Below are 144,179 nucleotides of genomic sequence, written 5' to 3'. Positions count from 1 at the left end.
ATACTGATAACATACGGATCACATAGGATCCATAGTGGCGAGAGGATGTCTGTTCTCACATATGTCAAAGGTTGGGTCCTCATTGGACCATCAGACCTTAAATTTAACCCCTTAATCCCTTTCCTATCTACTTCAATACAAAGTGCAGCTACAGTGCAGGTCTATCAGCCCCAGCCGGCACTATGATCCATACACCCATCAGTGGCTTCTGACAGCGTTTGATGTCCTTTTCTCCATGTCAGTTTAGGAAAAGATCGCCGAGACGTAAATTGTGACAGGAGAGGACTACACCAATTATGGATGAAGGGATAACATCGCCTCCCACTGCCTGATGTGATTCCATCGACGTGAATTTATAAGACAGCGCCCGGCTGCGGATTATGAAGTGACAAATACTCCTCCGTGACACCGGCTGACTTATCTGATCAATTTCACTTGTCTGAAACGTGGTTATGAATGGCTTCTCGGAGGTTGACAGATGGAATAAAAGATTTATACGTCCTCTCGTCCACAATGACTCATCTGTGAAGACATAGGATGGCCTCACCACGAGATCGCACCATTGACGTTTTCATAAACTAAAGAACTGGAAACAAGTCAATCTCCAGAAACTAGTTTCGGGCACATTAGCTGAAATCAAAAGGCTGATTCGATTTGGTCAAAATAAAATCTTGTCTGACTTCAAAGTGCCATTAGAGTACGTCTATTATTCCCTGAGGTCTCCCCAGACCCCAAAAACTAATAAACTGAGTGGCGGGAAGGAGTTAAAAGCCATAGTATCCTCACAAAGCCTAAGCCCTTAACTGTTTTATGTCGGCTCCTCAGCCGGTCTTGGTTCCTCCTCTCTCGACAATGAAGCCAGTGAGCGACCAAATGTGGTCACTGGAATTGGTTGACTCACGTCATGATATATTACCCCCATTATGACCAAATGAGGCCAATCACAATCACAGGATTCAACGCCGGAAGAACATCTTGGAGCTGTGGCCACACAAGGGAGGCGCGAAAGACAGGTTAGGACCTGGGACAGGTGAGCATATTCTATTTATTTTATTTTATTATTTTAACCCTTTACTTTGCTATCAATAAAATCCAGAAAAATGTTGGGTGGCAGACGGACATTTTACTAGATTTGTGCAAATAGAAAATTACAATTTTTGTGAAATTCCTAACAAATTTAATTTGTTACAGATCGATTTGCTTATTTCTTAGAACGACTCAACCACTGTACAGAATCAAGCATCAGCAGATTGACATGTAACATCTGTTTGATCAAAGAATGAATTTGGGGCTTGATCTCCTACCATGGTTTTCACTGCAGCTCATCTTTTTCTGAATGGATGCTGTCTGCTGACACAACCCCACCACAAATAGACCAGGAAGTCAATGTATGGACCACTGAAAATGGCAGAGTAATTGTAAACTATCAGTGGAAACAGAAAATTATCAGTAAACTTTATGTAGAAACAAGTAACCCTCAGTGGGGAAAAGAGAAGTGTAACACCACTGCCTGTGTCTCTGCATGGCTTCCCTTTCCCCACCATACAGGGACTCACCACCCCAGGCCATGCAGTGAGTTCTTTGTCCTCTGCTTGGTGCGTGCTGCAAGCTCTGTGTCCTCTACTTACTATGCATGTTTCCTGGCTTCATGCTTTTCTTAAAGAAACAGTGTGCGCATTCCTAATATGTCCCTAGCCTATTGCTGAGAGGCATTGGGCACTTAAAGTACCTCTACCTGTTGGGAGGTGCCTGAGCAACATTCTCTTTCAGTACGTGTGTGCAACTGCTGAATTTCCAGGGTCTTTCCTGTTCCTGTCACCCTAGGGGCTGAATACCCAGGCTTGAACCCTGAATCTGTACCTGTATCTGATCTTTCCTGCTTCCACCATCCTGGGCCTGAATACCCAGTCCTGAACTCTGAATCTGTTCCTGTGCCTGTCCTTGTCTGAATTAGGACCAGTCTCTGAACCTGTTTGTTTCTAAGTCTGGATCTCTCCCTAAAATCTGTACCTATCTCTAAAACCTGCAATATCTGAACCTGTTCCTATCTATGAAACCTGAAAAAGGAAAAAAGCAGAGTAACCATAAACCACAACAACCAATGTGAAAGTAATAAAATCAATTCTTTATTGACTGAACATTAAAAATATCAGACATTTATCAATACATATGAGGTGCAATAGGGAAAAATTAATTCCAGATAAAAGAGCAGGTAACCACCCCTACATATAAAGGGAGTGATAATGAACCAAAGGACCACAAATAAATATAACTGCTGTGCTCAAAATGCCATCAATAACATCTCATAATCTCATAAAAGGCCCAAAAGTGCTGCATGCAAAAATAACGCCACAGATAATGGCGAGATGTGCTTCCAAAGAAGTCCCACTTAATCAGACCAGGATAATACCTGGCATCTAGTCGCTAATATCACTCACCCATAATTAAGATGTAGAGTAGGGTAGATGTCCTGCTCCACCCCGACGCGTGTTTCGCCACGGCTTTCTCAAGGGGAAGTGTCTGTCTGGCATAATCCACCCATATATGTATACTGCATCCCCAGTGTGGATAATCAGAGCGGCGCATGCCCAGTGGGACCGGGCGGTATCAGCGCGATGACTCACCGCCGTCTCTGAGTCGCACACAACGATGGTAAATTTACCACTCAGACGTCATCAATATGCGCGCGACTCATTTAATGACGGCCAGGCCATCGCACACCAAAACGGTCACACGGCGCATGCGCACAAGATCAGCGCCATCTTTCTGTAGACTAAAAAGCGAGCAACCATGCTAGAGAACTCCAACAATGTAATGCCAACATTCCAAAGATGTAAGTGAGGGAATGAAGACGGAGCATAAATTTATATATATATAACCTCCACCATATCTGTATATCACGTAATATAGTATACATAGAGAAGAAGGGGGGGTTTTCCTATATCTATATGTAGTGCAATAGCACACACATTCAGCGCCATCTTTCTAGGGATTATTCTATAAGATCCACCTCAATAACGAAATTTAATAGGCTCATGATGTAACCCTCTCCACAAAATTAATAACAAATCATCAAGTCATACAAAAGGTTAAAAAATAACCTAGATCACACTATGAGTATATAATCATAAAAATAGGTGACACTTACATTAAGACATATCAATATAAGACTCATATCGAAATTTATAAATAACAAACATCAATATGCAGACATTAAACATCACAAGCTGTACAGTATTATTCAGACCTGTATTGAAGAGCTGATAATTAATCACTGATGTTTAAACCCCAAAAATATAAGATCACCCCCAAACCCCTCAAAGTACATCCAGTCTGTAGATACAGGATGGCTGCGAGGAAATCCTAATCCTGGAGTAGTAACAATCAGGACATTCTGAGGATCCGGAGGACGGCCTTTTGGAGGATTAGGATTTCCTCCCAGCCATCCTGTATCTACGGACTGGATGTACTTTGAGGGGTTTGGGGGTGTTCTTATATTTTTGGGGTTTAACCCCTTACCTACAATTGACGTAATATTCCGTCCATGTGACCATGGACCTAATTACCATGGACGGAATATTACGTCACCATGATCAGCGGCGCCCACGTGGTGAGCGCCGCTGATCGCGGCCGGGTGTCAGCTAATTATCATAGCTGACACCCGGCACAATGTGTCAGGGGCGGTCACGGACCGTCCCCGACACGTTAACCCCCTTGCACACCGCGATCAAACGCGATCGCGGTGTACCGGGGGTTAAAGGGAAGCATCGGCAGGGAGGGGGCTCCCTCCGTGCTTCCCTGAGCCCCCCACAGCAGCGCAATGTGCAGCGCTGCTGCGGGGGGCTCCTTTCCTCCAGGCCCCCGAATCCAAGATGGCGACGGGGGCCTTCGGGGGCCTGAGGAAGCTGGCTTCCTCAGTGCCTGCAAAGCGCAGGCATGAGGAAGTCTGCAGCAGTGCCAGTGACAGATCGCTGATCTGTCACAGTGATCTGTGATGTGACAGATCAGCGATCTGTCACAGGACAGTGATGTCCCACCTGGGACAAGGTAATAAAGTAAAAAAAAAAAAAAAAAAAAAAAAAAGTGTTAAAAATAATTAAAAAAAAATCGCTAAATAAATTAGTAAAAAAAAAAAAAAAAATATTCCCCAATAAATCCATTTTTTCAAAATAAAAAAAAACAAAAACAATAAAAGTACACATATTTGGTATCGCCGCGTCCGTAATGACCTGCCCTATAAAACTGTCCCATTAGTTAACCCCTTTAGTGAACTCCTTAAAAAATAAAAATAAAAAACGAAGCAAAAAATAATGATTTATTATCATACCACCGAACAAAAAGTGCATTAACGCGCGATCAAAAAGACACATATAAATATCCATGGTACCGCTGAAAATGTAATCTTGTCCCGCAAAAAACGAGCCACCACACAGCATCATCAGCGAAAAAATAAAAAAGTTATAGCTCGCAGAATAAAGCGATGCAAAAATAATTATTTTTTATATAAAATAGTTTTCATTGCATAAAACCGACAAAACATAAAAAAAGACCTAAATGAGGTATCGCTGTAACCGTACTGACCTGAAGAATAAAACCGCTTTATCAATTTTACCGCACGCGGAACGGTGTAAACGCACCCCCCCAAAAGAAATTCATGAAACGCTGGTTTTTGTTCATTCTGCGTCCCAAAAATCGGAATAAAAAGCGATCAAAAAATGTCACGTGCCCGAAAATGGTACCAATAAAAATGTCAACTCGTCCCGCAAAAAATAAGACCTCACATGACTCGGTGGGTCAAAATACGGAAAAATTATAGCTCTCAATATGTGGTGATGCAAAAACTACTTTTACAATAAAAAGCGTCTTTTAGCGTGCGACAGCCGCCAAACATAAAAACCGCCATAAATCGTAAATAAAACCCCCCATTATCACCCCCTTAGTTAGGGAAAAATAAAACTAAAAGAAAATGTATTTATTTCCATTTTCCCGCTAGGGTTAGGGTTAGGGTAGGGTTAGGGTTAGGGTTAGGGTTAGGGCTAGGGTTAGGGCTAGGGCTAGGGTTAGGGCTAGGGCTCAGATTAGGGTTAGGGGTGTGTTGAGTTTAGGGTTGGAGTTATAATTGGGGGGTTTCCACTGTTTGGGCACATCAGGTGCTCTCCAAAGGCAACATGGCGTCTGATCTCAATTCCAGCCAATTCTGCGTTGAAAAAGTCAAATGGTGCTCCTTCCCTTCCAAGCTCTGCCATGCGCCCAAACAGTGTTTTACCCCAACATGTAGGGTATCAGCCTACTCAGGACAAATTACAAAACAACTTTTGTGGTCCAATTTCTCCTGTTACCCTTAGGAAAATAAAAAATTGGGGGCAAAAATATAATTTTGCGGAAAAAAATGTTTTTTTTATTTTCACGCCCAGGCGTTATAAACTTCTGTGAAGCACTAGGGGGTTCAAAGTGCTCACCACACATCTAGATAAGCTCCGTGGGGGGTCTAGTTTCCAAAATGGGGTCACTTGTGGGGAGTTTCAATAGTTTAGGTACATCAGGGGCTCTCCAAACGCACATGACACCCGCAGACCAATCCATCAAAGTCTGCATTCCAAAACGTCACTACTTCCCTTCCGAGCCCCGACGTGTGCCCATACAGTAGTTTTCTCCCACATATGAGGTATCAGCGTACTCAGGACAAATTGGACAACAACTTTTGGGGTCCAATTTCTCCTGTTACCCTTGGGGAAAATAAAAAAATTTGGGACTAAAAGATGATGTTTGTTGAAAAAATACGATATTTTTATTTTCACGCCCGGTCGTTATAAACTTCTGTGAAGCACTGGGGGGTTCAAAGTGCTCACCACACATCTAGATAAGTTCATTAGGGGGTCTAGTTTCCAAAATGGGGTCACTTGTGGGGAGTTTCCACTGTTTAGGTACATCAGGGGCTCTCCAAAAGCAACATGACACCCGCAGACCATGCCATCAAAGTCTGCATTCCAAAACGTCACTACTTCCCTTCCGAGCCCTGATGTGTGCCCATACAGTAGTTTTCTCCCACATATGAGGTATCAGCGTACTCAGGACAAATTGGACAACAACTTTTGGGGTCCAATTTCTCCTGTTACCCTTGGGAAAATAAAAAAATTGGGGACTAATTGATCATGTTTGTGGAAAAAATACGATTTTTTTATTTTCATGTCTGGGCATTATAAACTTCTGTGAAGCCCTTGGGGGTTCAAAGTGCTCACCACTAGGGATGGGCGAATCTACTCGTTAGGACTCGTTACTCTGCGAGTAGTAGGGGACTCGCAGGAGTCGGTACTCTGCGAATTTCCAAGCGATTACTCGCACAGTAACGAGTCCAATGCAAATGAATGGCAATCCTAGTTTTTGCAGAGTTTCTTAGCGATTTTGTGTCAGCAGCTGGACACAAAATCGCTACGAAACTAGGATTGCTTGTATTAAACTGTGAAAAAACTAGCTAGGAGTTCTCTCTCTCTGTTTTGCAGCGATTCCTGTGCTGGGGGATTCCTGTGCTGGGGAGGAGGAGAATGGGGATGCGAGTTTTGCAGCGATTCCTGTGCTGGAGGGGAGAGAGAGAGAGAACTCCTAGCTAGTTTTGTGTGTCCTAGCTGGACACAAAATCGCTAAGAAACTAGGATTGCTTGTATTAAACTGTGAAAAAACTAGCTAGGAGTTCGTTCTCTCTCTCTCTCTCTCTCTCTCTCTCTCTCTCTCTCTCTCTCCTTGCATCCCCATTCTCCTCCTCCCCAGCACAGGAATCGCTGCAAAACAGAGAGAGAGAACTCCTAGCTAGTTTTTTAACAGTTTAATACAAGCAATCCTAGTTTCTTAGCGATTTTGTGTCCAGCTGCTGACACAAAATCGCTAAGAAACTCTGCAAAAAAAAAAAATCTGCATCCCCATTCTCCTCCTCCCAAGCACAGGAATCGCTGCAAAACTCGCATCCCCATTCATTAACATTGGACTCGCTAGACTTGCAACGAATAGCGAGTTTCCAAGTCGGACTCGTTACAGCCTAGCGATTCCGAATATTTCAGGATTCGCCCATCCCTACTCACCACACATCTAGATAAATTCCTCAGGCGGTCTAGTTTCCAAAATGGTGTCATTTGTGGGGGGTTTTCACTGTTTAGGTACATTAGGGGCTCTCCAAAGGCAACATGACACCCACAGACCATTCCATCAAAGTCTGCATTCCAAAACGTCACTACTTCCCTTCCGAGCCCTGACATGTGTCCATACAGTAGTTTTCTCCCACATATGGGGTGTCAGCGTACTCAGGACAAATTGGACAACAACTTTTGGGGTCCAATTTCTCCTGTTACCCTTGGGAAAATAAAAAAATGGGGACTAAAAGATGATGTTTGTGGAAAAAATACGATTTTTTTATTTTCACGCCCGGACGTTATAAACTTCAGTGAAGCACTGGGGGGTTCAAAGTGCTCACCACACATCTAGATAAGTTCCTTGGGGGGTCTAGTTTCCAAAATGGTGTCATTTGTGGGGGGTTTCTACTGTTTTGGTACATCAGGGGCTTTCCTAACGCGACATGGTGTCCGATCTCAATTCCAGCCAAAAACGTCAAATGGCGCTGCTTCCCTTCCGAGCTCTGCCATGCGCCCAAATAGTGGTTTACACCCACATGTGGGGTATCAGCGTACTCAGGATAAATTGCACAATATCTTTTAGGGTCCTGTTACTTTTGGAAAAATAAGAATTGAGGGTGAAAAGATCATTTTTGTGCAAAAAATATGATTTTTTAATTGTACTGCTGTACGTTATAAACTTCAGTGAAGCACTGGGGGGTTCAAAGTGCTCACCACACATCTAGATAAGTTCCTTGGGGGGTCTAGTTTCCAAAATGGTGTCATTTGTGGGGGGTTTCTAGTGTTTTGGTACATCAGGGGTTTTCCAATCGCGACATGGTGTCCGATCTCAATTCTAGCCAAAAACGTCAAATGGCGCTGCTTCCCTTCCGAGCTCTGCTATGCGCCCAAATAGTCATTTACACCCACATATGGGGTATCAGCGTACTCAGGACAAATTGCACAATAACTTTTAGGGTCCTGTTACCCTTGGAAAAATAAAAATTGGGGGTGAAAAGATCATTTTTGTGGAAAAAATATGATTTTTTAATTGTACCGCTGTACGTTATAAACTTCTGTGAAGCCCTTGTGGGTTCAAAGTTCTCACCACATATGTAGATAAGTTCCTTGGGGGGTCTAGTTTCCAAAATGGGGTCACTTGGGGGGTTTCCACTGTTTAGGTACATCAGGGGCTCTCCAAACGCAGCATGGCGTCCGATCTGAATCCCAGCCAATTTTGCATTGAAAAAGTCAAACGGCGCTCCTTCCCTACTGAGGTCTGCCATGCGCCGAAACAGTGGTTCCCCCCCACATATCAGGTATCAGCGTACTCAGGACAAATTGCACAATAACTTTTGCAGTCCAATTTCTCCTGTTACCCTTGGTAAAATAAAGAAAATTGAACCTGAAGTATTTTTTTTGTGAAAAAAAGTTAAATGTTTATTTTTTTTTTTAATATTCAAAAAATTCCTGTGACGCACCTAAAGGGTTAATAAACTTCTTGAATGTGGTTTTAAGCACCTTAAGGGGTGCATTTTTTAGAATGGTGTCACTTTTGGGTATTTTCTATCATATAGACCCCTCAAAGTGGCTTCAAATGTGAAGTGGTCCCTAAAAATAAAATGGTGTTGTAAAAATGAGAAATCGCTGGTCAATTTTTAACCCTTATAACTTCCTAACAAAAAAAAATTTTGGTTCCAAAATTGTGCTCATGTAAAGTAAACATGTGGGAAATGATATGTATTAAGTTTTTTGTGTGCCGTATCGCTGTGATTTAAGGGCATAAAAATTCAAAGTTGGAAAATTGCGAAATTTTCAAAATTTTCGCCAAATTTCCGTTTTTTTCACAAATAAACGCAAGTTATTTAAATGCAATTTTACCACTAACATGAAGTACAATATGTCACGAGAAAACAATGTCAGAATCACCGGGATCTATGGAAGCGTTCCAGAGTTATGACCTCATAAAGGGACAGTGGTCAGAATTGTAAAAATTGGCCCGGTAGTTAACGTGCAAACCACCCTTGGTAGTGAAGGGGTTAAACATCAGTGATTAATTATCAGCTATTCAATACAGGTCTGAATAATACTGTACAGCTTGTGATGTTTAATGTCTGCATATTGATGTTTGTTATTTATAAATTTCGATATGAGTCTTATATTGATATGTCTTAATGTAAGTGTCACCTATTTTTATGATTATATACTCATAGTGTGATCTAGGTTATTTTTTAACCTTTTGTATGACTTGATGATTTGTTATTAATTTTGTGGAGAGGGTTACATCATGAGCCTATTAAATTTCGTTATTGAGGTGGATCTTATAGAATAATCCCTAGAAAGATGGCGCTGAATGTGTGTGCTATTGCACTACATATAGATATAGGAAAACCCCCCCTTCTTCTCTATGTATACTATATTACGTGATATACAGATATGGTGGAGGTTATATATATATAAATTTATGCTCCGTCTTCATTCCCTCACTTACATCTTTGGTATGTTGGCATTACATTGCTGGACTTCTCTAGCATGGCTGCTCGCTTTTTAGTCTACAGAAAGATGGCGCTGATCTTGTGCGCATGCGCCGTGTGACCGTTTTGGTGCACGATGGCCTGGCCGTCATTAAATGAGTCGCGCGCATATTGATGACGTCTGAGTGGTAAATTTACCACCGTTGTGTGCGACTCAGAGACGGCGGTGAGTCATCGCGCTGATACCGCTCGGTCCCACTGGGCATGCGCCGCTCTGATTATCCACACCGGGGATGCGGTATACATATATGGGTGGATTATGCCAGACAGACACTTCCCCTTGAGAAAGCCATGGCGAAACGCGCATCGGGGTGGAGCAGGACATCTCCCCTACTCTACATCTTCATTATGGGTGAGTGATATTAGCGGCTAGATGCCAGGTATTATCCTGGTCTGATTAAGTGGGACTTCTTTGGAAGCACAGCTCGCCGTTATCTGTGGCGTTATTTTTGCATGCAGCACTTTTGGGCCTTTTATGAGATTATGAGATGTTATTGATGGCATTTTGAGCACAGCAGTTATATTTATTTGTGGTCCTTTGGTTCATTATCACTCCCTTTATATGTAGGGGTGGTTACCTGCTCTTTTATCTGGAATTAATTTTTTCCTATTGCACCTCATATGTATTGATAAATGTCTGATATTTTTAATGTTCAGTCAATAAAGAATTGATTTTATTTCTTTCACATTGGTTGTTGTGGTTTATGGTTACTCTGCTTTTTTCCTTTTTCATACATTCTTGTGAGTACTCCACTTTTATTACTAGTCCGAGTTATTGGTGGGGGAACTATTACTATGTTCCTGGCTGTTTATATTAATAATGATTGTTTTGAATTTTGTTCTACTATCTATGAAACCTGCAGTGTCTGAACGAAAGCCTATCTCTAATATGTTGTTGCTGTGCAAGATTAGTGTTTAATGATTTCACTTGCTACTTCATTGTAAGTACCCTGTGTGAACTTGTTCCAGCCTGTCTTGCCCATACCTATCCTTGTATGTGTCCTGTGTGAACTTGACCTTGTCTTCTCCTTGTGAACAGAGTCCTGTGTTGCCTGTTCGCATCTGCGGTTCCCTGTCTGTTCGCACTTGTAGTCCAGTACCCCCTTGCCAGAGAAGCAGTTCTTCCTGAAGCCGTTCCTGTCTGTCCTGTCTGAACTTGGTCCTATCCTTTCCGGTATTCCAGTCATACCTGCCCTTGACTCAGTTCTTCCTGAAGCCGATCCTGTCTGTCCTGTCTGAACTGGGCCCTACACCTCCCTGTCTGTATAGCAGTTGTGTCCGCCAGTACTTTCATAGCTCATTGAGGGCTCAGTTGCCGTGTGACCGAGGTCAGTTCTGGTGTAGCACCTGGTCACGCCTCAGCGAGCTCTCCTTGGATTGCGGCACCATCAGTTGCCTTGAGGCACCATCAGTTGCCATGCATCCGGGGTCAGTATTGGGGAGGCACTTAGTTACAAACCTCTGGGCTCTCCTTGGTCCACAGCACATTGGGATCACGATGCACGCTCCAGCCACACAGCCCGGGCACAAACGTAACAAGCAGGTTTAATGAAAGGTTCAAGTTGAGGCATGATCTCCCATACTTTACACTACAGCTCTGCTTGTTCATAGCAGACACTGTCTGTCCATCATAGTTGTAGAAATAAGTGTATGAAGAGCTAAAATTGCAGAATAATGTGGAACTATAAGCAAGAAAATCAGAATATTGTCAGTATACTTTATTTCACTAACACACAGGGAGGTCTGACACTTAAAGAGCACCTACCACTTACTACAAATGATATTTTTTTACTTGCTATACTGTATGTGATGGTCAACGTGTGACTGGACAGACCGCCTCCAGCAGGGCGAATTTCTATCACACACGTGACCCTGGATACACCGCCTCCAGTAGGGCGAATTTAAATAATATAACATGCAGCCGGATACACCGCCTCCAGCAGGCGAATTTCAGAATTACACGTGAAACTGGATACACCGCCTCCGCAGGGCGAATTTAAATAATAAGGGGAAACACCAGGGAAACTGATACAATGGAGGGCCCTGCGATAGGGAACGGGGACATGGAGACCTCCTGCACTCCCCTGAGCCAGTCTCTACACTCCTAACAGTCCCTATACAGGCTCCGCACCAGTCGCCGAGCTGGAACCTAAGAACCCTAGCTCGCCCTGCACCTAGCCCTTTCTAATGAAATGGAGGTGCAGAAACTAATCCCACCACTGCACTAAAACACACATTAAGGAAAGTGACAAACAGGGAAACACCACTTCGCTTTACTCTGTTGCTCTTGCTCCCAGCAACAGAGTCCACCACCAGAATGCAGCTTTCCTCCTGAATAGCTGCCACCAAGCTCTGTCAGAGCTGCAAGGAAATCCCCTCTGTGACTCCTTCCACACCAGGGCTAAGACAGTGCTGCAAGGAACTCTCTCTAGCTCCTTCCTCCACCAAGGATGGTTGGAAATGACCACTATCACCAAACAGTGATTGCAACACCTGACACTCTTTTATAGCAGAGCCAGAGCAATCACACCTGCTATATAATCACGTGCACTAAACTAAAGTAACCAGTGTGCAACACCGGGGGCAAAACTAGAACTGAAACCACCACAGTGCAATGACCCTAATGGCCATGGGGGGCAAAACTATCTTTAAGCACACAGCTTAAGGAAAAAAAAACGTTACTAGTGCATTTATCTGTCATAATCCAACCTGGATCATGACACTATGAATACCGCTGTTCTCCTGAATCTGGAGTTGTTATTTTTCTGTGCCTCTCCATTCCGGAGATATGACCCTCTTTTCCCTGGACAATAATCTAGCCTTTTTTATCCAAAATGCTGTGGTCCTCTAATAGACACCTACAGAGAACAATTGAGGACCACACCCACTTGACTAATAAGTCAATATTTATATACAGGGAAAAGAGGGCCCCAAAGATAAAAGTCTAAGTTGGATCCAAAAGGGCCGACTTCAAAATGGCCGCCATGGTCACCACCCATCTTGAAAAGTTTTCCCCCTCCCATATACTAATGTGCCACAAACAGGAAGTTGACATCACCAACCATTCCCATTTTATTTAGGTGTATCCATAAAAATGGCCCACCCTGTACATTAAGCTAGAATAATCAAAATGATCTTAAGTTGGAAATTGTAGATTTTTAGGGTAGTTTTGGCCGGTCAGCCATGATTGTCCCCAGAAGGCATTGAAGCAACGCTTCCTATAGACTTATTATAGGATGGGAAGATACAGGATTAAGGTTGTGGGAAAGTATGGTGACATGGTCAGACATAAGGGATTGGTGCTTATCATTAAAGGATTTCCTGACTGCAGGACAGGATTCATAGTTAGGAACCACGGGCAATTTCTAAAATGCTAGCGCTCATCTTTAAAAACATACATGGTCACCTGCTACCCTCCAAAAATCTCCTTTACTGCCGCAGTGTTTTTCTTAAGGAGCAGAAGGATAATAGTTAAACACCTGTAAAAAAAAGACAAGTTACCACCCAAAAGTTAAAACCTACATATATGAAGTGGGGGGGGACTCTTGAGTTTTTAGGGTATTACACAACCAACCTCCGCCTACTGAACTGGGGATGATCTGATCAATCGTGTCAAGGGGCTTATATCTCTAAAACCTTTTAGGCAACACTGTCGCTCTGGCCATCTGAGTGGCCAAACAGTAAAGATCAGCATTGTCTCTGATCCCGGCCATATCTGCTGGGAGACAGCTGTGCACTACAGCTATCACATACTGTGAATGTCATGGGCACGACTTGTTGCCCTGTGCTATAATAGTACAACATGATCATGCATTGTGCATGAACGGATTAACAAAAAAAAGATCAGACATGATAGCTTTATTCAAACTTTTTTTTTTTTGGGGGGGGTAAAATAAATCCTCTGTTACTCCTCCTGGAAGTGAAATATAAAGATGACATCTGGTGGTGTGATTAGTGTTGCCATCAAACACAGTGTCCCTGTACAATGTCAGTTCCGAAAATGATAATGCCCCATTGTCATTAGACTGATAAATTTCCAGGAGGAGTAACAGAGGGCCAGCAGTATGTAAGGTTCTAAGAAAAAAAGCTTCAGCGTTGCTTTTTTTATTTAAAATGTAAGAATTTACTAAAGCAGACAGATCTGGAGGGCGGAGCGGTCTTTTTTTAAAATTAATTTGTTTAACCTGAAGCTCAAAGGTGAAAAAAAATGAAACAATAAACATTAATTCAATTTAATGTTTAATTAGTTCTGACTCCATTACAGTATACAAGGCTGCGTGCAGCGTGCTGTTATAACTTTAGAAAACCTTTGGGAAATTGATATTGTCCAGAATTGCAAACACTTAAAGGTAAAGTGTTAAAATAAATAAATAGTGCGACACATAATAATGGAGCGAGCACAAATAAACTCCGCACCGAGCTGTGACTGAATGTGGTGATTTCCTGAGCACCGTTCTCTGATCTCCAGGGTTCACCTCTAGACACCTTGGCTTGATTTCACCCCTCAGGCTAACATGTTGGTGGTCTTCACACAAACTCCCCTCATATGCCAATTCTCAGAACAATGTGAGTACAAGGACAGAGAAATGCCAAGGCCTGGTGGGCCAGAGAAAGTGATCTCACTCCATGGGAGGAAAGAGTATAGAAAATGTAAAACAGTGGATAGATAGATAGATAGATAGATAGATAGATAGATAGATAGATAGATAGATAGATAGAGAGATAGATACAGTTGTGGCCAAAAGTATTGACACCCCTGCAATTCTGTCAGATAATACTCAGTTTCTTCCTGAAAATGATTATCATCTTCATTTAATTTGTCTTAAATGAAAAAACACAAAAGAGAATGAAGCAAAAAGCAAAACATTGATCATTTCACACAAAACTCCAAAAATGGGCCAGACAAAAGTATTGGCACCCTCAGCCTAATACTTGGTTGCACAACCTTTAGCAAAAATAACTGCGACCAACCGCTTCCGGTAACCATCAATGAGTTTCTTACAATGCTCTGCTGGAATTTTAGACCATTCTTCTTTGGCAAACTGCTCCAGGTCCCTGATATTTGAAGGGTGCCTTCTCCAAACTGCCATTTTTAGATCTCTCCACAGGTGTTCTATGGGATTCAGGTCTGGACTCATTGCTGGCCACCTTAGAAGTCTCCAGTGCTTTCTCTCAAAACATTTTCTAGTTCTTTTTGAAGTGTGTTTTGGGTCATTGTCTTTCTCACACTGGGCCCTACATTATGCTGCAAAATTTGTTGGTAGTCTTCAGACTTCATAATGCCATGCACACGGTCAAGCAGTCCAGTGCCAGAGGCAGCAAAGCAACCCCAAAACATCAGGGAACCTCCGCCATGTTTGACTGTAGGAACCGTGTTCTTTTCTTTGAAGGCCTCTTTTTTTCTCCTGTAAACTCTATGTTGATGCCTTTGCCCAAAAAGCTCTACTTTTGTCTCATCTGACCTGAGAACATTCTTCCAAAACGTTTTAGGCTTTTTCAGGTAAGTTTTGGCAAACTCCAGCCTGGCTTTTTTATGTCTCGGGGTAAGAAGTGGGGTCTTCCTGGGTCTCCTACCATACAGTCCTTTTTCATTCAGACGCCGACGGATAGTACGGGTTGACACTGTTGTACCCTCGGACTGCAGGGCAGCTTGAACTTGTTTGGATGTTAGTCGAGGTTCTTTATCCAACATCCGCACAATCTTGCGTTGAAATCTCTTGTCAATTTTTCTTTTCCGTCCACATCTAGGGAGGTTACCCACAGTGCCATGGGCTTTAAACTTCTTGATGACACTGTGCACGGTAGACACAGGAACATTCAGGTCTTTGGAGATGGACTTGTAGCCTTGAGATTGCTCATGCTTCCTCACAATTTGGTTTCTCAAGTCCTCAGACAGTTCTTTGGTCTTCTTTCTTTTCTCCATGCTCAATGTGGTACACACAAGGACACAGGACAGAGGTTGAGTCAACTTTAATCCATGTCAACTGGCTGCAAGTGTGATTTAGTTATTGCCAACACCTGTTAGGTGCCACAGGTAAGTTACAGGTGCTGTTAATTACACAAATTAGAGAAGCATCAAATGATTTTTCGAACAGTGCCAATACTTTTGTCCACCCTCTTTTTTATGTTTGGTGTGGAATTATATCCAATTTGGCTTTAGGACAATTCTTTTTGTGTTTTTTCATTTAAGACAAATTAAATGAAGATAATAATACCAAAGAATTTGTGTTTGCAATCATTTTCATGAAGAAACTGAGTATTATCTGACAGAATTGCAGGGGTGTCAATACTTTTGGCCACAACTGTAGATGGATAGATAAAATAGATAGATAATAGATAGATGATAGATAATAGATAGATAAATAATACATAAGTAGATAGATAGACAAACAGATAGAAAGATAGATATTAGATAGATAGATAGATAGATAAAATAGATAGATAATAGATAGATGATAGATAGATAGATAGATAGATAGATAGATAAATAGTTCTACTAGCTCATTCAAATTGTAGGCTTGCAAGAGACATGTTTGTCTAATATAGTAGGTTTTTTAACCAGTAATTGGCATATACAGTAGGATATGGAAGGGTTAAGACAGGACCTGTCAGAGAAGTGTCACCTTGCCGCGGTTGAGGGGCACACATGAATTGGCCAAATCATACGCTAAGAAAATTTGCTTTTGTAAGTACATCTTGCTGAGGGACAGAGCGTTTGGAAGTTGTTATTGACATCATATGTCTTGGCATTCACAGGGTGCTGCTGTGCCTTTTTCCAAATTATAGATAGATAGATAGATAGATAGATAGATAGATAGATAGATAGATAGATAGATAGATAAATAGATAGATAGATAATAGATAGATAGATAATGATAAATAGATAATAGTTGGATAATAGATAGATAACTGAACCACCGCACGACCTGCTCTACCCTCTCCTACTGTATCCTCACCCATCCCTGTAGACTGTGAGCCCTTGCGGGCAGGGTCCTCTCTCCTTCTGTACTTGTGTCCCTTGTCTTACACATGTTTACTATACTTGTCTATATTTCCCCTTTTCACATGTAAAGCGCCATGGAATAAATGGCGCTATATAAATGCATAATAATAATAATAGTAGATAGATAGATAGATAGATAGATACTGTAGATAGATAGATAGATAGATAGATAGATGATAGATAGATAGATAGATAGATAGATAGATAGATAGATAGATAGATACTGTAGATAGATAGATAGATAGATAGAAGATAGATAGATAGATAGATAGATAGATAGATAGATAGATAGTCGCTCCTTCCTACACTTGTGCGCCATGTGCTCTGCATTTACCTGGCTCGCTGACTTCTGAATAGGTCAGTTCAGGGGTTTGGTGGCCAACGAGGAAACATTAATGACATTCATTTTGACAAATCCTACTTTTTTTCCATAAGCAAAAGAACAATAAACTCGACTTCAGGGTGGCTTATATTATCATGACAGAAAAGCGATCCTGACATGAGAAGGAAACATTTAACCCTTTGCTGCTATTCCATAAGCTGTATGTAATTGCACAACCCTGGAAGCTAATGTAAGTGACCACCAAACACAGCGCGGGAAATGGTGTTGGTCCTTTATTGAAATGGATCAAATAGGTGTAAAGGTAAAAAGTTAGAGAGATATAGAGAGATATAGTAGAGATAGAGTTTTGGAGGAAAAGAAATGATAGAGACACAGGATGGGCACAAAAAATAAACTGAAGGTGTCACTCTCCATATGAAGAAACCTTACCCCTTAGACCTCTGTCCAGAGCCTCTCACCTAGCCAAATCAGATTTCATACTTTGCACTGATGAGGGGCAATACCCTGAAACATTGTATCCGCAAATTAAGATTCTGATTTGACTTTTATCCTAAGTCCCATTTTATGGCTCGTTACATGGTCGACAGTGACTTGTAGGATCGCTGCTTCCAACAGGGGGCGCTATAGAGTTCAGGGACTCTTCCTCTCTGAAGAGGCAATTTGCATAGTATCTATGTATCTCTCTATGTGTGGCAGACACTTGATGGAGCCTCTGCCAGGAGCCATTTCCTCATACCTGACTTATTCTGAAGTATGAAGCCATAATTCCCATTTGTTTGACACCATGTCAGGCTCGTAGCTCCTACAAAAAGGCTGAAGCTCTGGAACTATTATGTTTTCTTGGACTTTAATCATTTTGGCAAGGCTCCATTTCCTGTCAGAAAGTGAAACAGCTTAGGAATGTCATTTTCACGAAAGAAAACAGAGAGAATCCGAGAGGAAGTTCTCCTCTTCTCCAGAACCCCTCAGATACTCAAACATACTCACAGGAGGGCTGGAATACATCAAACATGAGCTGAAGGAAAGGACACACTTTTCCCACATTAAAATACATGGATAAAGTTGAACTTTGGCTAAAAATAGTTCCCACGGTTAATTCTATTAAGTATGGCGGGGCTGTCTTTTTCCTTTGCTTAAAAAGGCGGAGGAGGGGGGGTAAAAACTGTAAATTTCCAGGAAGATTCACAAGGTGATGACTTAAGTGACTTTCAAAAAATGTTTACATAGATGATTATGTTCTCTGAAGAACAGATACTGAGAAAAAGTCGTAGACACAAGCAAGGAGGCCGCTCCCGTAATTCATTCTAGCTGTGTTGTCTTGCTCGTAAATGGCTAAAAATGGTGTCGTTAAAGTTGGGAAACAATTGGGAGCCACGAAGGGTAAATTTGCTTGGAAGAATGTCTCTAGTTTTATTCATCTACAACTTTTATCACACATTGACACATCGATGGAGATTTATCCATAGTGTCCTAGGGTAGACGTATTCAGGAGTCAACAAAAAGGGTGCAAATTTTGCCAAAATTTTGAAACAATTAAATTTTCCTTACCGTAATTTAGATTTGCAACTGACCTTTAAATGCACAATAGGATTGGTGCCATGAGCACCAAAAACCTTTCTATATCAAGGTTCTGAAAAGTGTATAGCGTTACCTCTTAGTATTGTCTAACCTAACTCTTTACGGACACCTTATATATAGCCTTGGGTCTAAACCTTATAATAACAGCCCTTTAAAGAGTTTGCTCCACAATGGCCAATTATCACATTTCTTACAGGATAGATGAAAAATTTCCGATGATTGGGGGCTTCACCACCATGAGTCCCACTGATCACAAGAATTCTTCAATCTAACCATTACGTCCTTTAAAAAAAAACACTGTAAGACGACACATAAAATACACATGCGACCAGAACTCCGTGTCACTCTTCCTTAATGAATTTCACCGTCTCTTTGTTCTGGGATGAAACATTCACCTACGGAGCACGGGGGACAAATTGAATTACATCTCAGGTGAAATGGCTTAAAGGTTTCACCAGATCCCAAGTGAATAGATACTTATGAAGTGAATTCATGGCAGAGCCGAACATTCTGTAAAATTCCCCCTCCGGAGAGAGAGACTTGGTATGAATTAGTGGAGGTAGAGCCAGGATAGAGCAGAGATTCCGCAGAAGGGACGGTCAGAAGACTTTCTTCATGAAATAAATGAATATACAATACTTTTTTATTGCCGTAGGGAACATTTTTTTTTCTGTCCTATGATGGTGCAAAATTACCTGATTTCCTGTATGATAGTGTCCGCAGCCCATCATTACCCCATAGCAGGTAATTATCCCGGCTTTGTCTTTCATATCAAGGTACAACTCTTTATTTGCTGTACTTCAATTTTTTTTTGTAATTTAAGAAAACAAAATAAAATCATGAACATGATAGATGGTCTACTGCGCAGGCGCCTCCACCATTTTGCTGGAGTTAATTTTTTTTTTTTTAAAGACCACAATATTAACTGTGATAGTGCAGTATTTAAAATAAGAACATTCAGTGACCTGTCATTTAAGCCACACAAAGGATGATGATGAGACCAGAGTGAGGCCAGAGCGCCAAAAATGCCCCTCCCACAGCCCACGCCCACAACCCTGCCCACAGCCCCACCTACACCCCTGCCAAAAGGCCAAACTGGAAGCACGAGAATCTCATTAACTGAGATCTTATCTCCCGAAATCTTGGTGCCAAGATGTCCATCTGCGCATACGCCGCCCCCGTCAGCCATTTCCCAGGAGTCCACCGCATAGGAAACCATGGAACTGCGGGGGGCTCTGGCCTTTCACAAAATGTTGGCAGAGCCCCCCCCCGCAGCAGCACCAGACACCTGCAGCAGATCCGGACACATGCAGCAGCACCGGACACCCGCAGCGGCGCGCCACACATTCAAACACCCTCTCATCCTAGCCTGTGGACTGCAGCAATGCTCCACTCTTTCCTCCTCCAGCTACAACCCTGGGACCCTGCTCCACCGCGGCCGATAAGGTATATCTGTAAATTTGGGGGAAAAATAGTGCGTCTTATAATTCAAAAAATAGGGTATATCAAGAATTTAATTAAAAACATAAATAAAAAATAAATGAAAGTGACTCAAATAGTTAATACATAATGAATAAAGCAATAAATAGATTAAGAAAATATTAATGGGGTCTCCCTCGATTTCCGGCAAATCGATAACACCATCAGAACCATCTGCACCAGAATTCCAGCTGTGCATCAACCCTACAGTTCAGCCCTGATGACCTCGAAATATGGATGCTAGTATGTTTTCAGAATATGGACGCGGGAGATTGTTGGGAAAAGCTAAACTCAAACTTACTAATTTTTCAGCATTTCAAACGCTTGTAAAAAAAATTTTTAAAAAAATCAATACACCAAAAAGTTTTTTTGAGACTGTTTTTTCTTTTTCACTTTTTTGACATTTTATTTTGTGATTTTTCAAATCTTGCGAAGATGTCTATGGCAAAACACCCCAAAAAAATAAGGGCAAAGAAGACACCACAACGTTTTTTTGAGACTGTTTTTTCATTATTTTAAACATTTTATTTTGTGATTTTTGAAATCTATGGTCTATGGGAAAACCAAACCAAAAAACATGAATGCCATATTCAGAGCTGGCTGAATTTTGAAATGAAAAAAAAAACATTGGCACAAATTCCAAAAATGCAAAAATGTTAAAAAAAATGTTAAAAACAAGCAAAAAAAAAAAGAGAGAAGTGTGCGTGATGTGAATCAAGGAAGATTTTGTTTCCTCGTTTTTGAAATTTAAAAAAAAAGAATCATTTGTAGAAATCTTAAAATTTTGATTGTATGCAAAATTGCTCAGAAAGTTGGGTGGGGGGGAACAACTACAAAGAAACAGCCCACCAGTGTTCACGGGCTTCAGATCCACCCACCGGCCGCAGCTTCGCTTGGAGTCTGAGACGCTGAGCGTGAGCCATTACCGGCAATACGTCTTGTGTCTCTGTAGTTATTAAATATGTTCTGTGGGTTCTGTTCAGCCAGGGAGGTAACAGCAGCAGTTTATAACTAGTCAGCCTTTAATTGCATCTCATACCTTTAAATATCATCAAACCGCCCTGATTAATATAAAACAGTGAGCGCATCTGACATGTGGGATTACGAGTCCAACAAACTTGTTTATACTATGAATGAAAAAAGCCGTTTCATTCCAAACTAACGTCTAATAATCCAGCCCGGGTGTCTTCGCGGAGCGGCCTGGCTGTCACATTCACGATGAGAGACGCGGCTCTAAATATATCTGGGAAAACCTTACACAAATAGCCCGGCCATCTAGAAAAAAAAATATATATTACAGGGCAACGCCATTGTTGTGTACGCAACAGCATAAATAAACTTGTATGTATGAAGCCCACGGCTTATTTTTAGTTTTTATCAATGTAGAACTATTTTAGGCAGTAAATTAAAGGGATTGTCCAGGCTTGTAATATGGATGATCTACCCTAGTACAGGTCATTAATATCAGATCGGTGGAGGTCCAACACCCGGCAACCCTATTGAACAGGTATTTTCAGCTCCAGTGGCAGCAGCGCTCCATTCAACTACACCTCAGCTCCCGTTCATTTAGATAGGAGCTGAGTTGCAGTACCCAGAAACAGCCACTACACAGTGACTGGCCGACTTTGAAAAGAGATGATCAGTGGGGGGGGACGTCGGTTTAGGACCCCCCAGATATTGATGATCTGTCCCTAAGATACAGTTGTGGCCAAAAGTATTGACACCCCTGCAATTTTGTCAGATAATACTCAGTTTCTTCCTGAAAATGATTGCAATCACAAACTCTTTGGTATTATTATCTTCATTTAATTTGTCTTAAATGAAAAAACACAAAAGAGAATGAAGCAAAAAAGCAAAACATTGATCATTTCGCACAAAATTCCAAAAATGGGCCAAACAAAAGTATTGGCACCCTCAGGCTAATACTTGGTTGCACAACCTTTAGCCAAAATAACTGCGACCAACCGCTTCCAGTAACCATCAATGAGTTTCTTACAATGCTCTACTGGAATTTTAGACCATTCTTCTTTGGCAAACTGCTCCAGGTCCCTGATATTTGAAGGGTGCCTTCTCCAAACTGCCATTTTTAGATCTCTCCACAGGTGTTCTATGGGATTCAGGTCTGGACTCATTGCTGGCCACCTTAGAAGTCTCCAGTGCTTTCTCTCAAACCATTTTCTAGTGCTTTTTGAAGTGTGTTTTGGGTCATTGTCCTGCTGGAAGACCCATGACCTCTGAGGGAGACCCAGCTTTCTCACACTGGGTCCTACATTATGCTGCAAAATTTGTTGTTAGTCTTCAGACTTCATAATGCCATGCACACGGTCAAGCAGTCCAGTGCCAGAGGCAGCAAAGCAACCCCAAAACATCAGGGAACCTCTGCCATGTTTGACTGTAGGGACCGTGTTTTTTTCTTTGAATGCCTCTTTTTTTCTCCTGTAAACTCTATGTTGATGCCTTTGCCCAAAAAGCTCTACTTTTGTCTCATCTGACCAGAGAACATTCTTCCAAAACGTTTTAGGCTTTTTCAGGTAAGTTTTGGCAAACTCCAGCCTGGCTTTTTTATGTCTCGGGGTAAGAAATGGGGTCTTCCTGGGTCTCCTACCATACAGTTCCTTTTAATTCAGATGCCGACGGATAGTGCAGGTTGACACTGTTGTACCCTCGGACTGCAGGACAGCTTGAACTTGTTTGGATGTTAGTCGAGGTTCTTTATCCAACATCCGCACAATCTTACGTTGAAATCTCTTGTCAATTTTTCTTTTCCGTCCACATATAGGGAGGTCAGCCACAGTGCCATGGGCTTTAAACTTCTTGATGACACTGCGCACGGTAGACACAGGAACATTCAGGTCTCTGGAGATGGACTTGTAGCCTTGAGATTGCTCATGCTTCCTCACAATTTGGTTTCTCAAGTCCTCAGACAGTTCTTTGGTCTTCTTTCTTTTCTCCATGCTCAATGTGGTACACACAAGGACAGAGGTTGAGTCAACTTTAATCCATGTCAACTGGCTGCAAGTGTGATTTAGTTATTGCCAACACCTGTTAGGTGCCACAGGTAAGTTACAGGTCCTGTTAATTACACAAATTAGAGAAGCATCACATGATTTTTCGAACAGTGCCAATACTTTTGTCCACCCTCTTTTTTATGTTTGGTGTGGAATTATATCCAATTTGGCTTTAGGACAATTCTTTTTGTGTTTTTTCATTTAAGACAAATTAAATGAAGATAATAATACCAAAGAATTTGTGTTTGCAATAATTTTCAGGAAGGAACTGAGTATTATCTGACAAAATTGCAGGGGTGTCAATACTTTTGGCCACAACTGTAAGTGACCAATATTATAAGTCTAAAAACCTCTTTAAACCAACCATATTGTACCTTATACATGGATTTAAAGGGATTTCAACTTTTAATTTTATATTGAAGGTGTTTTCTCATCTAATAAAGTTATGGCATATTCCATCATTTTATGGTCATGGGGAACCTCTGGAACCCCAGTGTTGGGTTCTTTTTTGACAGCACCCCGCCATCCACATGTTCCCACCATTCACTTAAACTGGGTCCCACTTCATTTTCTTACTGGCGCACCATGGATCAGCATTTCTTATGTAAGCACACGACTAATTGCTCATTTGAAAAGCTAAGACAGACCCCTTTCCTGTCCATTTATTTTGGAAAATGTAGAAAATGTAGCAAGGTTAGGTATTGAAATAAGCACCCATCATTCATTAGTATGGTATCGGTAGGATTGGCTGACCATCCATTGAGTATAGGGGTCTTGTATGGGACCCTACCCAAACGGGTGATGCCGGAGGGGGGTGGGGATCTGAATCAAATAATCCAATCCTTTGGATCAGCCCATAAGTGAGCAGAGCGTTTATACGTATCGTCAAAAGAGACACAGTAGCTGCGGGCCAAACAAGTATTCGGCTGACCTTAGCCTAAAGAGTATGTGCACCTTAAAAGACAAGGGCTCCTTTTGGGGAGTTTTTTATTAAATGCATGAATTTGGAACTAAATATAAATTTGGTTCCATTATAAATTTTGCAGAATTTAGCTTCCAAGGGTCTGTGCACACAAAGTCTTTTTCAGGCAAATCTGCTCAGTAACCCACCTGAAAAAGCGGTAGAGAAACGCTAAAAAGAGTGAACATCTGCATTGCAATGGAGAAACGACTTTATACTTTTAGTATTTTGAGATTCTTTTAAGCGCTTCGAGTCAGGTCAATATCGGCAATGGAAGTGTAAGTGTCAATGAAAAAATTGGACATCTGAGTGGGTTAGAATTTTCATAGACTGTCTTATAGAAGATGGAGAAACTCACGCGAGTCTCTCGCATAAATACCGGGCACTCAGGAACGGAGCGCTCAGCTGCATAGAGATACATGCAGCCGCTCACTCCTGTCCCGAGTGCCGGCGGCAGTGCCGGGAGACTCGCGAGAGTTTCTCGCATTGCACTCGCAAGTGTGGCCCCGGCCTTATCGTGAAATACATGCATTTAAGTAAAAATCCATTACTATTTTCAAAAGATTTTTTCTGTATTTTTTTTGCAGCTGGAAGATCCCTTCAATCCTATACTTAAAAAAATAAAAGATGAAGACAATCGTGAAGTCCTTTTATGATTCCATCTCCTTTCTCTCCCCCCATTTGTTTCTCGTACTGAATATTTGTTGACACTTTCGGAAGAAAATGTAACAATCTAGAGGAGATTTCGATCTGCGCGAGACTGATACCATATGTTTTTCAATGTATTCAAATGATTATGAAGTGGCCCTACAGGGAGATATCTAGAGAAGATCAAACCAAAACCGTTCTTTCTAAATCTAACTAAATAGTTTTTCAATAACTTAATTTATTTTACATGTAAATACGCCTGCGAACCATTAGGGAGCCCCGCGCCGTACAGCCGGCTAAGCAAAATAAAATTAACAGTAGACTCTGTTTCTGTTATTTGTGCAGTAAGATCTCTATTGCCTCGGTGGTAAAATTAATGTTTTTCATGAAGAACAGCGCAAAGTTAATGAAGAAAAATGACCTTAATAAATGAATAGTCTCCGCAATTATGCAAAATAAACAAATATGTAACGTAATCATTAACTTTACCCAGAATATATTAGATCTTTAGATACACGCAATGAGATTTTACAATAGTACTTTACTATGGAGGTAAAGTGATGAGACAGATATCCTTGTTAAGTGCCTCCTTTTGCTAAACCGAACAATATATTTAATTTATAAAATATTTAGAGATCCGCGGGTTGCTTACTCATTCCTTTCGACTGAAATTGGAAAGTTAAAGAAAAACTCACAAATGTCTATATACATCATTCAGGAGATGCTGAGGCTGGAGCAAATGCATCACACAGGTGACGCTGATGTATACGCATCACACAGGTGACACTGATGTATACGCATCACACAGGTGACACTGGAGCATATGTATCACAGAGGTGGCACTGGAGCTTATGCATCACCCAGATGATGCTGGAGCATATGCATCACAGAGGTGACATTGATGTATATGCATCACACGTGATGCTGGAGCATATGCATCACCCAGATGACGCTGGAGCATATGCATCACACAGGTGATGCTGGAGCATATGCATCACCCAGATGTCACTGGAGCATATGCATCACCCAGATGATGCTGGAACATATGAATCACACAGGTTATGCTGGAGCATATGCATCACACAGATGACGCTAAAACGAAAAAAGTTGTTTGGTGTTACGGGCTGGCGGAACGCACCAAATAAATAAAGATGAAACAATATATGAGATGTGTTCACAGCCCGGGCCCACCGTGCAGAGGTGACTAACTGCAGCTAAACAATGAGGGAATGGCTTGTAGGAGAAAGCCGGACACCGGTGGATAACCACTGACCCGGTGTTAGCAGGCATGTACCAGCTGGCGAACAACTGCGACCTGTTAACGTCACAGGTCACGGTAGTGTGTACCACCGCTTAGTATGGGTGCAATGCCTGCCCTGACGGACGTCACTAACCAGCCTATCAACTGAGCTGGAAAGTGCACCTAAGGTGCACGGCGTTACTTAGGCAGATGCTGTGGTAGCAGTGGTCCAGGAGGCCTGTACTGGCCGACGCCCAAGGTGCTAGAAGAAGACGACGAGGAACACTGCGGCGCTATGCAGTGTCAGAGCTACTGTGCTGACTCTGATTCCTAACCCAGCTCATGTGTAATATCCAAGGAGGGGGAATTATAATGCGTCAGTCACCAGGCTCATTCATCCATCATCACACATACACTAAGTACTATAGCCTCAGAGTCTATCATAGTGCATGGCGGGGCGGCCATGCGAACCTTTTATAGCCGTGTCCTTCCGGAACCTTCCTGATCCTCCTGATGGTCCAATCAGAACTGGAGAAGGACCTGAGCATGTGACTCCCGATCCCCAATGGGAGATCGTCCCATGAGCATGCTCAGTGGAGCGACGGAAGGACTTAGACTCTGGAGTCTTTTGCTGCTGGCCAGGCTGCATTGTCATAACTGAACCAGAGTGGCAGCAGCAACCGAGCCCACACTGCTGGTGTGAGCAGAACACCGGGATTGAGGAGTCTGCTGAGTCGGCTCCAGTGTGGCCGAAGAAGAATGGGAGACCGTCGACGGCAAGGCTCGGGATTCCCGCTGTGCAGCACCCGGAACCCGACGCCTAACATTTGATACCGTGTTAGCCAGTAGAAAAAAATTTATAAAGTGCTGTCAGTGAGAGAAACAAAATAGGAATCTTGTGGGTGTGATACCTTTTAATGGCTAACAAATTATAGTGAATGATGTTACAAAGCAAGCTTTCGGGACTGCTCACGTCCCTTCATCAGGCTGATATAACAAAATATTTGAAGAAACCTTATTTATATACAGATGACGCTGGAGCATACACATCACACAGGTTATGCTGGAGCATATGCATCACCCAGATGACGCTGGAGCATATACATCACACAGGTGATGCTGAATCATATGCATCACACAGGTGACACAGGAGCACATGCATCACCTAGATGATGCTGGAGCATATGCATCACACAGATGACGCTGGGGCATATGCATCGCATAGATGACGCTAGAGCATATGCATCACAGAGGTGGAACTGGAGCTTATGCATCAAATAGATAACGCTGGAGCATATACAGCATATACATCACAGAGGTGGCACTGGAGCTTATGCATCACACAGATAATGCTGGAGCATATGCATTGCAAAGTGACATTGCAGCCTATGAATCATACAGGTGAAGCTGGAGCATATGCATCAAACAGGTGAAGCTGGAGCATATGCATCAAATTGAGATTCTGATTTGGCTTTTATCCTAGACATATTGAAAGACTCGTTAAAGGGTCGATTGTGAATTGTAGGATTGCTATTAACAACAGGTGGGGCTATAGAGTTCAAGTCCTCTTTCTCTCTGAAGAGGAAATTTGCATATGCACACATAAGGTGTTTTTGTTGCCTTATTTCTGCACAGATTTGTCACATAACCTGAAGGACTTTCTAGTCCCTGCAAAGTGAATAAGATTACTGAAGACTCATGTGCATGTTGCATATTTTTTGCTTGCCAATTTGCTGCCGATTTCACCCATACTAATCACTGGAGAAAATGCATCAAAACTGTATGCAAAAAAGGGTAAAAAACACATGAAAACACATAAAAAAGCATTCATTTTGTGCTGCATTTTTACTGCCAATATATCAGTATTTGCAGCAGTGTTGCATCAGATCTTTCTGCTACAAATACTGAATGTGTGCACACAACTTTAGGACAATGGGTCAATCATTACTCTGTCCTACGAGGAATGGGGAGGTAGTCTGTAATAACTGTCCCTTCCGCTTATGGGATGAAGCGCTATAGTAATCCTCTTTGCAAATCCTTCAGTTTTTACCTATATATGTAAGCACTCCTCCTCCCATCAATATTATTGTCCTCTTAATATATTGCAGTCATCATATCATATAGCATTGTGTACTTACAATTGCTCATTTGCCTTTCTACCCAGCTAATTCTTCTCTTTTCCATTAGGTCTATGACATCATGTGATTAAAAACTGAATAGCTGAATCCTTCTAAGCTCTATGTAGAAACAGGAGGTCAGTTTTCTCTGTATGACTCATGAGTCACTGCAAACGTCACAGGCATGTGAGGAGGGAGAAGCTGGGTCAGAAGCTGAAGAGGAGGAATGATTTCTGCAGGGAAAAAAAAAGTTTTCCTATTGCCACATAGAGCAGAGAAAAGAGAAAAATTAACTGAGAAAGGGAAAATGAGCAATTGTAAGTATACAGGGCTGTATAATATGATGACTGCAATATATTAAAAGGATAAAAACTTTGATGGGAGGAGTGCTTCTTTAAGGGAAGGAGAATTAGGTCCAGGAGTAAGTCATGCCCCTGTCCTACAATGCATTGGTTAAAAGGCAACAAAACAGCTGAATCTTCTCTTTTGGGAAATAAACAGTAGTTCAGTCTATGCACATATAGCATTTTATATCACAATTAGTAACACAAGGGAGAGAGAAATAAGCCTATGGACAAAGAAAAACACAAGGGAGGAAGAAATAAGCCTATGGACAAAGAAAAACACAAGGGAGGAAGAAATAAGCCTATGGACAAAGAAAAACACAAGGGAGGAAGAAATAAGCCTATGGACAAAGAAAAACACAAGGGAGGAAGAAATAAGCCTATGGACCAATAAGAACACAAGGGAGGAAGAAATAAGCCTATGGACCAATAAAGGGACACAAGGGAGGGAGAATTAATCCTATGGACAAAAAACAACACAAGGGAGGAAGAAATAAGCCTATGGACCAATAGGAATGCACGGGAGGAAGAAATAAACCTATGGACCAATAAGAACACAAGGGAGGAAGAAATAAGCCTATGGACCACTAAGAACACAAGAGAGGGAGAATTAAGCCTATGGCCAAAAAAGAACACAAGGGAGGAAGAAATAAGCCTATGGACCAATAAGAACACAAGGGAGGAAGAAATAAGCCTATGGACCAAAAAGAACACAAGGGAGGGAGAATTAATCTTATAGACCAATAAGAACACAAGGGAGGGAGAACTATGCCTATGGACCAATAAGAACACAAGGGAGGGAGGACTAAGCCTACAGACCAATAAGAAAACAAGGGAGGGAGAATTAATCCTACAGACCAATAAGAAAACAAGGGAGGGAGAATTAACCCTATGGACCAATCACCCCACTGTCCTACCAGGAATGGTAAAAGTCACTGGGTCTTGGGGTTTTTGGGATGAAATGCTGTGGCAGTCAAACTGCCTAGGCACATGGTTCATTTCATAGTTTTATTGGAAAGAACAGACAGAAGAGAGAATTAGGATCACGTTTCATAACAGTAACACCACTACCTAAAAGGTATGAGAAGAAGAGATCATTGCTTTAGTGACGATTTATGCCAGCCATAACCAGAACCATAAAGCTATATTCACACATGACCGATATGGTCCAAATCTTTGATCCAGTTTTACCCACAAGAAATCCAGAGTATTACAGTGGCCAATAAATGGAAGAGATTTTACAAAATTTGTGTTTTTCCCCTGTATATGACTATTTTATGACACAATCCGAATGTAAAAAATGTGCAGATTTACTACAGATTTGTTGCAAAACGTATCCTCTGTGTTCATAACCTACGACTCTAGGGATAGGGGCATTACTATAGAGGGTGCGGAGGCTGCATTTGCAACCATGAAACCTAAGGGTAAGAAGAGGAATTCTCTGGTAGATATTTTGCATTGGGGCCCATGAGTTTCAAGTTACACCACTCACTGGTGTAAGTGTTTCAATAGTCAACCACTTCTCCAGTAATGGGGACAACTTCTTCCTCTTGTCCAGTGATCTGGGGATTCTTGACCCTAAACCATTAAAGTAAGGGACCTCTTTCTCCTTCACATTTTCCCTCCACGTTCAATATTTTAGATCGTCTTCCAGTGATAATCACATTTTACGACCAATTAGTAAATCTGAAAACTCGTTACAGATGCTGCCCTGGTTCAGTGTTCCTTACCATGCAGCTAATAGTCCACTTCCGCACTTCCTTTCCTTTTTCTTCCAGTGTGTATATTTTACGTAGGAGAGAAAGAAAAAAAAAAATCCTGGTGAGGTTGAACGTTACGCGAAGCCAGAATTGTTTCTTTCACATGAGAAATTTGTTAGGAGCACCGAAGGCCAACTGACTATGTTACATTCCATTGTTCGGAGCGCGTTTCGGGAACACATCCCTTTCTCATTATATTTCCATAAAATATATTTGATCTGTTCTATTCTTAGAATACCTCTGATGTGGTCTGTGAATGGGACACAGTATAAAAATATTTCTTCTTTATACGAGACAAAATGTTTCCATTTCTAAGAAGCATTAGAAAAACTATATAATACTTTGGCAACGAGTTACATTTAGCAACAAGGATTTATGGCTATTTACTACGATCCGGGCCCAGCAGTAGCGAATGAAATAAAATCGGAAGACGCTGTTAATGGGAAAGGGTAACAAGCACCTTATTTGCTAATAGTCTGCAAAACGGTAATCTTATGCTTTTCTATTAAGGGGGTTGTTAATCCTCGAGTTCTAGATGTTTTACACGTAATTGTAAAAAGCTTCTTGAGATGTTCACAATTACATTTACAAAGAGAAAAAAAAAGAAAAGGTCATAAAAATGTTTCCAGGTAATTAAATCTATAAACACGTAAAAGAGATCTGAAAAGAGTTCATTAGTTTTTAATAAAACTATTATGGGTTGCAGCGTTCGTCAGAGAGGCCGAAGCTGGACATCATGGTGCTATGGAAAAATCTGCAAAAAGCCTTTAGGCTCTGTGTATTCTGAGTTAATTTCGACCCAGAAAACAGGTAATAATATGGGTCATGATGATATATTGTCTTAATCACCTTCAGGGCAGGATTATAAGAAAGCGGAGACTTGGGCAAGTGCTTTGGAGTCTCCACCACTTTGGGTACTTATGAGATCTCCACCACCCAACCTCCATCCCACGCTGGTTCATCTTCTCACGTAAGGTTACATCCACAGCTGGGAATCATTATAGACATTTTTATGCATTTTGGCTTTTGGATGCATGCCCGCAGTAAACGTTGAGTGTCCTTAGAAGACATCCTATACCTGCCTTTGAAATACAATGTGAATACAGAAAAAGATGTAATCAAGGCGTAAGGTGAAAGTCAATGCAAAAAAATGGAGTCACCTATCACCAATCATGTGCAATTTATAATAATGCATCTCAATGTGATATCCCAACGTCTTAACTGTGGGTTTATATGAAGATAAAAGTAAATCTACTGGATCATCTTACCTTAGGAACAAACTGTAATAATATGGAATCAAGGCTTTGACAAGTTAAGCTCTTCTACATTGCCACTAGTTCGAAAAATACAGTGGAAAATGTACATTTTATGATGAGGGGCAAGGATCCTGATTGAGCTATCTCCTGTTATATCTCATTTTTGGAGGTGTATTCTTGATGAGTGGTAGAAGTGCAGATGACGCTGGGGCAGCAGGGTCGCCCGGTTAGAAAAACTGAGGATGTAAAGACTGAAGAGCAATTGTTGTTCACTAGAAACCTGGAAAATCAAAGAAAATGGCACAGTAGGATAAGCTTAGCTGTGAGGAAGAGAAGAGTATGTCACTGAGCCATAAGTGGAACTGTGGTATAGCAGAGAAAAATGATGCAGCAGAGCAGAATCCCTCAGGGGGTACAAAGTTGAGCTGAACAGTAGGGATGAGCAATGCAACAGAGTACAGCAAAGTAGTTGAGCTGAGTATGTCAGAAGGCACAGTGCGGAGCCAAGCAATAGAGTTGAGACAAGTTGCAGAACCCAGCATTGTAGCAGAGCCTAGCATTGTAGCAGAACCTAGCATTGTAGCAGAGCCTAGCATTGTAGCAGAGTGCAGCATTGTAGCAGAGCCTAGTATTGTAGCAGAGTGCAGCATTGTAGCAGAGCCTAGCATTGTAGCAGAGCCTAGCATTGTAGCAGAATGCAGCATTGTAGCAGAGCCTAGTATTGTAGCAGAGCTTGATATTTCAGGTGGCTCAATGTATAACTATACAGCGGTCTAAAATCTTTAGTAGTGATAAGAACGCCAACAACCTAAATACAGTAATCAGGCATTGTGCCCCAGCCTAAGCAGGTCTAGCAGGTCTTAAAATGTGACCTCAGAGCCCCATGCCAGGTTAATATGAAACACCTACGTAAAGTGGGACAGAAGGAGCAGAAGAGGAATGCAAGACCCGTCGATGGATCATGGTCAAGTGAGTACGATTTTCAGATTGAGGCCTTCCTCTGGAGAAGGTTCTGCTTTGTCTGTTTTAGTCATGTGGGAATGCTCATGGTAGGATCAATGTTGACTTTCTTCCTTCTGTACAGAGCTTATTTGCATATTTTTCTCTCAAGAGCACTGCCTGACCTTTAAGTCGTCCTTCAACCCCTTGGTGCTCTCCATAAGGAGAATCTTAACCCAATGAGATGTCTGTAAAATAGGTTTTTCACCCAACCTATGAATGCCCTAATCTGCACTGATGAGGGGGCAAGAGCTGTTAAACAGTTGATTACAGATAAATAGCTTTTACTTTTGAAGAAGACTCTGGTTTGACTAAATATCATAATTAATACCTGTGGCAAAGCTCTTTAAAGGGTTAGATATCGACTTAAAAGTTTATTGCCTTCAATATGTGGCACTAGAGTTAGAGGGGTAACTTGTATCTTATTGTTGGCTACAAAATAGTTTCATCCATTATGTTATGGTTCCACCTTTCATTTCTCTGCAAGGCTTTGAATGACATTTTTAAGTTTATATACCCAGATACAAGTCCCTACATTTAATTTGAGTCACTTTGTAAACACTTTACATTACTTTTCATGTACTGCGTCTCAACCTATGAAAAGGGCAGCACGGTGGCTCAGTCGTTAGTTCGAATCCCACCAAGGACACCATCTGCAAGGAGTTTGTATGTTCTCCCCGTGTTTGCGTGGGTTTCCTCCGGGTACTCCGGTTTCCTCCCACATTCCAAAGACATACTAATAGGGAATATAGATTGTGAGCCCCATCGGGGACAGTGATGATAATGTGTGCAAGCTGTAAAGCGCTGCGGAATATGTTAGTGCTAAATAAAAATAAAGATTATTATTATTAATGTCACCAATTTCCGAAGAAGAAAAGAAAACATTGGGATCAATTAATCACAGAAAAAAACAGCCTTACCAACAGCAGGTCAGATCACCAATGCACAAGCAGGATGCAGCAGATCCCCATGGTAAAGGCAGGGGGCGCACATGTGCAAAATATTGATGGAGCAACCAGTCAGAGACTTACCAACTCATGGATGGGGTGTATGCCTAGTATTAAAAATGCACCCAGGTGAGGCTTGTATAGTACACCAGTCACACAGGTACATGTGATGCACAGTTTCTGGCTTACAGCCTATTTATGACGCCCATACTATTAGATCAGGCGGGCTGCCCAGCACTATATAAGTGCACCCCATGAGAACAGAAGCCCAAATTCACACAACCAACACCAAAGTGTCCGGCTGCATCCTGCATAAAAATTGAAAAATGTGCAATAAAAAGATGAAAAATGATGTATAAAATAAATGAGGTATTGGTCGATATTTTTGCCAAAATAGGCAAGCTCGCAAAAAACGTCACGGGTCCTCATACTTGTGAGTCCCTACACTAAATTAAAAAATGGCTCACATAGGACATACTTTAAATTCATGATGAATCACAGAAAAAAAAGCAGCCTGACTAACTCCAGATGACCAATGTTCTAGCAGGAAGCCGGAGACCGCCATGATGAGGGACATGACAGCTTCCTTTTAATGAGTAAGTCTCATCCGAAAAAATAGATAAAACTAGTCAACATCGGACACAGAATGAAGAGCGACCTTGGAAAGTCAAAGAGCTCATCATACTGCACTATTCCACCTACTTTGGAAATCGTAGTGGCCCCCTGAACTCTTTGGTAGAGTTGAGCAAATTTTTCAAAATTCGGTTCCGATTATGATCGGTGGCGATAGCGAATATTGTTTTTGCAATGTTTGCCGAATGTCATTGGAGTCAATGGGAGTGGAAATTACCGAATATGTTCAGAATTGATCGTCAAACATTAATTCGGCATGAATAGGTTACCAGTATGGCGAGAATATGGCAAATTCAGATTCGGCGACCGATTCCCAACATATTCACTCAACTCTACTCTTGGGCCTCTGTGTGGCTGCAAAAGTTTCACCAATAGTATGTCCGCCCCTGAGACTTGTGCATGCTGCAATATTTTAAATGCCGACCATCAGACCAAACGTTAAAAACATTCATGTGAACTTCACCATTGACTTGCTTTGTTCCTTGTGCATTTTGCAGTCAGACATATTCTAGGCTCATCTGAACAAGCCCTTATGTTTTGCGTCATTATCCGTCATCACGTCTGGTCCGTAGAGCAGCCGTTGCTTCTCATACCGTCATTACGCTGTAGACCAAGTAGCACAGAGGCGTCTTGGATATCAGGGGTTGTCATCCTAAATGGGGAATGTCATATTGAATCAAGTGACTCGGTGGCTCGATATGCTCCCAGTACAGAGTCATAAGTGTTAACATAGCTTCTGTCTGAGTAATTAATCAAAGGCCCTTACTGTCATCCTTAGAGGCATAAACAGGCTTTCTACGATCGTCTGCCTCGGGCATTTGCCCTATTCAAATGAGTGCAAGCTATATTTAAGAAAAGCCTTGCACGAGCACAATCATTTGAAGTCCCGGACAGAACACACACATAACAGTCATTGTGGATTAACACAAGTCCCATTGTTCCCAAAATATGTAGATTATGTCAGTGGTACCTCAGTTAACCTCGCCCGCTTCTAATTGACAAAGGGAGATGAGGTCAAAGCGTTTAAAAAGGCTAATCGTCAAATCTCTGCGTTTCTGAGGCCGCCAACTCAAATTCATGACGCTTTTCTTTCTGACCTCAATAGTTTTCATGGTCGACGTGTAAAGTTTTATTTCATCTTTTTATTATATGCGAAAAGAAAAAAAAGAAAAATAAATGAAATTATATTTTATAGTGAAGTGAAGGCCCAGAAATAAAAGACTGTAAACATAGGAAATTGGATGACTGCATATTACAATACAGCACATGTTATAATGATGTCAGGGGCGTACGTGCCCCTCGCTCTGGGTGGCGAATGGAGTTTCAGCCTTGCCAACCTGGCAATACAATGATTTGTTATTTATAAGTCCTGCCACATGTACCAGGGCCAATGTACAGTCATTTGTAGTAATCCTGATTAGTAAATCAACAAATGTGGTCACATTCAGTGTCACAACAAGGCACACATGTCCACATAATACTACCATACACAGCTAGCATAACTATAACTATATAATACTATAATGGGTCGCCCCTCACACCCAGGGCAGCGGGGTACTCAGTACCGGGCCGGTGTCAGGGGGATGTGTCACAGCAGCGGTGACCCGGTCCGTGGCCCTGGGCGCCCAATATCAATGGTGGTGATGTCAATAGTGTTATAGCTTAGTTGAATAGTTCGTGATGCCACCCGTGGTGTTTGAAAAGTTAGATGTTGAGCTAACGCTGCATACAGATCCACTGGGACTGATGGTGTGGTGCAGCAAAGATGGTGTAGCTCCCCACAGGTGGAGCTGTAGTCCCAGGGCAGTGTGGGTGCAATGGATGAGGAGAGGCGCAGAATGGTATAGATGCTAGTACCCAGATGTAGCGGTGCTGAAGGTGTTAGCGACGAATGAATGGAGGACACCAGGGCTTGTAGTTTCAAAGCTTTACTCACAGTTCCCACTGGTGCCCGCCTCCGTACCGTGTCCTCCGGGGTAGAGACTCAATCAACCTCCCGGGCAAGTCAGGGTTCTCCTCTCCAACACTCCGCCAACATGTGCCTTTCCTGAACGACTCCTCTATTGCACCTTTTAATGTGAAGAGCTCCAGTACCGTAGTTCTCTGGAATTCCTCCTGTCAGATGTTCCTAGAACCTTACTTGTATGACAGACAGCTGTAGCCTCTATCGGGGACTCCTCTCAGAGTCCTGGCTCGCAAATCGGTTGCTGTTGTTTCCCAAGTCTTGGATGGGAGTAGTGCATTTACAGCCAACTACTCCACCGGTGTCTGCTGCAGAACCATAAGTGTCCATACAACCTCGGGGACCGGGCCCCGGCCTTGCGCTGAGAACCTATAGGCAGGGTTCCTCTTCCAACCCACAACTCCTCTCTGTTCTCCTACTCCTTCGTTCCGCGCTGTTCCTTCTCTCTCTTATGGAAGCTTAGGTTGCAGGTCTACGTCTTTCTCCTTCTGTTCTCTTTCCCGTGTCAGCTGGCTCAGATCACTGAGGCAGCTGCAGCACTCCTTCTGCTATTCCTCTCCACGGGAGATCTTTCCACTAAGACCAGTCCTCCGCCTCTCCTGACTGACTGTCTTCCACCGCCTGACCTCCCGTCAGGCTGACCTTCTGTCAGCCTGCTCTCCTTCTCTGGGACTCACCCCAGACTGACCTGTAATTCTAAACCTTCCCACTCTTTTATATCTAACTCCACCCACCTCCCAGCACATCTCGTGTTATGAAGCAGGGTTCCACGAAGGGTGCTCTGCTACCCCCAGCCTGAAGCTGCTAGGTGGACCCACTGAACTATCCTGTGTGTGGGATGCAGGTGTTGAAGTGTGGAAAGGAGTTCCCAACCTACCTAGTTGGTGGGGCACTACACCTTAGGAGAAGGTGCAGTACCTCTGTGGCGACTGAGCCTCAGGGGCGCCACAATAATATTGCCATATACAGCCAGCACCACTGCCATATACTGCCAAGCACTAACCCCATCCACAGCCCATATAATATTACTCATCACACATAATACTACTCCATATAATACTGCTATACACAGAAAGCATGACATTGCTATATACTGCCAAGTACTACACCCATCCACAGCCCACATAAATTAATATTACTCATCACACATAATAGTACTCCACATAATACTGCCATACACAGCCAGTGTCACTCTGTTATATACTGCCAAGTACTACTCCCATCCACAGCACACATATTACTCATCACACATAATAGTAATCCATATAATACTGCCACACACAACCACGATCACACTGCTATATACTGCCAAGTACTACTTCCATCCACAGCCCACATAATATTACTCATCAGACATAATAGTACTCCACATAATACTGACATACACAGCCCATAAAATATTACTTTACTCAGCTCAAAAACTACTGTAGTCATAATCAGGTCTCATATCATTGTATGCTGTTAGCATAATACTGCTGTACACTGCTCATATAATACCACCCATTACATGCCACATAATATTACTGGAATAAACACACAAAATATTACTACTGTGCACAGTCTACATAGTACAGCAATACACAGCCAACATACAATTAACTAAACACACATTCATAGTACATATGATATTACTGTACAAAGTCCACATAATATTACTGGACTGAACATACTAAATATTACTGTACACAGTCCACATTATAACGCTTTACACAGACTGCATAATATTACTGTACATAGCCAACATAACATTATTGGACTCAATAATAATTACTGTATACAATTCACATTACATCACTATACACAACCCACACAATATTTCTGGACTGAACAAAAAATATTACTATACACAGTCTATATAATACCGCAATACACAGCCAACATAAGACTATTTAAATACACATAATATTACATACAGTGTTCTGCCCACATAATACTGCTGTATACAGTCCACAAGATATTACTGGTCTGGTCACACATATTACTGTACACAGTCAACATAATACTTCTATACACAGCCCACATCATACCACTGTACAGTCCACATAATACCGCTATACACAGCCTACATAATATTTCTGAACTGAACGCACAAAATATTACTGTACACAGGCTACATAATATCCATATACACAGCCAACAGAGGTGTTATGATTGTGTAACAACTCACTTGGGAAAATAGGTAACAAACTAATAACTGCAACTGACTCGTCCAATTCCTGTACAGACTAGAGATCCTGACCCGTAGTCCCTACTGGTTCATGCGTGAGCAGAGATAGCCTTAACCAAAGAGTAGACGATTGCAGCTTGGACCTAAAACTGCCTAAAAGGCCGTCGAGTGTTTCACATCGCTCCTAAAGAACCGAAGGGCAGAGCAGAGTGTGAATTACCTGCAAAAGTGAAAGTGTGCCGAACAAAGGAAAGATTCCAGAGTGAGTAAAACAAACCACAAAATAGAAAATAAAGAATTAATTATGTATTGTTAGAATATATGCTGCCTACTTCCTAAAATTTGTAAAAAAGAAAGAAAAGCTAGGTGAAAAGTAAAGAACAGAAACAGCAAGGAGATAAACCCAATCTGGACTTTCACTGACTGGCTTTAAGCTATAGCAAAATGGATGAACATCTGCAATAAACTATCACCAATAGGAAATGCCAGCAGGGGGACAAAATATAAAGCCGCACCCAAAAGGTGATAGGGCAGACAAATTAAAACACCCTTGTTATGCTAAAACAGACTGCAGCCAGAATAGCAGAACCTAAACACCTGGAGAAAAGGTGTGTCTGTTGTGGCTCAGCGGACAGAGACCACAAAACACAGGCTCATAGGTTCAAACCCAGAAGCATGACATAATGCCGCTATACTCAGCCCACAAAATATTACTGTGCTGAACACACATAATATTTCTGTACACAGTCCAAGTAATACGGCTACATACAGACCACGTAACATTACTGGCCTGAACACACGAAATATTACTGCACACCATCCCACATAATACTGCAATACACAGTCCACATTATATTACTGGACTGAACACACATAATATTACTGTCATATTTAAAAAAAAAAAATTACTCCTTTTGTAACTTTTAAAAAGGAATGAGAAGAGTGTGCAGATTGGGGGCAGCACATTTTTTATTTATTACAGCAGAAATTGGTGCAAATAGTAGTGCAAATCTACGTCTGTTAACAGAAGGTATTATTTATACATGGTACTCGCTTATATAGCGCCATTAATTCCGCAGCTCTTTGCACACATCAGGTATGGCGCTTATACTAAATTTGTAGCATTTTTGGCGCAATCAGAATCCCTATAAATCCTATAATCCGGCATTTGTTTCATGGCAACTGTCACTGTATATACCGGACCAAATCTTCCAAACCTGCAGTGAACAGAGGACGTTTGACTATTTTAGTAGCCGGACCCTTCACCCTGTAAATGTCTTTATTGCTACAGATTTGCCAGAGGACACAGACCAGACATAGACCTTGTCTTGGATCCATTCTTCAAAGCACAAAGGACAATGACATTCCTTTCCCATCATGCAAATCCCAGAGCTATCCAAGAAGAATAAATGGCAAACTTGTCACTTTATTAAGTTGCTCCGAGGAACTGAAATGGACACTTTACTCTTTTGTTTGCGGCACGGAGTAAAAATTGAGAATAGGTTATTGGTGATTCCTCACTTAAGACCTTAATGGCGTCCCCTGTTCCCGGGGGGTTCGGTTGATGTGAACATTGCCAATTTTATGAACTTAGTGGCAGCAACTCTAGAAAATGCAACATAGAACAACGCAGACACAGACTGCAGATGGTGCCAGGGCAAGAAGAGGGTGAATGCCCCCTTGGTGCACCACTCACATGGTGGTTATATGCTGCACACAGTGTCGGACTGGAGCACCTTGGGCTCACCAGAGAAAATCATTCTTGGGGCCCACTATGTAGCTACACAGAAATAAATACAAGACCACCAATTGTGTGGTAAAACACGCTAATATCAGGGTATAATATAAGGTAGTACACGTCTTAATTATGTAGCAGGGGTTGGGGTAGCCCCCTCATAGAATATAATGCAGCCCCCTCATAAGGTATAATGCAGCCCCCCATAAAAAAAAATGTAGCACCCTCATATGGCATAATGCAGCCCCCCTCATATAGTATTATGCAGTCCCTCCACAGAATATAATGTAACCACCTCAGAGTATAATGCAACCCCCTTATAATGCAGACCCCCATAGAATATACTGTAGCCCCCTCATATGGCATAATGCAGCTCCCCTCATATAGTATGCTGTAGCCCCTTGAGAGAATAATGCAGCCCCCACACATAATATAATGCAGCCCCCTCATATAGTATATTGCAGCCCCTCCACAGAATATAATGTAGCCCACTCGGAGTATAATAGAACCCCCTCATAAGATAGCCCCCCCATAGAATATACTGTAGCCCCCTCATAGGGCATAATGCAGCTCCCCTCAAATAGTATGATGTAGGCTCCTGAGAGAATAATGCAGCCCCCACACAGAATATAATGTGGTCCCCCACAGAATATAATTTAGCCCCTCATAGGGTATAATGCAGCCCCCCTCAAAGGGTATAAATTAAGCCCCCCTCACCCCATCATAGTCCTCACCACCACCTCCATCATTGCCTTCTCACCCATCACCTCCATCATTGCCTCCTCCCCCACCATTGTTGTCCTTTACACCACAACCATCATTGCTTTCTCCCCACCATCTCCATCATTGCCCATTCCAACACCTCCATTCTTGCCTCCCCGACCACCGTCATTTTCTTTTCCACCACAACCATGATTGCCTTCTCCCCATCACCCCATTATTGCCCATTCCAACACCTCCACCACTGCCTTCCCCACCACCATCACTTTCCTTTCCACCACCACCAACATTGCCTTCTCCCCCACCAGCCCATCACTGCTCTCCATCACCCACATCACTGCCAATCTCCAATACTCACACACAGCACCACTATCGCACACACAGCACCACACACAGACAGCACCGCACCACTCTCTCACACACACAAAGCATCGTACCGCACCACATACACACGCACGCACGCAGGCAGACACACACACACAGCACCCACTCACCTCTCTGCATGTTCCCCGCAGCCGCAGCACATCCCGGCAGCTTCCTCTCTGAAACAGCCGCGCTGAATGATGATGTCATCCAGCCGCGCTGTGCCAGACAGGATGTGCTGGGCAGGCGGGCAGGAAGCAGGTCGGCATCGGATCCCTGCAGCTCCGCTCAGGTCCCAAGCTGCAGGGATCACAATCAGGGTTCGCCACCCTTTAGGGGCCCACCTCCGGGGCCCTGATTCAGCAGCACCGGCTTTACATGCGGGCAGTGTTAGCCTCAGCTTGCGCAGTTTTGCAGTATGTGGATAATATACAAGGTGTTGCCTCAGTAAAGAAATGACTCAGGGATATTACAGCACATCTACAGAGAGCCCATTTAATTGTTGGGCCACATAGCAGCAGTTATGCCGGAGACCCTGGTAGTTATGTCCATGGGCCACAGATTCACTGGACACAAGCTGTACGGGTTCCACTCCTGTATAGGACACAGATATGAGATGCACATTGTGAGACGGATGATGTGTCCATTATGTGGCATCTTCCCACGTGGGGTGAGGCTCCATCGGGCTCCTGGCTTTGACTTCTCCGCTTCGATTTCTGTGCCCCTGTAGGGAGCTCAGTATGATTTTCCCTGCTGCTATTTCACCTTCCCGTCTGTCCTTCTACCTTTCAGCTTTTCCAGTTAAATCTAATATAAAATAAATATACGGATAGCTTTATAGGAGCTCCGCTATATTGTACGCGCTGCGGGGCTCCGTCATTTAACATCGGCAATAAATCTGTAATTTGCTCTAATACCGAGAACAGATTTTATTTAATGGGAGATCATATAATGCAATGTAAGTCAAGTTTGAGGAATAACGCTTACTAATTTAGAGAATAAAACACCCTGCAGCTGATGGGAATTCTCACATTACGACATGTTTAGAAGAGGCTGCTCAGTTTGTGGTTTGTTGTCTGTGAGAAATATTTATCCCTTAAATACGAGAATACGTTCCCATGTGAATCCATTGCGAAAATGGAACATATTAACCAAAAGCACCACCAGTCCATCATACAGAGCCGAGTGTGTCCTTTACCTATATCCTACATGTACGGATGAAATTACTTTGGTCAACGGAGGCCCATGAGCAAGAAGTGTTGAGATCATACTAAAACCAAAGAATAGCACCGTACAAACTCGATACATTGCATCAAGTCAACTACACCACTATGCAGCGCTCAAATAACACCAACCCACTTTTCTTTCTAGTAGAGAGGAGCTTATCAGACCCCCACCACGTCACAGCGTTGCTCAATAAAGCCCATCATGACCCTGGCAAGACTTAGAAAGTGACAGAAGTGCCCAGGGTACTGGGTAAAGAATTGTCAACACAAAAGAAAACATTGCTCTAGTTCAGCTGCAGCTGCAACCCCAGTGTTTCCTATGTGATGTATTTGCTGCAACCCCAGTGTTTCCTATGTGATGTATTTGCTGCAACCCCAGTGTTTCCTATGTGATGTATTTGCTGCAGCCCCAGTGACTTCTATGTGATAAATGTACTGCAGTCCTAGTGTCTCCTATGTGATGCATATGCTGCAGCCTCAGTGACTTCTACTGTATGTGATAAATATACTGCAGTTCCAGTGTCTCCTATGTGATGTATATGCTGCCGCCCCAGTGTCTCCTATGTGATGTATATGCTGAAGCCCCAGTGTCTTCTATGTGTTGTATATGCTGCAGTCCCAGTGTATCCTATGTGATGTATATGCAGAAGCCCCAGTGTCTTCTATGCTTTGTATATGCTGCAGTCCCAGTATCTCCTATGTGTTGTATATGCTGCAGCCCAGTGTCTGCTTTGTGATGTATATGCTGCCGCCCCAGTGTCTCCTATGTGATGTACAGTATATGCTGCCGCCTCAGTGTCTTCTATGTGTTGTATATGCTGCAGTCCCAGTGTCTCCTTTGTGATGTATATGTGGAACCCCCAGTATCTTCTATGTTTTGTATATGCTGCAGTCCCAGTGTCTCCTATGTGTTGTATATGCTGCAGTAACAGTGTCTGCTTTGTGATGTATTTACAGCAGCCTCAGTGACTCCTATGTGATGTAAAGTATATACTGCAGCCGCAGTTTCTTTTATGTGATAAATATACTGCAGTCTGAGTGTCTTCTATGTGATGTATATGCTGCAGCCCCAGTGTCTTCTATGTGATGTATATGCTGCAGCCCTAGTGTCTCCTATGTGTTGTATATGCTGCAGTTACAGTGTCTCCTATGTGATGTATATGCGGAAGCCCCAGTATCTTCTATATTTTGTATATGCTGCAGTCCCAGTGTCTCCTATGTGATGTATATGCTGCAGCCCCAGTATGTTCTATGTGTTGTATATGCTGCAGTCTCAGTGTTTGCTTTGTGATGTATATGCTGCAGTCTCAGTGACTCCTATGTGATGTATATACTGCAGCTGCAGTTTCTTCTATGTAATGTATATGCTGCAGTCTCAGTGTCTATTCTGCTATGTACATGCTGCAGTCCCAGTGCCTCCTATGCGATTTACGTGCTGCAGCCCCAATGACTCTCATGTGGTGTAAATGCTGAAGTCCCAGTGACTTTTATGTGATGTATATGCCTCGTTCCTAGTGTCTCCTAAGTGATGTATATGCCTCAGTCCGAGTGTTTCCTATGTGATGTTTATGCTGCAGCCCTAGTGACTCCTGCATGGTCCTTTCTTTATTGCTATTAAATAAGTTTTCTGACACCTTAATATTGATGATGACCTATCCTTAAAAGGTTTGTTCACCTTTGGGAACCATTTTTTTTATTAAATGCATGCATTTTTCCAAAAATTACATTTATCTTTGGGTTCGATTACAAAAAAATTACACCATTTGCCTTTTACAGGCTCTTTTTTTTCTTCTGCCAATTCAACATGACACCTTATACTTTATGTTACTTTTAACTATAATTAAAATATCAGACATTTGACAAAAATGTCCGAAGATTATCATTTTTTTTAAACTTTAAATGTTGATACTTTTATTCCAGTTATACCACACAAAATATATATATATATATATATATATATATATATTTGCCTTAAATTGTCTGTCATCCACTTCCGTCTGGATGTCCCCGAAACACACAATCCACTGCGCCGCACTGGAAGTACGCCGACCGCCATTTTGGTTCACCCAAGTGATACCGCTCGGATCCAGGACAAAACCAAAGGAAAAATCAATGTGTGTATATACCCTAATGAAAATAAAGAAGTAAAAAAGCAAGTGCATTAAATAACATAGGGTACTTAGTAAACATTATTTTGATCAAAAAAGTATAAAGCTGTCCCACCACGGCAAGGTGTACCCATTTGAGACAGTAACTACACTAACGGTTAAAACCTACCTAGTGTGAATAGTGGCAGAGTCTTTGGGTCCCAAACTATTCACACTAGGTAGGTTTTAATCATTAGTGTAGTTACTGTCTCAAATGGGTACACCTTGCCGTGGTGGGACAGCTTTATACTTTTTTGATCAAAATAGTGTTTACCAAGTACCCTATGTTATTTAATGCACTTGCTTTTTTACTTATTTATTTTCATTAGGGTATATACACACATTGTTTTTTCCTTTGGTTTTGCTTGCTTTTATGGCCAGTGTGAACATGCTTTTACATCATGCATGTCATTCAAGTCTACTCCAGTTCTTTTTTTGTTTTTTTCTTGGACCCAGGACGCAGCTGCGATCCCGAACACCGCTGCAATCCCCAACGCTGCTCAGATCCAGGTAGCTGCTGCAATCCCCGAACGCCGCTGCGATCCTGACTGCCACTGGGATCCCAGCTGCCGCTGGGATCCAGGCCACCGCTGCGATCCCAACTGCCGCTGGGATCCAGGCCACCGCTGCGATCCCAACCGCCGCTGGGATCCCAGCTACCGCTGGGATCCAGGCTGCCGCTGCGATCCCGAACGTCGCTGCGATCCCGACCGCCGCTGGGATCCCGGTCGCTGCTTCGATCCCAGCCATCGCTCGGATCCCAGCTGCCGCTTGGATCCAGGCCGCCACTGCGATCACAAGGCTGTGAAAGGGGTGTAACGAGGGGGTATAACGAGAGGGGTGTAATAAAGGGGGTATAATGAGAGGGTGTAATGCGGGGGGAGTAATGAGAGAGATGCCACTGCCGGACCCCCACCAGGACCCACCGCCTGACAACACGCGCCGGAAAGACCGCGGCTTGTGGCCTGTGGTGGAGATTGGGTGCGGCCACCCTCTGGTGGCGCCGCACACCACCTCCAGCAGGGGCCGCAAAACACCGTCTTTCCAGCCGATTGTGACTGCACGGAGGTGGGTGGGCCGCCAACTCCAGTGCCACAAAGCTGTCCCCATCGTGATGTTACTGCCCTCCCGATGCGATAGTATCGGGCACACATCTAGTAGTTAATAAAAAGATTGAGGTAGTTTATTAACCCTTCAGTGGATTTTCAGGAATTTATGCAAAGTGGAATGACAGAAATGAAAAATTTAATTTTACCACCAAAATGTTGTTGCCATCTGGCAGACTCTAAGGCCATTACGTGGTCTTGGAGCGGCACGGCAAGCATCAGGACCACACAATGACAATCTTAGGATGCCAATGGAGTTAAAGAGGGCGCGGCCATGCTCTTTTAACCATCTAGATGCTGTTGTCGCTATTGACTGCAATATCTAAGTGGTTAAATGGCCATGGTCAGTATGAACGCTGATTGTGGCTGATGTAGCAGCGTGTCCGCCATAGTGGACATCTGACCGCTGTGGCATTTTCACCCACTGGGGAATATTAGTCTCTTATGGCTCAGGTCAGTGAAAAAGACAGAAACGGTTAAAGCCACCTGCAATTTAGCCTTGAAGTGCTTTGTGGGCGTCTCTGTTTACTCTGCAGTGACACGCCCCCAAATGTGTTTCCAAGCTAATTTGCATGTGACTTCAAAGCTTGATTTCTCAGGCCTGGCACAACGGATTTTAACAAGACAGGTATCATTTTTCTTGTTGTACTAGGATCTATACAGCCGTACCGCTAGTTTCAGTAGCAAAATCGTCCTGACAGGTTCCCTGTAATTTAAGTAGTTGTAAAAGCCATCTTACATGAAGCTCCAATATCGGCAGCCGTCTATTATCTCCCAGCTCTGCATCCTGAGACATTCACAAGACCAGACACCTGTCTAAAACAGGGTATTTATCACTGACTGCAAACACAGCCGTTACTTGCAGCTGCAGTCAAAATGAAAACTGTAAATTGTAACACACGGGTTTGGATTTCACAGGTTTTATTTGCATGTTCCCCGTGTCTGCCACCTAGGAGACTGTGACAATGACTCAATATTCTCCGTACAACAATAACGGGGCGACCGCTTCTCCAATTCTACAGAAACCGAATGTGATATTTACACATCGATCCGTAAACAATGAAACAATGTATCGAAATGATGCAAACAAACTGGATACAAAAGTTGTGCGGATAGTAGCGTGAGAGCGACAGCTCTTGAGTCCAGCCGTCCGTAGGCTTCAGAGTGAGACCTCCTAGGGTCAGGATCCCCTCTGCTTTTTGTCTCATTTTTCCATCATGAATGCTTATTGCTGATTGATGCTTTAATTATATGTTAAAGTGGTTTTCCAAAATTTTATGTCTTTCCTGAAACCGTCAGTATTTGATACATTCTCTAGAATCCCCACGATCAGCAGAATGGAGGAGTATCGCACTTCTTTACTTCTCCACCTGGCAAAGCCCTGACCGTACTCTTGTGGCTATACCTGGTACTGGAGTGAGAGAGAGTGAGAGTGAGAATGAGAGTGAGAGTGAGAGAGAGAGTGAGAGAGAGTGAGAGAGAGAGTGAGAATGAGAATGAGCGTGAGAGAGAGTGAATGAGAATGAGAGTGAGAATGAGAATGAGAGTGAGAGAGAGTGAGAGAGAGTGAGAATGAGAATGAGAGAGAGTGAGTGAGAGAGAGTGAGTGAGGGAGAGTGAGAATGAGAGTGAGAGAGAGTGAGTGAGAGAGAGAAATTTTTTATGTGCCAGAACGGATTTTTGGGTTAAATTAAATGATTGGAAATTCTTCCGGGCATGCTCAGTTTAAAAAACGGATTCCGTCACTGGATTGTGACGGACGGCGACGGATCCGCCGCCCATAGACGTCCATTCTAGCAGATGACGGTCGGTGACAGATCCGTCAACGCCCGTCTTTTCGACGCAGACAAAAAATGTTACTATGTCTGTTGTATCCAGACGATGGACGCTGAAATTCCGACGGATCCGTCAAATGGCGGATGAAACGGATGGCCATCCATCACAATTCCTAAACATTTTGTGCCAAAAAAACACCGCCATATTGTGCTCATAATAGATAATACATACATGTTGTTTCCCCCTGATAACTAGGACATACTGGACTTCACAACACCCCTAAACTAATGCATGCATTAGTGATCAAACGATACTTAGATGAATAATGTCCTACGGCACCGATATTTATAATGCCTCACATGCCTGTAATAGTGCACAGGCTGCCCAAGTACATAGTTCACAGTAATTAATTGGTGATTGGTTGAGTTGTTGTGCTCATACTGTGCCAATATAAATAATACCATACGATTCCTGTTTGTTGGGTTCTCCACGCATGTGCTGTGACTGTGACACAGCAGCGACACATGTAGCTGTGGCACCGACCAGCTGTTCAGCCGACGCGATCCAGGAAGCTGGGTTCCCTCTGCAGCTTAGGGCAGTTTCACACATCCAGTTAATTCCAGTACCGGAGCTATCCATGTCCGTGTGTCTGTGTGCATACGTATGCCATCCGTGTGCTATCCATATGTCCATGTGCACCATCCAGGTGCTGTCCGTGTGCTGTCCGTATGCTGTCCGTGTGTCCGTGTCCTTGTTTTTGAAAAATTATTTTAAATGTTAACCCTTTGACTTTTAAAAACGCACACAGATCGCATACGGACAGCATCTGTGTGCGGTACGTGTGTACACGGACCCATTGACTTGTATGGGTCCGTGTGATCCGTGCTGTTGCACAAAAACGGACATGTCAGCGTGTTTTGCACACGAACACACGGTCCGTGAAAACACGCTGATATCTACATAGACACATTCATTCGAATGTGTCTACGTGTGTCAGTGTCTCCGGTACGTGAGAAAACTGTCACTACACATACCGGAGCCACTGACGTGTGAAACTGCCCTTATTCGGCAAGCTATAGCGCTTACTGAATAAGAGGGAACCCGAACAAATTCACTTATCTCTAATAGTGACCAGATACTGTCATGTAGGCCCCACTGAAATACTGCTATACAATGCCCAGATACCGTCATATGGTGTCCAGATACATTGAGATAAGCAGTGCACAGATACTGCCATATGGTATGCAGAAATATAGTTTCATAGAATGCCCACATACTACCGTTTGGTGCTCCAATAAATCTGGATATACAATACCACAGATTCGACCATATCGTTCCCAGATAAATATAGCCATACAGTTCTCAGATACTGCCATATGGTGCCCATAAAATTAGTGACACGCAGTGCCCAGATACTGTTACATGGTGCCCAGATAAATAATGCCATGCAATGCCTAGATACTGCCATATGTTACACAGATAAATATTCAAAAAAAGGTATCCAGATACTGCCATATGATACCTAGATAAATAGTGCTATATAGTGCACTAGATACTGCCATATGGTACCCAGATAAATAATATAATATTGTCTCTAGATACTGCCATATGATGCCCATATAAATAGCACCATGCAGTGCTCAGACACTGTCATAGGGTGCCCAGATAAATAGTACAGTAACATAGCAAAGATACTGTCATATGGTGCCCAGATAAATAGTGCTATACAGTGCACCAGATACTGCCATATGGTTTGCAAATAATGTCACATTGTGCCCAGATGCTGCCATATGATGCCCAGATAAATAGTACCATGCAGCGCTCAGAAACTGTCATAGGGTGCCCAAGTAAAAAATACTGTAAGATGACAACTACAGCTCTATATGGTGCCCAGATAAATAGTGCTATACAGTGCCCCAGATACTGCCTATGGTGTCCAGAAAGGTAGTACTTTTGCCCAAGATATTGCCAGCTGCTATGTTGTGCACAAATAAATAATACTATGCTGTGCCCCAGAAACTGCTACTGTATATGGTGCCCAGATAAATAATGCTATATAGTGCTCATAAACTGCCATATGGTGCACAGTTAAATAATGCTATATAGTGCCATACACTGCCATATGTTGCCCAGATAAATAATGCTATATAGTGCCATACACTGCCATATGTTGCCCAGATAAATAATGCTATATAGTGCCATACACTGCCATATGTTGCCCAGATAAATAATGCTATATAGTGCAAATACACTGCCATATGGTGCCCAGATAAATACTGCTATATAGTGCTCATAAGCTGCCATATGGTGCCCAGATAAATACTGCTGCCTGATGTCCTCATTGCACTATAGCAGACATAACATCTATACTTTATGTGAGCTTACTCTTTAAATCTGTGTTTTCATATAATAATCTGATTTTCCCACTTAATCTTCTTATTTCATCCTGATTGATGTCTTAACTAAGAGACAATTTAATATTTTGTCAGACACTTTATAAGAGACATTAGTGCCTAATAATTCTGCCTGTAAAGGACGCACACACCTTTCATTTCCTATAAAGTGAATTTTTATATATTCAGAATAATTCATTGGGGTGGTCATACGATATATCCAGCTTTATTCTTTTATCTGCCTTATCAGTATTAACTTCCTCATTGGAGACTGAGTAATAACTCAGGGAGGAGTGTGCTGTCTGATCGCATTGCCAGTGTTCAGATAAGGGCTGTATTAATGTTCCTCTGCTCTTAGGAAGCCAAAACGTCAGTAGGAGATTGGAGCTAGCGAGGACGTTACCGTCCGTGGAAGAAACTATTACTAACTTTTACTATGCAAACAAACTTAAATGGGATGTCCAAAACTTCTAAAAACAACATCTGCACTAGCGCCAGGGTGCCCCCAAAATAAAAAAATAAATATACTCTCTTGCGAGTTAGGCGTTGTCCCACCCTCTGACCTTGTGTCCCTCTCTGAGCTCCCGACTTCCTCCTTTGATTGGGTACCACATGATGGCTATAACCAATCAGAAGCCATTGGTGTCACACAGTCACACGTGAAGGGGGGAAGCCAGGATCCCAGTACAGGACACAAGTCAAAGGAATTTGCTGAAATTCAATTTACCAACTTCGCCAGGAAATTTTATTATGTTCCAATGGACTAATAAATCCCTCCTGCCCGTCTGCCCCCCCCCCCCACGTTGGCTCATTTTCTCCCTCCGGCTCCAGTCTTCTCTTTCGGCTGCAGTATTCTTCACTTTTTGCACCTCCAGTGTTCACTAGGCCTTTTGCACCATCATGACATCATGTGAGGCCTCGTCAGCAGCGTGGGCACCAAAGTGTGAGGATGGAAATAAAAAGCTGGATGGAGGAAGCGTGCCAGCGGAAGCCAAAGGAGAGAGCGACAGTGCCAGGATGGGGTATGGGGAAGTATCATTTTTTATTTTTTAATCCCATTCCTAAAAGAATCAAGTAAAGTGGTGGCCATCAGGTCCCATTTTGCTTGGTTTAAGGGTTTCAAATTGCTAAAAACTCGAGTTCTTCAGAATTTAAATTTTTCTTGAAATCTGAAGCAAATTTTATTCAATTCATTCATCTCTAGGGAGTCAGGTTTTTTTTTTTTTACCATTTTTGAAGCATTCTGGGCCCATGTAGAATGGACTTACACCCTTTAAAATGTATTGATCATATATTTTGCTCATATTTGAGCAGGGCATGGAATCATTCCCTTTTGCTCCTTTCCCCAGAAATTGCGATCAACTTGTCAACTTAATATGAGCGCAAACATAAGATGGCAAGAAATATAACAGGAGAAATTGCATGTGAGTAGTCCATAAAAATCCCATGGTTGTGATTGAACACTGGCAGCAATATTTACCACCAGAGGTGTATTGATCGCGGTCTCAAAAGGTGCGACTGTGACTGTGCCTAATTGGGAGAGGGACGCACCAATGCCAGCACCAATTCAGCTGAATATGAGTCCTTGGACGAACATTCAACTGAAGCGTTTTGTGGCACAGAGATCCACTGGCTCCCTGCATTGCAATGCAGGCTGCTGGCCAATTAGAGGCCGTCAGTCGCCATTGGTGTGCCCGTGACTGGTGGCCAATGACAGTGACATCATACACTGCCCATGTGGACACACAGAAGTCAGCTGTCAGCTTCTGCGTTAGCTATAAAAGAGGAAGATGCAAGCCGTCGGAGCAGAGGAATATCAGAATAATCATTTGTTTCTTTTTAAAATGTGCTGGATAAGAACTGGATGGAGGACATTATACCAGTAAGGGCCCAAAATGAGGAATTATACCAGTAAGGGCCCAGGATGTGGCATTACACCAGTAAGGGCCCAAGATGGGGAATTATGCCAGTAAGGGCCCAAGATGGGGAATTATGCCAGTAAGGGCCCAGGATGGGGCATTACACCAGTAAGGGCCCAAGATGGGGAATTATGCCAGTAAGGGCCCAAGATGGGGAAATATACCAGTAAGGGCCCAGGATGTGGCATTACACCAGGAAGGGCCCAGGATGTGGCATTACATCAGTAAGGGCCCGGGATGGGGAATTATGCCATGAATGGGCTCAACATGGGAGGCATTGTACCAGGATGGGGGATATTAGACCAATAAGAAACCCAGGAAGGAGGAAATTGTTATAGAATGGTACCTAGAATGGGGGGCATTATTACTGGAAGGGCCCAGGACCAGAGACAATTTTTCTGGAAGGGGCCAGACGAGGAAAATATTACTGGAAGTTGCCCAGCATGGAGGACATTATTATAGGAAGGGGCCCAGGATGAGGGACATTAAATAAAGGGCCCAGTACTGGGGGGCATTACTACATGATGAGAAGACACTATACCATGAATAGCCCTAGATATGGGGCATTGTAAAAGCAGGGGGCCCGGGAAGAGGGGAATTGTTAGTGGAAGGGGTCCAGGATAGGGTAGATTATTGCAGGAATAGGCCAGGATGACGGGTATTATTACTACATGATGAGGGGACATTATATCTGGAAGGGGGCCAGGATGTTAGACTTTGTTATAGCATGGGCCCCATGAAGAGAGGCATTGCTACTGGAAGAGCCCAGGATGAAGGCATTATTACTGCAAAGAGCCCAGGATGGGGGTTAATATTCCTGGAAGTGGCCCAGTATGGGGGACATTATTTCAGGAAGGGGCCCAGGATGGGGGACATTATTTCAGGAAGGGGCCCAGGATGGGGGACATTATTACAGGAAGGGGCCAGGATGGGTGAGATTATTGCAGGAAGAAGCCAGGACGGGGGACATTATTACATGGGCTGTGAACACACAAGTCTTTATAGGATCTAGGACACTACAAGTGCATCTGACCAACATGCAAGTGGGGGCGCAGGTCCAAATTTTGCATCGGTGCCCATCAGACTTTAATTACACCACACCTTTCTTGACAGTATATTTTCATCTAGGCAAAGTAATTCATTGATGCACTGCAACTTAAATTTAAAAAAAGAAGCAACTTTGAATAGTATTGATTTATTATTTCATACTATTTTCATGCATACAGCTGTAGAGGTGTGGGCCGAGCTGGGGGGTGGTCCCTCTTCTTACCGCACAGAGACAAAAAAACAGAGTCACTATGGAGGCAGATTCTGGGTGCAACAGGTCCAAGTTTATTGTTCACCGTCCGACTGACGGCCCTCGCAGCACACCGCAATATCTCTCTCTCACAGCCCTCCGTGTCCAGGGCCGCTTCATACACCGTACGTTACACTAGGGACGTATTTATACGTACCGCCCCTTTTCACGCTGTGACAATCCTGTCAGCTCAGTCACTGTGGCCGCCTTAGGCCCGTACACCATCAGCACTTTACTGGCCAGTTTCGTCGTTACACTTATGGTGTCCTTCACCCAGAGCCTCGTCTCTACTGTGGTTCTTTCCTGTCAGGACCACCCCCCTGATGTTCTCTCTCCTCAGTCCCCCTGGTTTGGTTTTCCTCAGAGTGCACAGACTGTCGCAGTCCTCCTGTCAATTGAGCTCCTCCTGGGGACTGGAACCTTCTAGAACCCTCCCTCAGTATTTATAGCTCTCCCGGTCCCCTGTCACTGTAACCCCGCCCCCCATGACCAACGGTTTCTAAAGCCCTAAGCTGTTGTCAAGTCCTTTGCTCACACTCCTCCCTGCCATCTAATGGTCAACCCAAGGTACTGCACGTCCACTACACTTTCCTAGCTGTTTCCCCACTGTAATAACTGACACATACCTACACTGTGCAAACCTTTCCTTCTTCACTCTGACTAGTCCGTCCGTCCGTCCATCAGGTCACCTTCCCTACACTCTCCCTTCCTTTGTCCATTGTCGTCCTAGACAATCGTCATCCCTGCCTTCGTCGTTCTGAAGCTACACCTACATTCTGTTGTCGGACCAGCTGTTGAGCCACACCCACTATCTGCGGGGGCCGAACCATACTGGGAGCACTATGCTCTGAGCAGCCTACTGCTACTCACCAGCGCGCTCGCCACATGACAACGTCTTTCAAATTGGGCTAGGTACACCCATATTCTCTCTATGGCGTGTACCTTCCCCTACTCTCCCCTACTGTCACCTTCCACTATTCGGTACGCCACGATCGAGGTCTCTTACCTTCCAGATCATTACCAGCGCCCGCCTTCCTCCTTCAGGGGTGTCCGTGGTGTTGGGGACCTGACCTAGGACGGCTGTCTTCCTCACGTCTTCCAACTCATTTTCCTTTCTTTCAATAACATGTCATGGTCGGCGTCCCGGTCTCCCAGACCTCCTCAACTCTTAGATCCCTACCGGATCTCACACTTTCCTTTGGTCCCACAGACCTTCCCTTACCCGGACCTGTTGCATTTTACTTTGGCATATTATACATTAAACAACTTTATAATAGCACAAGTACCCATTTTTATATTTTTTTTTTCATTTTCTTTTGCTCATTTTCCTTAAACCAGCATTTAACAAACATCACATGTTTTTTTTTTCTTCTCCCCCCCCTTCCTTGGACATATGCACTCCCTCGCTTCTTGACACCCCACTCTGCCAGGCTTTATACAACCAACAACTTTAACTTCTTATAATTAACATATACATCAACTGTCACAACAGTGCAACGAAATTTCGAGAGTTCAAACCACTCCCAGACGGCTGGCAGCGAGGGGCCCCACAGCCGTGGAGCGCCTGGGGTATAGGGAGTGTCTTAGGAGTTCTTACTACGGGGGTTCACGGTCCTCTGGCTCAGCAACCACAGCTACCGTGTAGTAGCCACGGGGGCAGTACTTCTTGTAATACGACACCCAGTCCCCCTCATGTAGAGCCCGGCCGTGACGAATAGATGCCACATTAATATAGACCTTTTGTCCAGACTCATCCCGGATAAAACCGTATCCTCTATCAATGTTGGTGTATACCAGCCATCCCCAGGATCTTTCCACCGCAATGCCAGCCTCCCCCTTTGAGTGGAGCAGGCTCCATACCTCCTGCTCCCGAACTTTCTTTTGTTTGATCACCTCCGCGACCCAAACGGAGGGTGCCGTGCCAGTCCCAGAGTCCGGTGGGCGGGACTTCGCTGTAAAAGCGCGTGGTGCAGAGGCGGCCGATGAAATCTGCGGCCCAGGAGCCGCTGGGGCCGGGTGGCGGGTGAGGACAGCCGGGTCCTTGAGGGCTGGAGTAACAGGGCCTGTCAAACAGGCCGCAGCCGGTTCTAACGCTGGCAATACCGCGGCCGCAGGGTAGGCCGCATCCAAAACTTCTAACGGAGCTGGAGTAACGGCCGGTTCCAACAAGGCAACTGCTCTTGGCAAGGGGAGCGCAGCAGCGTCTTCTTCGGATGAACGCCGCACTGGTAGCTCTGGGCAGGGTAGCTCAGGGACATGAGCGGGGGCCTCGCTCAGTTCCGCATACACCACGGTGCCCGTGGTAACAAGGCCTTCCGATGCGCAGGGGGCCGCGTGCTGCAGCAGAATGGTGGGGGCTGCCTGCAGAGGCACTGATAGGGCCGGGGGTACTCTCACCTTCCCCGGCGCTGCAGCCTCCATCCCATCATCACGCGGTGGCCCCCGCAGCCTCCGTTCTTTGCTCCACTGTCCAGCGGGCCTTTCCTCCGGACTCGGTGGCTCCGCTGTGAAGTCCTCTGCTGGTATTGGTGGTGGCCACTCTCGATGACTCCGCTCAGGCTCCGCTCCCCAGCTCAGAATTCCGCTGCTCACCCGTGGCTCTGAGGGCGACTTCTGGCACAGCTCCATCTCCCGCCTCTATTGCCACTCCAGGCGGCCGATGCCCTGACACCCGCAGCGTCTCATACCGTCCGTTGGGCAGCAATCGAATGGCGCCAGACAGCTACAACCAAGCTTTTCTTCTGTGCCACTCCTCCTGCTGGGTGGGGCGTCGGCAGGCCTTTCCATCCATCTGCCAGGGTCCAGTACATGGGAGCGTCGGCCTCCGGGCACATACTGCTGTCCACGGGGGTACGTTGGAGGGGGTCCCAGTCCATTCAACACGACTGCAAACACCCGGATCTCTCCCCTGCGCTGTGGTAATGCCGCCACCAACGGTTTCTAAAGCCCTAAGCTGTTGTCAAGTCCTTTGCTCACACTCCTCCCTGCCATCTAATGGTCAACCCAAGGTACTGCACGTCCCCTACACTTTCCTAGCTGTTTCCCCACTGTAATAACTGACACCCACCTACACTGTGTAAACCTTTCCTTCTTCACTCTGACTAGTCCGTCCGTTCATCAGGTCACCTTCCCTACACAGCTCCCGCAGTTCCAAAGAGAGAGTGAAAAAGGGTGAAGTATTCCTTCTGGAGTCTGGAAAATACCAATCGCCCTGTATGGTGTTGGGCAATAAGCAAAAAATCCACTTGTGGATGTCAGACCCTCATACCACCTTCATGGAGTCTGTTTTCTGACAGTTTGAGCAGACAAGTGGATGTTAGTGGCCTGCTGGAGGTCATTTTTTTCCAGGTCTCTGGCCCTGCTCCTTCTGTTCCTCCTTACACAAAAGTGGAGGTAGCAGTTCTCCTGCTTGGTTGTTGCCCCCTCCAGGTCTCCTGGAGTACTGGCCTGTCTCCTGTTATTTGCTTCAGGCTGTGGACATTGTCCTGACAGACACAGCTACCCTCTTTTCCACAGTTTGTATTGATGTGCCATCCTGGATGAACTGCACTACCTGAGCAACTTCTGTAGGATATAGACAATGCCTCATGCTACTGTACAGTACCTCTAGGTGTGAGAACAATGACAAAATGCAAAAGTGAACAAAACAACAGGCAAAAAGGATGAGAACAGAGAAATGGTCTGTGGTCACCCCCTGCAAAACCACTCCTTTATAGGGGCTGTATTGCTAATTGTCTATCATTTCTACCTGTTGTCTGTTCCATTTACACAACAGCAGGAGAAATTGATTCACAATCGGTGATGCTTCATAACTGGACAAGTTGATTTCACAGAAGTGTGATTGACTTGGAATTACATTGAGTTGTTAAGTGTTCCATTTTTTTTAGCAGTGTGTGTGTATGTATATATACAGTATATACATATATTGTATATATATACAGTGGGGCAAAAAAGTATTTAGTCAGTCAGCAATAGTGCAAGTTCCACCACTTAAAAAGATGAGAGGCGTCTGTAATTTACATCATAGGTAGACCTCAACTATGGGAGACAAACTGAGAAAAAAAAATCCAGAAAATCACATTGTCTGGTTTTTTTTCATTTTATTTGCATATTATGGTGGAAAATAAGTATTTGGTCAGAAACAAGCAATCAAGATTTCTGGCTCTCACAGACCTGTAACTTCTTCTTTAAGAGTCTCCTCTTTCCTCCACTCATTACCTGTAGTAATGGCACCTGTTTAAACTTGTTATCAGTATAAAAAGACACCTGTGCACACCCTCAAACAGTCTGACTCCAAACTCCACTATGGTGAAGACCAAAGAGCTGTCAAAGGACACCAGAAACAAAATTGTAGCCCTGCACCAGGCTGGGAAGACTGAATCTGCAATAGCCAACCAGCTTGGAGTGAAGAAATCAATTGTGGGAGCAATAATTAGAAAATGGAAGACATACAAGACCACTGATAATCTCCCTCGATCTGGTGCTCCACGCAAAATCCCACCCCGTGGGGTCAGAATGATCACAAGAACGGTGAGCAAAAATCCCAGAACCACGCGGGGGGACCTAGTGAATGAACTGCAGAGAGCTGGGACCAATGTAACAAGGCCTACCATAAGTAACACACTATGCCACCATGGACTCAGATCCTGCAGTGCCAGACGAGTCCCACTGCTTAAGCCTGTACATGTCCGGGCCCGTCTGAAGTTTGCTAGAGAGCATTTGGATCATCCAGAAGAGTTTTGGGAGAATGTCCTATGGTCTGATGAAACCAAACTGGAACTGTTTGGTAGAAACACAACTTGTCGTGTTTGGAGGAAAAAGAATACTGAGTTGCATCCATCAAACACCATACCTACTGTAAAGCATGGTGGTGGAAACATCATGCTTTGGGGCTGTTTCTCTGCAAAGGGGCCAGGACGACTGATCCGGGTACATGAAAGAATGAATGGGGCCATGTATCGTGAGATTTTGAGTGCAAACCTCCTTCCATCAGCAAGGGCATTGAAGATGAAACGTGGCTGGGTCTTTCAACATGACAATGATCCAAAGCACACCGCCAGGGCAACGAAGGAGTGGCTTCGTAAGAAGCATTTCAAGGTCCTGGAGTGGCCTAGCCAGTCTACAGATCTCAACCCTATAGAAAACCTTTGGAGGGAGTTGAAAGTCCGTGTTGCCAAGCGAAAAGCCAAAAACATCACTGCTCTAGAGGAGATCTGCATGGAGGAATGGGCCAACATACCAACAACAGTGTGTGGCAACCTTGTGAAGACTTACAGAAAACGTTTGACCTCTGTCATTGCCAACAAAGGATATATCACAAAGTATTGAGATGAAATTTTGTTTCTGACCAAATACTTATTTTCCACCATAATGTGCAAATAAAATGAAAAAAAAACAGACAATGTGATTTTCTGGATTTTTTTTTCTCAGTTTGTCTCCCATAGTTGAGGTCTACCTATGATGTAAATTACAGACGCCTCTCATCTTTTTAAGTGGTGGAACTTGCACTATTGCTGACTGACTAAATACTTTTTTTCCCCACTGTATGTATATATACTTTTTAGGGGACTGAAATATGTTATCAGTCAGACAAGAGCAATGTTTTGTTTCTGGCATTTAATCAAACAATGAAATCACATCCAGTTTCCTGACACCAAAGATAAATGATGTAATAATCCAGAAGAGTTCCTTTATCTCACTGGAACTTTGCATACTTGACTTGTTTTCCATATTTTGTGACTTTAAATGGTGGGAAAATGATATTAGAATGCTTGTAGCGCTTCTACTAAAGCAGCATCCTTTTTGTTTTATTGTATTTAATATAAAAACGGCAATTATTTGATTTCAAAGCTATGAAAATATGTACCTTGTGAGAAAACAAGCAATTTAGGCTTTAATTGGTGTAATTTTTCATGAAACTGGCAAGGTTTTTACATCTTTGGCACGCCATTCTGTGCAAAACAGCACCGCAGACTTTGATGGACGCCTTACGAATGTGTGGTGCACGCTGTAGGTGTATATATACATGCCTGGGTGTGCGAGATAAGTGACAGCTTGTCCGTTCTTATTCTTCTCTTTCACAATTGTTTTTTCTTAATTCGAATCATTTTATGGGAGTCATGAAAATACAATGATATATCCGCTAGATAAGTGATAAATGCTGGATCGGTGGGTGTCCAACCATTAGGAGCTCCTGTGATCACCAGGGATCTCCAACGATCACTGATCAAGACTGTGCTCTGATGCTCTAGTCAAAGTCCAAGACACTGATGGAAATGAGTAGGCTTGGTTTATATGCAAAGTTTATGGTTGCTGTTACACCTCTTTCCAAAAAGAAGTAGATCATAAAGGGCACTATCGGTTTGGCACTGACTAGACTAGGGTACAGAGTGCAAGGAATCTCCCTGTTTGTGGCCTAAAGCCCCAGTCACACACAGCGAGATCGCTAGCGAGATCGCTGCTGAGTCACAAGTTTTGTGACGCAACGGCGATCTCACCAGCGATCTCACTGTGTGTGACACGTATCAGCGACCGCCCCCCCCTTATCCAGGCATCGCTGATCGTTTAGTAATATCCAGGACATTTTTTTGATCGATGGTCTCCCGCTGGCCAGCACGCGTCGCGTGGCAGCGGGAGACCATCGATCACCGAGCTCCCAGCACTGTAAGCAGACGCTGGAAGCTGGTATCCAAGGTACACAGCGGGTAACTAAGCGATGCGCGTGCTTGTTACCCGCGTCGTCGCTGTCCTGATCGCTGCTGAGATCTGCCAGTTTGACAGCTCACCAGCGATCATGTAGCGACACACCAGTGGTCCTGACCAGGTCACATCGTTGTCAGGATTGCTGGTGCGTCGCTATGTGTGACGGGGACTTAAGGCTGAGTGTGAGGAGCATAAGATATTTCCCTGTCTTTAACCCTTAAAACCTGCAAGGAGGTATGGACTTTCCTTATTAGATTCCTAAATTACAGTCTAATGAATAGTCACTAAATCGTAGCGATCGCAGAAAAAAAGACAAAGGTTCTTACCAAAAAGGGAGTCAGGATGCAACAAGTTGTAAGATGAGACGTAGATAGACAACCATGAATAGGACAGAAGGAACCAGAAAACATAGCTACGAAAAGAGACAGACGCATCATTCAGAAACTAAGCTAAGATCAAGGGTATGGTCAGAATCAGAGTAAAATAGAAATCAGGAATAAGAACTTGTTAGGAACGTCAGGTGAAGTGGATCCTCTAAGCCTCAGGTCCAAATGGGTACATGGACGCTGGATGCTGATGCAGCAAACAGGAAGGCACAAGTGCAGCGAGGACTTGGCACACACAGGAATCTCAGGAGAAGCAGGACGCGTGGCATGGAACCCAGCAAGGATGAATGCAAGTTGAAAATACAGCAATCATAGGTAATGAAGCAAACCAGACATGGAATACTAGAGTCTCAATCCCAAGACAAAGGTGTGTGTCTAAACGTGCCTAAAATAGGTTTGGGGAGATAATGTCAGTGATCCAATCCAGGGAACCTGAAAAATAAAACGTGGAGCACAGCAGAGAGCAGCGGACCCAGGGGAAGAAAGTGGAGCATGGGATTTCGGAACAGATGACAAAATTAAATTAACAATTGACCTGCATCTATAGAGAAAGTGATCGGGAAAGAGGACTGACCAACAGAACTGAAATAAATGAGGGTCTTTTACCCTGGCATATTGCAACCTAATACAAAGGAGATAAATTGCAGCCAGGACCAGCAGGGCCACACTAACAGCAAGAGTAGTCACTAGAGAAAGACTGGAGTCTGTTGTCTGGCAGAAACACATTGTGGTTCATGGTTGGAGTCATGGTAGCGACCCACCTCTAGAAAGAAGAGTGGTAGCACTAGCCAACAGTGGGAGTCTGAAAAACACCTGCTGGCCCATTAGTGGTTCAGGTTGTTCTGTTCATTGCCTATGTTCTGTGCTGCAGCTCTGTGTGCTCATATTGGCTACTACGTGTCAGCACAAGCCCAGCATCAGCAACATCTGGTCTTGGTTGTAGCACGTTTTTAAGCTTTTACACAACCATTGGGCAGCTGATAACTTGCTGACCCCTGTGATCCTTCGTCAGAGGACCATTGGAATACAGTGGCAGTTGACCATGCACACCATCGCTCTATGATCCTCCTCCATGGGATTGTATGTGGTGATCTCCAGGAGTCCCAACAGAATGGATGGTGTGTTGGTGTCGGTGCATGGTCAACCACCATTCTTCCTATATAGGGCTTTGAAAGGACCTGCTCTCAGGATTGGTAGGGGATCACTTTAAAACTTGGCAAACCCTTTTACCTACAAGTAACTAAACCTTCAGAGAAACAGATGACTCATGTAAATGTTTCATATTTAGGGAGCCAATATAGTTTCTGAGAAGGGGTGCCAGGAATGCTTTTTTTAAGTTTACAACCATCATTTTGTAAAAAAAAAAAAAAAAAAAATTTGTAATTTGAAATGATAGAAAATACCACGTCATCGAGAACCTCGATGAGCAAATTAATCGTTCAGCGCTCATTGTGTTTTATGACGCTACCTTCTGAGGTTTTATCTGCAGATATATGAATGTGAATGGAGACGTGGATTTTACCTATTTTATCATTTTCTGCATGTAAATGTTGGTTTGATACATTGTGCACGTTACTCATGTTTCTCTCACAATAGACGAATAATATGCAGGTTCCCTTGAATAATATGAGCCATAGATTTCATTCCACAGAATTTACTGTCACAACAATTCCTGCATGTCTCACTTTATCACAGAGTTGATCATTCCCAGCTATTTATATCATCTCCCCATTGCACATAAAAGAAAACTTTTGCAATGTAAGTTTTGATATCAAAGAACTAACAGCGGAGGTCATTTACGAATCATGAACAAGAATACTTCAGTCAACTCAAATGGCTGACAACAGAGAATAATAAAGCGGATACAGCATTTTTTTTGCAAAACAAGAAAAGATCTTTAAAATTTAAATCCACCATTGAACAATATTTTACAGTTTATAGAATCAATTTATCTAGATACAAAGTTGACTAACTTTATAATTACATTTTATTATTTATCCTGTACTGATTCTGATTTCCATCCTGTATTATACCCCAGAGCTGCACTCACTATTCTGCTGGTGGAGTCACTGTGAACTTACATTACATTACTGATCCTGGGTTACCTCCTGTATTATACTCCAGAGCTGCACTCACTATTCTGCTGGTGCAGTCACTGTGTACCGTACATACATTACATTACTGATCCTGAGTTACCTCCTGTATTATACTCCAGAGCTGCACTCACTATTCTGCTGGTGGAGTCACTGTGTACATACATTACATTACTGATCCTGAGGTACCTCCTGTATTATACTCCAGAGCTGCACTCACTATTCTGCTGGTGGAGTCACTGTGTACATACATTTCATTACTGATCCTGAGTTACATCCTGTATTATACCCCAGAGCTGCACTCACTTTTCTGCTGGTGCAGTCACTGTGTACATACATTACATTACTGATCCTGAGTTACATCCTGTATTATACTCCAGAGCTGTACTCACTATTCTGCTGGTGGAGCCACTGCGTACATACATTACATTACTGATCCTGAGTTACATCCTGTATTATACTCCAGAGCTGTACTCACTATTCTGCTGGTGCAGTCACTGTGTACATACATTACATTACTGATCCTGAGTTACATCGTGCATTATACTCCAGAGCTGCACTCACTATTCTGCTTGGTCTTAGCGCCTAATACCCAAAGCAACATATGAAAACAAGCACATGGTATGTGTGGAGCAGATTTTACCTTGAGCACCTGAATCTTTGGGTTTCTCTCCTGTACTCCATTCTTTGGCGGACATATTAAGCATAGTCCATACGTGTACTCCACTGACCTAGATTAATGTGGAAGAAGCGAGTGCATTGTGTCTCCACTGCGTGCGCTTAAATCATGTACTCAATTATTGCTGCCGAGAATCCGGCGTAAACGGCTTGATCCCTGTAACACTCAGTACAATTACTCCATCTAATGAACACACTTTCACTTTTAACCCCCGAGGGGTAATTATTGGGTTCCTAGTAGAGCGCTCCCTGCAGGGTGTTATTGTTGATATTGCGAGTGACATATTAAGGCTCGGGTAAAGAAATGATGATTGCGATATGTAATGTGATTATCGTGTTAAATTGTGGCTGCCAGCAACGTAACATTCTCCCCGCGTTGTATTTATTCATTTATTCTTATAGTAACAGGAATAATTGAAAAGCGAAGACGATTTATAGAAGAGTCCTCTCCTGAGCCCGACTTGTTATTTAGAACAAGTGCAAGCTCCAGGATCACGCGCAGCGTCTCTTATTCTGGAACTTTCTTCCATCCCGTGATTTACTGTAATGTCGGATCATTTTTGTCAGCTCTCCTATAAATACTTAAATAACAATTTTGGGGATTCTTTTCTTAGGACTCCATATTGTGAGGATTCTCTCCTATTCCTCCTTGGAATTTATAAATAAAATGACAACCGGATGTTATCCCCATTGTCAGTGAGTCATGTTCCTATACACAGTATATAGGAATACGCAGTGTATGCACAAAGGTATGGTCACATCTACACATTCCCTTTACAGGAGCTTTTATGACCCCCCAATTATATCCATAGGTATTATTATAGATGGTCCCCAGTTTTCAGTGGAAACAGTTACCATCATTCCTGGAAAGTTTTCTATTAAAGTTGAGCAACTCTCCCCTTTTATACTCACCTATCCTCGACCCTCCCAGTAACGGGCACGCTACTACTGGTCCACAAATTGGCTTTTCAACCCATTTTTATTTTCAATTTTTTTTACCCTATGCTTCTATCTTTGCTTCAGGCCTCTGGTCAACAATTCTATTCTCTAGGACCCTCTTGATTGCTTGTGACCTGCATCACATCCCATGTGTACATTATGTCCAGGGAAGAGAGTGGAGCATATCAAGCATAGCCAGAATAACAAATGTCCATGGAATCCTAGGCTCTACTTCCTTCCCCTCCGTCCACTGCCCTCTGTTTTGCTCCACGTTGAGTTTTGCAAGTTGCCCAATGAGGATCAATAAAATCATCTCCCTAGACGAATTTAAAGCCCATTGACACACACAAACTCCTGTGTTTTGGGATTTAGACTCTAGACTGCTATGTTTCATGTGCTCCACCTTCTGTGCACACTGTACTTCAACGTGCTTCCATCCCTGCTGGGTTCCATTTCATCCGTCCTGCTGATGCTGAGATTCTTGAGTGTATCATATTATCACTGTCCACATGCTTTCCAGCTTGTTGCTTCAATGTCCGGGATCCATGTGCCCACCTGAACATAAGGCTTACAGTATCCACCTCACATGGTGAGCCTGATATGTCCATAGTACAGAACAGGTGAAAATTACGCCAAATCTTGGTCAAAAGGAACTTGTTACTAAATTTCTGCTGCCCGAACCATGAAGTGCATGAATCAAAGACTAGCTACCAAAGATTGAAAAGCCAGCTGGGAACTATAGAGCGAAACATGACTAGTCCAGCAAGGCCACACCTCACTTCCGATGATTGACAGTGGCATGTAAAAGTTTGGGCTCCCCTGGTCAAAATTACTGTTATTGTGAACAATTAAGCAATTTGAAGATAAGAGATCTTTAAAATGCCTAAATTTAAAGATGACACGTTTCCTTTATATTTTAGGCAGTGACCCGGTCCATGGCCCTGGGTGTCCAATTAATGGAGATATTTACAAGGGATAAGCGTTTGTAATAAAGTTTATAAACTGTTCGTGATGCCACATGTGGTTTCTGGTCAGAGGTGACCAGTGCTGCAGAGCAGAGCCTCTGGGACTGATGGTGATGCAGCAGAGTTGGTACAGCTCTCCACAGGCAGAGCTTTGTCCCAGAGCAGTTAAAATATGTTCAAGATAGTAATGATGTAGTATTTGGCAAGGGATGTAGCAGTGCTGAGTAGGTGATGCAGGAAGAATTCAGAGGACACAGCTGGGTGCAGTTTCTAATGCTTTACTCACAGTTCTTGCGTAGACGACACTGTGTCCTCCAGGTGAGGGGTCCAGCAAACTCCCAGGTAGATCAGGCTACACCTTCCCAGGACTCCCTTCAGCATATGCCTCTCCTGCCGCCTCACTGTTTTGGCTGACCGCCTCTCCTGCCCAACACCTCACAGTCAGTGCCCCAAGCCAGCAGCCGCAGACCTTGTTGGGCGACGTCCTCTCTGCATCCCCTTGCTCCTATATGGCTGCCTTTTTGGCGAAGATAACTGTGGCTTGTGGTTGCAACACCTAGAGGTACCTCTGCCTCCGGCTTTCTAGTTGAGTCTGATGATCTCCCCACTAGGCTAGGGGGCCGATACCCCACTGCGACCTGATCCCGCCGCCAAACGTTAGTCGGCGTGGAACGAGTCCCACGGGCAGTATGGTCGCTGCACCGTGCCTCTAGGATCCTTGCTGTCCTCCCGATAGCTTCCTTCTCCCTCTTCACTTCTTCTCTAACTTTCCTGTCAGCACTCTAACTGACCAGTCCTGCAGCTCCTTCCTCCAGCTTTTCCTCCTGCTGACTGACTCTTCCAGAAACTTGTCTGCTCTCTCTCTAGCCTCCTAAGCTCCTCCCCTACTCCTACCATCTCCACCCACCTCCCAACAACCTTTACTAACCAGACAGGGATGATATCATCCTCCCGTAGGGTACATCCAGGGTGCCCTGCTGCTATAGTGTGTGCTGGGTGCAGGTGTTAGAGTCCTGGGTAGTTCTCCCTCCTTACCTTAGAGTGGGGTACCACACCTCTGGGAGAGGTGCAGTACCTCTGTGGCATTTGAACCCTCAGGGGCGCCACAGTAAGATATAGTGAATAAGATAGGTAGTGATGATAGCGCAAGATAGGATAGAGTTAATGCTTGTGACTAGCCCATAGTGTGAGAGGCTTTGAGTTAGTGACTGCTTCCTGTAGTTCAGAAGTTTGAGTTTAGAGTGCCACATAGGTCTGCTAGTACAGCAGCATTACCAAAGGAAAGGGATAGCGAGATCCTGAGGAGAAGTGACTGATTAGTCATGGTGGCCTTCCAGAGATTGATCTGTGGATAGGACACTAATTCACAAAACCTCAGAGCTGGCAACATCCAAGGTAATGGGCCTAAATAGGGCTGAGTTTCATGGTACTAGTGGGGGGTCCTGAGCAGTAGATCCAGGGCCCCAGTAGTGGAAGAAATAGGATGTGGAACCAAGGAGTGGGTAGAGAGACTGATAATCAGGACTGTAGCGTTAAGGCTGGGTTGTGGCAAAGTAATGTAAAACAGTGTGCTTCACTAGTCCTGGAGTAGACTGCAGAGGAAGGATACTGTGTGAAGAAAAATGCTATATGCTTTAGAGGAAACGAACATAAGACATTGTACCCGCTATCCCTTGTAGATAACCTTTGTCGAGTTATCGTTCAGTAAATACTCTATGGTTGAACAACGGTCTCCATTATTGAACTGTGGAACCTATGGTCCTGGCCAACCCTCACTACCAGCTAAATGCAGCCTGCACGGGCATGATGACCTCTCAGCACAAGTCCACATATCCAGCCAGGACCCACACTTTCATGTAGCGAGCCGGGGCGTAAAAGGAGACTATTGCCTCACCCTCGGATACTGCCTCGCGGCACGCAACACTGGGCTCTTAGTAGTTAGCCTATTAACGGCTGCTATGTCTGCATTCCTTGTGGCAACATCTATGGCATATGCACAAAGTTCACCATCTCCTGTGGATTGACTGTGAAGTTCTTCGGCATTGAAAGTAAAAGCCAGTGCTTGGCTTAGATGCAGACAAAGCAGACTAAGGTATCCAGCTGTGATCGAGGTTTATGCTATGATGCAATATTTTTAATGTACCTGGAACCTTTTAAGGTGTACTAATAAATTTGTGAAGCTGGATACCTTCATTTGCTTAAACTATACCTTTCACCTTTTTCGGACTCAAATATTTTTGCTTGATGTTTCCCAATAAATAAACCAAAGAGCAATAGGCAGATTTAATTAAAACTACATTCTAACATAGTATTTTGGGTACTCCAAGTACCTGCCTGACAAAGTAGTTTTATTTCATGCCAGGCAACGATTCAACATGTGTTCCCTATATTATAACTAGGTTATTCAAAATTTATTTGGAAATGCTCAACTTTCTGCCAACTCTTCCCGTAATCCATCCTGAAATAATCCTGTGCCCTTAACCCTTTCTCTCACTATATCTATCTATTTTATTTTTACCATAAGTACCGTGTTACAATAAAATATACCGTAACTGGATCCCAAGCATCTGGATACTAACATTGCAAATACGCTTTGCGTCTTGACTGGAGAGCTTGTGCGTATACACAGCAGCCTATACAGGCAGGCAGAGCTGCAGTCAAAGATAATCTGACCCCTTGTTAATATAAAAGGTAAAATTCAGACTACACAACACCAACTCCACGCTGGTAGAGATCAGCAGAGCAGCATAACTCGAGTTAGTGAATTGTGGGTCGTCCTAAGAACTACCACTGGACTTTCACCCATAGAGATGAATGCTGATGCTGTTCTTTTTTAAAGACCAGATTGTTGGGTCCATGAATAAATGTAGCAAGAAATTACATTGACACGTTTAATGGGGTGGGTAGGACTTTCTGGCTGGAAGAATTTTCAATATGTAAACATGTAATTCTATTCAGTCTTTTTTTCATTAAACAAAATCTCCTTTTTTTTTAGGTTCCGAATACCACATCAGCTCCTGATTTGTTGCACATACAACACACAAAATTGATCCTGGCAGGATCGACTTCAAGTCCAATTTCCTCAAATTCTCAGGTTCCTGTGTCATGCCGGAGTCTCGCACACCTTCTCAGCGCCGCCTTACTCACTGCTTTCAACGCTCTTCTTCCCCAGTGTCACCCCATCTCCCTGAGTTGCCTTGTGCGCACTGCCAGCTTTGCTCCTAGAGAGTCTCCACCTGGATATAGGGAAGTGTGGCCAAATCCTGCAGGAATTTAAGCCTGCTGTGTCCTCCAGAATTTGCCATCCCCAGTTTATTCATAGGTAGCAGGGGGTTTATCAGGCAACTCTTCCCACCACTCCTTGCCCGATTCTTGATTACTAGTTGCTTGTTTCTGGATCCTGTGAGTGCATGTTCGCTCTATCTCTCTTGTTATTGACCAAAATTGTATAACGTCCGGTCTGACCTCTCTGCTCCTGACCTTGGCTTTATAATTTGATCCTGTGTGGCCAGCCTTGACCTCACATTGTCTGAACACTTCTTTGCCTTCTGCACCCATATCTCTGATGCAGACCCCAAAACTGCCCTTTAGTACTACCTGGTGACTATCTGTGGCCAAGGCTATCCTTACCATCAGAGGCTTTAGAGAATACCAGGTAGTCACTTAGTTCCACCCCTCCAGGGTAAGCCTGGCCCACAGGGTCCACACTCACCAGTGTTGCACCCTGTGATTTCAAATACTGTGATTCTATTTGCTAGGATTGTAATAAGAAAAGTCCTGCGCCATTTCACACATTGCTGAAGACTTAGAGAATGGGATAAAAATGTCTAGCGTGGCTTCCCCATAATACCTTGTAAATACTTGTATCACATAATGTAATGCTGCCAAACTGGGAGACATTCAAAGCCACTATATAAGGAGGCCAACCAAGCAACACAATTTTAGGATTTTACAGTATAGAGATAGGAGGTCAGAGTGCACAGATCATTCCACATAGGGATAGAAAAATGCCATATGTATTTGTGGTAGCCTACTGCAGTAGTGAAGAACAACGAAAAAGGGAATGATAGTCTCAGCCTCTGAATACTAATCTATAGATTCAAGTATTATATATTGAGGTGCTGGACCTGCATAGTCAGCGTGACAGTGAATTAACTTATCTGAAATAACAGCACCTTGATAAGAACATTCATTTATTATTCGCACACTGCAAACAAGGAGGGCAGTTATACTCACCTGTCATTACTTTGCTACCGAAGATAAATCCTGAAATCAAGGCTTGTGTCACAGAAAGTGTGTTTACTGGAATCTGAGACGGACAAGACATTTTTAATTTTTTTAAAAGGTAAAAGAAATTATTCCATAATTCAGAAGCATAAGCACTGTAAATTCTCTACTACCCAGTGCCCGTTTAGTGTCTTTTTCCTCCTGAAACAATGGCATCCCATCATAGCGACATGTGACTGCTGCAGCCAAACTAGAGTCGAGACCAAAAACAAAACCAAAGAAAAAAAAAATTATGCATTCTGAATAGAAAAGGCACCAAAGATGAAAAATATCATAAGAACATGATTTTGCGGTGTAGGTTACATTTCCCTATTGGCTTATACACAGTGGCATACCACATATGGTGGAAGGCCATATAGTTGCTATTAGATCTATGAGCTGAGTGGTGGGAAGGTGGGGGTGCTGGTGCTATAAGGTCCATGCCCCCAGACCCGCTTCCACCTACTTTTTCTTTTTCCCACAGTTTTATGTAGGATTTGTATGGAACGTGCATGCACACTGGGTCCCCTCCATACCCAGAAGGCACCCTCCAGTAACTGCTGCAATTGGAGCCAGTTTAACCTGTTAGATGCCTTTCGGAATATCGACCAAGTTATCTAAATGGTTTGAAGGGTTGACCCATTGTCAGCCCGATAGGACCTCCCATGATGCAGCTGAAAACTTTTCAATAATCCGGAGTTGTACTTAGTATAACCCATCTTACACTCAATATCTGACCACAGCCATTTTTTGCCGAATTTTTTTTTTAAAAAAAAGCATAAAACAGCCAAACATGGGAACAAATGAAACAGCTTAAGTTTCCTATATATTGTATATGTTTATATATGAAATGCACAACATGTTTTTATAAAAAAACAAAAACTGTCCTTGCATATCTGTTACAGCCGCCTCTTCCAAGATAAATGATTCATGTGTTGCAAAACAGAAAAGAACTGTCGAGAAAACTTGGGAAATGGTCAATAAAAAAAAAAAGATAAATGGTGAAAGAAAATAACATTATTAACTGTGGGAATAGGTACCACCCCCGCTGAAAAGTTTCCTCATTATTCTTCCTATGTGCTAAAAAAGGGTAAGAGCTTTAACGTTGGACTCTTTACAGGCTTGGGCAAAGGTTCAGGTGATTTTTTTTTTTGATCCAGGCTAAACAGAAAAACATAGCCAAAAGCATGTAAGCACGATTGAGAAATATCCCCTCCTGAATCCAACTTGGCACTTGTATAAGTTGACCCATAACAGCTCGGCGCTGACAAGAAGGCAACATTTACTTTTAAAAATAGCCATCTATGCTGCTAGGAAGCGTAATTGTGAGCGTAGCGTTCGCCCCCTGACAAACCTTTACAATGGATATAGGCTGGAGGATCTTTACTGCTTTCTTCCTACAATTCATTTCGCATCGGCTGCGGTAGAACCTTTCCTGTAGGTCCCAGAGCTCAGATGTTAAATTATTTATTTAGCTCACTTTTATTTTTATATTACTTTTTTTTTTTTTTTGCAATGTGTTAATTCGCTCGCTTTTTAATTTTTTTAATTTTTTTTTTTTATTATAATTCTTTATTATGCTACACCTTATTGTGCCTGACAAAGAAAAGGGTTATTTTAATTTTAGGTGGTGTTTAACAGCATGTAGTATGCAGAACACAAACTAATAAAATAAACTATAAAAAAATAAAAAACAAAGCCTGTGTTGGTAAAGCGCTTGCAGAGCACAGCGGTAGCAATAAGATCTCAGGCGAAGGAGTTTGATTTGTTCCATTTAATATAAACCCCAAGGCCCCCGGTTAGCAAGAAAGCAAGAGAAAAAAAAAAATATTTGGAAGGCACCTTAGTAAATTTGTCCGATAATTTCTAAGAACTTGGTTTGCTGGAATTAACTTTCGGAATAGATACATGATAGGATTTTTTTTTACTATTTTTTACCATCCTCATCCAAATTCTAGTAAAAATAACACATATATGTTCATATATACACTGTATATGTATATACAGTCATGGTCGAAAGTGTTGGCACACTTAAAGTTGTTACAGAAAATGAAGTATTTCTTAAAAAAAAAAATATTACAATTACACGTTTTGCTATACACAAGTTTATTTCCTTTGTGGAACACCACAAAAACAGAGAAAAAAAGGCAAATTGGCCATAATTTCAAACAAAACCTCCAAAATGGGCCGAACAAAATTTTTGACACTCTCAACTTAATATTTGCTGGAATAAATATAACCATCAACAATCTTCTTACATCTCTCAAATGGAATTTTGGACGGCTCATTTGCAAACTGCTCTAGGTTTCTCATAGTTAAAGGCGCCTTCTCCCAACAGCAATTTTGTGAAGGGGATTCAGCGCTCGGTGGCGGTGTTAAGAAGATGCGCCAGAGGACTAGATAGGTGATGATGAGGAGCAGAGGGGCAGATGGGCCAGAGAAGTGAGCGGTAATGAGTATAAATATATATATTTTTCCATCTTATGTTTATTGTGTTCAGGCATGTATAGAAACCCCAGAGCATGGGCAGCATGGTGGCTCAGTGGTTAGCTTCAGGCAGGCAAAGATGCTTACCTGCCCAGGCTACAGAACAAATGCACTAACAAGGTGCAGAGGACCCATTAAGATGGCACAGGTGCAAAAATACTTGATGCGGCAGCCAGCCTACAATCAGGAAATCAGCGCTGATCTCATCTCCTGAGATCTTGATGCCAAGATCTCCATCTGCGCATGCGCCGCCTCCGGTGGCCATTTTCCCGGAGTCCTTCGCATAGGAAATCATGGAACTTCGGGGGCTCTGGTCTTTCACAAAATGTCGGCAGAGCCCCCGCAGCACCAGAAAGACCAGCAGCACTGGACACCCCGGCAGCACCACCGGACACCCCATCAGCACCACCAGACACCCGCAGCAGCACCAGACACCCGCAGTGGCGTGCCGCACATTGGAACACCCCCTTATCCCAGACTGCAGCATCACTCCACTCCTGCCTCCTCCAGGAGCAACCCTGGGGCCCCGCTTCACTGCAGCTACCACCCCCGGTAAGTAATAAGACGCTTGGATTATAAGAAGTGCCACCATTTTATTAAAAAATATTCCTATTTTTCTCCTCAAAATTTGTGTTGCATCTTATAATCCGGAGCATCTTATAATCTGAAAAATGCAGTAAGTAACAAAACACATCTGCAAAGGCTTCCTAAGAGTTTAAAAAGGTCCCTTAGTCTGTTTCAGTAGGCTCCACAATCATGGGGAAGACTGCTGACTTGACAGATGTCCAGAAGGCAGTCATTGACACACTCCACAAGGAGGGGAAGCCACAAAAGGCCACTGATACAGAAGCTGGCCGTTCACTTCTATATGCAGATCTTTACATAAAGAGCATGTACGATAATCAATCCTTTTGCAGGTGCTGTAGGTAAACAAAAACTTTCTTGCTAGTTACCCCACAGAAAATAGTTGATTGCTGAGAGTCCAAGCTCAAACAGCCTTTTGTTAGGGGACCCTTCAAATAAAAAGTGATTTTCAAAAGTAGACAGTCCGTTTAAGTTTTACATGCCTGAACTTTAGATGTATAATACAGATAGCTATTGTCTTGCATTTGGCAGAGAATACAGGGTCACAGTGGTCACATGAGTGACTGGACCTCAGACAGAAAGGTTATGACCTTACTTTTTTTGTCGGTCACAGCAGAGATTTAGGGAGTAAATAATTGCGAGTCATAAAATCTCTGGCTTCAACAAATGAAACTGTTTCTTCATTCTTCAGAAGTGGTGATGGTTACTTTGAAGAGTATTATAATCAATGCAGTAGCTTCCTGGGCTGTTGGACAAAAGGTCTCAAGTTCTAGCTGACACCTCTGAAGCTGGGATTTCATATCTCACTTGTCATGGTAATCTCCCCCTGCAGTCTCAGAGCTACTGAAGTACCAGAACAAGGCAAGTCAGTAGAGTTTGCCGTTTGGCACAGCTTACTATGATCTGCACTGTTGCATAATAAACTCATGACATCATAAATAGGAATGAGCGAACGTGCTCAGTGATACTCGGCTATCACTCCAGCATCTGGGATGTGCTCGGCCCTCGGTGAGCATTAACCGGGGCTCGATTTCAAACTCAAATCCCGCCCTGTATGTTTGGCGCCTGTTACACAGCCAGTAAGCATGCAGGGATGGCCTGGCAGTCACTGCAATGTCGTAGCCATCTTGGTAGTGTAATTATTGTGATTGGGTGGGGTTATAAAAGGACAGGTGCTGCCAGGCTCGGTACGCTGCCGCCATTGCACGTCTCTGTGACAGTTGTTATTGGTGGGAGAGAGTGATTGTGCAGGCGTGTGTGTGGACAGTTACACTAATCAGAGTCCTGTAGTGTTGACACTGGTGCTGAAGCTGCACCATCATACTAACAGCCCTTATAAGGGCTAATTTTGTACTTTCCTAATTGTATCAGATACATTCTGCATTTAGCCTAGGGAGGGAGAGAGAGTTGCCGGAGCAGGGAGAATGGCTGAATACAGTCTCTAGACAGGGATTAGGGCTTTGCAGTCCGTTGCTAAATATATAGCTGCGGCTGTTGCCCACATTTTTATTTTTAGGTGAAAAAATGCACTATATTGTCATCCATAGACTATTAGGTGCTTTGTGTAACATTTCTGTGTTATATCACACACGATAAAAGCCTTGAAACATTTTTCTGTATTCAACTACTCATCTATATACTATTACATGGTCTGTGGTACATTTTGGAGATATACAACAGTCTAAAAAGCATTGAAAATGTTTTCTATATTCAATTACTCATCCAAAGAGTATTACGTCCTCTGTGGGTAACAAAGATGGCAGAATCATGCAAAATTTCCAAGAGAGTGACTGGAGGAATATCGGAGCCAGAAGAAACTGACGCAACTTTTGAGGTGGCAAGAGCCTATCGTCCAGAACTGGCCACTTTCCCGGAACCGCCAAGGCCCAAACCCTGGCCAATGCCTTCACCAAAGGGGTTCTTGGGTACTGTGGATAGGAGAGCCACGATCCAGGAACTGGTGAGTGGACAGCGGGGCCTAGGCAGGTCGAGAGAGACAAGGAGGCAAGCCAGGACCATGGCTGGAAAAATGCTATTGGGCCCTCTAGCCGCAAGGTATCAACAGTTGGCATCCCAAAGGAAGGTCATTACGCAAGACCAGCAGTGGAGATGGGGGTCCATCGAAGATTTGGGACCTGTCATCACATCTCAATCAACCAGTGGGCAGTAGAGACGGAACACTTGTTCTGAAGGCTGCAATAGCTGACAGCTGGAAACGGGGTCTCATTCCTCAAAAAGGAGAGGCAACATTGCTGGTATGCGGTGGGTGTGATCTGAGAGGGAAGGAAGCAGGATGAACCCTTCTTGAGGAATAAATGGGCATGGGAGAGGCTCCTTGAGGTGGCACGAGAGGGTACTACTTTTACCTCCAAGAGATCGTACTGTCTTTGGGGTTCTTACCTCCAATGTGGGAGCTGGTGATGGTTCAGGTAACACAGGGGGCTGTTGTCCATTTCTACATGTCGGGGGCTCCAGCACTACCTGAAGCCGGATCACTTACAGCCCAGGCACCTTGGAGTCAGGCACCAGGAAGCAGGTGGAGGCAGTCCCCTCAGCTTCCCGAGAAAAGATAAGAAGAAGCGGACACCTGAAAAGGGTTATTGTATTACTCTCCTTATAATTGTTTCCTGGCTTTGCACTTTATTAGTGTAGAACTACATTAACTACACTTTCAAAATATTTACGTTAAAAAAAATCTGGATTCAATTAGTTATCCATACAGTTTAACGCGGTTATTGTTACGATACAATGGGTTAAAATTTGTAAAAACCACTTGGCCTGGTACAGTTCCCAAAATATTTTTTTTCCAAAAATTGTATATTGTCATATATACTATAGAACTTGGTTTGTGTGAAATTTCGTTGGTTTGAAATAAGCAAAAATTGTCCTTCTACAGGTGTTCAAATTTGGTCCCTCGTTACTTTGTCCCCAGTCATCACTATTTCTCCCATTGTGGAGTTCCCTCCTTGTACCAGCATGTGTCCAGGAACAGCGCACATACCCATATCAACACAGTTTCTGGGATTGTCCACTTTACGACCAACACGTGGGCAAGCACTTATGGCCAGAGAGTCTACGTTTCCCTGGAGACACACTGGGTGAACATTGTGGACATGAGCTAATGACGCTGAGGATAGCTGGCCCTACTTCTGTGAGGGTTACCTCCACCTCCTACTCCTCCTCAATCTCCAAAGTGCAATCTCAAAGAACGTTGTCCACATCCGCTGGAAGCTCTGCAGCACTGCCTCAGTGAAACGGCAACAGGCTCTGCTGAAGCTAATTTGTCTAGAAGGCAAACCGCACCCTGCGGCAGAGTTATTGAAAGGAATAACAGACTAGACAAATCTATTATTCTTGCTGCTGAACCTACAACCAGGTATTGTCATGTGTGATAATGGGCATGGCATGATGGCGACTGAGAAGCTTGGCAAGCTCACACAAGTACCATGTTTAGCCCTCATGCTCAACTTGGTAGTTCAGCAATTTCTGAAAAACTGTCCAGATTTGCCTGAGCTTCTGGTCAAGGTTTGCCACATCAGTGTCCATTTCGGCAAGTCAGCTACAGCTGCTGCTGCTCTGGCAGTGATGCAGCAGCGCATGCAAGTGCCAGCTCATTGACTGGTGTTCATTGTTACCATGAGCTGGAACTTCACACTGCACATGCTGACAAGGCTTTTTGAGCAGCAGAGGCCAGTTGTGGAATACCAGCTCCAAAACACCCATTGGTATTCTGGTCAGCCTCCACGCATAACAACTGAAGGGTGGACATGGAAGTCTGACATTTGTTTGGATCTGCAAGACTTTGAAGACTCAACAAACATGATGAGCGGTGATGATCATCTTCCTGTGCCTACTTAAACAGTCGCTACTGGCAAATAAACATGAAGCTTTGCATGCGGACCAGGTGTAGACGGAGGAAGACATGAGACAGGGAGATACTGCCCAACTGCATCTCATCTGCTCAGCACAGATTGGATAACAATGAGGAGGTGGATAATGAGCACAAAAAGGCTAGTACCCACACAAGCTTTGTCCTGTCTCTCCTACGTGGATGGGCAGAGGAGGAGGAGATTGAGAGTAGTCATCATGGTGGAGACAGGGAAGTGTTGGCTGTAGGGATCTTAGCACAAATGGCAGACTTTACGTACCACTTCCTTTCCTGTGACCCTCACGTTACATTCATCTTGACCAAAAAAAGAGTCTTCTAAAGGCGGAGAGGTCTTCTAAAATGGTGCTATATGAGAAGGCCATTGTGGAAAATATGTCTAAAAAATTACCATCAGACAATGCTAGCAGCAAGGAGCAAGCTTCTTTGCCCAACCAAGGAGTAGAGGTGAGGGAGACACACACCAGGTATAGCAGAGGCAAGGGTACACTGTCAAAGGCCAAGGCCAATTTCATGACACACTCCCAGCATCCATTCCCTGATGACCAGGTATTTTTAACAAGAAGGGAAAAGTTTTTAGAGATGGTCAAGAAATACCTGGTGAAAAAACCATCATACTCCCTAATTCCTCTGCCACATTCAGCTGAACCCCTGGCATGAGCTGTCCCTCTATGCCTTTAAAGTGTTGTGGGGCTCGGTCGCTAGCGTTTTGTATGAGCAGGTTTTTAGTGCCACGGGGGGGAGGGGTCATAAGACAGGTGCTTTTGCCTGTCAACAGAAAGTGCTGACAGGCTCACTGTAATAACAATGAACAAAGCCTGGATTAGACCCGACTTTTCCACACCACCATTTGACAGCAGCACATTAAGTGCTTTTAATGTTCAATATTTAATGAGGCACTCTAGTTGTCGCCTTCTAGGGTCTAGGACTGACTGGATGACCCGATTTATAATTTTTTCCTGGCTTTACATTTTGTGCAAAGCCTTTATGAATGTAGAAGTACCAAAACTATACTTTCTTAATTTTTTAATGAGGCACTCTAGCTGGTGCCTTCAAAGGTGTATGGATGACCCTGCTTGTAATTCTTAGCAGGCTTTAGACTGTGTGCAGAGCTTTTATGAGTGTAGGAGTAGCACAACTACACTTTTACACTTTGTTCACAATATTTGAATCACTACAGTTGGTGCCTTCAAGGGTTTATGGATGACCCTGCTTGTCATTTTTGGCAGGATATATGCATATTTGAGTCTTCTAGTTCCACTACCTTACAATTTGAGCAGAATGTATGTGAGGCCCTCTTTTATGTCTAATAAAGGGTGTATCTGAGTCCCTCATTTTTGGCACTTCTTGTTTCCATCATAAATCACACTAAAATTTCCAATTTTTTTATTCAATTTTGTTTTACTTACTGTATTTTGCGGATTATAAGACGCTCCGGATTATAAGATGCACCCCAAATTTTGAGGAGAAAAATAGGAAAAATACTTTTTTTAATAAAATGGTGGTGCTTCTTATAATCCATGTGTCTTATTGCTTACCGCGGGTGGTGGCTGCGGTGAAGCAGGGTTGCTGCTAGAGGAGGCAAGAGTGGAGCATTGCTGCAGGCTGGGATGAGGGGGTGTTTGGATGTGCGATGTGCTGCTGCGGGTGTCCAGTGCTGCAGGTGTCTCCGGTGCTGCTGGTGTCTCCGGTGCTGCGGGGGCTCTGCCGATATTTTGTGAAAGGCCAGAGCCCCCACAGTTCCATAGTTTCCTATGTGGTGGACTCCAGGAAAATGACTGCCAGGGGCAGCGCATGCGGAGATGGAGATCTCTGCAGCAAGATTTTGGGAGAAGAGATCTCAGTTCTGAGATCAGGCATGTGATCCTTTTGATCTCATATGAGTTAAGCCACCACTAGAGGTGTTTGGAATCAACTTTCTAAGCACTGAAAATACATTCATGCTTGACTGAGATTGAGGGCGTAGTTGGTGTGCTATTGGTGAACAATAACATTGTTAATTATTAGAGATGAGTGAGCACTAAAATGCTCACATGTTCATTACTCGAACCAAGTATTTCCTAATACTCAGATGCTCATTTTGAGTATTGAGTATAATGGGAAATCAGAGCATTTTACGAGCAGAACCTACGCACGTCCAAAACCCCTACGGATCTGCATCAAAATCCGCAACGTGTATATATAACCTAAGAGTTTCATCTCACGTCAATCCTAGATTCATAACTACACTGCTCAGTCCTGCTGTATAATGTCCTCCATGCTGCTGTTACTAATTCTGAATATGTTCTACATAGAGACAGGGGAGCTGCTGTGTATGTAAGACATTAAAGGGAATCTCTCACCCCATTTTCGCCCTATAAGCTGCGGCCACCGCCATCAGGGGCTTATCTACAGCATTCTGTAATGCATATAAAACATATGTAAAACATATGGCGAGTGTCACACAATTTGACCAGTTTTCTATCTACAGGCTCCATCTCTATTTGCCAGGTGTCTCTGAGCTAGTGGCTGGAAACTGTCTTCTTTAAGGAGAATCTGTCATCCCATTTTAGGCCTATAAGCTGTGGTCACTGCCATCAGGGGCTTATCTACAGCATTCTGTAATGCTTTAGATAAGCCCCGATGTAACCTGAAAGAGAAGAAAAACAAGTTAGATTATACTCACCGGGGGGCGGTGTTGTGAATTCACTTTCTGGTCTACCTCTGGTTGCTGGTGAGGGTGTTAGAGCTGGTTGTATTGACAGAGGAGTCGTGAGTTCTCTTTCCGGGCTCCCTCTGATGGTTGCAGGAGGTAATGAAGCTGATCTAATTAACAGAGACCTGCCACCTGATAATGAGGATGAGGATTGGACATCTGGAGTCTCTGACTGGATTTAAGACAGCCGACTCGCTCTATCCCTGCTGGTGATTTTTCCTGCCTCCTGAGGTCTTAGTTTCCAGCTCAGTCCCTGCATGCTAAGCTAAGTGTTCTTTGCTATTGTTCACATTTGATTTAGTTTTGTCTATTCAGTTTTGTGTGGTCAGCCAGCCCCGGCTGGGGCTGTACTGAATTTCCATTCTTTTATTTCTGTTTGTGCCAGTTTGCTTTTTTCCCTTATTAGATTGGCCTCTTTTTGCTCTGTTTTCAGAATATGCCAGAGTGCTGATATAGTGGGTGAAGTCTAGTGACTTCAGGGTTTTTTTTCTATCAGAAGTGTTGGACATTTTTACAGGGTTTTTGGTGTGATTGCAGACAGTATGTTTCCTTTCCTGTCCTTTCCAGTTAGTGTGGGCCCCATCGTTTGATCAGCCTATTTTCCTACCTGTGTTTGTGTTTTCATCTTGCTTCACCAACAATATATGTTTGGGGGCTATCTATTCCTTTGGGGTCTGCTCTGGGGCAGTTTAGGTTTCCCCTTTTCTTGCTTTAGGTTTATTTAGTCCTCCGGCTCTGTCGAGGCGTCTAGAATCATCGTAGGTACGCCCCATGGCTACTGCTAGCTGTGTGAATAGGATCAGGGGTCTGCAATCCGCTTAGTTACCAACCTCTCTGGTTTTCTGTGGCTTAGCTTGGTCTTGTTTTCCTCCTCGCTGACCCAATCATAACAGGCGGGTGTGGTGGGTGTCGCAGTACGGACCGGCACCTCCCATCTTCTAGAGATGACGTCCTCCTTCTTACTTCTGCCGTGGCCCTTGAGCAGGCGTACTTTCTCTGTCCTGTTGAGGGCAGAGTAAACTACTGCAGTGCGCAGGCACCGGGAAAGGTCAGAGAGGTCAGGCGCCTGTGCACTGCAGTACTCTGCTCTGCCCTCAACAGGGTAGAGCACTGTGCCTGTGCCGGAGCCGCGACAGGAAGCAAAGAAGAAGGGAGGCACCAGACCGGACCGCGAAACCCATCGGACCAGACCCGGGACCGCCCCTGGGTGAGTATAATCTAACTCATTTTTCTTCTCTTTCAGGTTACATCGGGAACTTATCTACAGCATTACAGAATGCTGTAGATAAGCCCCTGATGGCAGTGACCGCAGCTTTTAGGCCTAAAATGGGGTGACAGATTCCCCTTAAAGAAGCCAGTTTCCAGCCACTAGCTCAGAGACAACTCGCAAATAGAGATGAGCCTGTAGATAGAAAACTAGTCAAATTGTGTGGCACTTGCCATATGTTTTTCAGAAGTAACAATTGCTGCTTGCCTGTATGCAAAAGAAGGGCTGCTGCATTTCAGTTAGTATTCATTCTCACCTTAGTGCTGGATTCACAGCTACACTGTTCAATACTGCTGTATCATGTCTTCCATGCTGCTGCTTCTTAAATAAGTACTCCTATCTATTTTTTTTATTAAATGTGTGTATGCATACATGTAAATGTGGTGTGAGTGTATTAATATACTTACCTACTGTTGCCTTATCCAGTATCCAGCGCCGTTCTTCTCCTCTTCTCAGTAACATCACCGCTCTGCAGATTCTTCAGGGTATGCTGCGCTCTGCGTTACCTGGAAGTGAAGCATAAGGATGGGACTCCATAGGCTTTCATGAAAAAAGAGACTTCTTGCTCTTCCATCGAGTGAGCCAGTGACTTGAAATTGCAGTGACGCTACTGAGAAGCGGTGCAGAATGGCACAAGATCCCGGAGAAAGTAGTGGTGGGCGAGTATATTAATACACTCACACAATGTTACATGCATATATACAAACATTTAATAAAAATAAAATATAGATTGGAGTGCTTCATTTACATGAGCTAAATAGAGATAGGAGAGCAGGAATCCCTCATGTCTGAGTGCGCTGTGTACGGGAGATATCATAGCAGTTAGATTCCACCCACCAGCTCAGAGACAACTGAAAATCAGAGATAAATCCTGCATAAGGGAAAACGGGTGAGAAATGCAGGATACAATTTAGATAATGGCCAGATATAGTATCATTCATCATGTACACCCAGAAGGTTTTTTTTTTAAACAGTAATCATATGACATACGCGTTAATATGAATTTATATATGCTTAAAGAGTTTTTCTTGCAAACATTGTAGCATTAAATTAAATGAAAAGAATGGCCATTATACACATCCTCTGCCCCTCAGCCTTCACTGCAAATGTACAGAGGATGCGAGCTGACACTAGTAGTTGCTACATATATGGGGTTCGTTCCTACTGTTCGGATTGTCCCGTGTACATTTTGCATTAGTTGTAGAGACATTATAATAAATGTCTCTATTCATTGTTGGCTGTGTCATGTCTGGGACTATTCGGGCGCTTCCCTTTTAAGATGTGCAGCCACATTCAAGGCATATTTAAATATGTAACAAGCTACTGTGGCTTTCAGGCAAACACGTGAATTTGCATTGTTTTATATTCATCATAAATATTTCACTTAATGACTGTGGTACCTTGTACTGAAATACCAAACAACATTACGCATTTAATAGCACGGTCCCTGACGATTTCTACAAAGTTCGCTACAGATTTGAGGCTCGGGCTTGGATTTTACTATCTCTTTTTATGTAAATAGAAATGCGCACATGTAGCGAGGGGTGTAAGTATGTGATGATGAGGAGGAGGAGGAGGATGATGATGATATCATTTCTAAATAAACATTGTTCTCATCTAATGCACAAAGCAAGCCAAACATAAAACACGCACACAAAAGTAAGCAATGCAAAAACAAACATACTGCATGTCTGTAATCACCTACTTATACTGGCACAAACATTCACGTAAAAGGGGTGAACAAACCTACCCAAATAGAAGACAGGGTCTTATATTATTTTTTGTTAGTGTTTATTTTCTGGGGATTTTTTTTCTTAAACAACCATCCCCATGTATCCGCCCTCTGAACACCTACCCTGACTCTAAGTGCTCGCTCACACTGGTGAGTAGCGTCCGATTCTCTCGCAAGCAAATGACCCTTGGCTCAAACTCTGCTGCTAGCGAGAGCCGAGTGTCATTTTGTCTAATACAAAGAAGATGGAGAGCTTAAAGGGAATCTGTCACCCTATTTTTCGCTGCCGGCACCGACATCAGGGGCTTAACTACAGCATTCTGTAATGATGAACCTACAAAAGAACCTGGAGTCTAAATGCCCCGGAAATATTTATACAAGAATATATGTTTCTTATAAAAGTATTATTTTATTAGAAATTACACATAATACAATACAAACACAGTGAAAATGAGTGTATTATCCCAGGTGGAGAGACACAAGAGGAATCCATTAGGAGTTTTTATGTATAGCACATACTAATTACAGTTAATCATCATTACATACATGGTAAGTTTGGGGATTTTTGAAAATTAAAAGGAAGACCATCAAAGATATCCCCAGCGAAGGTTGCAAAGGGTCACACATATACCACTGTCAAGAATATACGCAACCAAATTGTCCAAAGAACTCCCAGTCCCAACACAACTGTGATGGAGTGCTAAAAGGATCTACATAAGGGATATAGATAAGGTGGTGTCCCTGCACAAGTGCTTAACCCAAACAAACGCTGGCCAAAGCCTCTAAGTAAAGTGCTAACTAAAGTGCCAGAGAATAAAAGTCCTCACCCATATGAGGTCCTGATGCACCTCACAAACGCCCAACGCGTTTCGCCCAGCAGGGCTTCCTCGGGGAGCTGTGTGGTCATCTTTCAGGAAGTATTGATGAATGACTTTATGGCAGGTATGATACTTTGTGTTGTACTAGCATTCTGTAATGATGTAGATAAGCCCCCGATGTAACCTGAAAGATAAGAAAAAAAGAGTTAGATTATACTCACCCTGACGTTCGGTCCAGTCCGATGGGTGTCACCATCTGGTCCAGCGCCTCTCATCCTCTAACGGTGACATTCTCTTCTTTGATGCCTGTCATGGCTCCGGCGCAGGCACACTGCTCTGCCCTGTTGAGGGCAGAGTAGAGTCCTGCAGTGCGCAGGCGCCGGGAGAGGTCTGGCGCCTGCGCACTGCAGTATTCTGCTCTGCCCTCAACAGGGCAGGGCAGTGTGCCTGCGCCGGAGCCATGACAGGCAGCAAAGAAGAGGATGTCACCGTTAGAAGATGGGAGGTGCCGGAAAGGACAGCGACACCCATCGGACTGGACCGAACGCCAGGGTGAGTATAGTCTAACTCTTTTTTTCTTATCTTTCAGGTTACATCGGGGGCTTATCTACATCATTAAAGAATGCTGTAGATAAGCCAATGATGTCGGTGCCGGCAGCTGATAGGCGAAAAATAGGGTGACAGATTCCCTTTAATTTCTCCATCTTCTCCATTGTGTGAATCGGTATATATTGTACTGCACTCGGATGAAATCACACATCGGAGTGCACTCGGATGAAGTCTGAGTGCACTCCGATGTTTTGCACACGCCCGTAGACTTGTATGTGTGTGCGCCATCTGATATATGCTGCCAAGCTCAGCATGCAGCGATTTTTTTTCTCATGCTGACTTAGGCTAGTTTCACACTAGTGTTTCTGCCGTCTGCGCACGGCCGCCGATAAGCCCCGCCCTCTGCCGCGCCCCCTCCTGACATCACCGCCTATTATCGCACATGGCCGCATGCGATCTGCGCACCCTATCTTTAATATAGGGTGCGCAGACTGTGCACTGCCCGTGCACTAGTAGGATTTTTGAGTGCGCTGCGCACTTTTGAAGGTGCACCGAGCGTGCCAAAATGCAACATGCTGCGTTCGGCACACACCGGCGCACCTACAAAAGTGCGCAGCGCACTCAAAAATCCTACTAGCGCACGGGCAGCGCACAGTCTGCGCACCCTATATTAAAGATAGGGTGCGCAGATCGCATGTGGCCATGTGCGATAATAGGCGGTGATGTCAGGAGGGGGCGTGGCAGGGGATGGGGCTTATCGGTGGCCGTGCGCAGACGGCAGAAACGCTAGTGTGAAACTAGCCTTAACGTGAGAAAATAAACACTAGTCGACACAGCTCCATAGTATAATATTGGAGTGAGTGTTATCCGATGAAACATCTGATATCACTAGTCCGAGTTATACGCTGGCTACTAACCAGTGAGAGTGAGCCCTAACTAGGGCTTATTTTGGTGAGTAAGGCTAATATTTCAAGCATACTTCTGTAAAATAATGCTAGAGCTTTTTATCAAGGAAACACAGTAATTTACTACCGATGTGGCAACCACAAAGGGGATCTTTAGGCAAGTGGGTCGTTGTCACCATATTGTTTATTGCATAGGAATTACTACAATAAATATTCCTTATGGTTCATAATTATCGATTAATTGGTGGGCCAGCCTCCGAGGTTCCGTATGATGATGACTCATACCCGGCTCTTATTAAATTTAACTGTCAAAAGCAAAGGACTCATAGCATGTTCTGTTGTTTTAGGAACTTATCTGCACCCTTGAAGTTTACACTTAAACATGAACCCAATTTCCAAAAATGTGTCTCCTCTGTGTAAAATGGAAAGAAATAAAACAAGAATGCAAAGATAAATATCTTATCGCCATAATTTATTCCCAATAGAACACGGGACACAGATCAGAAGGTGAAACTTGGAATTTTTTTCCATTCCAGTTGAAAAATTCATCTCATTTAAAAGTTAATGGCAGCAAATCTCAAAACCATTGGGACAGGGCCATGTCTATCTTTGTGTAGCCTCCTCTCTTCTTGTTACAACAGTCTGTAATCGTTGGGGAAGTGAGGAAACAACTGCTGGAGTTTTGGGGGAGAAATGTTGTCCCATTCTTGCCTGATGGTAGATTCTCGCTGCTCCATAGTCCGGGGTTTTTGCAGGATTTTTCATTTCATATTGCGCCAAATGTTTTCCACTGATGAAAGGTCTGGACTCGAAAAGGCCATTTCACAGCCAAATTCGAGCGATACTGGCTAATCAAATTTGTGCAGATTTGTTTATCGCTAACGCCCTATTATATACATGTAAGGCTGGTTTCACATTAGCGCATTTTCAGCGCGCGCACGGCCAGGGGTAGCTCCGCCCCCGATCCGGCTCTCTGCCCGGCGTGCCCGCCCCTTCCTTGTAGCGCCGCCTCCTAGCGGACAGCGGCGCCTGCGATCGGCGCACCCTATCTTTAGCATAGGGTGCGCCGATCGTGCGCAGGTCGTGCGCTAGTTGCGCTTTGACCTGCGCTGCGCACTTATGACGGTGCGCCGTGCGCGCCAAAATCCGAAAAGTTCGATTTTGGCGCGCACGGCGCACCGTCAAAAGTGCGCAGCGCAGGTCAAAGCGCAACTAGCGCACGACCTGCGCACGATCGGCGCACCCTATGCTAAAGATAGGGTGCGCCGATCGCAGGCGCCGCTGTCCGCTAGGAGGCGGCGCTACAAGGAAGGGGCGGGCACGCCGGGCAGAGAGCCGGATTGGGGGCGGAGCTACCCCCGGCCGTGCGTGCGCATAAAATGCGCTAATGTGAAACCGGCCTAAGCCCACAGATATGCATGCAAACACAATAATCATGCACTTGGAACTTGAAGATCCTTGGTCCTAATGCAAAATTTGTAATTGATTGAACAGTCATGGATAATACCCGTGGCTGGTTTCCAAGCTCTATAAACCAACATTTGCAGGTACAAAGAAATACAGAAATCCCCAAGCTCCAAAAAATGTAAACATGATTGCTTTGGATACAATTGCTGCTATTCCATAACGATCTGTAAATTTCGATTTGTGTATTACTTTATCCTTATCAGCATGCTCTGCTTTTCTTAGATCTGATGAGTTCTGTGGCCTTTACACCCTGTGCAGCTTCTCATGGCAAATTACAATTTTTATATATTTTGTAAAAATATGAAAGTTTAGGTCCAAAATTGCATTGATAAGAACATGGATACAATTATCTAAAGATAGTAACCTCCCTGACCTTTCCCGCCGCCAGTGCACTACAGTACTCTGCTCTACCCTCAAAATGGCAGAGCAGTGCGCCTGCACAGGAGCCGCAACGGGAAGCAAAGAAGTGGACGTCATCGTTAGAAGATGGGAGGCGCCGGACCGGACCGCGATACCCATCGGACCAAAACTGGACCCGGACCGCCCCTGGGTGAGTATAAAATAACTTATTTTTCTTCTCTTTCAGGTTACATTGGGGGCTTATCTACAGCATTACAGAATGCTGTAGATAAGCCCCTGATGGCGGTACCAGCAGCTGATAGTCGAAAAAATAGGTGACAGATTCCCTTTAAATAGGAGCTGCTTGATATTGCTTATAGCGAAGACCCTCCCCATGACATCCATGTACCCATGAAAATATGAACAGGATATTAGAATAAGACAACCCATTTAATTTGGCCGATACAGTATATGCAAAGCTAAATCAAATTATGATACGTATATTCTGACAAACCAGAATATTCTATCGTTAGAGATGAGCCATTATTTTCAAATAAGAACTTTCGATATGCGGCAAATCGATCTGACGAATATCAAAAATGATCCAAACGCACAAAATGCATAATTCTTGAATTCGCCGGGTTCGGCAAATTCCAAAATGTTCAACACAAATTCTATCAATTTGCTCTTCTCTATCTACCAGTTTACTTATGTCTTTGGATAAAAATTCTTTTTTTTTTGTGGCATCTAGATGAAATCTCCTCTTAAACATCCTTCTAAATAGTTTAAGCTTTATTGCACGGGTGATTTACAGGTTTAGTGATCTGTAGACAGGCTTAATCATGGAGGAAATATGCACATATTTTTTATGATTTTAAACATAAAGATGAAATAATACATGGCGCTGATTCCTCTTTATGCACAAGCTATGTCATTTTAATTTACTAAAATATAAATTATACTGACTTTGGATGGAAATCATAAAACTGCCAAATGTAAGACGGACCAATCCCCGCACCTGTAATACCAACGAATATTTACCCAGGGCGCACTGCCGCAGTGGCACGTAATTACCGGTCTAAGATTTAACCGTTTATAAATCAGATTGCAAACGCTGTTTGCCACAAATGTTTTGTTGGATTGTTTTTTGCACATGAATTTATTGGGTGGTGGTAATGATGAGTGTGAAACATAAACCTTAAAAATGTTTTCTGCTCTCTTCACACGGCTAAAAGACTGTCTTGGTGGGGGTTCATGAGCTGAGACCACCACTGATTGCAAAAATGACAGGGTCTGCATCCTTATTTTCTACTAACATATAGATATCTGTCTATTGGAAGCTTTTCTATATTAGGTCTCTACCATTGAAGCTCAAATGTGCAAGTGCAATGGAAAAGGAGAGCTGACTATATCTTTGTTGCACTTTTGCAGTCTGTGTGTTAGGTTAGGTGGAGACGAATGTTTTCTCTCCATCTGAGAAAATTGGTCCAATTATGCCAACCACATGTTGATCAGAGTGTGATCCGATTTTCTTAGAGTTAGAGAGGGGGAAAAAAAAAAGTTTCTCCACCTTTCCATAATATTAGTGTTGTGAAAATCGAACCGCATTCGGATGACATTCGAGTGAAGTCCGAATTTTTTCACAAACCCTTAGACGTAGACATAAATGGGCAAGGGCCATCCGAATCTCGGAGTTAAATCGTGCATGCTGCAAATTTGTTCCTCTGACCACTCGATCCGAGGAAAAAATTGGCATGTGCACAGACCCGTATTAAAACATGGATATGAATGTTAACCGTCAAATCCCACGGATAGCACACGTCCTGTTAAAACGGTTGTCTGCATGAGCCTTTAATACAAAGTCTCCATCACATGCCAGGGGAATAATATTAGCCCCCAAACTAGACTCCTTAAATATATGCAGGCTGACTATATTAACAAAATGCAGATAGGATCCCCTCAATATTTCAAACTAATATCTAATCGTTTCAGACCCTAGACCAGACCTTTTTATTATTATTAGGGATGGACGGATTAGTGGATGTTCGGGTCTGTTGGGTTCGGATAAACTTTATAAATATGTTCAGTCCAGGTTCCAAAACTTGATCCCGAAACGTATTCAAATGAAGGGGAGGCCTAAACATCAGTAAGGTTACCGCCACTCAGAGCCGGTGTTACCCACTCTGTGACACAGAGGACGTAGTGGGCAACACTGGCTCTGAGTGGCGGTAACCTTACTGAAGTCACCGCTGGTCACAGTCGCTGGCTATCGCGGACAGCTGCTGGTCCCCACGCTGGTCATACAGAGGACAACATGTGAGCCAGAGGCTATGACAGGCAGTGAAAATGTTACCACCGGTTAGGTAATAGCAGCGAGAGCAGGTGATGCTGATGAGAATATTCACAGTGCATAGTAAGAAATATGTCAGGGAGATATATAATTAGTGCAGCGCGTGTGTGTCTTATTATATATGTATTTAGTTAATAAATTAAAAAAATGGCATGGTGTCACTCTTATTTTTAATACCCAGCTGAGGAAAAGCATTGGTATAGGTCAGAGGAGTTGCAAATTGTTTTTTTTTCTTTTTTTTTCAACTTAACTTAATGTGTGTACATTCCGTCAACCAGTCAGGGCGCAGAAACCATCCATAATGTCCAGATACAAGGGATCCTGTCATTGGCTGCCAAAGTCACATGTCCATCTTCATATAAAAAGCCGACATGTCGCTTTGCTGGCACCATTTTGTCAGTGTAACAGTGCAGAGAGTCTGCCCCTGCTACAAGTGGTCATATAGTTTGATAGGATCCTGTGTGAAATAGACCTTCCTGCATCTAACTAGTCTGTGCTAATAGTGTTGTGCAGGCAGAAGTCAACATTTCACTTCCACCGATTGCACCCCGCAGGTCATTGACTTGCATCGCTACAGATGTCGTTCGGCCTACCGGTTAAACATTTGATATGTGAGGTGCCAACATGGTGATATTCCACCTTCCAAAAGTTGCAGCGACAGGAGCAGCAGTGACAAGCATTGGTGCAATATATCCTTTTGCATAGCCTGGGCTAATGTAGTGCAGACATGGTGCAAATCAAGTTTGTGAAGTGGGCACAGATGAAAGACCTCTGCACCCTTCTGCACAGTTTCAAAGTGGCTACTATGATGGTTAATGTGGACGATGCCATCATCAGCTTCATCTACATGCTGGAGCACAGTTTGAATAGTTTGTGGGAGAAGTTGTTGGTCACAGAGGAAGAGGTGGAAGCAGAAAAGAAAAATGGAAGGGATATTAATATCTCTAAGCTCCGGATTGTCGTTGCAGGGGCGGGTGCCATAGGAGAGTGGATTACAGTGATCAAGGGGGGACTCATGGTACCAGAAAAACTGTTAGTGAAGGTGCAGAAGTCGAAGAACAAATGGAGGAGGAAGAGGTAATGGGTGCGCAACAGTTAGGTGATGAAGAGGCTAATAATCCCCTCTCTGTAGGAAGCAAACTTGAGTGTTACCCCGCCACCAACACACCATGGATTTGGACCTCATGGAAGCGCCAGACACATGAGCGCCTACTTGATGCACTATCTTCAACACGATGCTCATATTATTAGGATTAGAAATAGTGCTAACTATTGGGTTGCTACTTTGTTAGATACACGGTACAAGGTAAATTTAGCCGAATGTCCCCCCTCCCGGAAAAGGACGCGAGTATGCTAGAGTTTCAAAACACGCTTGTAGACAATCTTAAGAATGGTTTTCCCCAAGACAGCAGTGTGGCCCACAGTGTGCATCACCATTATAGACTTACAATCCTAGAAACGTCGAGTCACCAATGCGAAAACATTAGTAACAGCTGCAGTGTAGATAGCAGAAGCAATTTCTGTGAGTCGTTTTACACATATTTTAGCCCAGCCAGTGGACCAGCAGAACAGAGTACAAGTCTGACACATCGTAAACGTCTGGAGAGAATAGTGCAGGAGTATCTCAAGCTCAATATCAATGCCATCGGGGGAAATTTGAAGCCTTTTGCATTTTGGTCTTCAAAAATAGAAAAGTGGCCTGAGCTCACCTGTCACACCTTGGAGGTTTTGTCATGCCAAGCAACCAGCATTCTCTCAGAACGTGTCTTCAGCGCTGCTGGTGATGTCTTGATGGATAAACGCAGCCGGCTGTCCCGTGAAATTGTAAACCACCTAACTTTCATCAGGATGAACAAGTCATGGATCTCCAATGTTATTTGCACCCCAATCAGAGACTGGGCAGACTAGGCGGTGGTGTAGTTTTTAGTGTGCTGCATAAATCTTGCGTTATTGTAGTCTGTCCAACACTTGTTGGGGCTTATGTGCCTGCTGTTGCTACAAATAATTTTTTGAAATGTGGAGAATCCAAGTTGTGTCTCCATCTGTTGGGTTGCCTGTAGTGGAAGGGGTGTCAGAGCCCCATTACACTATTTCTACTCTGGAGAATTTGATGCCGCTTTAGTGGTGTGTGCCAATAATTTTTTGAAGTATGGAGACTCCAGTTTGGATCTCTTCGTGTGTTGCCTGCAGCAGTAGGGCTGTCAGGCCTGCACATACTTTCAGTCAACTACCTGTATTACTATCCGATGTTTCTAACAATAGTAGTCTATGAAGCTGATATTTGTTCCACCTGAGTGTGGCTGAGCAGAAAAGCAGATTGAGCTGTTGCATGAGGTATCAGGGCACCCAGCCAAGCAGGCCTACCCCAATCCCTCACCCACCTTGTCTTAATTTAAACTTAAATTTCAAAACTCTAAATGCTGGCCCAGACCCTGTCTCATGCATGGCCCGTGGCTGACTGCTGCTGTGCCATTATCAAATTTCTACTGTGGGTCAATTGATGCCACTTTTCCTGTTGTCTACCCCTAATTTTTGAGAAATGATTGGACTCCAATTTGGGTCTCCACCTTGTGTGTAGCTTGAATTTGGCATGCCTCTCAGAGCACCAGGACAACACCTGTCACTCATCCACCTGTTATTGATCATTGTTTCAGCTAGAAATGCTGCTCCAAGCTTTATCCCATGCATCCATGCTGTGCAATTATACTATCTGCACTCTGGGTCAATTGATGCCTCTTTTCCTGGTGGCTGCCTCTAATTTGAGCTGTTTGTGAAGATTTTTGCCCCGTTAAGGTGTTGACTATGTGTTTATCTTTGGCTCCTATTGAATTCAATAGGGTTTGGCTATGTTCGACGAACCGTTCAGCGAACAACGGGACATTCGCAAAACCTAACTGAGACGCCCGTCTCTATTCATCAAGACCAGTGTGAACGACACCGTTCTTAAATCAGGCCCAATGCCTACATATTTTGACACAATGTTGTGCCAACGGGCAGTAATATCAAGTGGAGGCTTTACCTGTGTGGCACAGAGACATTTGCACGTGAGAACATGAGTTTTGTGCACATTCCAAGCTCTATTTGCAGATAATGTAATTAGATGTCAGGCAATAAATGTCTTTAAGGGTATGTTCAAATATTGCGTTTTTTCTGTGCTTATTCTTCCGACAAAACCTGGTCTCTTGGCAATAAAGAAGCTGCTTACAAAAAGCAGCAAAAGCGCAACGTGTGAACATAGCCTTAGACATGATATCTGTCTCTGCAATCTAGGGATTTATCAGGAAAATGTATGTATCTCATTAAAATATATTAGTAGGCCTGTAACCTGGTTATAATGCCGATTCCACAAAGCAATTGCTGATAGGTGATCATGGCGATATTGCTGTATTTGTAAATGTGAACTTTGCAACAGTAAAAGGGACTGTCCGGTATACTTTCATCTATTATCACTTAAGCAAATGCACATTTTTGGGACATTCATGGGTAGGTCACACAAACGTCATCATGGTAATTATGCAGATGCTACTTTATAGCAAATGAGATTTATTGTAGGGATTTTCCTAGATTAAAGAGCACCTCCAAAAAATGATATAATATCAGGGAAGCTATATGGTGCATACTAGTGATGAGCGAGTATACTCATTGCTCGGGTTTCCTGAACATGCTCGGGTGTCCTCCAAGTATTTTGGCGTGCTCGGAGACTTAGTTTTCATCGCCTCAGCTGCATGATTTACGGCTGCTAGAGAGCCTGAATACATGTGGGAATTCCCTAACAGGCAATCCTCTCATGTATTCATGCTGTCCAGCAGCCACAAATCATGCAGCTGCATCGACAGAAACTAAATCTCCGAGCACGCCAAAATACTCGGAGGCCACCCGAGCATGCTCGGGAAAACCCGAGCAACGAGTATGCTCGCTCATCACTAGTGCCTATGTGACACCCCAGAGTCCGGTTGTCACAGTGACATTACCTCCCTCTAATGGGTAAAGTCATGCTTGGAGGCAGAAAGGGACCCCATGCCAGGCAGCATAGATTTAATCACAATTTCCTGCTGCAGGTCAGAAAAGGGAGATGCCTTATAAATTCTGGCCAGCAGAGGGGGTTGGTGAATCAGCTGGAAGTCAGCTGATGGAGTTGTCATGGAAACGAAACAGCTGTGAGCTGTGAGGAGAAAATGACAGTTTAAACGTGAGGACGTGAGGTAAAGAGATCTTTCCGGAAGATCCTGTCAGATGAAGTCAGGGAACTGATCTGTGAAGAGGGAAAGGACAAGAGCAGAGATTAAGAGACTCTAGGGAAGCTAAAATACTGCATATAGCAGACCCCTGAGTGAAGCACTAATAAAGGGAAAAGGGACATCAGAGTCTTAGCCTGACAGGAACTGTACACCCTGATAGCCAAATCTGAAAGTACAGGGGATGGTAAATTCCTGTACACACTTATCACCTGAGGGCACGTCAGCGGATAAGGAGCCCGGGGCCGACGGTGAAGAGAATGGTACTCGTGGAATAGGCTCACACTGACAGCCGTACAGGTTAGTGAAACCATCACGAATAGAGGGTCACCACATAGTTATTTACATCGGAGACCCACACACACAAAGCGCAGAAAGGAAGGTCCTAAATCCCCACCTGGCAAGGTGGATCCCCTGAATGCCTCCAGGTGAGCCGGACTCATTCCATCACCTGTATGTGGTACTCCGGACTGCAACCTATTACCAGTAAAAAGGTAAAGAAACTGCACCTCTCTGTGTCTTTCTCTCATTTATCTGCACCCCAACGTTTACAGCCATTTTTACTATTTATTTAACATCTTTGCCCTGTGACTACAGCCCTACCTGTGGAGGGCTACAACATCATAGCTGCGCCCAACATCCCTCCCAGAGAAGCAACACCGCAGCGCTGGTCACCTCTGACCAGAATACCACAGGTGGCGTCACATATTTCACCATCTATAAGCATTATCTTTATTTTTACCACAAAAATACCATACAACTTTCCCCTGTTTTTAGAGTTGAGCGAAACGGGTCGGTCATATTCAAAAGTCGGCGACTTTCGCTGAAGTCGGGTTTCATGAAACGAAGCCCAACCATAGCATGAGATCGGCCACGAGGTCGGCGACCAGAGCGCCAAAGTCGCGTTTCAAAAGATGCTTCCAGTGCCCTTTTTCAGCCAATGATGGAGGACGCACACTGTGGGCAACGCGATGACATAGGCATCGGTCACCATCATCTTTGAGAAGGGCATGCAAGTGATTGGCTGGCTTTGTGTGGCATCACAGGGGCTATAAAAGGACGTGAACACCGACCGCCATCTTACTTATGCTGATCTTAGCATAGGGAGAGCTGCTGCTGCTGCTGATTCTGTAGGGAGAGCGTTAGGCAGGGAAGAAGAACCAAAAAACTGCTTCTCCTGTTAGCGATTTCCACTTACAACACAACACTTTGCGTGCACTGACAGGGGAATCTCTATTTTTGTGCATCAGCTCTGTTGGTTATTAGGCTGCCTTATAAGGCTCCCTGATAGCTGCATTGCTGTTTGCACACTGCTGTGCAAACTGCTTTTTTAAAAGCAAAAATACTTTTCTTCCTCTTTTCTGCACAGTTACCAAGCGTTCATTTTTCCACACTTTTGTGTTTGCAGCAATCCTGCTTATTAGGCTACCTGCGTCCATACTTGGACTGAGAGCATCATTGTCAGCGTCCTATCTATAGTGAGATTCAAAATCTCACTGATCCTATAGACACCCTCCACCTTGTCATACACCATCCAATTTCAGCCTGTTACAGTGAGGTGTAATCTCTACTGGGCCTGAGACAATAGTTCAGCGTCCTCAAATCTATAGTGAGATTCAAATTCTCACCAATCCTATAGAAACCCTCCACATTGTCATACACCATCCAATTTCAGCCTGTTACATTGAGGTGTAATCTCTACTGGGCCTGAGACAATAGTTCAGCGTCCTCAAATCTGTGGTGAGATTCAAATTCTCACCAATAGTAGATACACCTTCTACCTTGTTTTACAGTACCATATAGCTGGTGGTATTTTGGGTACATTTTCATAAAAATGAGGAAGTGGGCAGGTGTTGTCAGCTGGTCACGATGGTGATGGTGGTGGTGTTGCATCTGTTGGTAGTGGCAAAACCACAATAGCACCTAAGGCAGGAGGTGTTGAACCTGCGTCATCATCTGGCTCCACAAGGCCTCGAAGGCTCTTTTCTGGGAGTAGGTAAACCACTTTTAAAGCCGGAGCTTCAGGAACAAGTTTTGGCTTACATTGCTGACACAGCCTCCAGCTCTCTCGCCTCCTCTTCTGAAGTTTCAAAAAATAAAAGCAATCAGTCGGCAGTGGAGGCTCCTGGTCAGGAACAACACCTTTCCTTGTGTCCTTCACCCCTACCAAAAGTGAAGGATGTGGCAGGCCACACTACCGATTACTCCATGGAGCTCTTTTCACATACCATGCCTGAGTTAGCAAATCAAATCGTGAATTCCCCAGTCCAAGATGAATCTGACATGGAGTGCACTTTCTGCTGGTACATTCACTCAGAGCACTACATTGTCCTCGCAGTGTACTGAGGCAGAATCAGACCCTGATGAAACTCAGATGCCCCTTCCCGCATACTATACCACCATACACGGTGACACATAGGATGGTCCACATGAAATTGAAGAGGAGGTGATGGATGACCCAGTTGTTGACCCAGATTGGCATCCATTGGGGGAAGAGGGTGCCGCTGCCAATAGCTCAGAAGAGGAGGAGGAGGATCCGTGGTGGGCATCGACATCGCAACAGCTGCTATCTGGCAGGCCCGGAGCAGTCCAAAAACGGGCTACAAAAACCAAAAGAGTTGCAGGACAGCTTGGCCAGACGGTCAAATTAGCACAGCGTGCAAGGTCTCAAAATGTCTTCCATAGTAGGAAGAGTGCAGTTTGGCACTTTTTTGACCAAAATCCTAATGATCAGGCAAAAGTTATCTGTAAGAAGTGCGCAAAGACCTTTAGCCAAGGGAAAAATCTGAGAAATTTGAATACCAGTTGCATGCTTAGACATTTAACTACCATGCACTTGCAAGCGTGGATGGACTACCAAACCTCACGTACCACGTGTGCACCTGCTCCGAATGAAGGTAGTCAGCAATGCTACATCGCTTCCCCCACTGTAAGCCCACCGGTTAGCATACCACCAGCAGCAAATGTCGAGGTGTCGTCGCAAGGGCAAAGCAGTCATGGAATCACAATGTTATTGCTACGAAAGACTGAATCTAGGCCATCAGCAACACCACCAACACCATCACCATCACCAACCCTCTCTCAGTCCGCCATGTCCACCGCTAGTTCCATCATATGCAGCTCTCAAGTCCAGCTCACCCTACCAGAGACTCTGAGTAGGACAAGAAAGTACTCATCCTCTCATCCGCGTACACTGGCTTTGAACGCCCACATTGCCAAACTAATCTCGTTAGAGATGATGCCCTACCGGTTGGTTGAAAGCAAAGCTTTCTGCAAGCTCATAGCCTACGCAGTACCACGCTATGACCTACCCATTCGGCACTTCTTTTCGCGAAAAGCCATCCCAGCCCTCCACGTGCATGTGAAAGACCGCATTGTCCATGCACTCAAGCAATCAGTGAGTGGAAAGGTGCACCTCACAACAGATGCATGGTCCAGTAGGCATGGCCAGGGCCATTACGTGTCTATCACTGCGCACTGGGTTAATGTGGTGGATGCAGAGTCCACAGGGGATAGCGGCGGTGGGACAGTGCTGCTTAGCCCACGGTATAGGAAACAGTTGGCTGTAGGCGTTTGACCCTCCTCCTCCAGAAGGCAAAGCTCATCCATAGAGCGCAGTCGCACGAGCACTCCATCCACAGCTGCCAGTGTTGCACATGAGGTGTCCCACTATCGATCAGCTAGTGGTAAGCGTCAGCAGGCTGTGTTGAAGATGATGTGTTTGGGTGACAACAGACACACCACGGAGGTACAGGCCAACTACTTGTAGCGATAAACTGAGTCATGGCTGGGCAGTCTACATCTTGAGGCCGGCAAGGTAGTTAGTGATAACGGCCGGAATTTTGTGGCAGCCATAGCCCTTTCAAAACTCAGACACATACCTTGCCTGGCTCACACCTTGAACCTGGAGGTGCAGTGTTTTCTCAATAATTATCCGGAGTTAACACCCCTCCTCCATAAGGTGCGAAGACTGTGCTCGCACATCCGCCGGTCGCCCATACACTCCAGTCGTATGCAGAAGCTACAGCGATTGCTCCACCTTCCCAAGCACCGCCTAATTATCGACTTTGCAACAAGGTGGAACTCCACCCTGCACATGGTTCAGAGGCTGTGCGAACAGAGGCAGGCTGTAATTCATTTGAGGGAGGATACACGGGCAGGCAGTTTGAGAGCAGACATGGAGTGGTCTGGTGTGCAGTGGTCGAAGCTGAAAGACCTCTGTAAAGTCCTTCAGTGTTTTGAGGAATGCACACGGCTGGTAAGCGCAGACGACGCCATCATACGCATGAGCATCCCACTTATGCGTCTGTTTATGTAAACTTTGACGCACATTAAGGAGCAGGTGTCTGCAGCCGAGGAGGAAGAGGAGGAGAGAAGCCTTGATGACAGTCAGCCATTGTCTGCTCAGGGAAGTCTCGTGGATGAGGAAGAGAAGGAGGAGGAGGATAATGGGGATGATTATTTTGGGGAGGAGGATGCTTATCAGGGGGCAAGAAAAAATGTTGGTGTGGCAAGGTCAGGTACAGGTTTTGTGCATGACTAGAGGAATGTGGATTTGCCAGAAAGTGCTCCTCCACCCAGCACTCGCAGTGCATCATTGACACCTGGAACATTGGCCCACATGTCTGATTATGCCTTGCAGATTCTAAAAAGGGACCCCCGCATTGCCAAAATGATGAACGATGATGACTGCTGGTTGGCCAGCATCCTGGATCCACGCTATAAAGGCAAATTCCAAAACATCATGCCACAGGAGAACCTAGAGCTAATATTGGCTAACAAACAAGCAACTCTGGTAAACCGTTTGTTTGAGGCATTCCCAGCACACAGCGGCGGTGATGTTTTTCCAACGAGCCGTAGGGGGCAACATGGAAGAGGTGTTCGTGGTGCACACAGCCGAAGTGGCGTTGGACACAGGGGTTTCATGACCATGTTGTGGACTGATTTTTCAAGTACCGCTCACACGCCTGGTAATACTGCATCGATCGAAAGTGACAGGATACAGCAGTTGTCAACTATGGTAACAAACTACTTCTCCTCCCATATCGATGCTCTCCCTCACCGGTCATTCCCCTTTGACTATTGGGCCAGTAAACTTGACACCTGGCCTGAATTGGCACAATATGCCTTACAGGAGCTCACTTGCCCTGCTGCTAGTGTGTTATATGAACGAGTCTTCAGTGCTGCTGGATCAATCCTGACAGAAAAAAGGACCCATCTGTCTACCCAAAATGTTGATGATCTAACCTTCAATAAAATGAACCATGCATGGGTTTTAAAGGACTTTATCCCACCCTTCCCTGCTGACACGTAGGTTGCCAGAAAAATGGCTTGCTTTTGTCCTCCTCTTCCGCGGACTTCTCCATTTGCAGATGCTGAATGTCCAACATCAACACATGCCTTTTTTTCCACCTCCCTAACTAGGCTGCCTCCCCCCACAGGGCCGGGGTCACCACCTGGCGCACGCACCCGTGCGAGTGCCGTTGCCCTGGACAGGTGGGTGGGCACATTCTTTGGCAACGGCACTGGCACAAGGTCCCTCATAGTAGAATCAAGTGTCTCTGACGGTGGGGGTGCACACCCGCCGTCAGACACACCGGCGTACTATGAGGGGCCCTGTGCCAGTACCGCCGCCCACAATTGGGCTCCCCCGCTTGCTCAGGGCACCAGCGCTTGCAATACTTACCTCTCTCTGCTCCACCACTGTGTAGTCTGGCCTGTTAAATACTTCACTGGGACTGCCAATACAAATTTGGTGAAATGATAGATGATGGTTAAGACGTAGCTATGCCCTGTCCTGCTGGGCTCTATCTTCAGATGATCAATGGCTTCCATTTGTTATGGACGTCGACTCACAATGAGATGCAGTGGTGGTTTATCATCAGCTTTCACGGTTTTCCGACTCACAGACGTGTGACATTCCTGCCCACATTTTTAAATGTGTCCTCTCATGCCAATCCAATAGAATCGCCTACGGCCTGTGGCTTCTGTCTTTTGCACTCCAAAGTTACCTGACAGATCATGATAGGCAGTGAGGACAATGTCTACATCTGTCCCTGTGATCACAATTTGATGTAGATGAGTAACAGTGATGGGTTCCACGGTACTGCGATACAGCAAACCTTTCTTCACAAGAATTGTTTTCGCTATCTCCACAGACAAAGTAATTGAGGGTCAGCATCGCCTCTGAGAATTCTCCCAGGAGTTTTTACCGTGATTAGTAATTCCAAAATTTCTGCAATCAGTCGACTTTCCGTCCGTACTTGTGTCCATCTCGTTTCCTCTTGCGGAGAGTCTGGACTGTCTTACTGAGACTGAAATATATATGAAGATTGAAAAATACCCCAACAGTGTATACTGGTGTACACTTTGAATACATAACCCTTTTTCTACTTTTTAGATTCTTGCCTAATCCATACTGAGGCTGTGAGTGTTTTTGTCAGACTCCGGAAATATACACGCAGATTTTTAATGTTTAAACTATGCCATATATGCCTGTTATCCGGTGATACTGTACCCTTTCTCAACTTTGTACAATCACGTCAAATCCATACTGGGCCTGAGACCCTCTGAGTCTGCCTCCTGATACAGTGGGGCAAAAAAGTATTTAGTCAGTCAGCAATAGTGCAAGTTCCACCACTTAAAAAGATGAGAGGGGTCTGTAATTTACATCATAGGTAGACCTCAACTATGGGAGACAAACTGAGAAAAAAAAATCCAGAAAATCACATTGTCTGTTTTTTTTTCATTTTCTTTGCATATTATGGTGGAAAATAAGTATTTGGTCAGAAACAAGCAATCAAGATTTCTGGCTCTCACAGACCTGTAACTTCTTCTTTAAGAGTCTCCTCTTTCCTCCACTCATTACCTGTAGTAATGGCACCTGTTTAAACTTGTTATCAGTATAAAAAGACACCTGTGCACACCCTCAAACAGTCTGACTCCAAACTCCACTATGGTGAAGACCAAAGAGCTGTCAAAGGACACCAGAAACAAAATTGTAGCCCTGCACCAGGCTGGGAAGGCTGAATCTGCAATAGCCAACCAGCTTGGAGTGAAGAAATCAACTGTGGGAGCAATAATTAGAAAATGGAAGACATACAAGACCACTGATAATCTCCCTCGATCTGGTGCTCCACGCAAAATCCCACCCCGTGGGGTCTGAATGATCACAAGAACGGTGAGCAAAAATCCCAGAACCACGCGGGGGGACCTAGTGAATGAACTGCAGAGAGCTGGGACCAATGTAACAAGGCCTACCATAAGTAACACACTACGCCACCATGGACTCAGATCCTGCAGTGCCAGACGTGTCCCACTGCTTAAGCCTGTAAATGTCCGGGCCCATCTGAAGTTTGCTAGAGAGCATTTGGATGATCCAGAGGAGTTTTGGGAGAATGTCCTATGGTCTGATGAAACCAAACTGGAACTGTTTGGTAGAAACACAACTTGTCGTGTTTGGAGGAAAAAGAATACTGAGTTGCATCCATCAAACACCATACCTACTGTAAAGCATGGTGGTGGAAACATCATGCTATGGGGCTGTTTCTCTGCAAAGGGGCCAGGACGACTGATCCGGGTACATGAAAGAATGAATGAGGCCATGTATCGTGAGATTTTGAGTGCAAACCTCCTTCCATCAGCAAGGGCATTGATGATGAAACGTGGCTGGGTCTTTCAACATGACAATGATCCAAAGCACACCGCCAGGGCAACGAAGGAGTGGCTTCGTAAGAAGCATTTCAAGGTCCTGGAGTGGCCTAGCCAGTCTCCAGATCTCAACCCTATAGAAAACCTTTGGAGGGAGTTGAAAGTCCGTGTTGCCAAGCGAAAAGCCAAAAACATCACTGCTCTATAGGAGATCTGCATGGAGGAATGGGCCAACATACCAACAACAGTGTGTGGCAACCTTGTGAAGACTTACAGAAAACGTTTGACCTCTGTCATTGCCAACAAAGGATATATCACAAAGTATTGAAATGAAATTTTGTTTCTGACCAAATACTTATTTTCCACCATAATATGCAAATAAAATGAAAAAAAAACAGACAATGTGATTTTCTGGATTTTTTTTTCTCAGTTTGTCTCCCATAGTTGAGGTCTACCTATGATGTAAATTACAGACGCCTCTCATCTTTTTAAGTGGTGGAACTTGCACTATTGCTGACTGACTAAATACTTTTTTGCCCCACTGTATATAGACATAGGTTTTTCAGGCGTAGACTATGCTACATATATACCTGTTATCCCATGATACTGTACCCTTTCTCAACTTTCTATAATCTTGTCGAATCCATACTGGGTCTGAGAACGTCTGAGTCTGCCTCCTGATTAGAGATGAGCGGTGTTCGAGTCGACCTGTTCGACAAGTTAAAATTCCAGCTGTTTTGGGCGGTGTTCGAGCCGTTAGTCGAACTCGAACACTTTTCTTAAAATTCGGCTGTTCGAGGTTCCGTTTGAGAACGGTTCATTCACCAAAAGCGTAACTTCATTTTCACATTAATAATGGTTTTCAATGTTAATAGACTGTTTCATGGCATAGTAGCGGTGTGTGGTAGCAAGCGGTGTAGTACATCTGTCAAGGAGCTACACCGTGTGTGTTTCTAATTATTTTTTACCGCATCTTGTCCAGAAAATCCTTTTGGGCCTTGTAGCACTGTCTGCTACTCAGCAGAGGAGCCACCAGTGAACCAAGCTATCCCGCCTGTTTATGTTAGAACTGCGTGCTACTCAGCAGAGGAGCCCAGCTGTTAAGCAAGCTACAGCACCTGTGGTTTGGACACTTAATTTTTTCATTTTTTCTGGAATGCCGGTTAGGCCTAATTCCGGAATTCCGGTTGACCTGCACTTACTGGGAAATCCTCGGTCGTGGGGAAAAATTGTTATCCCAGATCCCCATCACAAATGGGGTTCAGCGGGTTATCTGCACCTGTAAGCGACACACGCTGGACCTTTCAGTGTAGCGCGCATGCAGCCCCAGACATGTAAGGGCATGACAGACCTGTTATTGATCGATCTCACGTGCCAGAGCCTCACGTGTCCCTCTAGTAAGCTTGACGCGTACCACGGGGGCATGCCGGAGTCTCGTTCGTTAACGGAATTAAGCTGACAAATCGCTACCACAACTAAAAACGGACATCTATCACCACCCACAGAATCAACAAAGCTTGCAATCTGTCAATCTTTTCTGTAGCTGGCATGGTTGAGGTTTCCCAGGTGGAGTCGAATTAAGCCGCAGGCTCCACTCCTGGTGGTGCCCTTCTGGACATTCCTTTTAGGTTCAGCTTTGCAACCATACTGCCCCCGGAAACCAAACACTTTGCCTTCATGGACGCTGTTCGGAGGTTCGTGGGAATAACGCCGCCCGATCAGCAGTTGGCCTAATTTATGGTGGGAAGTCCGACGGTATATGATCGTCTTCGATTTCAGATTTTTACTGTTTTTTGGTATTTTACATTTTTATTCAAGCTTTTCTTGACTTCATAAGGGCATGACATGCCTATATCTGTGTCTCCTCCTCCTCCTTTTACTCCTCCACCTCATTTCTATATGTAGTTGCCATTTTCCATGTTATTTTTGTATTCTGAGCATTTTGTCTGCTTTGGGACACGTTTTAAAGTGTTTTGTAATTGTTTTCTATGTGTTTGTATGTGTTTGTGTTTGCCTGCCATTGTTTTCAATGGTGTTCGACGTTGTTCGACAAACATTCGACGAACTTGCCTCGTGTTCGACGAACCAAAACGAACTGGAACACTAGAGGGGTGGCTCATCACTAATCCTGAATATATACTTTAGACGTACATTTTTAATTTTTAAACGATGCTATATATACCTGGTATCTGGTGATACTGTACCCTTTCTGCCAGGAAGTTCTCCTCCACCCACCACTCTAAGTGTATCATTGACACCTGGAACATTGTCCCACATGTGTGATTATTTCTTGCGGATCTTCTTGTTATATTGTGGTGTGATCCAACCTGAGCGTGTAACAGTCTGTGGGTTACTCCTTCAATTTAGATGTACATTTCAAAATTACCCCAACACTAGTGTATACAGCTCTACGCTTGTGATACATTACCCATTTACTGCTTTTTATATTCTGGTCTAATCCAAACTGACCAAGTGAGAGTTATTTTTTGACTGTGGAAATAAATACTGAGATTGACAACAATGACCCCTACACTGTCTGTACTCTTCAGATCCATTACCGTTTTACGGCTTTTTATATTGTGTTGTAATCCATACTGAGCCTGAAAGCGTCTGTGTCTGCCTCCTGAAATATCTACGGAGATTTAAAATGTTTAAACTATACTATATCTACCTGCTATCTGATGATACTGTACACTTTTTCTACTTTTTATATTCTTGTCTAATCCATACTGAGCCTGTGAGCGTCTCTGTGTGATTGATGCTATATATAGGGAGATTGACAATCATCCTTTGACTGTATAGAGCTGTACACCTCTGATACAGTACCATATATCTGATGTTATTTTGGGTTCATTTTCTGCAACATTTTGAAGTTTGGTGAAAGAGGCCGCAGACGTGGGCATGGCGGGGCCAGCTGGTGCTGATGGTGCATCTGCTGGTAGTGGCAAAAGCACAATAGCAGCTAAGGCAGGAGGTGTTGAGCCTGCGTCATGGTCTGGCTCCAGAATGCCTGGAAGGCTACCTTTTCTGGGAGTAGGTTAACCGCTTTTAAAGCCAGAGCATCAGGAACTGGTTTTGGCTTACATTGCCGAAACAGACTCCAGAAAATAAGCCCTCCTCTTCTGAATTTTCAAAAAAATGCAAGCACTGAGTCATCAAGTGCTGGCTCCTGGTCAGGAAGAACCCCTTTCCTTGTGTCCTTCACCCCCACCAAAAGTGAATGATGCAGCAGGACACACTTCACATTAGTCCATGTAGCCCTTTCTATCATACCTTGCCTGGGTTATCAAGTCAAATTGTGAATTCCCCAGTCCAAGATGAATCTGACATGGAGTGTGGGTGGTCAGCCAGGGCAGTGGGGTTAATCAGTACCGGGCTGGTGTCTCAGAGGGATGTGTCACGTTGGTGGTGATGACCAGTTCCGTGGCCCTGGGCGTCCATGCAAAGGAGTGAATAACGTTTATAGGTGAATGATACGTGACGCCACCTGTGGTTTCTGATCAGATTGACCCGCTCTGCAGTGTCGCTTCTCTGGGACAGATGTTGCGGTGCAGCTAAGATGTAGAAGCCCTGCACAGGTAGGGCCGTAGTCGCAGGGCAGATGAAAGAGTTGGTAGATGGTGTGCAGTGCAGGATGTAGCAGAGCCGTGCACCAGGCGCAGGAGAAAGATGACAGACACAGTCGTGCAGTTCCTTTACCTGTACTTGGTAAGTGCCGTCCAGGACCCAGAGTACAGATGGAGAAGGAGTTTGTCAGCCTGGAAGCAAATTAGGAATTCTCTCTCTGCAGATAGGTAGTGTGGCCTACGTTCTAGCGCTTATCTGAGGTACTCGCAGTACTGAGTTCACTGAAGTTCCCCCTGTTGACTCTCTTTTGGAACTTTCTCGTATGGCAGGCAGCCATAGCCTTTTCCTTCTGGCTCACACACATCGCTGCTGGGGCCTCCGAGCCTTAGTTGGGAACAGAGCATTTCCAACTGCTACTTCCTCCGGTTTCTGCTGCAGGACCGTCAGTGTCCCTACAAACTCGGAGGCCGGAATACCGACCATGCTCTCCAGCTAGGAGTGAGCCTTAACTCTGCTCATCCTCCAGCTCCCCTTCTCACGTCCACACACTTCGCCTTCCCTTCACAGACTGCCCTAACTTACCTCCTCCCGACCACAGAGAGCAGCTCCTCAGCAGTCAAGTTCAGAGGTCTCCCTGCTGGCCTGGAGTGGGAACTGTGTTGTGTGTTGGTTTAACTGCTAGAGAGGTCCTTCGTTGCTCCCAAGCATGACATCACACTCCCTAGGAGGAAGGTAATGCCACTGTGGCGACCGTACTCCTGGGGGCGACACAAGTGCACTGATGCCCAGCCACTGCTAGATGATTCTGCTGGTACATTGACCCAGACCACTACATTCCCCTCACACGCTACACAGCCAGAATCTGACCCTGATGAAACTCAGGTTCCTCTTCCCGCATGGTGCAGATGAAAGTGCAGGTTCCTTGAGCAGGTGGGGGGGCATACTCATGGGCGACGGCACTGGCACAGGGCCCCTCATAGTACGCAAAAGTGTCTCTGCCGGTGGGTTTCAGACACACCGCCGTACTATGAGGGGCCCTGTGCCAGTGTCGTCGCCAACGAGTGGGCCCCCTGCTTGCTCAGGATCACAGCACTTGCAAAGTTGAAATACCTCTCCCTGCTCCACTGCCGTGACGTCTTCCGCATTTCCTGACAGTGACATTCTGGTCAGAGAGCATGATGACATCACGTCTGTACACCTCTGCCTAAACAGTCCAAGTGCAGTGAGATGGAAGATGGGGACGATGAGGAGTCCAGACTAGTACAGGGATTCCTTAGCGAGGAGACTTATTTAATTGTTTTCAGTGTTGGGACAGCTATTTTTGGGGAGCACTATACTCTGGAGAATGATATATGAGGCCCACCATACACTGGAGCATTCCAAAGGTGGACATCAGACACTGGAGCAGCATTTACAGGGCCCATTATACACTAGAGCATTAGAAATGGGGCCCATTATATATGGAGCATTATTTGGGCCCATAAGACAGTGGAGCTTCATCCATGGGGACCAACATATACTGTAGCATTATGTGGAGCTCATCATACACTGTTTCAAACATTATATGAGACCAATGATTCTGTATGGAGAAATATATGGGTCTCATTACTCTGTATAGCGCACTATGCGGTGGCCATAATACTGTATGGAGTAATATACTGTCCGTTTTTGGAGCTATTGGAGAATTTAAAATGGATATCAGTCATGAGATGTAAGAAGTGAAGTATTTTTCATTGTACTATACCGCTATTTCTCTGCCGTATCAGAGGATCATGAATTGTGGTATGTGTTAAAGGGGGCCACTGACACTCTTTGGCCCAGGGCCCACGAAAATCTTGAGCCAGCCCTACCCCCCCAAATAACCCCCAGTTTTCACTGCCTAAGTATTATTATAAAGTAAATTAAGGTTGACAAGCTTAAAACCCCTTCAAGACCGCCAATATGTATATATACTGACCTGAGATATAAGAGAATATCATCCCCATACAGGTGACAATCCAGCAGCTGTTGGCTGTCCACTATATCTGACAACTTGCTGTATCACAAATGATCAGTGTTGGCACCATCCATATCTGTTTAACCCCTTAGTTGCTGCTGTCAAAAGTGACTACATCAAATAAATGGTTAAAAGATTGTGGGGGCATGCATTTTAATCTAATTGATACACTGAGATCATGATTCTGTGATCCGGATGTTTGCCATAGCAGTTCATGGCCAAATAGCGGCCTTAGAGACTCCCGGCTATAGCGACCGGTTCAGAAGTTAGCGACATTTAGGTGGTAAACACTTTTTCATTCCGGCTATACCACTTTGCATTAATTCCTGAAAATCACCTGAAGGGTTAATAAACTACCTGACAGCAGTTTTCAATATGTCAGGGGGTGCTGTTTTTAAAATGGTATCACATTTGGGGTTTTCCAATATGTAGGACCCCCAAAGTCACTTCAAACCTGGATAGGTCCCTCAAAAAAATAAATTTTGTAAATTTCCATGAAGAAATGAAAAATTGCTGCTACATTTTTAAACCTCCTAAAAGGCTAACAAACTAAATGACAGTTTTAAAAATGGTGCTGATGTAAAGCAGACATGTGGGAAATGTTATTTATTCATGTTTTTCTGTGGTATGACTATCTGGATTAAAGGGATATTAATTCAAAGTTTGAAATTTGCAATTTTTTTACGTTTTTGTCAAGTTTCTGATATTTTTATAAATAAATACAAAATATATCAATCTAAATTTACTATTAGCATAAATTATAATGTGCCACAAAAAAACAGTATCAAAATCGCTGGGATTTGTTGAACCATTCCAGAGTTATGACCACACAAAAGTGACATTGGTCAGAATTTAAAAAATTGGCCCGGTCACGAAGGGGGTAATTACGTAATAAGAATTGATGTTTTTGGCATTAAAATGCCTCCACTCCCTGCCGACCTTGGTTCCCCATTGACTTGCATTGGGTTTCGTGTTTCAGTCGGCCTTCGACTTTTCACGATAATCGGCCGATTTCGTTCGACCCGACTTTTGCAGTTCTGAACGACTTTGCTCGAAGGCTGGAACAAGCAGTGTATGTATCCATTCAAAGTCTATAGAAGGGTCAGAATTGCTCAGCTGTGTGTTAATCCCCTAAATTTCTGATTTTCTCTGCTTACACATTAATGTGAGCGGTGTATGTATCCATATAAGAATCATAAAAGAGATATAAGTGCTCAGTTGAGTGCTTCGCCCTTTCATTTTTGATTGGGTCTGCTCGAAGACTGGAAGAAGTAAAATGTATAGAAGGGGCAGAATCGCTCATCTGTGCGCTATGCCCCTTCATATCTCTATGGTTTTGCTTAGAGACTGGAGCAGGCATTATACGTATCCATGGAATGTGTTGTGGCGGGGCTCAGGGTCGTGTAATTGATGGGAGATATGTGTCTCATAAATGGCTTATCTCCATAATGTAAGGCATAAGTAAAGCATACTAGATATTGTTATTGTTTTTGTTTGAAGGACCTGTGGTGAGGTCACAGTCCTGTGACCAGTCAGCTGCTGGGTTCGTGGGTGTGGCTACAGCCTTATAATGTGGCCTGCTCCTGAACCAGGGAGCTGTAAGTGGGGAGGACTACACCTCCCAGCATGTGCTGAGACTCGCGGTCTGAGTCTGCAACCACAAACGTTTATGTTTTGTTTGCCTAAGCTAGAGGCTATTTTTGGTGAGACGCTGTTTTATGGTTTATGACAGAAATAAACCTCATGAACTTTGGAAGAACCTGTCTCCTGATTGTCTCCCGCTGCACCTGAGTGAGTCACATCCCTACAATTGGTGGTACACGTGCGGGCAGCGGTCCCAGCAGAGACTTGAGACAGTTGCTGCATGTCCTGGGTGAAGTTTGCAGCGGGGCAACATTCACTGCCGGGAATCATGGAGGACCTGCTGAAACACCTGGTCCAGTCCCAGGCACTGCAGCAGGAAACCAACAAGCTGTTGTTACAGCAGATCCAGCAAAGCCAGCAGGAGCAGCGGCAGCAGTTCCAGCAGAGCCAGCAGGAACAACGACAGCAGATGCAGCTTCTGGCAACCGCCATCCAGGAGGGCAGGACGAGCGCCCCAACCCCAGGTCCGGCTGATGCCACCGACGTCAAGAAGGCGGTAAGACGCGCATTACAAAAAATGACCCCTGAGGAGGATGTTGAGGCCTTCCTGACGGTGTTTGAAAGGGTGGCTGAGAGGGAAAAACTTCAGCCAGAGCGGTGGGCGGAGGTACTGGCCCCATACCTAACGGGGGAGCCCCAGAAGGCGTACTTTGACCTGACTGTACAAGATGCCAGAGAGTATCCCAAATTAAAAGCGGAAATTCTCGCCCGCTTGGGGGTAACAATGACTACCAGGGCACAGAGAGTTCATCGTTGGGCCTATCACCGGGACAAACCCCCGCGCTCCCAAATGTTTGACCTGTTGCACCTGGTCCAGAAATGGCTGCAGCCAGAGTCGGCTTCCCCTGCACAGATGGTAGAGCGAGTTGTGATGGATCGGTTTGTGCATTCTCTGCCGAGACCTCTACAGACTTGGGTTGCCCAGGGTGATCCCCAAAATGCTGATGAACTGGTTAGGCTGGTCGAGAGATACCAGGGGATGGAAGGTTCCTTGGGGAAGCAGCCCATACCGTATTGGGGGTTCCAGCAGGGGGCGGAGTCACAAAAAGGGGTGGTGCGTCCAAGGTCAAAAGGGGCAGGGGAGGCGGTGCCCAAGGTCCCCTCGGGTGTTATTTGCTGGAAGTGTCATGGGCCAGGACATATAGCGGCCCATTGTCCCCAGACCACCGAGCAGATGGACTGCAGCATGGGACGCCGTAGTTCATACTACGCATATCCAGCTTGCAGTGTGAACTCACTACCTAACAAGGGGACACAAGCGTGTCCCGTGAAGGTGAACGGTCGAGCAGTAATGGCGCTTCTGGACTCCGGGAGCTTGGTGACCCTTGTGAGGGCCAGTTTTCCTCTAAACATACTCCCGGGTAAAAGGATTGGTGTTCGGTGCATACATGGCGATGCAAAGGACTACCCTATGGCTAGGTTGAAGATTGAAACGGCGCATGGCACCGAGTCGCATGAAGTTGGCGTTGTTCGAGACTTGTTGCATCCCATAATTATTGGCCGGGATTTCTGTCTGTTTTGGGATCTGTGGGGGATGGGTTCTGAGTGTGCTAGCAAGAGCAGGGAACCAATCCACCCCACTGAGGTATCGCCACCACCAGAGGCAGACGAGTTTCCTTTATGTGTCCTTGTTGGGGATGAAGAGGAAGGGTCCCCTGTACCTGATATCCCGGAGTTAGGGGTGGCCGAGGAGAATTTTGGGACTGCCCAACATAGGGACCCCACACTAAGGGAAGCCTTTAACAATGTCACTGTAATTAATGGGGTTGCACAAGAGCCGGGAGCAGACACAAGGTTTCCCCATTTTATGTTGAGTGGGGAATTGTTGTACCGGGTCACGAAAATAAGGGAGGAGGTGGCAGAGCAGTTAATAGTACCAGGCCCCTATAGACAAAAAGTGTTGGACATGGCCCATTCACACATCTTGGGGGGACACCTGGGGTGGAAAAAACCCAGGAACGGATTGTACAGAGGTTCTATTGGCCTGGGTGTCACCGGGAAATACTAAACTATTGCAGGTCCTGCCCGACATGTCAGTTAACTGCCCCCACATCTCATTTTCGGAACCCTCTTGTGCCACTGCCCATTATTGAGGTGCCATTTGAGAGAATTGCCATGGACTTGGTCGGTCCCTTAGTTAAATCAGCTTGGGGCCATCAGTATATATTAGTCATCCTGGACTATGCCACACGCTATCCTGAGGCCATTCCCCTGAGAAACTCCTCCGCGAAGAGTATAGCCCGTGAGCTGGTCCATGTGTTTTCCCGGACGGGTTTGCCGAAGGAGATCCTGACCGACCAGGGGACACCTTTTATGAGCAAGGTGTTGAGAGAATTGTGCAGAGTCTTGCAAATTTCCCAGTTGAGGACTTCAGTGTACCATCCGCAGTCAGATGGCCTTGTTGAGAGGTTTAATAAGACCCTGAAGAGCATGCTGAGAAAAGTCATAGAGGAAGATGGTAGAGACTGGGATTGTCTCTTACCGTATTTACTGTTTTCTATCCGTGAAGTTCCCCAGGCCTCCACGGGGTTCTCCCCTTCGAGCTTCTGTACGGCCGGCATCCGCGAGGTCTCCTAGATATAGCCAAGGAAACCTGGGAAGCCGAAGTCACGCCCCACAGAAGCGTCATTGAGCATGTGGCACTGATGCAGCAGAGGGTTGGGAAGGTGATGCCCATTGTTAAAGAACATCTCTGCCAGGCACAAGAGGCTCAGGCTAGGGTCTACAACCGATCAGCCAGAGTGAGGCAGTTCAATCCGGAAGACCGAGTTCTCGTGCTAATCCCGACCGTGGAAAGTAAGTTCTTGGCCAAGTGGCAAGGGCCATATGAGGTGGTGGAGAAGCTGGGAGACGTAAACTACAAGATCCACCAACCCGGAAGACGGAAGCCATACCAGGTTTACCATGTTAACCTTATCAAGCCGTGGCAAGATAGAGAGCCAGCGGTAACTCCGTGCTTGCTGGGCAACCTAGAAGGGGAGGTTGGAGCCGTTACCATAGCGGAGACTCTATCGAAGGCCCAGAAGCAGCAGTGCCGGGAGTTACTCCAGAAAAACAGCGACCTGTTCTCAGAGTTGCCGGGGTGCACGAAGGTGGTCGAGCACGAAATTCTGACCGAGCCACAAGTGCGGGTGAACGTGAAACCATATCGTATTCCTGAGGCCCGGCGAGAGGTAATCTCCAAGGAGGTGCAGCGTATGTTGAAGCTCGGGGTCATTGAGGAATCCAAGAGCGGCTGGTCGAGCCTGATTGTCCTGGTCCCAAAACCTGATGGTGAATGGAGGTTCTGCAACGATTACCGGAAGCTGAATGAGGTCTCCAAGTTCGACACTTATCCCATGCCACGCGTTGATGAGCTCATCGAGAGACTTGGACCTGCCAGGTACATAACCACTTTGGATCTGACCAAGGGATATTGGCAGATCCCCATGGCACAGGAATCCAAAGAGAAGATGGCATTCTCCACACCAGACGGGTGCTTCCAGTATGTCCGGATGCCGTTTGGCCTACAGGGAGCTCCAGCAACCTTCCAGAGGGCGATGGATAGAATCCTTGCACTTCATAAGCTATACGCTGCCGCATACCTGGATGATATCGTCATCTTTACCCCGGACTGGGAGACTCACCTGGAAAAGGTCCAAGCAGTGTTTGACGCTCTAAGAGAGGCGGGGTTTACAATAAACCCGAAGAAGTGTGCCTTGGGGAGAGAAGAAGCCAAGTACCTCGGATATGTAGTGGGGCGTGGCGAGATCAAACCCCAAGTCAATAAAGTGGAGGCAATTCAAACATGGCCGAGACCTCTGTCAAAGAAGCAAGTTAAAGCCTTCCTGGGGATTGTGGGATATTACAGGAGGTTCATCCCAAACTTCGCCACAATGGCTGCACCTCTAACTGATCTGCTTAAAGGGACAAAGTCAGTGATGGTCAGCTGGTCCGAAGAAGCAGAGTCAGCCTTCCAAGAAATGAAGGGAGCTCTTTGTAAGCAACCCGTTTTGGTGGCCCCAGACTTTAAACGTGAATTTGTCCTCCAGACAGATGCCTCAGATGTCGGGGTAGGAGCTGTCCTTTCCCAAGAGATACGTGGGGAGGAGCATCCTGTTCTCTACTTGAGCAGGAAGTTGACTTCTTGTGAGAGAAATTACTCAGTTGTAGAGAAGGAGTGTTTGGCCATAAAATGGGCAGTGGACACATTACAGTACTACCTGGTGGGATGGAAGTTTAGGTTAATATCTGACCATGCCCCACTCAGGTGGATGAGGGAAACCAAGGGCAAGAATGCTAGGGTCACCCGCTGGTTCTTAGCCCTACAAGACTTTAGCTTCCATGTAGAGCATAGGGCCGGGAAGCTACATGGGAATGCCGATGCCCTCTCCAGAATCCCTTGCCTGGTAGGTGAAAGTGCCAAGCCCCATGGCTTTAGGCAGAGGGGGGAGGTATGTGGCAGGGCTCAGGGTCGTGTAATTGATGGGAGATATGTGTCTCATAAATGGCTTATCTCCATAATGTAAGGCATAAGTAAAGCATACTAGATATTGTTATTGTTTTTGTTTGAAGGACCTGTGGTGAGGTCACAGTCATGTGACCAGTCAGCTGCTGGGAACGTGGGTGTGGCTACAGCCTTATAATGTGACCTGCTCCTGAACCAGGGAGCTGTATGTGGGGAGGACTACACCTCCCAGCATGTGCTGAGACTCGCGGTCTGAGTCTGCAACCACAAACGTTTATGTTTTGTTTGCCTAAGCTAGAGGCTATTTTTGGTGACACGCTGTTTTATGGTTTATGACAGAAATAAACCTCATGAACTTTGGAAGAACCTGCCTCCTGATTGTCTCCCGCTGCACCTGAGTGAGTCACATCCCTACAGTGTATTGTCACGGGGTGACTGACCCAGTGTGACACGACCCAATGGTTGGTCGGTTACCAAACAGCACAACACACAACGGAACACCAGGGAAACTATAAAAACGGTGGGCCCTGTCGATAGGGGATGGGGGAACGACACCTCCTGCACTCACCTGAGGACATGACCTGATCTCACTATCGTCCATATACGGGTTCTTTCACCCCATCGCCGAGCAGGATACCTAATCCCTCACTTGGCCTGCTCTTGTCCCTAAGGAGGGAACTGGCATGTGACAGCACTGGTCCCACTGCTGCACTAATACAACAAAAGAAATGGAAAGTCAGGCATCAAAAGGGATAAAGTACCAAAAAATGCAACACTTAGCTTTCTGCTGCAAAGCTCTGCACAGCAGGATAAAGACACCAGATCCAAGTATTCAGCTGAAGCACCACTGCGCCCAGCCAGCTCCTTCCTCCACTTTGGTCACTGCAGGTTGCTCTAACACCAACAGTCAGCTGATGCATCAGGTGACCTCTTGAAGGATGGTGGGAGTGGTCACCACCCACATCAGCTGACCCAGCAGCAATGCAATTACACCAGCAGGGAAAGACTGACATTAACCCCTGATGGCCTGAAAGGAAAAAAGTTTTAATCTGAGATGCCAGATCTGCCACAGATCCGAAAATGGATCGTGACATGTATAGTCTTTCCATGGATCAGTTCACCACATGCTCCACTTTGAAGAGAGAGCTGATCAGACACATAGCTGTATGTCTCTGCCCATTTTTTTAGTGAGCAGTGGAGGTCTCAGTACCCCAATCCCCACCAATAAAAGTTTCTAATGTGTCAGTATGAAATGCAGAAAAGTTCTTTTTGTTAATGATAGGTACCCTTTAATTTGCCCTTAGCTTTGTTTCACATGATCGTTCCTACATTGACAGCTTATTTAATGATGGAATAACTTACTAATTTACACCATACATTGGGCGCGGACCAGAACAATTTGTGGTCACGTGAGTCCCCTTTTTAGCCGAGTGCCAAAGACCGAGCCTCATACTGCCTTGCTTTAAAGTAGCAAACCTGCTTTAATATATATGTATATATATTCATGACTCTTATATTTATATGCAGTGTCTATCATACTATGTGTTCTGTCAATGATTGGGGTTTAGGTGACCCAAAGAAAGAAGAGGTTGTGAATCTATACATGAAAGCCTGTATATATTTATATCAGCATATATGTGTGTTTAGAAATTCTCCCTCCCTGCGTTGTAAATACTCCAAAAGAAGGAAAACATGAAAGAAAGGAAAAAAAAAAAGGAAAGGAAGAGCTACAAAAGGCATAGGAGAGTCTTAGGGAAGAAATAAGCCCCTGTACAGACAGCCTGACGCCAGATGGCTTCTTCTAATAAATATTCAACCTTAACTCTGTTCCCACGTAACTTTGTTGTACGAATGCCAGCACACCCACACAGAGCCGGCCCAGCGCAATGATTACAGACAGTACAAACACAACCCTGCTATAGAGGAAGCAGGCGGACGAGGTCCAGTATATGGAGAGCCGAGACTGCAAACATGGAAGGCTGCAGGACCTAGATCGACTGGCGAGAACCTGATACGATAAGAAGTAAACGACAACGCTGGCCCGTTATTCCCTAACGATGAAGTGCTCCTATTAGCGTAAAAAATATACAGTATACCGTTTATATGTGTATGTATTTAAGACTGTAAGAAGAGTGAATCGATTCAACGTTAATTAGGCTTGTGTCGAATTTTTGGAAATTTGTTAAACACAGGTAAATCGAACAATTTGCGATTACATTCTCGTGAAAAAAATGCAAAACACTAAGGCTTCATTCAGTAGTCCGATTTTCCAGTATGAGTTCTGTCCAGGTTTTTTACCGATAGCACTCGTACCTGTTTTAGTCTATGGGGCCATTGACATGTCCGATATTTTTCCTCGGACTGAGTGGAGACGTGTCTGATGTTTGAAAAAAAAAGAGAAAAAGTCAGCTCACCTTCACAGAAGATACCACGCAAGGAAACCTGCAGTGCTGCAGTCAAAGAGCCATGGGAAAAATGGTGAAAAAATAATCCAGCGTAGTAAAATTAGTAAAATTCTTATTAAATTCCAAAACGAGATTGCCAGATTGGTATATTCTTTGTCTTAGCTGTAAGGGGATAGAATAATATTACTGTTTTACTTTTATTCCCTAGTAGGTCCCGGTACCATATGTTTTAGTGTAATATAAGTTAGTGTGCATTTGCTGCTATATTGTGGTACTGCTACTTGATTATATGTATTACTGCTTTTGAAAAATGGTACTGCTACACTAATACGTGTATTACCTTTTCCTGTAAAAAATGTGCATATTGTATTCGTACTTTTGATAGGGAAAGTATAGTGCTCATGTTTGGCCACTAGATGGGGGGCATCTGAGTGTATAGAGCTTTTGTAGGATTGGAAACAGTTAACTGTAGGAGGGGCTGCTGTGTGGTAAGTGAGGAATGTTCTCATAGGTGGAGAGAAGGACAAAGGAGCCTGAACAGTCCACATGGGCTCTAGGCCCAGGACGCCACAGCAGTCACGTAACGTTAAAGAAGAGAAGCTTAGCCATTCGGAGTCTATAGGACAGACGTATGATGTCAAGCAGCAGGATTGCAGCAGTTCATAGCCGGAGAAAGGAAGCAGTCTGGAAAAGCACAGGGCGCAGAATATTCAATATGTGGTAGAGAGTTGCATGGGCCAGTGCTCTCAGGGCCGGGGAGAAACGGGCCAGAGAATCCCCAAGCACAGGAAGTCTGGACAGGGAGAACGCTGCGGTACCGCCAGGGAATGCAGCAGCCATGCTAGGGTGAATCTGGACAATGAGAGAATGTTATAGATCAAAGCTTAGCCATACATATAGGGAGAGAAAGCCATAAAGCACTGAATAAACATTACAGATAGTTCGTGTGACAGGACAGCAGTGAAATAATATGGCTTTGTTTCCTTTTGGGGAGCCTGACAGGGCATGTGCTAGGATAGCTGTGAGTGTTATACATGTCTTTGCAGGGCAATTTGAAAAATCCTTGCAATTTAGGGTGAACAGATTTGCTGAAAATTGCATTTTTGGGAAAAATTTTGCCAAGTTGGTGAATTTCCAATTTTTTTTTTTTTGCGTTCAGGTCAATACATTTGACACAATTGCCAGGAAAGCTCTTGACACACTACAATCATAACCATAGGGAACAATTCATCCAACGGAGGCCAGAATTAGTGTCACTTTTGCACACTTATTATTGTACAGGAAAGTGCCATAAACTTCAATTTTCTATGCAGTGAGTGATGGCAAAAAAAAACAACACGCCCACTATTGCAGCATACTTTTATTTTTGCATTTTTTTAAAGGAAAAAGGAGTGTCTTCAATTACCTTTCCTTGAAGTTGGGTCAGAGCTCCAACTTGATGTTGGAAGTGTGACAGTGTAAACGTATAACCTAGAGATGAGCGAATGATTTGAAATTTGAATTTACCAACTTCACCAAATTTGAACCAAAACTTAGATTTGCAGCAGATAAATTTGCATGAATTTCAATAATGAAAGCTTGTAATTGCTAGGAAAATACACATGGGGATAAGAGTGAGAACCTTGCTCACCACAAGAGCTTACAATTTACAGGCAAGAGAGGGGGGAGATAGGACCCTGCTGAACATGAGAGCTTACACTTTACAGAAGTGAGAGACTTAGTCAGAGAAAGTGGAAATGGGAAAGGACTCTGACGTATAAACTGGGCTCTACTGAGAACAACTGCCCTGTGATGTCCCAGGTACTGATCACCACTGCACAAGGTATGATAACCGCTAGATGTCATGATAGCAGGGCATTATGGGGAGTTCTTGTGGAAAAGCAAAATTACATTTCCCTACTCTCTGATGCTTCAGCAAATTTTTGTGAACCGCTAATCAAATTTCAAAAATGTTCGAAACTTCGAATTAGTGTGAAACTATGAATTTCAGAAAATGCAAATTTGAATTCGATCCTCCAGTAATCGATCCACTCATCTCTAGTATAAACCATATGTGCCTAGAACCTAACCCATTACACAAGCACAGTAATGGAGCCCTAAAGTCCAATAGAAGACGATCAGTGTTTTTGCCCAAAAATTGGAGTAAAAAACGCTGAAAAGTCACATTTTTTGCACAACTCGGAGCTGCGCAAAAATTTTTGAACTTTTGGAATTTATGTCAGCTTGACGCAGCTCCATCAAAATGAGCAAAGCTGGGGAGGTGCCAGGGTGGTAAGAGGCGTGGCTCACCCACCCATCAAATTCAGCAAAAGTGTCGGCGGTCCTTACACAAGAAGAATTGCTCCATTCCAGAAATTTCTGGCAAGGCCCACAAAGGCACACACTGCTGAGAACATGCGCCAAAATTCAATAAGTGGTGTGTGCCTGATAAAGAATTTGGTGCATCATACTGCAGCGAGCCCATTGTTAAAACTGGTGTGCGCAATATTCGTCTTAATGAATCGTCCCCAATGTTTTTTGCTTCTAAAGTGATGCATGGTGTGCCCAAAAGATTTATCTTGAAGCTCTTAGAACCCAATGCAAAACCCATCAATCATCATGTGCCATTTGCAATATTGGTGTCTTGTGTACTTTGGACCTCCAATGTTACATATGAATCCCTCTTAATTGTTTCCCTAGTGGATCCTCAGAGTCTTTTCCTCTTTTGGCTCAAGGAATCCTAGCCCGACACTACTCACAACTATCCTTATCAGATTTGGTCAGTTTTAGCAGAATAAGAGGATCATCTTAATATGGTGCTAACATAGAGAGACAGATTTCCCTTATCATCCAGAAAAAAAAAATCATATCTCTGTAACGCAGCACGGTGGCTCAGTGGTTAGCACTGCAGCGCTGGAGTCCTGGATTCAAATCCCACCAAGAACAACATCTGCAAGGAGTTTGTATGTTCTCCCCGTGTTTGCGTGGGTTTCCTCCGGGTTCTCCGGTTTCCTCCCACACTCCAAAAACATACTGACAGGGAATCTAGATTGTGAGCCCAATTGGAGACAGCGACGATAATGTGTGCAAACTGTAAAGCGCTGCGGAATATGTTAGCGGTATATAGAAATAAAGATTATTATATTATTATAAGCCGAATAGAACTTTTTGACTTATTACATAGTCTTCTGCAGTTATCATTTAAACTATCAGTGCAAAGATAGCAAACTACATGATAAATTAACTTCTAAGCAAAGTTATGCTGATTCATCATCATCTGTTCTATCCATCATAGGTGCGTAAAACCAAAACCTAGCACTCATTAATCACCACAATGGGAACCACCTACTCCTCAGGACTGGCAGAACTTTCAGCAGGACTTTCATTCAAGATTATGAGGCCATTATTTACATTAGGCTGGAGTCACACACAACGTATTAAAACCCGGTCCATTTTTCACAGACCAGAATCGCATGTTTCATGAACAGTGATCCGTATGTCATCCGATTGTCATGCGAGGATGCGATTTTCTCACATCTAAGCATTCGTGTGACATCCGTATGCCGAGATTTTCCTGCTGGCTTGCAGAATGGAAATATAATACATCCCAATGACAGGTTAAAACACAAACGAAAATAGATATATACACATAGAATACATATATATATACAGTCATATGTAAAAGTTTGGGCACCCCTATTAATATTAACCTTTTTTCTTTATAACAATTTTGGTTTTTGCAACAGGTATTTCAGTTTCATATATCTAATAACTGATGGACTCAGTTATATTTCTGGATTCAAATGAGGTTTATTGTACTAACAGAAAATGTGCAATCTACATTTAAGCAAAATTTGACCGGTGCAAAAGTATGGGCACCCTTTTCATTTTCTTGATTTGAACACTCCTAACTACTTTTTACTGACTTCCTGAAGCACTAAATTGGTTTTGTAACCTCATTGATCTTTGAACTTCATAGCCAGGTGTATCAAATCATGAGAAAAGGTATTTAAAGTGGCCACTTGCAAGTAGTTCTCCTATTTGATTCTCCTATGAAGAGTGGCATCATGGGCTCCTCAAAACAACTCTCAAATGATCTGAAAACAAAGATTATTCAACATAGCTTTTCAGGGGAAGGATACAAAAAGTTGTCTCTGAGATTTAACCTGTCAGTTTCCACTGTGAGAACATAGTAAGGAAATGGAAGAACACAGGTACAGTTCTTGTTAAGCCCAGAAGTGGCAGGCCAAGAAAAATATCAGAAAGGCAGAGAAGAAGAATGGTGAGAACAGTCAAGGACAATCCACAGACCACCTCCAAAGACCTGCAGCATCATCTTGCTGCAGATGGTGTCACTGTGCATCGGTCAACAATACAGCGCACTTTGCACAAGGAGAAGCTGTATGGGAGAGTGATGCGAAAGAAGCCGTTTCTGCAAGCACGCCACAAACAGAGTCGTCTGAGGTATGCAAAAGCACATTTGGACAAGCCAGTTACATTTTGGAAGAAGGTCCTGTGAACTGATGAAACAAAGATTGAGTTGTTTGGTCATACAAAAAGGCGTTATGCATGCGCTGTATTGTTGACCGATGCACAGTGACACCATCTGCAGCAAGATGATGCTGCAGGTCTTTGGAGGTGGTCTGTGGATTGTCCTTGACTGTGCGCACCATTCTTCTTCTCTGCCTTTCTGATATTTTTCTTGGCCTGCCACTTATGGGCTTAACAAGAACTGTACCTGTGTTCTTCCATTTCCTTACTATGTTCCTCACAGTGGAAACTGACTGGTTAAATCTCTGAGGCAACTTTTTGTATCCTTCCCCTGAAAAGCTATGTTGAATAATCTTTGTTTTCAGATCATTTGAGAGTTGTTTTGAGGAGCCAATGATGCCACTCTTCATAGGAGAATCAAATAGGAGAACTACTTGCAAGTGGCCACCTTAAATACCTTTTCTCATGATTTGATACACCTGGCTATGAAGTTCAAAGCTCAATGAGGTTACAAAACCAATTTAGTGCTTCAGGAAGTCAGTAAAAAGTAGTTAGGAGTGTTCAAATCAAGAAAATGATAAGGGTGCCCATACTTTTGCACCGGTCAAATTTTGTTTAAATGCAGATTGCACATTTTCTGTTAGTACAATAAACCTCATTTGAATCCAGAAATATAACTGAGTCCATCAGTTATTAGATATATGAAACTGAAATACCTGTTGCAAAAACCAAAATTGTTATAAAGAAAAAAGGTTAATATTAATAGGGGTGCCCAAACTTTTACATATGACTGTATATGTACATGTCATTGAGACACAAATATATATATATATACAGTATTTATATATCATATATATCATTTTATCATTCCAAAACCCAACATGAAATGTCACATGGTTTACATAAAGTAAACCATTTCATTTCATTTAGTTTTTTATATGTCTTTGACTAATAATTAGATTAGGGTATTTAGGGTATGTGTGTAAAATTTTGGACATGTAGGTGTTAAATTAACGGGTAAATTAGTTGAAAAAAATTGTGTGGGCTCCCGTGTTATTTTCTCCACCAGAGAGGGAAAGCCAGTGAGTGAGGGCAGATATTAATAACCTAGAGAGGGACCATTGTTTTTGCCCCCCCGGCTAAAAAAATCTGCCCCAGCCTCCCCAGAAAAGGCGCTTCTATAATATAAATATATATATGTGTCTCAATGACATGTATATATATGTATTCTATGTGTATATATCTATTCTTTCTATTCTTTATTAAGCATGTCAGTGTGATTTTACTGTATCGTGCACTGAATTGCCGGCTTTTGTTAAAGGACAGCGGTGCATAGTTCTCGCAAGTCACATGTCTGGTCCGTGCGTAATCCGCATTTTTCTCGTCCCCATAGACTTGCATTGGCGTTTTGCGGGCATAATACGGTGACAATTGCAGCATGCTGCGATTTTGTCAGCACGTATAATATGGCCGAGAAAAAGTTGGCTGATGGGAGCTGCCCCATAAATTAACATTGGTCCGAATGCTATGCGATTTTTTCTCGCATAGCACTCGTCCGTATTTCTCGCTAGTGTGACTCCAGCCTTACAGACATCCTAGGATATCAGTCTGGGACAGCAAAGTTACTGGGAATGAACACATTGTTACAATTTCTCTATTAATTACCGTACACGTGTCAGGTCTGCAAAATGGTCTGCTAAGACCGTCAATAATAACTAGAACAGAGGGGTCAAAGTTTTAGGTTGAGGGCTGCTCTTCTCCGAGACTGAAGAAGGGTGCCCAAACCTTCACACCCTGCATGAAACATCATCTCTCAGTACCTGATGTGGAAAGAGGAAGCACAGTACAACCTCTTTTTTTTATTAAGAATTGTATACAAACGTTACTTCTTTTTCATTTTTATTGCATTAGATCAATAAAGAAAATTGTGTTGTGGATATGGACTTAGTCTTTAAAGTCATTCTGTGAGTCTGAAAAGTTCATGTCCTTCCCTTAAAATAGATAAAAATGATCAGGCAGTTGGTGGTCCTACTTTTAGAACCTTCTGATTCATAGGGTCATGTCTCCTTCATTGTTTAAAAGGCAGTGATCTATTCTCTTAGTAGCGGCCATGCCTGGTATTACAACTCAGACTTAATTACCAAAATATGACTTAACTGAGCTGTGAAACCAGACACCATTAATCAGCTGATCGGCACAGATACTTAGAGTGGAACCCCTGCCCATTTTATTTCCGTAGCTTATCTTGAGAGTAGACCATCAATATTCTAATTTTACAGGACCCTTTTAGCCAGTAAACCCACTTATACACCTTTACACACCTGAAATAGAAGAAAAAGCTTTACCTGACAATCACTGTCTGTGCATGGTGATTGGCTGCCATTTCCTGTGTGGAGTTGGGAACAGGAAATAAAGACCATCAGAAATCAGGCATATATTAAAAAGGACATATCCAAACTGAAAGAGGAAAAGAGCCACGGACCATCCCTTAAAATTAGTCCTATACTGCTTCACTTAGAAGACATAAAAACTGGCAGCACGGGAATGTAGGTAGCGTGCGGACTATCCGTAGAGCCGTTGGAATAACGTGAAATGTCCGTAGGCCACACGCTATCCACATTCCACTGCTACCAATATTTATGTCTCCTAAATGAAGCAATAAGAGACTAAATTTTAAGGAACGGCGAGTGTTGCTTTTTCTCTCTCAGTTTGGATATGTAATTAACTAATTGCTTCATGGAGCAGAGCACCACCATGTCCTGCTTGACCCTGTAGTGTGCTCTAGATATATTTCTACATGGTACCTCACCATGGTAAGGCTACATCTGAAAGGAGCAGAAGGGGATCTGTGAGGTGGAGTATTACTGTGAGTGATCCAAAAACATTTTCTTTTTTATTGAACAGTACCTTTTTTAGAGAATTTGACAGCAAAATTACTGACAGACAGCACTAAAGGATGGCCAAGAAACCTGATAAAAATATACCTGTGTGTATATTCCAAGTTTCATTTTGGCAGGTGCAAAAAGGGGTTGTCTGCTACATGGACATCCCCTTCCAAATTTTCATGTTTCCCCCAGTAAAATAATAACACTTATGCTCACTTCTATAGTCAGCACCATTCCAGTGGTGTCTGGCTCTCCCGGGGATCACTTGACATTATTATGCCATGCGATCACTGTGGTCGATCAGCGTTGGCTTCACTCTCCAATCCTTTGGACAAATGAAGACATCCAGATGAAGTGAAAAAGCAACCACCCAATGTAAATTCCATCTGTAGGAGAGGAGAATGAAGCCAACGCTAATTGGCCACTGTGAATGTGACATAAGAATGTCACGCAAGCCATGTGAGGGTCAGTATCATCAACACTGGAATAGTGCCGGGACCGGAGGTGAGTATAGGTGTTATTATTTTACTGGGAGGGGAGGAAACATTGGGGTTCAGAAGAGGTTGTCCAAGTAGTGGACAACTCCTTTAAAGGGAATCTGTCACCTCAATTTGGCGGGCTATTTAAATGCTTTCTGTCTGGTCCGATGGGTGGTGTTTCGTCGCCTTTCCTCCATCCCATCCTTGGCCACCGTCTGCAGTATTTTCTGGAATTTGAGTAGTTGTCCTCCATAGTCAGTGCATGCGCAATGCAATCTTGCCACGCGCACTTGCAGTATGCTTTGCCCAACTGCGGGCAAAGCCGAAAAGCATTACTGTTCATACGCCAGTGAACTATGTCCCGGAAGTATTTTGTATACAATTTTTCCCAAAACTTTTGTTTATATTATGAAAAGAAATATAGATCAACTTAGTTGTTTCATCTTAATCTATGTCATATAATTCAATACTGAGAATACTCAATATTCACAATAAGTTTCTGGGTATGTGAAGAAAAAGACTTAAAGTCAGCACAGGATGACTGTGTAGGGAAGATGGACAGACGGACCTGTCTGCAGTGGGAAGGCAGAGACGTGGAGTATTGTGGGTGGACTGTTGTGGGGAAAGAGGGGAAACAGCTGGAGATAGGAAGGAAGGGTGTAGATTTGGAGTTTGACCATTAGAGGGCAGTGGAGAGTTGAGAGGTTAGGACTGAACAACAGCCATTGGCTGAAAAACCGTTGAGTCATGGTGGGCGGGGTTACCAGAACAGGACGGTTATAAAAGCTGGAGAGAAGGTTCTGGAAGAGTCAGTCAGCGACGGGAGCACAGGAGACAGGATTTATAGAGCCAAAGAAGGGTGGAGATTAGTGATGAGTGAACATGCATGAATCAGGTGACATCTGAGCATGCTCGGGTGATAACCGTGTGACTTTGGCATGTGTGAGTCCCTGCATCTCTCACGGCTGTTCGACAGCCGCAACACATGCAGGCAGTAGCGTAGCTACCGGGGGGGCAGAGGGGGCGGTCGCCCCGGGCCCCGAGCTCTGAGGGGCCCACTGAGCTACGCTACTGTAACTGTATCGGCGTGCACAGCGCACCCATACAGTTACATTCTGCGGCAGAGCAGGGAGAATTGATCTCCCTACTCTGCCGCCCAGCCACTATGGGCCCCTGAGAGGACGGTGGTGGGCCCCAGTGCCAGCAGTGAGCCCCCCACCTCACAGCCAGCAATGTCGTCCTGAGCTTTTCTGTGTGCACAGGACCTGTGATGAGTTCACGGGAGGGGCGAGTCAGGGGGTCACATGATCAGGGGCTTCAGCACAGGGCTCTGCTGTGCTGGTTGTCATGGTGCTGGATGAGGTGAAGTAAGTTTCTGTGTGGGGTCAGGATTGGTTTACAGGGTGGATGTAGTAGAGCTGTGTGTGTATGAGGTGTACAGAGCGGAGCCGTGTGTGTAGAAGGTGTACGGAGCAGAGATATGCAGGTATGAGGTGTACAGAGGAGCGGAGCCATGTGTGTATGGGGTGAGCGGAGCCGTTTGTGTATGGAGCGGAGCCAAGTGTGTACGGGGTGTACAGAGCAGAGCCGTGTGTGTACGGGGTGTACAGAGCAGAGCCGTGTGTGTACGGGGTGTACGGAGTGGAGCCGCATGTGTACGAGGTGTATGGTGCGGAGCCACGTGTGTGCGGAGCAGAGCCGTGTATGTACAAGGTGTACAGAGCGGAGCCAGGTGTGTACAGCGTGTACGGAGCGGAGCCAAGTGTGTACGGGGTGTATGGAGCAAAGCCATGTGTGTACGGGGTGTACGGAGCAGAGCCGTGTGTGTACGGGGTGTACGGAGTGGAGCCGTGTGTGTACGGGGTGTGCAGTGTGGAGCCGCATGTGTACGAGGTGTATGGTGTGGAGCCGCATGTGTGCGGAGCAGAGCCGTGTATGTACAAGGTGTACAGAGCGGAGCCAGGTGTATATCGGGGGTGTACAGAGCGGAGCCGTGTGTGTATAGGGGGTATCAGTGCAGTAATAGGGACACATACGGCAGCAGCGGCTCAGTATTGGGGTATAAAGTGCAGTAATAGGGACACATACGGCAGCAGCGGCTCAGTATTGGGGTATCAGGTGAAATAATAGGGGCACATACAGCAGCAGCGGCTCAGCATTGCGGTATCAGGTGTAGTAATAGGGACACATACGGCAGCAGCGGCTCAGCATTGGGTTATCAGGTGCAGTAATAGGGACACATATGGCAGCAGCGGCTCAGTATTGGGGTATCAAGTGCAGTAATAGGGACACATACGGCAGCAGCGGCTCAGTATTGGGGTATCAGGTGCAGTAATAGGGACATATACGGCAGCAGCGGCTCAGCATTGGGGTATCAGGTGCAGTAATAGGGACACATACGGCAGCAGCGGCTCAGTATTGGGGTATCAGGTGCAGTAATAGGGACACATACGGCAGCAGCGGCTCAGTATTGGGGTATCAGGTGCAGTAATAGGGACACATACGGCAGCAGCGGCTCAGTATTGGGGTATCAGGTGCTGTAATAGGGACACATACGGCAGCAGCGGCTCAGTATTGGGGTATCAGGTGCTGTAATAGGGACACATACGGCGGCAGCGGCTCAGTATTGGGGTATCAGGTGCAGTAATAGGGACACATATGGCAGCAGAGGCTCAGTATTGGGGTATCAGGTGCAGTAATAGGGACACATGCGGCAACAGAGGCTCAGTATTGGGGTATCAGGTGCAGTAATATGGACACATACGGCAGCAGCGGCTCAGTATTGGGGTATCAGGTGCAGTAATATGGACACATGCGGCAGCAGCGGCTCAGTATTGGGATATCAGGTGTAGTAATCGGGACACATACGCCAGCAGCGGCTCAGCATTGGGGTATCAGGTGCAGTAATAAGGACACATGTTGTGAGTTAATTTTCCCCTTCATTACTGAGGCCCGAGGAACTCCCTCTTCTGGTAAAGAAAGGTAGTGAGCCTGATTATCAAACACCTGAGGCTGATGATGATGACTGGCTGAGTAGAGTTACTGACTGGATATAAGACTGCCGACGCCCTTCTGCCCTGCGGGTGATTTTCTCTGTGGGATCCTTGGAGACCAGTCTGAATTCCTGCTCCTGTAAAGCTAAGTTTGCTGCTCGGCCTTTTGCTTTGGTGCTTTGACTTTGTTTTGCTTTGTTTTTCTGGATTTCTACCATTCCCTGCTGGGGTGTGCTGAATTCATTTAGCTCTGTCTTCTGAAAATACCTGAGTGCTGATTTAGTTTTTGAAGCCTAGCTGCTTCAGGGCCTTTTTCATATCAGCTTGTTGGCTTTTGTCTTTGATAGGGTTTTGGCAGATTGCAGACAGCAGCCTTCCTGTCCTTTCCTATCTAGGTAGTTTTGGGCCCCATCTTTGCTCAGTCTATCTTTCTGTCTGTGTTAGTATTTTCATCTTTCTTCACCGTCATTATATGTTGGGGGCTGCCTATTGCTTTGGGGTCTGCTCTGGGGCAGTTTAGATTTCCCCTTTCTTTCTTTAGGCCTATGTAATTCTCCGGCTGTGATCGAGGGGTCTAGGGCTTCGTAGGAACCCCCCACGGCTACTGCTAGTTGTGTTGATAGGTTCAGGGGTCTGCAATCTGATAGTTGCCAACTTCTCTGGTTTTCTGGACTTAGCTTGTATTTCTGCTTTTGCCTCCTACGGTGACTCATTCATAACAGAATCACCCGCCATACCGCAGATTCTAGGGTACTCAATAGCAGGAAAGAATTGTAAAAAAAAAAAAAAAAAAAAAAGTGTGTATATTTTTTCCTCTATATCTCTGAGGCCGTAGGGGGGATTTTTTTTTCTCTCAATGGAGATAAAGCAATTGTCTGATCGTGTGGAGCAGCTCGCTGCGGAAGTGCGGGGAATTTCCGCCTACCTTGCTCATTCACATGTTGATGAACCAAAGATTCCTACACCTGATGTATTTTTTGGGGATCAGTCTAAATTTTTGAATTTCAAAAATAATTGTAAATTATTTTTTGCCTTGAAGCCTAACTCGTCAGGGAGCTCCGCGCAGCAGGTTAAAATTGTCATCTCTTTGCTGCGTGGCGATCCCCAGGATTGGGCTTTTTCTTTGAAACCAGATGATCCTATTCTGACTAATGTGAACGCATTCTTTCAAGCTTTGGGGTTGTTGTATGACTAACCTAATGCCATTGATCAGGCTGAAAAGACCCTGCTGGCATTGAGCCAGGGTCGTGATTCTGCAGAATTGTACTGTCAAAAATTCCGAAAGTGGGCAGTACTTACTACCTGGAATGATAATGCCTTGGCTGCTCTCTTTCGGAAGGGGTTGTCAGAAGTCGTAAAAGATACTATGGTGGGATTTCCTGTTCCCTCTGGTCTTGACAATTCTATGTCATTAGCCATTCAGGTTGATCGGCGTTTGCGCGAACGCAAAGCTGCACGAGAGGTGTTGCCACCTGTTGAACAAATGTCTGAACCTATGCAATGTGATAGAGTTTTTTCCAGAGAGCAGCGTCAGGAGTTCAGAAGGCGTAATAAGTTGTGTTTTTTCTGTGGAGATGCCTCGCATATTATTTCTGTCTGTCCTAAACGAGAGTAACGCTTTGCATACACGTTTTCTGTTGGGGGTGTTCAACCTAAGTTTCTTCTGGCTATTACTCTGATCTGCTCCCTGTCCACATTTTCCGCCAAGGCTTTTGTGGATTCGGGAGCAGCCCTAAACCTAATGGACTTGGATTTTGCTAAACGTTGTGGATTTCCGATGACACCTCTGCAGACGCCTATCCCTTTGAGGGGGATTGATGCTACTCCTTTGGCTAAAAATAAACCCCAGTTTTGGACACAGGTGGTAATGCGGGTCGCCCCAGACCATCAAGAAAATTGCAGATTTTTGGTGTTGCATAATCTGCATGATACTATTGTTCTGGGGTTTCCCTGGTTACAGATTCATAATCCAGTTTTGGATTGGAAATCTGTGTCTGTGGTGAGTTGGGGTTGTCAGTGTGCCTTTAGTGAGGCTCCGGTGTTTTCCACCTCTCCTCAGTCGCATGATGTTCCTGATTATTTGGCGGACTTTTATGATGTATTTAGTGAGAATGAGTCTGCATCTCTGCCTCCTCATAGGAGTTATGACTGTGCAATTGAACTGAGCCCGGGGTGTAAATTTCCCAAGGGTCGGCTCTTCAATTTATCTGTACCCGAGCACGAGGCTATGCGATCCTATATTAAGGAGGCGTTGGAGAAGGGTCATATTAGACCATCCTCGTCACCCTTAGGTGCCGGTTTTTTTTTTGTAGCCGAAAAGGATGGATCATTAAGACCTTGTATTGATTATCGTGCCCTCAACAAAATTACTGTTAAATATCAGTATCCGTTACCCCTGATTTCTGATCTATTCTCCAGAGTTAAAGGTGCTTGCTGGTTTACCAAGCTTGACCTCAGGGGGGCGTATAATCTTATTCGCATTAAGCATGGGGATGAATGGAAGATGGCGTTTAATACTCCGGAGGGACATTTTGAGTACCTGGTGATGCCTTTTGGGCTCACTAATGCCCCTTCTGTCTTCCAGTGCTTCATGAACGATATTTTCCGAGATTCTGTCGATAAATATTTGATTATCTATCTGGATGATATTTTGATCTTCTCCAAGGATTGGGATTCTCATGTGGAACATATTCGGACTGTGTTCCGGATCTTGAGGGAGAATTCCCTGTATGTCAAAGGATCTAAATGCCTTTTTGGAGTACAGAGGAATTCTTTTTTGGGATTTATTTTGTCCCCGTCAACTATTGAAATGGACCCAGCCAAGGTACAGGCCATTCACGATTGGGTTCAGCCCACTTCTTTGAAGGCCCTCCAGAAGTTTTTGGGTTTTGCTAATTTTTATCGGAAATTTATAGCAAAATTTTCTAGTATTGCCAAGCCATTGACTGATTTGACTAAAAAGGGTGCTGATTAGTGTTGAGCATTCCGATACCGCAAGTATCGGGTATCGGCCGATACTTGCTGTATCGGAATTCCGATACCGACTTCCGATATTTTTTCAATATCGGAATTCGGCATCGGAATCGGAAGTTCAGTTGATTGACGGCCTGACGTCATCATGATGCGCGGTGTGTGCGCATCATGATGCGCCGTCATTTCGGGCCTTCCGGGGGTCTCTGCCGGCCTGCCGGGGGGCTGTGCCGGCCTGCCGGGGGGCTGTGTGGACTGCCCGGGGTCTGTACCGGCCTGCCGGGGGGCTGTGCCGGCCTGCCGGTGGTCTGTGCACCCTGTGGGGGTCTGTACCGGCCTGCCGGGGGGCTGTGCCGGCCTGCCGGGGGGCTGTGCTGATGTCCGGGGGTCTGTGCAAGCATCGTCCGATGGGACTACAAGTCCCATCGGGCGATGCCTGCTACCATGACAGTGATTGACACATTAGCCAATGATGGGACAGTAGTAGTCCCATCATCCGGCTAATGTGTTAAATGTTAAAAAAAAAAAAAAAAAAAAAAAAATACTACATGCATGCTACATACATACTACATGCATGCTACATATATACTACATACATACTACATACATGCTACATACATACTGCATGCTACATACATACTACATACATACTACATATATACTACATACATACTACATACATGCTACATACATACTGCATGCTACATACATACTACATACATACATACTACATACATACTACATACATGCTACATACTGCATGCTACATACATACTACATACATACTACATGCATGCTACATACATACTACATACATGCTACATACATACTACATACATGCTACATACATACTGCATGCTACATACATACTACATACATACTACATATATACTACATACATACTACATACATGCTACATACATACTGCATGCTACATACATACTACATACATACTACATATATACTACATACATACTACATACATGCTACATACATACTGCATGCTACATACATACTACATACATACATACTACATACATACTACATACATGCTACATACTGCATGCTACATACATACTACATACATACTACATGCATGCTACATACATACTACATATATACTACATACATACTACATACATGCTACATACATACTGCATGCTACATACATACTACATACATACTACATGCATACTACATATATACTACATACATACTACATACATGCTGCATGCTACATATATACTACATGCTACATACATACTACATGCATGCTACATACATACTACATATATACTACATGCATGCTACATACATGCTACATACTACATATATACTACATACATACTACATATATACTACATACATACTGCATGCTACATACATGCTACATACATACTACATACATACTACATGCATGCTACATGCATGCTACATGCATGCTACATGCATGCTACATACATACCACATACATACTACATACATACTACATGCATGCTACATGCATGCTACATGCATGCTACATGCATGCTACATACATGCTACATACATACTACATACATACTACATGCATGCTACATGCATGCTACATGCATGCTACATGCATGCTACATGCATGCTACATACATACCACATACATACTACATGCTACATACATACCACATATATACTACATACATACAATACATTCATACAATACATACATAGACATACAGTACATATAACATAGAGTAACATACTTACCAATACTTGTCACATTGTTCCCCGAAGCCATTGTCTATTCCGGGATAAATATTAACATAACAAACCACAAAAATACTCACCCACGATCCGAAGCAGTCCACGAGTGTGTCCCACGACGATCTTGGGTAGAGCACGGCAGCATCAGATGATGCTGCCGTTCTCTACGGGCTGTAGGAATCCAATGACGGAAGGTAGGTATCCTTCCGCACTGTATTCCTCCGCCACTTAAAAAAAAAAAGTCCCTAGTCTCACTTTATGCCATTGCTGTGTGGGAATTTCCCACACAGCAATGGCATAAAGTGAGACTAGGGACTTTTTTTTTTTTAAGTGGCGGAGGAATACAGTGCGGAAGGATACCTACCTTCCGTCATTGGATTCCTGCAGCCCGTAGAGAACGGCAGCATCATCTGATGCTGCAGTTCTCTACCCAAGATCGTCGTGGGACACACTCGTGGACTGCTTCGGATCGTGGGTGAGTATTTTTGTGGTTTGTTATGTTAATATTTATCCCGGAATAGACAATGGCTTCGGGGAACAATGTGACAAGTATTGGTAAGTATGTTACTCTATGTTATATGTACTGTATGTCTATGTATGTATTGTATGAATGTATTGTATGTATGTAGTATATATGTGGTATGTATGTAGCATGTAGTATGTATGTGGTATGTATGTAGCATGCATGTAGTATGTATGTAGCATGCATGTAGTATGTATGTAGTATGTATGTAGTATATATGTAGTATGAATGTAGTATATATGTAGTATGTATGTAGCATGTAGTATGTAGCATGCATGTAGTATATATGTAGTATGTATGTAGTATGTATGTAGCATGCATGTAGTATATATGTAGTATGTAGCATGTAGTATGTATGTAGCATGCATGTAGTATGTAGCATGTAGTATGTATGTAGCATGCATGTAGTATATATGTAGTATGTATGTAGTATGTATGTAGCATGCATGTAGTATGTATGTAGTATGTAGCATGCATGTAGTATATATGTAGTATGTAGCATGTAGTATGTATGTAGCATGCATGTAGTATATATGTGTTATGTATGTAGCATGTAGTATGTATGTAGTATATATGTGGTATGTATGTAGCATGCAGTATGTATGTAGCATGCATGTAGTATATATGTAGTATGTATGTTGCATGTAGTATGAATGTAGCATGTATGTAGTATGTAGTATGAATGTAGCATGTATGTAGTATGTAGTATGAATGTAGCATGTAATTTTTTTTTTTTTTTTTTTTTACATTTAACACATTAGCCGGATGATGGGACTACTACTGTCCCATCATTGGCTAATGTGTCAATCACTGTCATGGTAGCAGGCATCGCCCGATGGGACTTGTAGTCCCATCGGACGATGCCTGCACAGACCCCCGGAGCCTGCACAGACCACCGGCAGGCCGGCACAGCCCCCCGGCAGGCCGGCACAGCCCCCCGGAGCCTGCACAGCCCCCCGGCAGGCCGGCACAGCCCCCCGGCAGGCCGGCACAGCCCCCCGGAGCCTGCACAGCCCCCCGGCAGGCCGGCACAGCCCCCCGGCAGGCCGGCACAGCCCCCCGGAGCCTGCACAGACCACCGGCAGGCCGGCACAGACCACCGGAGCCTGCACAGACCCCCTGGCAGGCCGGCACAGCCCCCCGAAAGGCCCGTACAGACCCCAGAGAGGCTGTACAAGGGCAGGAAAGGGTTTTTCTTATTCCGATACCGGAAGTCCCATAGACTTGAATGGGACTTCCGGTATCGGAATCGGCGATACCGATACTTTTTTTAAAGATCGGCCGATACCATCCGATACGATACTTTGAAGTATCGGACGGTATCGCTCAACTCTAGTGCTGATGTGTTAAATTGGTCTCCGGAGGCTGTTTCTTCCTTTCAGGAGCTGAAGCGAAGATTCACCTCCGCCCCGGTTTTGCGGCAACCTGATGTCTCACTTCCATTCCAGTTAGAGGTGGATGCTTCTGAGATTGGTGCAGGAGCTGTTTTGTCCCAAAAGGATCCTGTAACATCTAAAATGAATCCCTGTGCTTTCTTTTCCCGAAAGTTCTCTCCATCTGAACGTAACTATGATGTGGGGAATAGGGAACTGTTGGCCATGAAATGGGCATTTGAGGAGTGGAGACATTGGTTGGAGGGAGCTAAGCATCAAGTCGTGGTCCTCACTGACCACAAGAATTTGATTTACCTAGAGTCGGCTAAGCGCTTGAACCCTAGACAGGCTAGGTGGGCCTTGTTTTTTACACGTTTTGATTTTGTGGTTTCTTTTCTTCCTGGAACTAAGAATGTCAAGGCAGACACCCTCTCTAGGAGCTTCTTTGCTGATTCTCCTGTGGTGACCAAGCCTGCTACCATCTTAGGCGAAGGGGTAGTTCTTTCTGCCATCTCGCCCGATTTGAGACGTGCTCTGGAAGAGTTCCAGGAGGACAAACCTGAGCATTGTCCCAGTGGAAAGTTGTATGTTCCTGACCAGTGGAAGAAGAGAGTGATGTCTGAAGTTCATTGCTCTGCTTTGGCTGGTCATCCAGGTATTTTTGGTACTAGAGATCTGGTGAGTCGTTTTTTTTGGTGGTCCTCCTTGTCTCGTGATGTCAGGAATTTTGTGCAGTCCTGTGGGACGTGCTCCCGGTCTAAATCGTGTTCTCGCTCTAGTGGGTTGTTGATGCCTTTGCCTGTCCCCAAGAGGCCATGGACCCATATTTCAATGGATTTCATCTCTGATATGCCTGTCTCTCAGAGGATGACTGTTATTTGGGTGATTTGTGATAGGTTCTCTAAGATGGTTCATCTTGTACCACTCCCTAAGTTGCCGTCTTCCTCTGAGTTGGTGCCCCTGTTTTTACAACAGGTGGTTCGTTTGCACGGGATTCCTGAGAACATTGTATCTGACAGAGGAGTCCAGTTTGTGTCTAGATTTTGGAGAACTTTCTGTTCCAGGCTGGGAATTCAGTTGTCCTTCTCCTCTGCTTTTCACCCTCAGACCAATGGGCAGACAGAGAGAACAAACCAGACCTTGGAGTCATATTTGAGATGTTTTATTTCTGCTGATCAGGATGATTGGGTTTCATTTTTGCCCTTGGCCGAATTTGCTTTAAATAATAGAGCTAGTTCTGCCACTTTGATGTCACCTTTTTTTTTGTAACTTTGGGTTTCATCCTCGATTTTCTTCAGGGCAGGTGGAGCCCTCTGCCTGCCCAGGTGTTGACACTGTGGTGGAGAGAATGCACCAGATCTGGGACCAAGTGGTGGATAAGTTATCTCTCTCCCAGGAAAAGGCCCAGCGGTTTTCCAACCGACATAGGACCATTGGTCCCCAGTTTAAGGTTGGTGATATGGTGTGGTTATCATCAAAAAATATTGCTATGAAGGTGGCTTCTCCTAAGTTTAAGCCTAGATTTATTGGACCTTACAAGATTGTGGAGATTATTAATCTGGTCTCTTTTCGTTTGGCTCTTCCTGTCACATTTAAAATCCATAATGTGTTCCATAAATCTTTGTTGAAGAGGTTTGTTGAACCTGTTGTTCCGGGGGTGGCACCTCCAGACCCTGTATTGGTTGAAGGTAACATGGAATATGAGGTAGAGAAAGTACTGGATTCCCGTCTGGCTAGACGGAGACTCCAGTATTTGGTTAAGTGGAAGGGTTATGGTCAGGAGGATAATTCCTGGGTCTCTGCCTCTGATATTCATGCCAAAAGATTGGTGCGTGCCTTTCATCGGGCTCACCCTGATCGCCCTGGTGGCGTAGTTGAGGGTTCGGTGACCCCTCCTCAAGGGGGAGGTACTGTTGTGAGTTCATTTTCCCCTTCATTACTGAGGCCCGAGGAACTCCCTCTTCTGGTAAAGAAAGGTAGTGAGCCTGATTATCAAACACCTGAGGCTGATGATGATGACTGGCTGAGTGGAGTTACTGACTGGATATAAGGCTGCCGACGCCCTTCTGCCCTGTGGGTGATTTTCTCTGTGGGATCCTTGGAGACCAGTCTGAATTCCTGCTCCTGTAAAGCTAAGTTTGCTGCTCGGCCTTTTGCTTTGGTGCTTTGACTTTGTTTTGTTTCTGGATTTCTGCCATTCCCTGCTGGGGTGTGCTGAATTCATTTAGCTCTGTCTTCTGAAAATACCTGAGTGCTGATTTAGTTTTTGAAGCCTAGCTGCTTCAGGGCCTTTTTCATATCAGCTTGTTGGCTTTTGTCTTTGATAGGGTTTTGGCAGATTGCAGACAGCAGCCTTCCTGTCCTTTCCTATCTAGGTAGTTTTGGGCCCCATCTTTGCTCAGTCTATCTTTCTGTCTGTGTTAGTATTTTCATCTTTCTTCACCGTCATTATATGTTGGGGGCTGCCTATTGCTTTGGGGTCTGCTCTGGGGCAGTTTAGATTTCCCCTTTCTTTAGGCCTATGTAATTCTCCGGCTGTGATCGAGGGGTCTAGGGCTTCGTAGGAACCCCCCACGGCTACTGCTAGTTGTGTTGATAGGTTCAGGGGTCTACAATCTGATAGTTGCCAACTTCTCTGGTTTTCTGGACTTAGCTTGTATTTCTGCTTTTGCCTCCTACGGTGACTCATTCATAACAGACACATACGGCAGCAGCGGCTCAATATTGGGGTATCAGGTGCAGTAATAGGGGCATATACGGCAGCAGTGGCTCAGTATTAGGGTATCAGGTGCCGTAATAGGGACACATATGGCAGCAGCAGTGACTCAGTATTGGGGTATCAGGTGCAGTAATAGGGACACAAACAGCAGCAGGGGCTCAGTATTGGGGTATCAGGTGCAGTAATAGGGACACATACGGCAGCAGCAGAGGCTCAGTATTGGGGTATCAGGTGCAGTAATAGGGACCAATACGGCAGCAGCGGCTCAGCATTGGGGTATCAGGTGCAGTAATAGAGACACATACGGCAGCAGCAGCTCAGCATTGGGGTATCAGGTACAGTAATAGGGCCACATACAGCAGCAGAGGCTCAGTATTGGGGTATCAGGTGTAGTAAAAGGGACACATACGGCAGCAGCGGCTCAGCATTGGGGTATCAGGTGCTGTAATAGGGACACATACGGCAGCAGCGGCTCAGCATTGGGGTATCAGCAGGATGAGTGGTTTGTGCAGGTTGGGGATACATGGTGATGGGGCTGGAATATGAGCAGTGAAACGTGTCGCTGTTGTATTCTCTGTAGCCGAGTCGTGGCTGGTGGAGTCATCATGTTGGTCTGGGCCAGATGGAAAAGACGTGAAAAGTGACCGTTTCCATCAGAAAGAACGTCAGCGGTAAGACACCAACTATACCTGTGCAGTAATCACATATGTTTTGTAGGACTGGTTTTTACCACTGACCATATTGCGGTAATATCCATGTTGGTCTTTATATAGGGATTATTTTCAGTAACAGCGCAGTCATCTCCTACATCCACTATTAGGGTGCGTCACCGAGTTGTAAACACAGTTACCTAGTTAGGGGCCCACTCAGAAGTTTCGCCCCCCCCTGAACCGAAACCCTAGCTACGCCTCTGCATGCAGGGATTGCCTGTTTGTTAGGCAATCCCTGCATGCAAGCGCAGGGGCTCAGACATATTTTTCCGAAGTCACTCAGCTAGCACCCAAGCATGTGCAGATAACCCCTTATCTGAGTGCGTTCGCTCATCACTAGAGATCAGCAAACATCATCAGATCCCTCCTTATTTGGCAAGCTATAGCACTTACCGAAAAAGCTGCATCAGGATCCCGGATACATGGAGCGCTCCCGATAGACAGCTTTTCGGCTCCACAGCTGCATGTGTCGCGGCTGTGTGACAGTCACAACACACAGGCTCTCCATACATGTTTTGTGACAGTCAGACAGCCGCGACACATGCAACTGTGGAGCCGAAAAGCTGTCTATCGGGAGCGCTCCATGTATCCGGGATCCTGATGCAGCTTTTTCGGTAAGTGCTATAGCTTGCCGAATAAGGAGGGAGCTGACCATGTTCGCTCATCTCTACTCATCACTAGTGGAGATATAGGTAAACCAAGCAGGTGGGAAGGTGTATTTAAATGATTGACCCCACCATCATGCACCAAGCGCCTGTTCTTGGATTGAACAGCTATTCTGTGCTTACAGAGTCACTTTAATAAAAAAAAAGTTAAAAAAAAAAAAAAAAACTTTGGTAAACTCTTTGCCCTAAAATAGAAAAAAAAATATATGTACATTTGCAGAAACTCCCCCAGTAATTTACCAAATTATTTATAAAACGTTTAGCCGGAAAGTGTATCGACGCTTTCAGCAATAGAACGGCGAATTGAATAAGATAGATTTGTTCATTCATATCAACCAGTGCATTTTTTTATGAAGGTTTAATATTACACAAAACCATTAGCATATTTACAAATTAATCTTCCCCCAGGAAAGAAAAGATCAAAGATTTATAGAAGGAAAAAGCTTTATTACTTTTAAAGTGGAGGGAAAAATGAAATATTTGCTTGAATGATAAATGCCTTTATTGCGACAACATGGGCACAGTATATGATTGCACAATAACGCCTGTAATGAATACACTCCCGAGAAGAGGGCTGAAATTATTTGTGAATATATAAATCAATATATCACTTACAGATGGAGTTGTTAGCGCCATGTCTCAGCTACTGCTCCTTCAGCATCATAATCATCTTTTTTTTGTTGCAATTATCAAATTATTGCTTTTGGTCCCTATTGAAAATCTCAAATGATGAATGTCCCAGTCGTTGGATTGAACCTACAAAGATATGATACCAATGGAAAAGGTTTTCCAGCACAATATTGTATGGGTTTTCATTCTTGAAAGTTCCATTTAAAGTGATCGATTGTTTTATTCCTATTTATGGAGGTGGAGCGTGATAGTTTTCTGCAGTTGGTGAAAGCATCGCCCGCTTAGGTTTGGAACTAAACATCGCACATTGTATAAACTTTGATCAGATTGTTCTTTGAATAAAAATGATGGCACCAAAGTGATTTAACTTATGGGGAGATAAATTTGGCAGTATTTCATTCATTCTCCATTTTTTACATTTTTTTCTTAAAGTTAAGCTTAGACGTACAAAGATGACATTTTTTTAACCTTAAAAAGATTCCAGTCTTGTGCCGAAATGGTCAATTAGTAAAAATCTTTATGTAATACCATCGAAGATTCTTAATTTCCGCAAAGGTACCGTGCTCTCTCCACAAGGTGCATATTCTACATCTAGTGGAAAGAGGGTTTAGGCGGGGTTCACACGTAGCGGAATTCCCTCTGAAGTTACCGCGAGAATTCCGGAATTCCATTCCTCGGGAAAATCGCATTTTAAATTCCCGCTATTTTCCCACGGAAAAACTAGCGATTTGCAAGCGTAATTAGCTTGCAGAATGCTAGCGTTTTCCAAGCGATCTGTAGCATCGCTTGGAGAACTGATTGACAGGTTGGTCACACTCGTCAAACATAGTGTTTTACAAGTGTGACCAACTTTTTACTATTGAGGCCACCTATGCAGCATCAGTAGTAAAAGATAGGATGTAAAAATAAAAAATATTGTTATTCTCATCTCCCGACGGCCCGCAATCTTCTTCCTGCTTCTCTCCATGCTACCGGCATCTCTCGGTCCCAGTAATGCTTTGCGCGAATGACCACGAGACGTCGTGCTCCCGCGAGACCGCAACGTCATTGCGGTCATTCACGCAAAGCATTACTGGGACCAGAAGATGCCGGGAGCATGGAGAGAGGCGGGAAGAAGATCGCCGGCCGTCAAAAGGTGAGAATAACAATAATTATTATTTTAATTCTATTTTTTACAGGGATATGGTACCCAGAGCCCAGAGGACAGTCTCCTCTCCTCCGGACCGTGAGTACCATCCGCAAATGTTCTGCTTACTTTTTGAATGGTGGGCACAGCCACATACGGAAAATAAGCAGAACAATGCAATACTATGTGTGCGGGATCGCCGCGATTCCGCAAAATTAATGAGCATGCTGCGTATTTTACCGTGATGCGATTCCGCCTCGGGAAAATCCGCAGCATTAGCACAGCATTGCAGAATCCCATAGGATTGCATGGGATGCTGTTTTTTTTTTTTTTTCGCGGCGAAATCACGCGTTTAAAATCGCCGCGAAAACGCAAAAAAAAGCTACGTGTGAACCCAGCCTTAATCATCATGACAGACGGTGATTCTTTATTGTAAGGCTATGTGCCCACGTATGCAGAAAATTTCTGCATGAAAAATGGACTTCTTCCCAGAAAACGCGCTTTTTTTGCGGAAAAAAAGCGTGTTTTTGATGCATTTTTTCTGCGCATCCCAAGACACATAGAAAATAGCTAAAAATGCTGACTTTTCCGCAAAAGTAATGAGCATGCTGCATTTTTTACCGCAAAGCGTTTTTTCCGCAAAAAAACCCCACATCAATATGCATAAAAAGTGCAAAATGCGTTAAAATGAATGGGATGCTTCTTTTGAGAAATTTTTAAGCGTTTTTGCCTGTAAAAACGCTTAAAAAATTCCAGAAAACCGCACACAGCCTAAGAGCAGGGAGATTATGTAACTCTCTGATACATGATGTCGCAGTTGTTCATTCACTAAAAAAGATCAAGGAGGTCTGGATTCATTTCTTGAGAAATGTAATATATCAGGTTATTATGGACACTAGATTCTGTGATGGGACATTAATCCAGGGGAGTAGCCTAATTGTTGGATGTGCAGTTGGGAAGGGTTTTTTTTTTTTCACTTAAAGAAGACCTTCTCATCCCATCATAATCTTTATACTAAAAATATATTGCAGTCATCACATTATATAGCACTGTGCACTTACAATTGCTCATTTTGCTTTTCTACCCGGATAATTCTTCTCTTTTCCATTAGATCTATGACATCATGTGATTAAAAACTGACGAGCTGAATCCTTCTAAGCTCTATGTAGAAACAGGAGGTCAATTTTCCTATATGAGTCACTGCAAAATTCCCTAACAGGAGGAGGAGGAGGAGGGAGCTGCTAAGTCAGGGGATGAAGAGGGGAATGATAAATGCAGGAACAAAAGAATTCCTGTTTCTACATATAACAGAGAAAAGAGAAAAATTAACAGGGTAGAAAGGCAAAATGAGCAATTGTAAATACACAGTGCTTTGATCAATTTCTGTTTCAAGAAAGGGTGAATGCTGCAGCCTGTGTGACACCGGCAGCAGTTCACAGGAGCAACGGCAGTCTTTTAGATGAGTATGTGTGTTTTTTGTTTGTTTTTTTTAGGATCTCCATAGGACTATTTTTAAACTTATTAAAAGTAATGTATAACCCCTTTAACCCTTTCGTATATAAGATACATATAGGATACATAACTCCTTAGCCCCCAGGCCATTTTCTGTTTGCATTTTTTGTTTTTTGCTCCCCTTCTTCCCAGAGCCATAACTTTTTATTTTTTGGTCAATATGGCCATGTGAGGGCTTGTTTTTTGTGGGACGAGTTGTACTTTTGAACTACACCATTGGTTAACATATTGTGCACTGGAAATTGTATAAAAAATTTCAAGTGTGGTGAAGTTGCAAAAAAAAGTGCGATTCCACAGTTGTTTGGATTTTTTTTTTTTTTTTTTTACCATGTTCACCAAGTGCTAAAACTGACCTGCCATTATGATTCTTCAGGTCATTACGAGTTCACAGACACCAAACATGTCTAGGTTCTTTTTCATTTAAGTGGTGAAAAAAAAATAATCTAAAATTTGTTAGAAAAAAAAAATGAGTGCCATTTTCCGAGACCGTAGCGTCTCCACTTTTCGTGATGTGTGGCTGGATGAAGGTTTATTTTTTGTGCACCAAGCTCATGTTTTTATTGATACCATTTTAGTGCAGATACGATCTTTTTACCGCCCGTTATTGCATTCTATTGCAATGTATCAGCAGGAGTTTTTTATTTTTTTTTCTCATTACGCCGTTTAGCAATCCGATTAATTCTTTTTTATACTGATAGATCAGGCGATATATTTGATTTTTGTATTGCTTTATTTTGAATGGGGGTGGGATTTGAACTTTTATTTTTTTATATTTTTGGAAACATTTTTTTTGCCATGGGAGACTAGAAGCTGCAGTACTTTGATTGCTTCTGCAACATACAGTCAATGATCAGATCGCTTGTGTGTAGCAGAAATGCTCACTTGCTATAAGCACTGACAACGGGGCAGTATGTATAGCAATCTGGCAATGACAAGCATAGAGGTCTACACCAGGCATCCACCTCTCCCCCGCTGTACCTATTTTAATGGATTGAATAAAGGACTGTTTTCATTTGGATGGTGAGGGCCACCTTTTTTCTTCTTTTTTTGGACAACCATAGGGGTCTGCTGCAGGCCTCTGGTTACCATGCTGACCCATCGGTGACCCGCGATCATGTGACGGGCTCGCCGATGGGCAGGATTAGCAATGAGCTTCCTGGAAGTGCGAGTTAAAAGATGCTGTCAAAGATTGACAGCGGTATTTAAATAGTTAACAGCCTCGGGTGGATCGCAATTCCACCCGCAGCTGTTGTGGGCACATGTCAGCTGTACAGATCAGCTGTCATGTGTCCAGAAAGGTGTGGGCTCAGTGTGAGTCTGACATGTGCGTACTTTTACAGCACATGTTGGAAAGGGGTTACAGGGAATCTGTCAGCAGGATTTAACACCCCAAACTGTTTATATGCACATGTAGCTCTATCAAAGACAAGTCCAGCAATACCTTTACTTCCCCGGCCCGTTCCTCCACTACTGAGAAACAAGAGTTTGAATTAATATGTAAATTAAGTTGAAGGACTATGGTAGATCTGAAGCCTCTGCCACCCCATCTCTATTACCCACCCTGTGACGCTTCCTCCTGGTTTGTGTTGTAGTTTTTTGATTTGTAATACAATGGTAGGTCACATACACTAGGACTTAGCCTACAAACCTTCCAGACAAAGGATGTAGTAATCACGATGGAGATTTGAGACAGCTACATGACCATTCTCTACCATGTATGGATCACATTAGACCAACACTAATGGATAAATAACACCCTGTTGGAGCTGCTTTAATGTTGAAGCCAAGACGACTTGGGTGAAAAAGAACAAAGAGAATTTTATTTAAACCTTTGCCCACTTTGCTTCCATCATGTCTTCCTGATACACCTTTGAGGTACTGGTAGTAAAAAATAAAGAGTAATTGTGAGACCATAAACGGTTTCCTAATGGATGAGACATTTGAGACCAGATTGTAAAGCTGGACCTGTGCCCAGATGTGAGAAGCTGACAATGATCCCAAAATGTACTTCAAACAGACTTGGCTGCATTATTTCACTTGTCCTTATGACTGCAACATTATATACCAACCGCAGATGCCAACTTTTCAAAGAGAAGATCTTGGTGCTACAGCCTCATATATATAATCCCTCGTATAGATAACAGAGGAAAAGACAATCTGTGGTGGTCCTGATGCCATAGAGCTTCGTCAGGCATGGATTGCTGCAGAGGCAAGCTAGCAGGGTGTAACCTAAAATCAGGGTGCTTTATAGGTAACCTGGCCAAAAAGAAGAACATCAGAAAAGCCCCCATACAGCCTTCACATAGCAATAATGACCCCCACAGAGAATTAGTGCCACTATTGCACCTCCACAAAGTACCGTAATAGTGACCATTATATACTCCCACACAGTAACAGTGTCACCATTGTACCTCCAAGGAGTAGTAATGTCTCCTCCCCACTTGCAAATAATGGTGTCCTCACATTGTAATAGTGGCACTTTGTGTATCCACTTAGTAATATTGCCCCATGTTGAGCTTCCACAAAAATAAAGCTCTCTCTGTGTCTCAACATGGGAACAATGCCCCTCCTATGCATCCACATAGAAACAGTGCCCCTCCTATGCATCCACATAGAAACAGTGGCCATCCTGTGCTAATACCTAAAATAGTGCTTCCTCTGTGCCTCTACACAGAAACAATGCCCCTCCTGTGCCTCTACACAGAAACAGTGCCCCTCCTGTGCCTCCACATTGTGCTTCCTTTGGTTCCTCTACTCAGAAACAGTGCCCCTCCTATACCTCCACATGGTGCTTCCACTGGTTCCTCTACTCAGAAACAGTGCCCCCTACATAGTGCTTCCTCTGTGCCTCTACAAGGAAACAATGCCCCTCCTATACCTCCACATGGTGCTTCCTCTGTGCCTCTACACAGAAACAGTGCCCCTCCTATACCTCCACATGGTGCTTCCTCTGGTTCCTCTACTCAGAAACAGTGCCCCTCCTATACCTCCACATGGTGCTTCCTTTGGTTCCTCTACACAGAAACATTGCCCCTCCTGTGCCTCCACATTGTGCTTCCTTTGGTTCCTCTACTCAGAAACAGTGCCCCTCCTATACCTCCACATGGTGCTTCCTTTGGTTCCTCTACACAGAAACAGTGCCCCTCCTATACCTCCACATTGTGCTTCCTTTGGTTCCTCTACTCAGAAACAGTGCCCCTCCTATACCTCCACATGGTGCTTCCTCTGGTTCCTCTACTCAGAAACAGTGCCCCTCCTGTGCCCCCTACATAGTGCTTCCTCTGTGCCTCTACAAGGAAACAATGCCCCTCCTATACCTCCACATGGTGCTTCCTCTGTGGCTCTACACAGAAACAGTGCCCCTCCTATACCTCCACATTGTGCTTCCTCTGGTTCCTCTACACAGAAACAGTGCCCCTCCTATACCTCCACATTGTGCTTCCTCATGTTCCTCTGCTCAGAAACAGTGCCCCTCCTGTGCCCCCTACATAGTGCTTCCTCTGTGCCTCTACAAGGAAACAATGCCCCTCCTATACCTCCACATGGTGCTTCCTCTGTGGCTCTACACAGAAATAGTGCCCCTCCTATACCTCCACATTGTGCTTCCTCTGGTTCCTCTACACAGAAACAATGCCCCTCCTATACCTCCACATGGTGCTTCCTCTGGTTCCTCTACTCAGAAACAGTGCCCCTCCTATACCTCCACATTGTGCTTCCTCTGGTCCCTCTACACAGAAACAGTGCCCCTCCTATACCTCCACATGGTGCTTCCTCTGGTTCCTCTACTCAGAAACAGTGCCCCTCCTATACCTCCACATTGTGCTTCCTCTGTGCCTCTACAAGGAAACAATGCCCCTCCTATACCTCCACATGGTGCTTCCTCTGTGCCTCTACACAGAAACAGTGCCCCTCCTATACCTCCACATGGTGCTTCCTCTGGTTCCTCTACTCAGAAACAGTGCCCCTCCTATACCTCCACATGGTGCTTCCTCTGGTTCCTCTACACAGAAACAGTGCCCCTCCTATACCTCCACATGGTGCTTCCTCTGGTTCCTCTACTCAGAAACAGTGCCCCTCCTATACCTCCACATTGTGCTTCCTCTGGTCCCTCTACACAGAAACAGTGCCCCTCCTATACCTCCACATGGTGCTTCCTCTGGTTCCTCTACTCAGAAACAGTGCCCCTCCTATACCTCCACATTGTGCTTCCTCTGTGCCTCTACAAGGAAACAATGCCCCTCCTATACCTCCACATGGTGCTTCCTCTGTGCCTCTACACAGAAACAGTGCCCCTCCTATACCTCCACATTGTGCTTCCTCTGGTTCCTCTACACAGAAACAGTGCCCCTCCTATACCTCCACATGGTGCTTCCTCTGGTTCCTCTACTCAGAAACAGTGCCCCTCCTATACCTCCACATGGTGCTTCCTCTGGTTCCTCTACACAGAAACAGTGCCCCTCCTATACCTCCACATTGTGCTTCCTCTGGTTCCTCTACTCAGAAACAGTGCCCCTCCTGTGCCTCCACATTGTGCTTCCTCTGGTTCCTCTACTCAGAAACAATGCCCCTCCTGTGCCCCCTACATAGTGCTTCCTCTGTGCCTCTACAAGGAAACAGTGCCCCTCCTATACCTCCACATTGTGCTTCCTCTACTCAGAAACAGTGCCCCTCCTGTACCTCCACATAGTGCTCCTTCTGTCCCTTTTCATAAAAACAGTTCGAAGTCTGGGTTTTTAAATAGAAAGATTGCTTCCTCTCTACCTCCTCATAGAAAAAGTGCCACTTATATGCCTCTTCATAATGCTCCTCTATGCCCCCTATAAATGGCTAATGCCCTTATTTCCCCCTTAGGTTTTCCTGTCTGCAGCATAAATCACTAAGATATACTTACCTAACTCCACTCCCACAGTGACCTATTGTTTCTTCTGCATGCTGTCTGTGGCACAGGGATTATTGACTCTGAACTATTAATGTAGCTCTCCGCACTGTTATGTATCAAAGAAGCATTGGTCACAGGATCCTCTGGGGCGTGTCTTAACGCTGCTCTGCATTATTACCCTTCAAACCACACCCTCTTGGTAAAGACCATAAAAATTAGCACTCAAATAAAAAGGCCCATATCTCTGGATCCGCATGACAGACTTAAAAAAAATGGTTGAAATTGGAAATAAAATAGGAACAAAAACTGACCTGGTGGTAGGTTATTTTTAAAAAAGTAAATATCTAGAGTGAAAGTGTGTGAGAGTGTTTTTGTTTTTTTGATTGTTTGGCACAGTGTGCTCTGGTATATGACTTACTAATGATACATAAGAAAAAGCAGTAAGACCCAATTGGAGACGTCATATTTCTCTAATTTTCCCATGTTTCCTTGAAGATTTCCCCCTAAATCAAGTGCTTCTTGCAGTTATGCAGCAATAATATAGAACTATCTAGACATTTTCTGAATCTGTATGAAGTAGATGCCATACGGATTAGGTTGCATACATTTTCCCTAGATTCTGCATCATTAATGGGATAAAGGAAGGCTTGGTAAATATCCTCTGGAGCATTGTAGGATTTCCACTTTGAA

This window comes from Dendrobates tinctorius, unplaced genomic scaffold, assembly GCF_039654945.1.
Source record: "Dendrobates tinctorius isolate UK_male_01 unplaced genomic scaffold, ASM3965494v1 ptg000143l, whole genome shotgun sequence".
NCBI classification, from domain to species: Eukaryota; Metazoa; Chordata; class Amphibia; order Anura; family Dendrobatidae; genus Dendrobates; species Dendrobates tinctorius.
This window is presented reverse-complemented; position numbering follows the sequence as displayed.